Source organism: Sorex fumeus, unplaced genomic scaffold (genome assembly GCF_029834395.1).
Source record: "Sorex fumeus unplaced genomic scaffold, SorFum_2.1 ptg000021l, whole genome shotgun sequence".
Classification (NCBI taxonomy): domain Eukaryota; kingdom Metazoa; phylum Chordata; class Mammalia; order Eulipotyphla; family Soricidae; genus Sorex; species Sorex fumeus.
Genome location: NW_026606078.1, coordinates 6,268,696 through 6,412,874, shown reverse-complemented (window position 1 = coordinate 6,412,874; position 144,179 = coordinate 6,268,696). Strand labels below are relative to the sequence as shown.

The 144,179-nt window shown below is 44.0% G+C and overlaps 1 protein-coding gene across 1 annotated transcript; it reads left to right on the top strand.

The window, feature by feature from the left end:
- The first annotated feature begins 40,444 nt into the window (after positions 1 to 40,444).
- NID1 (nidogen 1) lies at positions 40,445 to 140,249 on the top strand. The gene is made up of 20 exons (XM_056113643.1): positions 40,445 to 40,756; positions 62,341 to 62,640; positions 67,627 to 67,853; positions 71,952 to 72,325; positions 75,282 to 75,431; positions 80,296 to 80,547; positions 80,933 to 81,133; positions 83,687 to 83,932; positions 88,462 to 88,605; positions 95,987 to 96,112; positions 102,446 to 102,595; positions 103,818 to 103,940; positions 120,363 to 120,590; positions 123,080 to 123,252; positions 127,084 to 127,210; positions 131,052 to 131,223; positions 133,506 to 133,663; positions 135,406 to 135,529; positions 136,167 to 136,279; positions 138,094 to 140,249. Exons 1-20 carry the CDS (start codon positions 40,544 to 40,546, stop codon positions 138,213 to 138,215), a joined length of 3,723 nt encoding a protein of 1,240 aa, XP_055969618.1. The 5' UTR covers positions 40,445 to 40,543; the 3' UTR covers positions 138,216 to 140,249.
- Positions 140,250 to 144,179: the final 3,930 nt, after the last annotated feature.

Here is a 144,179-nt window from a genome sequence, read left to right as displayed (position 1 = left end):
TTTCTGGGTTTTAGCATCCTGCTTTCTGCTGGTGCCCCAAGGTGCTCTGCAGTTCGTCCTCCTCATTTGTTAAATGAGCATCATCTTGCTCATCTCGTACGGGGTTGGGTTATTGAATTAGAAGTTAAAATAATAGCATATAGGGAACAGGGTGTTAGTTTATATGGTTGAGTGTCTGCTTTGTATGTCAGAGGCCTGAGTTTGATCCCAGCACTGCCTCATTCCCCCCTTCCCCTCAACACTGCCAGGAGCAACCTTCCAAGCTTTGATCCAGGAGTAATGCCTGATCACCACTGGTTTTGACCTAAGAGGAGGAAAAGGAGCAGGAGAAGGAGGAGGAGGAAAAGGAGGAAGAGAAGGAGAAACAACAATAACTTCATAATTTGACATAGATTTGGAGAGAAATCTCAGGGGTCATGGGTGTTGGCCTTGCCTGCACAAGGTCCCAAGTTTGATTCTTAACACTGCAAGACCCTTCGCCAACACCAATGGTCATGGTTCTGGTGACCCCCAGCACCACTGGGCCAAAGGGGTGCTACCTAGCTGGATCTAAGAACCAAATCATTGGCCCAGTTGGCCCCCACAAAAGTATTTCAAATTGTATATCTAAAATTACCTGTCACAGAGAGAATTCTCATTCCTTGCACTTGCTTCCATATGGTGATTATTCGAGGCAAGAAGATGAAATCCACTGGAAGTTTCAGGCCTGATTTTATATCAATCTTCATCCTGTATACCTTGGCATGCCCTGTGGCTTATGGCTCTCCTAGGCCCACTGCATGCCTGAAACACGGCTCCTCTGAACAGAAAGGTGTTCGTTGTACACTCCTAACACCTGACTCGTCTTCAAAGACTTAAAAGGGACCAAAGAATGTCAAGTTCAGTAATAGTCATCTTTCCTACTGATTTCCTGTGAGTACAATACTTATGAATATTGGGTTAAATAAAGCATGATATTAAAACTCATTAAACTCATTAAAACTCATCTCATTTTTTCATTGAATTTGTGGGTTTTTTTGTAAGTATGTGGTGATGGAGATTGGATCCCTGTCCACTGAGCTACATCCCTGGTCTTTATTCTATTTATTTTTAGTTTTTCTTTCAACAATACTGTGAAAAAATACTTTGAATTATATTTGTGACTCACCTTTGTAACTTGAATTATTCTCCTACTAGACAGTTCTGCTTCTACTCCCAGAGAAGAATCTAGAAGCTTATATTAATTCATATATCAATTCATTCACTGAATAAGTGTGTTTGTGTATTTGTGTGTGTGTGTGTGTGTGAGAGAGAGAGAGAGAGAGAGAGAGAGAGAGAGTCAGAGACAGAGACAGAAGGAGAGGGTCCTCGTAATGATTGATTGAGCCAAAAAGATACTATAAGGGGTTAAGGCACTTGCCTTGCACACAGTAGACTCTGATTTGATCTTTGATCCCCTGCACCCCATTGGTCCCCTGAGTACTGCCAGGAATGATCCCAGAGCCAGGAGTGATCCTTGAGCCCCACCACAAAAAGTACCATGCAGAGCACTACCTGATTCCCAGGACTACATGGTCATCTGAGCATGGCCTGGAACAATCCCTGAGCAGAGCTGAGAGTAACCCCTGAGCACCTCCAGGTGTGGCCCCCAAACAAAACAAAAGATTGGACTCTTGGAAGGTTTCTAAGAGAGGAGTCGATCTCCCACAGCTCTCGAAGAGGGCTCCCGGTGAGACACTGGTCATATAGCAAAGTCAGATGCACTTGCTTTGGCACTTGGTGCAACCTGGGTCCCCAGTGTGGGGAGGATGCACTGCCGCTACCAATGCTTTGTTTCTCTCCCACTTTCCTCCCTAAATGCACACAATCTAAGGAGCCCAGGATCTGTCTGCTGAAGCAGGAGGTACTTCAGATTTCCTAACACTGTAGCACTGTCCTCCTGTTGTTCATCCTTAGCTCGAGCAGGCACCAGTAACGTCTCCATTGTGAAACTTGTTGTAACTGTTTTTGGCATATCGAATAGATCACCGGGGAGATTGCCAGGATTTGCCATGCGGACGAGATACTCTCGGTAGCTTGCTGGGCTCTCTGAGAGGGACGGAGGAATCGAACCTGGGTTGGCTGCATGCAAGGCAAATGCCCTACTCGCTGTGCTATTGCTCCAGCCCTTCCTAACACATTACTAAAAAGAATGAAAGTCAACAAGTGAGTTGAGAAAACATCCACTTGGCACATGAGAATTCTGAGACATGCCAGGAGGCAAAATCTTTGCATGAAAGCCCATGTATGAAAGAGTCTTACCTGATCTACATCAAATCAAGGAGGGAAAGACTTCTGTTGCAGGATCAAGTCTTTGAGGAATTATGATTCACTCTTGGAAACTTCTGTAAAACTTTGTTGGTAGAGACCAGAAGGCAGATGGGATGAGAATATAACCATAGAGGATCAGAATAAAATGCTTATTTGCACCAAAAACCTTTAAAGCAAAAAGCCAAAGAAAACGAGCAAGTTGGTTGAACATTAAAAAAAAAAACCAGGGGAAAGAAAAAGAGTCCCACAGTGAGGTGAACAGATGCATCAAAAAGCCCAAAGGATAATTAAAGGTGAGAATCTAATTACAGAGCTTCTCAGTTTAGACAAATAATGCAAAGCTTGCACACACATTTGCAGAGAGAGAAAGGAAGATGCCAGATTTAAAGAAGTCCAACTAGTTCAGTTACTTGGTCTCCCTGGACCACGATTTCCTCACCTAGAATGATCTTGAAGGCTCCTTTCCATCCAAAATTTAGAGTTCTGTAAGATAAACAGCTAAATTGAAACTTTTTAAATTGTACTAGTAAGTCTAAATTCTCATGGGCCATTTTTGAAGAAAAAAGACAAAATTATGTCTGAGTGTCACTGTATCACTGTATCACTGTCATCCCATTGTTCACAGATTTGCTTGAGCGGGCACCAGTAACATCTCTATTCATCCCAGCCCTGGGTTTTTAGCAGCCTCGCCTTACTCGTTCTTCCAAACGGTGCAGGGTTAGAGGCTCTTTCAAGGTCAGGGGAATGAGACCCGTATTGTTACTATTTTTGGCATATCAAATACACCACAGGAAGCTTGCCAGGGTCTGCCATGCGGGCAGGATACTCTCGGTAGCCTTCTGGGCTCAGTGAGAGGGATGGAGAATGTATATAGGAGAACATAAGCAAGTACGTTAAAACCAAACACATGTACTGCTTTAGGTACATCCGTGGGCTAGACTATAAGAGGCAGTGAGCTTCTGGGAGCTTTGTTTTAAAGTCTCTGGATCTTGGTCATTGATGGAATTAAATGGCGCCGGGAGCAGTTTGTGGACGTGACTTTGAAGGTACTGGAAAATGGGGGATCTGGGTGGAGGAGGCCCAGTCCTGGTCCCAGCAGGCTTGGAGATCTCTGTCCAAGATCCCACATACCTGTGTTCCCCTGCCAGTTCCTTCATGCTTGAGTGGCCTTGAGCATGGCTGTGCCTGGGCTCTGGATGTTTTCGGCTGACAGGGCTCTGTTTGGGGCAAGGAGGGAAACTCAACCTGCCCCTTCTGAGGGGCCCCAGTGAGGACAGTCAGGTGCAGGGACAGGAGACTTTGCCTTCCTTACTAAAGATTTCCCTCATATATTTTAAATGAATTTCAATAAAACTATTTTGCTTCAGTAAGAAAAATTAAAATGCTGAACACTCTTTTGCTAACAACAAAATCTAAGAGATTGAATCAACTCCTGCAAGGGTCCAAAAAAGCCTAAAATCTTTGAGTTTAAAAGGTCATGGTCACGGTCCTCCCGTTGTTCATCGATTTGCTCCAGCAGGCCCAGTAATGTCTCCAGCATGAGACTTGTTGTTACTGTGTTTGGCATATCGAGTGTGTCACAGGTAGCTTGCCAGGCTCTGCCGTGCAGGCGAGATACTGTGAGTAGCTTGCCGGGTTCTCCGAGAGGGGTGGAGGAATCGAACTCGAGTTGGCCATGTTGGCTGCGTGCAAGGCAACGCCTTTCCGCTGTGCTATCGCTCCAGCCCTGAGTTTAAAAGATTAAGTTGACAATCCAGCTGAGATCAAATTAGCAGAATTTACAAAACAAAAATTCTGAAATAGGAGTTACATAGAGAAAGAAAGGACAGTAAATACCTGCAAAAAGTTACTCTCCATTATTCAACAGATGGCTGATAACCACATGAATAAAAATAACCAGATAAAGAATATCTGAAAAGATGAAAAGCAGCAATGTTCATCATTTTTGCTACATAGAGAGTAGGGAACTCATTTTTCACGGAGGCTTAGCTAGTCAAGAAAATCATACTTCAGCATAGGAAATAACCGTAAACAGAACACTGTTTTGGAGTCACCATAGAAATTGTAAAGGCAATGTCTGAAATTCAAAATATTTCAAATTATCTATATCCTAAAACAAAGTTCAAAAATATTTGTAAGATACAAAATTGCCCAGCACCCACCAGGGAAAAACACAAATTGTACGGAATATATTTAAATGTATCAGGCATATGAAGAAGCAGGAAAACATACAGAAAATAACCAGTCAACAAAAACTGATGTGTTAAAAATATCAAAGAAGCACTCCCTGGAAAAATGCTATTATAAATGAGTCTCTTTTAAAACTTGAACTTTTATAGAAAATTATACCATGTGAAGCTTAAAATGAAAGGGATTATAAAAATAGCAGAATAGATATTTCAGAAAAATGATGCTTGTTAAACCAATAGGTGTTCCAATAGAATATATCAAAACTGAAACACACACATACACACACACAGAGAAGCATATAAATAGAGTGAAAGGCATATGGGTCTGGAGATTTCCAGTATCTCTTGCCTGGGCTGGATAATCCCTGGCAGTACAGGGCTCAAGAACAAAACATTCTTGAGGCCTTCATTAATTTGGAGTCTTCAGTGACTATTCAAAAGACCCATGAACACCAGAGGAAGTCACCATGCAAAAGAAAGAGAGAAAAATAGCCAAAAGAGCTAATGTAAATAGAGACATAAAGAAGAAGAGGTTTTTGTCGTCATTTTGGGACTCACACCCTGCAGTGCTCAAGAACTATTTCTGAATCTGTGAACGGGAGTGACCCCTGGCCATGTTCAGAAGACCATATGTAGTGCCAAGGATTGGGTTGAAACGGGTGACAGATAAAACAAGTTTCTTAGCCTCTATACCTACAGGCAACTCTAAGTGTAAGAATAGTTGATAAATTCCAAACTACAATGCCCAAAAGGAAAAGAGAGACAGAGACAGAGAGAGAGACATAGAGAAAGTGCATGCCATAGAGGCAAGCTGGGGAGAGGGGGTGATGGGAGAGAAACTGAGGACACTGGTGCTGGGAAATGTACAGTGGTGGAGGGATGAGTACTGGAACACTGTATGACCGAAACCTAATCATGCACAGCTTTGTAAAGGTCTGTCTCGCAGTGATTCAATAAAAAAAATCTTTAGGAAAAAAAGATGTTTTCAGTGTTGCTGAGTCAGCCTGGGTTGCCGGTATACGGCTACAACCCTCACCCACATCACGGTAGAACTGAAGCCCCATGCCTGCTCACCCATTCTTCCCGTTCTCTTCTCCGCCCCCTTACCCCCAGTCTCCCCCAAGCTGATTTCTTCCACATCAGTGTCTAAATGTGTGCGTGCAGGCCAATGTTTAACACTCAGTGCTGTGGGAGGTGGCCTGTGTCCACTGATTGCCCTCCCCACCACTGTAGGGTCTGAGGTTACCTGCGTGATAATGTCACTGGACACCAAGCTGGACAATGTTCACATTGCCACGTGGCTAGACCCTGAAGATAAGGGACGTGGGGCTGGCAAAAATGTTTAGCCCTGCTGCATTTTTTCCAGCTGTTTCCCCAGCAGATTAGTTCTCTGGACTTGAGTCTTTGGAGATAATCCTGCTGCCTCATTTTCCTTTCATTCTCCTCCTCCTTTGTGTTCTATTCACGGCCCAAGGCATAGACAGGGAACTAGGAGAGAGGGTAGAAGGATACTATCATCATTTCTAATCTTTTATTTTATTTTATTGGGCAACACCAGGTGGTGCTCAAGGCTTACTGCCTTGTTCTGTGTTCAAGAGTCACTCCTGGCAGTGCTCGGGAGACCATACGAGATGCCCGGGCGAGCCCACTACCTCCTGTATTATCACTCCAGTCCTTCAAAGTTTCCCCAAGAACCCGGACTTTGATGGGGGTACCGCAGAAGTGCAGGTGGGCAGGAGGGGAAATACAGGAGGTACCGCTGACTTCCAGGCCTGCTGGGATGCTTCTCTTCCCACTAAACTGGCATGAAATCCATGAGCAATTTAGAAAGCTGGAAGTTGCTAGTTATACCAACCACGACTTCGAAATTTGGGAACAATTCTCCTCCCCGTCTCACGCAGACATCTTACTGGGCATTTTGTGTTGTGGAGCTAACCTAGAATGGGTCTGTGCAGCCAAAGAAACTTTTTTCCTTCCTGATGAAATACACCAGGTGAAACTGGGCAGATGGGAAGAAAAGGCAGCCTTTGGCGTCATCTTCTGGTCATTTCTGTTAACTACGTGCCATGTATGAATTGAATGAAAGACAAAAATGCTGTTCTCTTCTGATAACCATCTACTTAGAAAATCTCATAAAAATTCATGTCGACTTTTAACAGAGAAGACACTAAAAGCAGGGAAGAAAACCACTGCCTCTCCCAATGCTGAAGTCAAAGCAAAAAAACTGAAGGCCAGGAAAGCACTATGCATTGCCAGATGTGACTCAAGAAGCAAAAGTCACTGTCCTCCCATCGTTCATCAATTTGCTCGAGCGAGCCCAGTAATGTCTCCACTTTGAGACTTGTTGTTACTGTGTTTGGCATATTAAATACATCACGGGTAGCTTGCCAGGCTTTGCCGTGTGGGCAAGATACTCTCAGTAGCTTGCTAGTCTCTCCAAGAGGGGCAGAGAAATCGAACCCGGCTCAGCGGGGCTGGCTGCACACAAGGCAAACGTTCTAACACTGTGCTACTGCTCCAGCCCAAGAAGCAAATATATATATAGAGAGAGAGTAAAATATTAAATATTAAATCCTTTCCTATAATGTAGATCAAATATGCTAGCTGACTAACAAAAATCTGTTTTGGCCATACCTGGTTGTGTTTAGCACTTTCCTGAGAACTCCAGGAAGGACTCAGGGGACCATATATGGTTTTGTGAATTGAACTAGGGTCATCCCACATGCAACGAAAACACCCCAACCCCTAAAGTATCTCTCTAGTACATCTAGTAGATACCTCTCCTTTTTATGACCTTGTTTGGGGGTGGAGACACCCAGCAGTGCAAGGCTTACTCCTGACTACGTATTCAGAGATCATTCCTGGCAGTGCTCAGGGTACCGTATGGGATGCAGAGGATAAAACTGGGTACAGAACTGGGTTTGGCTATGTTTTCTATTTGTTTACCTTGTATCATGCTTAGAAGATCAGGCTTCATCTGTAGCAATGTCAATGCATCACAAGGGTTTAGGACTCACCATGTCAACAACACAGAGGGGTTGACTGAACACTAAAAGCTGGTATTGCTCCATGTGAGAACATATACATATACAGGCCTGGGAGATGGAGAGAAGGATGAAGTGAGCAGTGTTTGGAACTTGTGACCAGAAGGTGCGTCTAGTAGTGAAGAATTCAAATTTTATTTTCTTTTTTTAAAAAATTTATTGAATCATTGTGAGATAGTCCCTTACAAAGCTGTATAATTATGTTTCAGTCACACACTGTTCCAGAGCTCAGATATTAAAAACCAACAGATCCAAGATTCCATTGATATCCATTAGCTCCCTGACCTTGAAAATCTGTACTTCAATTTCCTTTTTTTACCAAATATTGGAAACAGGAATAATGGAAATGTTAGGGATTAGAATCATATTTGGCACATAGGATGTGTTTCATAAATTTTTTTTTGGTTGTTATTGTTGTTTTTCAGGCCATACCTGATGATGCCCCGGAATCACTCCTAACAATGCTCAGGGGACCATACAGGATGCTGGGAACTGAATCTGGGTCAGCCTTGTACAAGGTAAGTGCCCTACCACTGTACAATCATTCCAGCCCTCAGTGGTTTGATAAATGTTAGCTGTAATTCTCACGGTTAATTTGGCACAGGAGAGAGATGGAAGGTGATGTGTGTGTTAGCGTGTGAGTTTGTGTGTTTGTGTGAGTGTGTGTGTATTGTGTGTGTGTGTGTGTGTGTGTGTGTGTGTAAGAGAATGGACCTGAATTTAGTGACAGAGCACGTAGGGAAAATAAAGTGTCATGGGCCAGAGGGGAATTCAGGAGGAAGTGCTCACACCCCTGCAGAAGAAGAAGGGTTTCTGGCTGGTAAAGACTGCAAATACCTGTGGGACATCAGTGGAAGTGTCCAAGTGACACGACAACAGAGAATTACAGACAGGATGTGGAGACGCAGGTATTTCACTGCACAAAAGAGGAAGTTGAAGGGGCCAGAAAGATAGTACAGGGGTTATGACACTTGCTCCAGTGCTATTGCTGGCACAAAATACGGTCCTCTGTGCACCACCAGAAGTGATCCCCGAGCACATCTAGGGGATCCCCCAAATTGAATGGTGGGGGGCTGGGAGTTGGGAGAGTGCCTGGAATCATTTGGAGAGCGCTTCAAATAGAAAGGAGGTGAGAACTCAGAGGATTCTCACACAGGGGCTGGAGGAAGAATTCCAGCAAAGGTACAGGGGACTATAAGGGAAGGAGGAACCATGCCTCTGAAATGTCCACTCTGAAAGATACCTCCAAAGAAGAAGAGACCCCCCCAACTGGAATCCATCATGTTCCCTCTTTCTACTGAGCAGTCTCCTGAAACTAATTTTAAAACTTATTTTAGCCACCATGATTTACACTTTTACAATACTGCCAATGATAAGGTTTCATGCACCACACCCGCCATCAGAGTGCCTGTTTTGCTCCGTCATTGTCTTGGGGTTCTCCTCTAACCCCTTTCCACCTCAACATCCCCATCTTTCTCCCTGTGTCTCATTTGGTAAGCTCCATTCTGTAGTCCAGTTCTTAGATTCTGTTCCTCTTGACCATTTGTTGTTTCCTTACTATGGTTCTTTACATTGCACATATGAGAGACCATGTTATGTCTGTCCCTTTTCTTCTGTCTGACTTTACTCAGCAAGATCCTCACCAGAGCCACCCAAGATTTGGAAACTGCATGATTTCATTTTTTCTTGTGTACAAGTAGTATCTTCTTTATTCATATATATTAGAAACACATATATATATAAATATTACATATATACACACACATACACGCACGCGCACACACACATACACAGTTTCTTTATTCAGTCATTTGTCTTGGATATTAGGACATCAGGACATCTTGGTTGTCTATTTACAGAGTTTGGCTATTGTGAATAGTGCTCCAGTGAACATAGGAGTTCAAATGTCACTTCTGAGTAAAATTTGGGGACCCTTGGGAGTAGAAGCTAAGAAGTGGAATTGCTTCATGTGAAATCAGGACTCCACACTGGGCTGTGGGGCTGGTGAGAGCCCTCCCCACCCCAAGGGACCCAGCCCCAGCAGCTGACCTCCACTACCCAACCGCCGCCATGCTCAAGGCCGCTTACCAGACTGTGTGGCCACTTCTCGGCCAAGCGACACATTATAAGACACTTCCTACCCATTTTACATAATTACTACACAATATCTGATGGGGTTCAGACAATATGCAACAAATCATAGAGAGAAATATATAAATATATGCCTCTTGGAGAGCCCTGCAAGCTACCGAGAGTATCCCGCCCACACAGGCAGAGCCTGACAAGCTCCCCGTGGCATATTCGATATGCCAAACACAGTAACGACAACAGGTCTCACCCCCCTGACCCTGAAAAAGCCTCCAATCATTGGGAAAAGACGAGTAAGAAGAGGCTGCTAAAAATCTCAGTGCTGGGAGGAATAGAGACTTTACTGGCGCCTGCTCAAGTAAATCAACAATCAACAGAATAACAGTGATGACAGTGATGACAGTGAAATAGTTCTTACTTTTTGGAGAAGTTGTTCACATTATTTCCTAGAGGGTCAAAGCAGTTGACTTTCTACTAGCAATGGATGAGGGTTTCAAACCCCACCTTTACGAGCCACATCTGTTCTTAAACCACCTCAGTTCTTCCTCCTGTCTGTCTTGTAAATCAAGCATTGTCACCTCTCATTTCCCTGCCAGCCTCTATGTTTGCTGGCGGGGGGTGGGTTGTGCTAGCAGAGATCCAGCTCTGTGCAAAGAGCGGGTCTGTGGGAGGCGGTGCAGGCGTCCAGCCAGCCCAGATGTCCTGCGCTGCCTGCCAGCTCTGCAGCGCTTCCTTCCTCTCCCCTCCCAGCCCCCAACCACCGTCAGGAGTTGGGGAAGTGAATCAGTTAATCTGGCCTGGAAGGAAGGAAGTGTTGGAGGGCTGTGGGAATGTAACACAGATGCTTTACAATCTCTGGCGTTGCAAGAGATACTTGCATTGCATTTAACTTTAGACTGTGCCTAGTTTTTGCAGTATTACCGTAGATGTTTAGGGCCAGCAAGAAGCCATATTTACACAATTCGATTGAGTCAGCCTAGCGTGTTGGTGGGGCCAAGGCAAATGAATGGGGACCTTCAATATATGCTCACACTCTCGGCAGGTTGTTGTGGGGTGGTACCTCTCCTGTTACATTCCACCTTTTCCCACCATAATGGAAGATCACCCTAATCTACACAGGATGCTCTATGTCCATGGAACCCTGTCCCCAAATCAAAAACTGGGTTGCTTGCCTCTGATGGCTCTGTACCTATAGGTACATGGTAGCAAGTGATAAGGACAATGGTTAACAAACAGCAAACATAGCCCTGAATAGGAGTGGGACAGGCATTGTTCTAAAGCATTTCCACGTGCTAATCCATCCTTCTAAAAACCCTGTGAGACTGGTACTACTGTTAGCCAACTGAACAGAGGAGGAAACTGAGGCAGAAAAATGACTTGCCCAAAATGACACAATAAACAAGGAGGTGGAGAAAGCATCTGAAGCTAGCCCCTGCCCCAGAGTTCAAGCTCATAGCATTTCCAGTTGCTATAGCTCTGCATACCTTCACGTGACTCTATTAGCTTTGCAGAGCTGTTTTATAGCATGAACTTTTCCAGTGACCAGAAACATACTACAGTGAGTAAAGCTCTGGGCTTGCATGCAGCCAATCTGAGTTCCCTTCCCTGCACTGCATATAGTCCCCTGGTAAGTCTTGAGCACAGTCAAGAGAAGGTCCTGAGCACAGCCCGAATGGTCCCACGAACCACAACTAAAAACAAACAATAAACATTTCAGCTGGGGGGTTCAGCTCTGTGTTCTAGCACTTGCTTTGCATGTGTGAGCCCTGAGTTTTATGCAAATCAATGCAAAATAATTGCATTAAATAAATACGAAAATTTCTTGTTGAAATTCCCTGTGGCTACTGAGAGGAAGACACCGCATACAGGCCTGAGCGTGGGGCTCAACCATTTGTAGTTTGGGATTGTCCACTGGGTTCTGGCACTCACACATGTGGCCTCAGCTCTCCTGGAATACATGCCTTGAGTTGTGGTCTGCACACATGTTCTAGCCATTAGACATGTAGAGGGACACTGTGATGGTCTATCTCAGAGCATGCACATCATTTGTCGCCAGGGGCTGCACCCTTCAGTGATTATGGCACCAGAGTTCTCAGGCAGCAGAACTGCCAGGATCTCACCAGGCTCATTCAGTGACACCAGGATTCAAACAGCCTCCAGTGCTCTAGCCACTGCGCAATCTCCCTATCCAGAATATTTCTTCAACCTTACCCCCTTTGCTCTTTTCATTTCCTTCTGATAATTAGCTCTCCCAAATTCCTTCCTTTGCTATTTGAATTAGCCTACCAATTAGTCCCCTTCAGGTTGACCTAGGTGACCTTCTGTGTTCTGGGTACTCCCAGAAACTGCATTCTTTCAAAAATTTCCTCCTCTGAACCAGTCATGAATTTGCTTCACTTGGATTCTTCCTCCTAAGAAATGTGTCTCCAAAACCAGAGGGTAGACCAGAAGGAAGATGATGGAAGAGATGGAGGTCAGGTCAGGAAGTCACAAGTACTGGTCGAGAACAGCACTGAAGATCAGTAATGCAGGTGGAGTGATTCCTACAAGACATCCTGACATGTCTTGTGGGAATACACACTGGTACACACACACTTTGGAAAACTGTGTCAGATTCTCCGAACTATTCAGATAGGCTTGTCCAAAGAGAGATCAGGCTTCTTCCAATAGATGTCACCTTGATATGTGGAGCTAGACCTCACTGCTCTCTGGGGAAGTTACCAAAGAGGTTACCAGAGAGACAGTGCAATGGGTTGGGTACTTGCCTTGCATGAGGCCAACCTGAATTTGATTCCCAGCACCTCATGTACCATCCCACTAAGAGTGATCCCTGAGCACAGAGCCATGGGTAAGCTCTGAACACCACTGGACGTGGGCCAAAAGTACCCATCACCAAAAAATAAATAAATAAAATGAAAAATAAATCGTTGCCTAGAATGCAGAGTATCCAGACTTAGGATAATATTTTCTATATCAAAAAAACCTATCTATTGGGGGCAGAGAGAGAGTACAATAGGTACGGCACTTGCCTGCACATGGCCGACCTGTGTTTGATCCCTGGTCCCTATGGTTCCCTGAGCCCATCAGGAGTGATACCTGAGCAGAGGCAGGAGTAGACCCTGAGCCACCTGGATGTGCCCCCAAAATAAATAAAAGAGGTCGCGCAGCTGCAACTGACTGGAAACAGCTCAGTTAAGGTTTTATTCTGTGAAGTCATGTCCACCAGGAACATCTCTTTGATGCCCAGGCCGTAACTCATTCCTTAGCTCTGGACAGAAGCCCTCTGTCTTTCTCACTTTAGGATGGAAAACCATGCAATTCTCTATATGTATGAAATTAAATTTTTCTTTTTCTTCTAATATGTTTGATATCTATTTATTTGCTCATCTAGCTCCAGAAAGACCAAGAGGAGTGGGGAATGTTTAGTTTTGTTTTGTTTTGCTCTGGGCCACCCTCCAGGATTACTCAGGTGTTACTCATGGCTGGAAGACCAGGGATCATTCCTGGCAAGGTTTGGGGTAGTCATAAAAAGTGCTGGGGGTCGAACCTGGGTAGGCTGTGTGTGAGTCAAGCACCCTGCCCACTGTACTAATTCTCTAACCCTGGGTGGGGGAGTTTTACCTGTGTCTCCATAAGAGTTTTTTTTTTTTTTACAAAATAGGAGCCATAAGCAGTAATTCTTGAGAAACCATGTGGTACTGAGGATCAAACTCAGGGTTTCACATATTCAAAATATGTGAGACTATCACTTAGACCACATCCCCCATCCTCAACAATTTCTTAACAAAGTTCAATAAACATTTAACACACAAGCTAGAAATTCTTCTCCTGGATTTTTTTTGCCCAAGGGAAATAATAATACATATTCATCAGTTGATCACTTGATCACTTGACTTCCCATTACTCATCGATTTGCTCGAGCGGGCACCAGTAACGTCTCCATTCATCCCTGTCTCATGCTAGTGTAGCCTGATGGCGTCTGTTTATTCTAGGAACATGAAGAGCCTCAAACCAATCGTTCAAGGTCTTGACGAAGAAGTCTGACCATCTTGTATGTGGGCAGTCACGCAGTCTTTTGACATCCCGTGGAATCCATCGGTAACGGCTCTAGTTCAGCGGTTGTCTCCAAATCTCATTATGTGTCCAGTCCATCTGAGTTTTGATGCCTTGGCAAACGAGACAGCGTCCCTGATTCTTGACCATTGATGGAGGTCGGAACTCCAGATTCTTTCTCTCATTTAAGTGAAAAGTGATATTCCAAGCATAGCTCTTTCGATTTCTTTTTGGGAGACCTGAACAGCGTTCTTATCCTGTTTTTGTAGGGCCCAGGTCTCTGAGGCGTATGTTAATGCAGGAAGAACAGTGGAATCGAAGAGATGTGCCCAGAGCCAGAGGTTCTTCGTCTTCTTAGATATTTCTTCAATGCTCTTGAAGGTGTTCCAAGCCGCTCTCTTCCTCCTGCACAACTCAGATGCCAGGTCATTGGTCATGTTGACTTCTCGACCTATACATATTCATATAAAACTTATATGCAAAAATTCATCATTGTATCAATATCATCCTGTTGTTCATCGATTTGCTTGAGGGGGGTGCGAGTAACGTCTCCATTTGTTCCAGTCCTGAGATTTTAGCAGCCTCTCCTTATTCATCCTTCCCAATGGTGCTGTATTGGAGACTCTTTCAGGGTTAGGGGAATGAGACCCATTATTGTTACTGTTTTTGGCATATCGAATATGCCATGGAGAGCTTGCCAGGCTCTGCTGTGTGGGTGGGATACTCTCGGTAGCTTGCCGGGCTCTTCGAGAGGAATGGAGAATGTATATAAGAGAATACAAGCAAGTATGTTTAAAACCAAACACATGTGTGCTGCTTTAGATAAATCAGTGGGCTAGACTATAAGAGGTCACACAGCTGCAAACATTCATATTGACTTTATTTATTAAATGATCAAAATCTAGAAACAACCCAAATGTCCATCAACTGGGGAATGATAAATAAAATTAAGAGGGGAGGGGATGGTGGCGGAGAATGCTAGTTGTTTTGCTACACCTGAGATATAAAGGGGTTACTCCTGCCTCTACACTCAGGATTCACTCCTGGAGTTCCTCCCTGAACCATCTGGGAGGTCAGAGATTGAACCTCGGGTTGCACTTCCCACTGTACTATCACTCAGACCTGAGCATTGCTTCTGTTTTTATTTCTAAATTCTGTTCTCCTCACACTCCAGTCCATTATCCAGGCAGTTAATGACTATGTTAGCTTGGGTGTGTGTGAGGATCCGAAAGGTGGGAAAGTAGGGAGAGATGTGTGTAGCTCAGTTGTACACAGCCATTGCCTGTCTTCTAACCAGATTTGGCAAAAGGTCTAAATTCTAGCCAAAGGATCTGAGCAGAAGTGATACATGCGACTAAGGAGTCACATCCTTCAGAAGGAAGTTAGTTGTCATCCACTTCCTCTGCCCCTTCTTGAGACCTGATTTAGGGTTAACACTTTGATGCAGACAAGGAACCCAGCGAGAAGCTGGAACCTGCCCAGCCTGACCCTCTCCTCCAAGTCCTTCCAGAAAGACAAAGATCTTCTTCCTTATTTGAATTACTAAAGTTTGAGGTCTCTGTGATGGTAACTGATCCTCTACCCTAAGCAATACAATGTCTTTGGAGTAGTACCCTACAAATAAAGATAATTCACACATCTCTTGTGCTTCTGTATGCCGAGCCCTGTTCCAGCTGCTTTCTGTGCAGTAACTTACTTCATCTTCACAGGCACTCTGACAGGCTGCCCATGGGATGCTGCTACTAACATCATCTTGTTCCTTCACAGAACTTGCAGGTCTTTAAGCCTCTGCTTCTGCCTTTCTCCTCATGTTCAGAAACATTTCTATAGACTGTGTTCATATTATACCAGAAGTCAATCTCATGTGAGAAGAAAAGAACAAACAACAGACATCTTTCTGAGGGAGCCTCCTCAACAAGGCGAGGAGACTTAGGGGCTCCTCTCTTGACAGAGGATGGTGCGGGGGGCTGGGGTGGGAGTTGGGGGGTGGGGGCGGGAAGTGCTCAGGCAGTTCACTGCAGTGCTGCTGTGTCCATGTGGTGTTTGGAATGGCCCGGGTTAAACTCAACAGAGTTGGTGCTTGGAGATCACTCCTGGCCATGTCAGGAAACCAGTGGGGTGCCAGGAATCAATCCCAGATTGGCTTCATGCAGGCTGAGCCCGCTACCTAATGTAATAGATAGCCAGATCCAGTACTGAACATACATTTACGTGGAATTGATCTCAATTAAAAAAAAAGTTGGTGAAATTGATTGAAAACTTCATATCAACTTTCTTTGTATATGAACACATTCATGTATATATTTAGAATTAAACAAAAACTAGATGATCTTCACACACACACTACTAACTCATGACATGCACACACATACACACACACACACACACACACACACACACACCAGTGCCAAGACGGAATTCTGGATCTGTGATCATGAGATTATCTCCCCACCTCCCACAATAGATGTCTTTTGGGGCCCTCTAATGTGATGTCTGAAGCCCCTCCCAGTGATTCTCAGCTAATAGACTACAATGTTGAATGCTGCCCCTGAGAATTCAGTGTTGCTCTCGCCCAGTGGTGCCAGCACCACTGCATCAGCACTCAAAGGGCCTTCACAGCTCCAGCCAGCAAAAATCAGGGGGCCAGATGGTGCCAGGGATCTAATCCCCTATGCTAGCTTTCTGGCACCAATGACAGATGTCTTATCCCTGGTTACGTCACATAGACCAGAAGGCCAATCTTGCCCAGCAGTGTTATCTTTAGTTTTACAAAGGACAGATCACCAATCCTGGGAACTTCATCAAACCATTGGCGTCAGCAGGACTCTGTGTGATGGGACTGTCAGTCCCACCAGCCCACCACCCTCCTCTGCTTGTCTTCTCCCTTCACCAGAGCTTTGTAAGCCCCAAGTCCCAGTCTGAGAGAAAGATAGTTTGGGAAGAAGGCTGCATCTTCTCAGATTACTCTCACGGCCTACAGGTATTTTACTCATGCCAACCCTTGTCTCTCTGGTTTGAAGGAGAACCTTCAAGTTGTGAGCAACCAGATCTTGGATTTGGTAGAAAGATGAGGACCAACTGATCTCCATACACAGATGAGAAAAGTGAAACACAAGGACATCAAGGCTTCCAAGGAAGATGGAAAAGAGACATGCGACAAACTGGTTCACTTGGAATCTATGTCAGCTAATGTAGATCCCAAACCTCTGGAGCAAGGGACATGGGGTGGGCAGACAGCTTAGAACATTTGAAGGTATGCAGAACAGGCCTTGCCAAGAAAGGTCGTTTTGCCATGTGAAGTCTTTTTTTTTTTTTTTTTGCTTTTTTGGGTCACACCTGGCAATGCACCGGGGTTACTTACTTCTGGCTTTGCAGAAACTACTCCTGGTGGTACTTGGGGGACTGTATGGGATGCTGGGAATCGAACCCCGGTTGCAAATGCCTTATGCTGTACTATTGCTCCAGCCTTGCCATGTGGATTCTTGCAAGCCAGGTCACTCGAGGTCCTGAAAGCTCAGGGCAAATGTTTGCCATTCCATAACAACCTAAAAGAATGATTAGGGTTATTATCCAGATTTTTTTTCGGACAAATGGGGCTGGAGTAATAGCACAGTGGGGAGGGCATTTGCCTTGCATCATGCAGCTGACCTGGGTTCGATTCCTCTGTCCCTCTTGGAAAGCCCGGCAAGCTACTGAGAGTATCCCGCCTACATGTCAGAGCCTGGCAAGCTCCCCATGATGTGTTCGATATGCCAAAAACAGTAACAAGTCTCACAATGGAGACGTTACTGGTGCCCGCTCGAGCAAATCGATGAACAACGGGAAGATAGTGCTACAGGATAGTGCTACAGTGCTTTGACAAATAGTCTTTCTTCTAGAGAAACCCATCCTTGCTGCAATGCCAACATAGGATTACAGATCTTTCTCTGTGTGAGAAACCTATCTCTACTGGAAGCCCACAGCCAGGTCCTATTTCTTAGCTCAGTAGGTGTACCCCTGAAAACAGAATCCTCATTCTCTAGACAGACCTCAGACCCCTGTCTTCAGTTGCTCTTTTTCTCCTACTAATATGTCTGATACTGTTTTATTAATTGATCATCTGAGGAAGAAAACTAGTCTGTAGGGGAATCCTCCAGTCTGACTTTACAGGGGCATAAATGCTTTTTGTCATTCAGAACAAAGGAAGTTTCATTTAAATTCAAGACATCTAAGTAAGGATAGCAAAACATAAAGGTAACAGAGAAGGAGGACATTAACATCAAATACAACTAGGGAAAAAAAGCAATCTTCTCAGGCCTTTTTTGCTCACTCATTAAGGGTGAGATGGAAAGAAACCTTCTCTTTAACAAGACTGAAGAAAAGGTTTGATTTGAGTAAGTCAAGTAGATCAGGACTAAAACATCCTCCTCTTCACAGGCCAGCTGAGCTGCTGATGTATTGTCCAAGCAACTGGTTGAATTTATTTCTCATTTTTCATCACTTTGTTTTTGCCATAAAATATCTTCAATGTAAACTGGAGAAAAACCAAACCCTCTCCTGGGCCATTCCTCCCCTGAGACACTCTTGCTCACTGTCTCTTTACATTGTAAATATTTAGCATTCCTGTTCTTGGAAGAAGATAAGTTTTGTCTTTTGTAAACTGTGTTGAGCTTGGTGACAACCCCCTGGGGTGTATGTAGTACCATATTTAGACTGAATTGAGTGGGCACCTCACTGTTTTAGTCACAGATCTCCCAACTGGAACAAAGGACTTTTACTCCATATAGTTACCAGTTTCACCACAAACAAGGAACCCAGAGAGTTCTTATTTATGTAAGGACAGAAAAAATATGTTATTTCTTCATCCACTGTGGGTGGGAACGTCATTGGCTTCAGCCTACATGGAGAGCAATATGAAGATGTTTTAAAGAAATAGGAATAGAACTCCCATATGATCCAGCATTACTACTTCTTGGAATCTATACACAAAAACATTCACTCAAAAAGATATGTATAGACCTATGTTTATTGCTGTACTTAATATGGTAGCCAAGCCATGGAAACAGCCCAAATGTCCAACTACAGATGAGTGGATCAAGAAGTTGTAGTCTTCGTGGCTGAAGTACAGGGATTATGGCTTTACACATGGCTGACCTGGATTCAATCCTCAGTCCCCGAGCACCACCGGGAGTGATTCCTGAGGCCAGGAGTAAGGGAGATGGGTATGCTGGTGATGGATGTTGTGCTGGAATTACATACAAAGAAGACATCATTAACAATAGTATAAATCACCGCATCTCAATCAATTTTAAAAAATCTTTTAAAGACAAAGGAAAATATGTTCGTGAAGAACTCCAGATAAGCTCCAATCTGGCAGATCTTCAGTGAAAAGGACGTTTTAGAAGGGGCAGGGTAGAATGCAGCAATTAGGGAACATACCCATCATACAACTGACCCAGGTTAAGTTCCCAACACCTGAGCATCCCCCTGGAGATGCACTACCAACACTGTTGTGGCACGGTATCCCAGGCCGTGCAACACAAGATCAGTCTGGATTCCTTGGGCCCTTTCATTGAACCACTAGTTTGGTAAGTCAAGAAGCACCAAGAGGGTTCCTGGACCAAATGACACCACTTTGGAAGTGCCCTCACACCCAAAGAATGTTTTCTACCTTAAAGTACTGATGGAAAATAATGTTTGGTTTCAAATATCCATCTTTGTAGTATGTGTGCGTCCTGGATTTGATCCCTGACACACGCCCAGATTTATAAATCCACCAATTCATGACAATTCAGTGTAGTTTTATTTATTTTTTATTTCTGGGGGGTTGCCACACTCAACTGGGCTGTACTTAGTGATACTGGGTCAACTATGCAGTTTGGTGGTCAAACCAGAGCACGAAACATACATGCAAGCACTTTCAGCCACTGGCCCAGGCCAGTGTTTTGATTTGTTTTGTTGTTTGCTTTGGGACGTACTGAGCTGTGCTCAGGGCTTGATCCTGGCTCTGTTTAGGATCACTCCTGACAGTGCTGGTGTTGAAGTGCTGGTGTTGAACTACCCATGAGAAGTCGGAGGTCAAACCCTGGGTCGAGTAGGGTTGTATAGACCTGTAGAAATGCACACAAAGGGGGGTATGGTACTGCCCAGCAGGACAACCTGTACCTGGGTAGCGAGTGCATTAGTAGTCTAATGGTGACGTCAGGCTTCCTGATATCACAAAATTGCCGCTGTGTCTCTGGCTGCACCCCAACAACTTGAGACAAGTTTCCTGAGAAAATAAACAGCCAAAAGCTAGGTATGTGGAAGTCATGCCCACAAACCACCTCCAGTTCAGCTATACAAGCTCATTTATCAGCCTTGCTTCAGAGACCCATAAATAAATCTCAAAAGAGATTTATTAATGCACTTAAGTGCATTAAGGCCGTGATTCAGAGACTCACAAATAAATATCAGAGGAGAGCATCATGCCACGGAGATGTCTCCCCACCCCGTGCCAGGCTGATTTCACCAGGGCACCTCAGAGGGGGCAGGTGTTTCCCTCCGCCCCAAATGAACCCCGGCAGCTGCAAACCTCCAAACTCAATTGCCACCACACTCAGGGCCAACCTTCACAGGTTCATCCTGAGCCCCCATGCATGAAAATGAATCAGCTGAAAATCCCAGGTATGCAGAACCTGTGACTGAAAACTCCAGGCTTCATGGAGTCTGGTGTGGACAACCTGCCCCCATCTCCCCACCCTTCCAGTTTCCTGGCAGTCATGCCAAAGAACTGCCATTCTGGGTGCCACTTAAGTGCATTAACAGCCATGATTCAGAGACTCACAAGTGAATCTGGAAAGAGAATAGCATGCTACAGATATGTCTCCAGATCCCAAGCATTAAAAAATTTTAGAATTCCAGGAGTGCATGGCCACGGACGCCTCATACTATTCATGGCAAGCAATACAAAATAAATTATTTATAGATTATCCGCCTAAGGGTCAGGCTAGGGTGGTGGTGGGAAGATTCAAAGTAATGCTGGTGGGAGGGTGCAATGATGGTGGAATTGGCGTTAAGATGTTGAATATAAACCATTATTGTGAACAGCTGTATGAAATTTTTTTTTAAAAAAAGCAATGCAGAGTTCCTGTCTGCTTTAATCAGTTTAATCAGTGGCTGAATAAATAGCATTACTCCTACATTAAAAAAAAAGAAAAGAAAAAGAAACACACACAGAGGCCCAGAGGAGGAACAGTTGAGAAACTCAGGAAATGGGGCATAAAGTGAGCAAATCATCAAGTGTGGGGGTGTTGGACCAAGGAGGGGCTGAGAAGGTTTCATGCACCTCCCCCCACCCATTACAGAGCATATAGCTTTATGGGTCAGTGCCTCGGGAGCACAGTTCTGAGGCAAATTCAGTCTGTGACAAAGCTTTCATTAGCTTGTAGTAAAACTGTGGCAGCTGAAAAGTACCCTAATTAGAGATTCTATATTTTTCTATATTGTCACACACATCTGTACATTCACACATATTTATAGAAAGTGAACTGAATTAAGTTCAAATGACTGTTTGGAGAGGAACAGAATAGTGCTCAGGGTTTAATCTTGACTTTGTACTCAGAGATCACTCCTGGCTAGCTTGGAGGACCATATGGGGTACCAAGGATCAAACCCAGGTCAGCTGAGTCCAAGGCTAGTGCTCTACCTGTTGTACTTTTGCTTCAGTCCCTGTTATCTGTTATGTCATCCATACACGATGGCCTTTCAGCATATGTATTGCAAACCATAATACCCAAAAGAAGAGAGAGAGAGAGAGAGAGAGAGAGGATGGAGGCAGAAGAAAAGTGCCTGGCCCTGAGGCAGTCTGAGGTAGGGGTGGAGTAGGGTAGCAGGAGGGATACTGGGGATATTGGTGGTGGAAAATGTACACTGGTGGAGGGATGGTGTTGGAACATTATATGACTGAAACCCAATCATGAAAGTTTTGTAAGTGTGTATCTCATGGTGATTCTATTAAAAAATAATAATTTTTTAAAAAAGATATCTGTCATGAATAAAGTAATAATAATGAAAATAAGTTGGTAATTCAAGGTTTTCCCCTTTATTATTTTTTTCTCAAAATGCATCCTCAATTCTGGAAATTCCACAATTCTGGGAATCACTGAAAAACAATGGGAGAATTGCAAGGATCAGATTGTTCTTCAGATGAGTAAATATGGGTCAAATGGAGATTGTTCTGGGGCCAGAGTGATGGTACTGTTATCAGGGCCTTGCATGCAATCGACCTGGGTTCAATCCTTGGCATCCCATGTGACCCCCGAAACACTGACAGGCAAGGTCTCTGAGCACAAGCTAGGAGAAAACCCCAAGTACTAACCAGTATGGCCCATAACAGCAACAACAAAATGGAGACCTCTTAGAATCAAGAAAGAGACAGCAAGAACCCCGGCACTCACGGTTCTGCTCAGGTCCTATTTTAGCATATGTAGCAGCTTTCGCAGTGTGGACTGAGACAGCCATTTCATGCAGCCAGGACAGGGCTATGGATGACTTAGAGCAAAGCCACCTGGGTTTCCTTCCTCTAGATGGACGTTGGCTCCCCGCCCCCCGCCCACCCACCCACCCCCGCTTTGGAATGGGGTGTCTTTCCTTCCCCAGGAAGTGGTTTATTTCCCTTCTTCAGTAAGATCCTGAAAAATAACAACTAGAAACTATAATTCTATCCCAGTTAGACCTTTCAATGTCAGAAAGGCCCTTTCATCTCTAATAGGAAATCCAGGAGTTTTTCCTTTATTTCAAATCTAAGAGATTATCCAAATGTTCTAGTGGAGTTTTCAACTTTCCTTTGAAAATGAGCTTCTGGCTAATGCACCAGTTTATTTCTCCCTCTGGCTCTTTCCCCACTGGCCAGGAGCACTGACAAGCTTTGGTCAATTCACGGCACAAACTCAAGAGAACCAGAAAGAATGATTCCAGATAGACATTAATGTTGTATCCTTTCTTTTCCCTTCTTTCTCTCCCTTCCTTCCTTCCTTCCTTCCTTCCTTCCTTCCTTCCTTCCTTCCTTCCTTCCTTCCTTCCTTCCTTCCTTCCTTCCTCCTCCCTCCCTCCCTCCCTCCCTCCCTCCCTCCCTCTCTCTTTCTTTCTCCTCCCTCTCTCTTTCTTTCTTTCTTTCTTTCTTTCTTTCTTTCTTTCTTTCTTTCTCCTCCTCCTTCCTTCCTTCCTTCCTTCCTTCCTTCCTTCCTTCCTTCCTTCCTTCCTTCCTTTTCCCTCCCTCCCTCCCTCCCTCCCTCCCTCCCTCCCTTCCTTCCTTCCTTCCTTCCTTCCTTCCTTCCTTCCTTCCTTCCTTTCTTCCTTTCTTTTTTGCTTTTTGGGTCACACTTGGAGATTCTCAAGGACTATTTCTGATTCTTGACTCAGAAATTACTCCTGGCAGTGCTGGGGGACCATACACAATGCTGGGAATTGATCTCAGGTCAGCTGCATGCAAGGCAAATGTCCTACCAGCTGTACTATCACTCTGACGCTGGATCCCTACATTTCTATTTTTTGTTTGTGTTGGTGTTTATGGCTGACTCTTGGCTCTGTGCTCAGGAATCACTACTGACAGTGGTCAGGGCACTAAATGGAATGCCAGGGATCAAACCCAGGTGGGCTGTGTGCAAGCTCTCTACCCACTGTACTATCTCTCCAGCCTCAAATTCTTTCTTTTTCTAATTGGCAGAAACAGGATGGTATTTGAGCTCAGGAAATGAAACAGAGTTCGGAGACCAGGTGGAGCCCCTAAATATCTACTTTCAAGCAGATTTTCGCACTCCAAAGAATATAGACTCCCACCACCAGCACCACAAACTCATATGCAACGTATGTACACACATGCTGACCTCTGATGTCACGTCACTCCCCCTCCTAGTCTGGCACTAGTCACACAGACTGCCCCAGGGCCTTTTCATGTTCCCTATGCCTGGAATACTCTTCCTCTGTTCCTCAGAGTTCACTCCTTGGTACTCTTTTATTCAACTGCCAGCTTTTCAGGAAGGCTTTCCTGATCACCAAGCTAAAACTCACACTTTCCTCCCTCCACCACATTCTGAAAGTCCTCTTTATCTCAATTTTCCCCACATTTCCCCACAGCAACTAATTATTCCTTCTTAGATTGTCATAATTTGTTTTATTTGTCTTTTTTTTGTTTCCTCTCAATTGGAGTGATTATTCTGTGGAAGAGCAATGCTCATTGTTTTCATTCAATGTTATATCCCTAATGCCTGATGCCAGAAATAGCAAATGACAGTTGAAGGCCCAAACCAGCCCACCTCGATTTTGTAGTCAACAAGCTAAGAATGGTTTGTGCATTTTTCAATGTGAAAAAAAAAAAAACGAAAAATTCCACATGACTAGCCTTTCGGTAAGAGAAGTTGCTTCAAGAGTATGAAGCAACTGAAAACAGTATCTGTGAGATCACAAAATGTGAAATATTTACTATCTGGTCCTTCACAGAGTTCTAGCCTAAAACAATACCCAGCACATAGCAGATGCAGAAATAAAGGACTGATGAGTGAATGAATGCACGAATGAACAAATGATTATCAGTTAACTTTCGACTGAAAGAACTTAACTAGGAGCTATGTTTCAAAATAAATGTTTTCAGAGTTATGTGTCTCTTGGAGAGATCATGTGGGTATTTCTTTTATTAGAGAATGCAAGAAGAAAGAGGAGGGATGGATAAGACAAAGTGAAAGGAAAATTGAAGAGAGAATAATATAGAGGTAAATATATGGAGGTGGGGGATGAGCATGATTCCTGGGCATCAGGAATATTGAAAGGTTAGTGTTCCTCCTGGAGGCTGTAGGCCAGTTAGAGTCCAGTAAAGTGTCTCTTTCATTTGATCTAAAGACATTCATTAACCAGTGGATGTGTGCAAAGCCCTCAGCCAGGCCCTAAGAGGAGAATTCAGAACTGCTCATAAAAATGCCAGCTGACTAGAATCTGATGGGCTTCATACATGGGTCTCAAGTTTCAGCTCACATCAAGATCACTGGGATGCCCAGGGGCTGAGAGATAGGACAGAGGTTAGGACACTTTCCTGGCACATAGTCAACCTAGATTTAATCACTGGCACCACGTACGGTTCCCTGAACATCAACAAGAGTAACCCAGGAATGTAAAGCTTGGAGTAAGTCCAGAACACTACCAAGTTTGGCCCACCAAAACACATACACACACACACACACACACACACACACACACAGAAGAAGACTAACACTAAACTTTTTGATTTAATAGGTCTGAGATAAGCCCTCATAGTGTGCTTTTTTTGGTTTTATTTTGTATTGGGGCCATTCCTGGCAGTGCTCAAGGGACCATATGGGACTCCTAGGTTAGCTTTGTGCAAGGCAAGGCTCTATCTGACATACCATTTCTCCAATCCCAAGAGCATGTGTGTTTATCAAGTTTCCCAATGGCTGCTTCTGCTGTTGATCCCACATTTATAGGTCACTGTGTAGGATCTCCTCTTCAAAGAGACCTTCCTCAATATTCTTATTCAAATAACATGCTCCCCTCTTCTTACAGCACCCCCTCTATCCTCTCCCTGTCACCATCCCCGTGGACCATTAAGGTGTTTGTTATCTGGCTCCCCACTTTAAGGAAGTGTCACCACGAAGGACTTTAATTTATTCCTTACTGTTTCCCCCAAACTGTGAAACCTAGTAGTTACTCAGAAAATAGTTATACAATGAGGCAGGCATACACTGCAGAATGAAGAATTATACAAAGCAGAGTATCGGCTCTATGAAAGAAACAAACTCAGTTAAAAATTCATATTTAAGGGCTGGAGCAATAGCACAGCGGGTAGGGTGTTTGCCTTGCATGTGGCCGACTCCGGTTCAATTCCCAGCATCCCATAGGTCCCCTAAGCACTTACAGAAGTAATTCCTGAGTGCATGAGCCAGGAGTAACCCCTGTGCATTGCCAGGTGTGACCTAAAAGGAAAAAAAAAAGAAACTTATATTTAACTAGACAGTCAGAAACATCTGATTAGAACAATGATTTATATCTAGGATAATGGAGAAAACTCCAACCAAAGTGGAGCTAAGACTGAATAAGTGGTTTGAGTCATGATTATGATCAGATGGATGTAGATTAGGATATAATGAGAAAGGGGTCAAAGCAGAGCAGAGCTTTGATTGACAGTGAAACTGGCCCACCCTACCCTCACCCTCATGCATCTAAAAGCTAAACACTTACACCAGCCTTGGCAAGGAGGGAAAGGCTTTTGTTGCAGGGCTACATTCAGATCTGCCTCCATGTCTCTCTCAGGGACTACTTTATACAGGCAGGAGGGGCCTAAAACTTCTGTCTCATCTATTTCATGAATAATATAAGGTAGCTTGTAAATGAAGGTGTTGAGGACCTCGAGGAAAAACAGAAGATCTCAGACTTACTAGAATGAGGTTTGTTTATTTATTTATTTTTTTATCTATCTCAGACAGGGACTTAATATCACCATGGTGAGATACAACACTTTTTACAAACTTTATTTTATTGAAGTATTTTTTGATCACTCTATTAGCCATATAGTGGCAAGGGGCAGGTTTGAGGGGTGGCTGAAAATTGAGGACAATGGTGGAGGAAAGGAAGGTGACAGTGGTGGTAGTATTGGTGTTGGAGTATTGAATGCCTGTAACAAATCATCATGTACAACTTTGCAAACCAATATGTTTAAATAAAGAGGGAAAAGTTAAAATTAAATTTAAAAAAGAATGAGGTGTTTTAATAAATTTCTTCAAAAAATAAAACTGCTACAGTACTAAATTTCATCTGGTTGATCCAGAAAGTAAAAGGCAAATAGAATGGAAGGGGGGAATCAGAGTGAGTTTCTGCGTGTTCCTGCAGAGGAATTGAAACAGTGATATGTGCAAAGCAATTTCTGCAAGATAGAATGTGGGGAAATATACAGGAGTTAAGGCACTTGCCTTGCATGCAGCTACCCTGGTTTGATCCCCGGTACACAGTTCAATATGAAAGACTTGTTTGTCTTGGAGTCACACCCTGTGGTGCTCAGGGTTTATCCCTGGCTCTGAGCTCAGGGATTATTCCTGGAGGTTCTGTGGTTGGCAGAAAGGGAGTCAGGGAATCCATATGCATTCTCTCAGAGATGGAAACCGGGAAAGCTGTGTGTATTCAGCTTACTATCCCTGCTGTACAGGATCCAGAAGTTCTTTTCTATCTAACCCAACTATTAGATCTTTAGAGCACTTTTCCTTTAGGACCATGCCCTCTTTAAGGTCACAGTTTCAGCTGGGCTGACACTTGGGATGCGTGTGGGGTATAATTTCCAGGCACTCCACGAATTTGGGTCTTCTCAAAGCTTCTTTCACTCTTCTAAGTCCTCAAGTTCCATGGCCTGCCTGTCTGCCTTCTTCCCTTCTTGCCAACCTTTCTTTCTTTCTTTCTTTCTTTCTTTCTTTCTTTCTTTCTTTCTTTCCTTTCTTTCCTTCTTTCTTTCTTTTCTTTCTTTCCGTACCCCCACAAAAAGTTTCTTAAGCACAGAAAAATGACACATATGTCACATTTCATTTTTGTTATGTTGGACAGAGGTCTCCAAGCAGTGTTCTGGGGAAGCACTCCTGGAGATACTCAGCTGAGCTGTGAGCTGGAAGGTTTAGGGCTTGGGTCTGATGATGCAGTGCTCCTCATACCCAGTAAGGAGGCCACCGTGACTACATCCACTGAATTCCGGAGACCATATGGTGCCAGGATTGAAATCTGGGGCTTGAGGGGACAGGTGAGGCCCTCCCCGCACCAATGGAGGCATTCCCGGCAGCTAAAAACCTCCAGAACTCAACCTCCGCCATGCTCATGGCTGCTCTCCACACACTTGAACTAGCCTCACCCAGGAGTGAATCAATTCCTGGACATCTCTACCTTATACCACCAATATACCAAGAGTCACACACCACATTTTATGGGGTTCAAAGTAGAAGGAACCAATCTTAGAGGGAAATATTTTTATACAGATATAGATATAAGCACACAAGTCTCAACCTTTAACAATATGTTACTAATCTCTTACAGAAGGGCTTAATTACAACAATCTTCACACACTTTCTGCTAAGAGACCCTTTTAGTCTTATTTTTAGTGGACTATTCATAACAAGCAATACAAAACAAATTATTTCAGTTCTTCTTTGGGGGTAGGGTTTGGGGTTTGGGATGGAAATATGGTGGTGGGAAGGTGTAATCGTGGTGGTATTGGTGTTCAAATATTAAATGTAATCAAATATTGTGAACAACTTTATAAAAATAAAATTAAAAATATTTTTTTAATAAAGAAAAGAAATCTGGGGCTTGGCTTGTCAGACAGCCATGCAGCCTTTTGAGTTATCTTGCTGGGTCCTTTGCTATATTTAAAAAAAAATGTTTTAGTGTTTTATAGGGCTGGAGCGATAGCACAGCGGTAGGGCGTTTGCCTTGCATACAGCCAACATGGCCGACCCGAGTTCGATTCCTCCGCCCCTCTCCGAGAGCCTGGCAAGCTACCGAGAGTATCTCGCCCGCAAGGCAGAGCCTGGCAAGCTCCCTGTGGCGTATTCGATATGCCAAACACAGTAACAACAAAGTCTCCAATGGAGACGTTACTGGGCCCGCTCGAGCAAATTAAAATTTAATTTAATTTAATTAATTTTTAAAAATTTAGTCACTGTGAGATACACATATTTTTTTAAGTTGAGTAAAACAGATTTTATTTGGAGGTTTTGAAGAAGAGGAGAAAGAGAAAGTGGGAGATAGTGGAGAGTAACGTGCTCAAGAGAGAAACTGAGCTACTCTAAGGATGGAGAGAGCCCTAAATACATCCCAGCATTAGGCATGAAAGCATGAAAGTACACATCTCAGGAGGGGAGATGCAGGTGACATATGTGCTCAGACACCACATGTACTTGGCCACGTGGACACAAGCAGCACAGGGGCTTGGGCAACATATGTGCCGAGATACACATTTTTATTTTAGCTTGCTTCTTTACTACATTTTTAAAATTATTTATTTATTTATGCTTTTTTTTTTTTTTTTGGTCACACCGGCAATACATAGGGGTTATTTCTGGCTCTGCACTCAGGAATTACTCCTGGCAGTGCTCGGGGACCATATGGGATGCTGAGAATCAAACTTGGGTCAGCTGCGTGCAAGGCAAACGCCCTACCCTCTATACTATTGCTCCAGCCCCTTTATTAAATTTTTAAATGGAGAAGACAGAATGCTCCAATGAAGGTTTATTTGCATATAAATTAGAATCTGTATCTTATATATGGTTGTTATTAACATGCTGCTGATTTCTACCAGTCTTTTTAACTAGGGGTTTATGTGTAACATAGTCATAAATGCAATGCACAGATAAGATTTAAAAAAAAATCAGCCTGAGACCAGTTATGAAGCCAGGAACCAGGCTATCTGATGCTGACATGTTGGGTTACTCAGAAATTAACTTATAGCCTTGTTTTGCATGTTTTTTCAGTAACTGCTTTATAGAAGCAATAAATGTGTTTCAACTATTATTCAGGAAGGAACAAGCAAAAAACTTACTCCCTGCCCTCTTGTTCCTGCTTGGCTTTTACTTTTAAAATAGCTAAAAGAATCTAAGACCTGCTACCAGTTACATTTTATGAGAAAGTACACAGAAAACATCATCATTCTACTTATCGTGAGACCTTCTTCTTCTTCAAGGCTTCATCTCCTTTTCCCTAAAACCCAACTCTATTCCAAAAAGTGGACAAAAGGGTCAGGAGAGATAGTACAGCAACAGACCTGGGTTCAATCCCCAGCATCCATGTGGTTGGTGCTCTCCCTTCCCCCAACCTAAATATGACCAGGAGTGATCTCTGAGCATAAAAAGCAGAAATAAGCTGTAGCATGGCTGGGTGTGACCCTAAAACTAAACAATAAGAAATAGGCAAGATATAAGATTTAAGTCTTCTTATCCTCCTCCCCCTCTTGCTCTTTTTCTTCGGGGAAGGGGAGGTTTTGGGCCACCAGCCCAAACCAGCATAAAGCATTCCATCTCCTGGTGGTGTTCTAGGGATGGATGGTGTCAGGGGTCTAGCCCAGGTCTTCAACATGCAAAGATGCATTCAGTGTATGGAGCTAACTTTCTTAAGTTTCTCCTTTTAGGTACATAAAATAGTCCTTGAAGCAAAGAGTAGGAAGCTAAATCTGAGCCTTGCTTCTGCCTCCATAGTACTCCAGACTGCAATACAGGGCATTCTCTTCTTGCAAAAAGCTGGTGTGACAGTGTTCAACTTTCAGATGCATTGGGCTATGGGCCGCACTCAGCTTCAGTTGGAAAACTAAAGTCTTATACATTATCTTGGGCTGGAGCGATAGCACAGCGGGTAGGGCGTTCGCCTTACACGCGGCCAACATGGCCGACCCGAGTTCGATTCCTCCGCCCCTCTCGGAGAGCCCGGCAAGCTACCGAGAGTATTCGATATGCCAGACACAGTAACAACAAAGTCTCCAATGGAGACGTTACTGGGCCCGCTCGAGCAAATCGACGATCAACGGGAGGGCCTTTACCTTTACCTTTACATTATCTTAGTTTGCAGGGGGAGCCATAACAAAGTACCACATACTGGGCAGCTTGAATGAAAAGCATTTATTCTCCTAGAGGTGGAGGCTGGGATACCAACATTAAGGCATCATTGAGGAAGTTTCCAGTGAGTCCCCTCTACTGAAAATAGTCATGACTGGGTGAGACTAGTGCACAAGCTTTGCATGCTAGAAATCAGAATTCAAATCCAGACCACCAGCACTACCAAGCATGACCTTTCTCCACCCTTACTTCCAGCACTGTGTAGAGAGTTATCTCTCTGCTGAATGTACCCTCATACACATATTCCAAAATAACCTCTATCTTAAAGCTTTCTCACAAACTCTTTCCTCTGAGCTTGAGCACTCCAAGGCTCTCCAGGTCTGTCCAAATTTATTTACTTATTTATTTAGTTTTGAGATCACATCTGGCAATGCTCAGGGTTTACTCTTGGCTTTGTGCTCAGGGATTATTCCTGGCAGGCTTAAGGAACCATATGTGGTACTGGGAATTGAATCTGGGTTAGCGATGTACAATATAAGTGTCCTGCCCACTGTACTTTTTATTTGTGTCTAAGTTTATTCTCTTTATAAGTCATATTGGGTGATTTCTTTCTAAGTTTTTTTTTATCTCCTTCTGAGGTTATTAGGACTTCACCATCTGAATTTGAAGGGTGACGATTCAATCTGTATGCATATATTTATTTATTTTCATTACTCTGACTTCACTTTACAAAAGAAAGGCATCGTCTTCATCTATGCCAAATATTGTTAATGGTGCATTGATTTGGAGTGTGAGGTCATTCCAAAAAGGAATGATTTAAAGCCAGTGGTGCTCAAGGGACTGTCAAGGTCTAACCTTTGTTCTTCAACATGCAAAGCATGCATTCATCCTGTTGCGTTAACTTTCTTAAGCACCTGTTTTTGAGTACATAAAATTATCCCTGAAGAAATGGGAGAAAAACAGCAACCTTATTACAACTTTATGACTGATTTATTTGTATGGGGATCAGGGCAGATAGGGCACTTATCTTGCATATAGTCAACCTGAGTTGGATCTCCAGCACCATATATGGTCCCCCAAGTTCTGCCAGGTATGATCCCTGAGAATAGGAATTAGGGGTGCTGAGGGTTGGAGCACTGACAGAGACTGGGGTTCTTAGGCTGGAGTGATCTTTCTTTAAGGGACTGGTCCCCAACTGTCTTGAGCTTGGTCCCTCACTCTGATTCCTCTTTTGCATCACAGATATCTAGGGTGGGCAGTTCAGGTAGTCCTTGGGGACACTTGCAGGTCACCACCACACCTTCCTTGGGTGTGGTTCCCGATAACTACTGAGCTTGGTTCATGGTTCATCTGCTTCCCCAGCAGCTCCAATAGGAGGAACTTCCCAGAAGCTTCTTTTGGGGTTGGGGAGGGCACATCCTGTGATGCTCAGGGGTAACTCTTGGTTTTGCATTCAGGCATCATTACTGGTGGCGCTCCAGGGGCCATATGAAATGCTGCCTGCAAGGCAAGTGCCCTACCTGCTGTACTATCTCTTCAGCCCCATGTTTCTTCCTGAGTAAATATGGTGATGATTTTTCACCAGCACTTGTTGGTTTTCAGGCCTTTGAGGGCACATGTGCTTTATAGGAGAGATTCCCCCCCATGCTCATGCCTTACTAGGACCTGGGGCAGATGACCTACATTTCTTTCCAGGATTAGCCTGGAGAGAGGGTTGAATGTCCCTTCTTTATCTGCTTCTATTGTCTGCATTTAATTGTCTTTATTCAGATGGATCTGTCCATGCTTGAGCAAAGGAGGGTTAGTAAGCCAAATGGAATGGGCTGTCTTTAGGAAATTCCACTGTGATAAGAACTATCCCATTTGGAACCAGGAGAGAAAGGCCACTCCTAGGTCCCCATCAATCATTGTCCATCTAGGCTATGCACCAGATTCTCTTTCAAGTTTCAACCAGCACTTGCCTCTTCTGCCCCTTTGCATGTCCCAGCAGACACACACACCTCGCCCTGGGGGGAAGGGGCCTGGGGAAGAGGATTCTGATCCTACCCACTTCTTCCTGCCTCTGCCTCTGTGAGTTCCTCCTGCTGGGAATCACTGTTCTGCTGACAGCTGGCTGAGCTCTCCTGTCCCTGACTCCTGGCAGCTGAAGAGGCGATCTTTGCATAGAGAAATCACATTCATTCCAAAGCCAATATCTCCAGCTCTCAGGAGAGCAACGTCTTCAGACAAAGACAGAAAAGTTCTCTGGTGCGGAGCTGTCCTTTCATAGTTCACTAATGAGAAGAACCCCGTATTGAAGAGCTGGCATTGTCTCTGACTAATTGGAGATTCTTGGGAGAACAGTGACTCTGGATTTCATTTGTGGAAAAGAGAAGAAATTCCTCTGGCCAGGGCTGGAAGATGGCTCAATAGTTTAATGTGCACAGGGCAAATGTCAGGCAGTTAAATGGGTGATCCTGATAACCCCACAACTTGTGATTCCTTAGGGCGTGGTGGAAAAATAGGGGCCAGGGAGATTAGTCAAGTAATAGAGCACATGCCCGGCATGTTGGATCCCTGACAGCTAAATTTTTAGGCTGCAGATCCCGGATGGGTCCAGCTGGGAAGAGCCCCTGGGAGAGCTAAACATCAAGCAAACAAAGTCTCTGCTTTCTAGCCTAACTTGTATGAAGTGTTCTGTGTCAAAGCCTCTCTTTGAACAGCTCTCCCGTCTTCCCTTTGGGATGCAGGGTTCCACTAAGTTTGTCCCTGATGTACCTTTCCAACCCTATTTCTCCACTTGCTGACTCCCAGCAAGCCTGTCTTTTTAGTGAGTTCCCTGGTTCAATAATTGTGACCAGTAGATTATTTTTGCCACTTAAAGGTCGTCTGTGGTTCCTGCGGATGGGAAATCATAGACTGAAGGATCCCTGAGAGGAGTGTGGAAGAGGGGTGAGGCTTTGAGGATTGGGAAAGAGAAATCCTTGACCTTCTGTAGACCACCAACTAAGACCAAAGAGAAATCAACCTTGCAGCTCCACTGTGGCTGAAATGTCATCACTCTCAAGATCAATGCTGCAGAACACTTTTTCCTTCTAACTGTAAAAGAAGTAAACCAGAGGAAAGATATATATATTTCCTTAGCTGCGATATTAACCATTCTTAGAACATAATAGAATCTGTGAGACTATAATGTATGCATTACTGAAAAATCACCACAGAAAGGACAAACACAGTGTTTATGGAGGAAATGGAGAGAGAGACAGAGAGAGACAGAGAGAGACAGAGAGAGACAAAACACTTCATCAATGAAAATTTTAAAACAACATAGGATCATAGTAAAGATGGTAGCCCAAGGTAATACAAGCTCAATGGTGAGAAATATATTCGTATTACAACAATAGTGATTTACCTCGAAAAAGCCCTGAAATTGGCTTGTAATGGACGTATGTGTCTGACGCCCAGGCCCACTGCCTGTGTGAGAGGAAGAGAACAGAACAAGAGAAGCAAGCACTCTTCTTGCTTGCAATGTGAGATAAAATGAGAGGAAGAACAGAGAAGGAAATACAAGGTGGGCTGAGTAGAAATCAGAGAGTGGAGAGTTGGGACTATGGGTCCCGTTAAAAGGTCACTTTGTTAGTATGAAGGGGAGTAAACAGGATATCTGTGATTCAGTCGAAGTTGACAGTAACCCCCCATGGGGTTGGGCATCACTCATGGTTCTGGCAAGAGCTCAGCATGTGCATGCTTTGTGCATTCCTACATAGCTCAGTGCAACTGGGTGCGGTTTTCTGGGATCATTCTGGTGTGTTTTGAGGGCAAAGTTCTGAATAACAAATGCAAACGTACTTTGTGCTGAAATTGTTCCCTAATGTATCATGTTGGAACAAATTTGTATTTTGGAATAATTTAGCAGAATTGACATTTAAAATCCAAAGGTATAAATTTGATGAAGATTTTTACAGTGCAAAATTAACTCCTACAATACCCTTATCAAAGGATAAAGGATATTTTTCTTGTACAGAAAAATACAGTAACTTTATGGTGGCAAAATCTAGGATGTCACCTTAACAAGTGTTCACTACCAGCATTGGGAGCACTTGAATCATGATCCTGGAAATGCACCCAATGACTGTGGTACTCCTGTGAAAATGAGGCCAAACATCTGATTTAGAAGAATTGTTGAACAGCTTCGATTGAGAGACAGACTTCAAAATAAGAAGTCTGTACTATCAATTTTGAGGTCATGGCAGATAATGAATGACTGGAAAACTCTTTCAGTTCTAGGGAAACTATAAAGAGGTGACAACTGAAGATTATTTATAATTAGGAATTTTTTTGTTGTTATGGAACATTATTTTGACATTTGAACTGTGAATAAGATTTTTAAGTTAAGTTACATAATTTGGTATCAATGTCAACCGCTTACTCTTGGTCACTGTACTGTGGCTATGTCATAGCATTTTCCCAGTTTTTAGAAAATATATACTTAACTTTTCCAAAGTAAGGGGCAGCAAGCTTGTGCCTTACCATCAAATAGTCTGATAGCAAAATATTTATGTGTGTGTTTGTGTGTGTGTGGAGAGAGAGAGTTACATGTGAGTACAGAGTTACATGACTTTGTACAGAGAAATAGAAGCAGAATCAGGGAGAGACATAACAAACTAGAACAAATATGGTAAAATGTTAACACCTAAGGTAACATAAGTAGCCATAGCTTCAGACTGATTCCAAAATTTTGACATCCTGCTTTTTCCACTCTTGAGAAACTCTCTTGAACACACCTCTTTCTCTCCCTTTATATTTCTCTAAACAATAGAAGCTATTTTGTTTCATGAAAAAAACTCCCCCCCCCCCTGTCTTCTTTATTCATTCGGATGAGCAGCAATCAAATGACTGCACTCACTTGTGGAATATAAAGCAACATAATATAGAAACTAACACCTAAGGACAGGAACGATAAGGACCAGGAGGATTACTCCGTGGTTTGGAAGTCTGCCTCGTGCTGGGGGAGAAGGCAGCTGGGGTAGAGAAGGGATCACTAAGTAAATGATGGTGGGAGGGATCACTTGGGATGGGAGATGTGTGCTGAAAGTAGACTAAGGACCAAATATGATGGTCTCTCAGTATCTGTATTGCAAACCATAGGCCCCAAAGTAGAGAGAGAGAGAGTAAGAAGGAAGGTGCCTACCACAGAGGCAGGTGGTGGGAAGTAGCGATGTCGGGAGGGATACTGGGAACATTGGTGGTGAAAAATGCGCACTGGTGGAAGAATGGTGTAAGACTGAAACAATCATGAAAGCTTTGTAACTGCATCTCATGGTGATTCAATAAAAAATTGTCAGAGCCTGGCAAGCTACCCATGATGTATTCGATATGCCAAACACAGTAGCAACAAAGTCTCCAGTGGAGACTTTACTGGGCCTGCTCCAGCAAATCCATGAACAACGGGAGGACAGTGACAGTGACAGTTACAAAATAAAACAGATGAGACAATAAAAAAAGGACTACAAGTTTCAAAGGCACAAGGTTTGACTCTAAAAGAAACGACAACTACAAAATGTAGGCAATTGTGGATGCATTTTTCATTGAAGGTTATCAAATTATTCCTGCAAACATTTCGTGAAAGTTAGCATTCGAATCTGGGTGAAGGGCATATGAGAATATTTGGTACCATTCTGGCAGTATTCATGTGAATCTGAAAATTAAATCTCAAGATGTTAAAACAATTATGAAAGGCAAATAGAACTGGGCAGCTAACATTGCTGCAGATATAATAAACATGTAAATGTCTAGATAAAGGTAAAATAGAAAAATAGAAAACAAGATATAAACTTTATTCTGAAAACTGTAGTATCTTCCAAATCATGTGGGTAGATAGACCACAGGAGTAACCATCAAACACCAAGTCAGAAGTAGTGTCCAAAGTCCCTTTTCATCCAAGTTTCCTTTGTAAAATTGAGCACCAAAATCCTACTTGATTCTCATCCTTTGTCAGGGTAGTCATTTTTAGTTTATGATCCCTTTATCTGAGATAGAACTGAGCTTCATTATTTAGGTAAATTCCTCTGGAATTGAAACACTAACACACCTAACTCAATATAGGACATCTGGTAAATAGAGGAATCTTCCATGACCATATGTGGTCAATGACCAAACCTCATCAGAGATTGAGATTAAGGCAGAGGTCTCCTGCTCTGAATGAGATAACTGAACAGTCCTACAACTCAATTGCTTAAATAAACCATTTTACTACAACAAAAGCTTTTAACTGCTTCAAAGCTGTTGTCTCCTTGCTTCATTCAGATGGCAGCAGTCAATGAAGCAGCACAAAGTCTTAAAAGCGCAGGGTTTGACTTTAAAAGAAAGGACAACTACAAAACTCAGGCAATGGTGGGTATATTTGTTATTACATTAGCAAATGATTCTTCAAAGCACGATTCTTAAAACTAGCTTTTATTAATGTGCACGCAGCACTGGGCTAGACTCTGTAAACCCTGGAATAGAAAACCAGCATGTTATCCTAGCTGGAGATAACCAACTTCTATCCTAAAGAGCATACATGGGGAGTGAACAGAGAAATAGTTCAACAGGTTGGGTGCAGGCTTTGCATGCAGTTCCATCCTCAGGACCACCAGGAGTAATCACCAAGCACTGAATCAGGAGTAGCTTCCGAGCATAACCAAATGTAACCTTCCAAACCAAAACTGTAATAACAATAAGAAGAAAGAAAGAACTCACAGCTGGAGAAAGTCATGGGAATCAAACTAGAGAAAAATGACCAATTATGACACACACAGAAGAAATTACTGGGTCACAATGCTCTATGATGCTAGTTATCACACACTAAACATATCTAAAATTAGAATTTCAAGAACAGTATGGCTGTCATGTCCCCTAACCACTAGGCAACATACAGGGAGTGCAAGGTTATAAATAAGAATGGCAGATAGGGGCTGGAGTGATAGCACAGCGGGTAGGGCATTTGCCTTGCAGGTGGCAACCCGGGTTCAATTCCCAGCATCCCATATGGTCCCTGAGCACTGCCAGGAGTAATTCCTGAGTGCAGAGCTAGGAGTAACCCCTGTGCATTGCCAGGTGTGACCCCAAAAGAAAAAAAAGGCAGATAGTTTACAGTATATGCAAGACAAATTTATGCAAGACCATGCTGATGAAACATGGGAATATAACCACACGTAAACAGAACATGAACATTATGTATAAACAGTGAAGCAGTTTCTTGTGGGTGGAAATTCGGGCTGCAACCTCCCCTATAGAAGGGCAGGAGAAGGCCTCAGAACAAACATGAACTTTGGTTTCAGATACACTGAGATTCATATCCAGCTGCTCCAACAGTGTGAAACTAGACACACAATCATCTAACTTCTGAACTTCTCTTTCTACACAGCTACTATGAGGTTACTTGTTGTACAGTTTAATGTACAATAATAATTTAATGTTAAAAGCATTATCAAGTATCATAAATCCTGTAGTAGGAGTAGCCATTCAACAACCAGTATCTATGGTTACTCTCATGTATCTGTTAGTCACTGTTACTATCATGCCTGGCTTTCCTGGTAGACTGATAAATCACAAAGTCAGAAAATGGATTGTTTCTTGATGGTTGTGGAACTTTAAATTCCTACTATGCTGTCTGATTAATGGGGGAATCAGAATTAGAGAGTGTGCTTCCTTTGCATTTCTTCATGGTTTCCTAGTCAATGTGGAAAGAATCATGAAAATTACAATTAGGTCATCACAATGGCTTAATATTGTTTTAATAGCTTTTGGTGCCTGGCTCTGTAGTAAGGATCATCTTATTTATTTATTTATTTATTTATTTGCTTTTAGAGTCACTCCTGGCTTTGCACTCAGGAATTATTCCTGGCGGTGGTTGGGCACCATATGGGATGCTGGAAATCGAACCTGGGTCAGCCGTGTGCAAGGCAAACGCCTACCCACTGTACTATCTATCCGGCCCCTATTTATTTATTTATTTATTAACATGCCTTTGATTGTATGTCTGAGCATCCCTATAAACAAGACTTAGAACTGTCCTTTTAAGGGCTTAGTAAATGGCGGTACCAGGCTTCAGCCAGACTGGATTCCAGATACTCCTCTGACCTGACCCAGCTGAAAACTTCTCTTGCTCCCATTTAGTGGAGCAAAGTGCCAAAGACCAAGAGTCTTAGAAGTTGAGCCCCAAAAGAGAGTCCTGAAAGAGGGATGGTGAGAACATTGTAAGAACAGACAACAGTTCAGGAGAACTCTGATGGAAAAGAGAAGGTGGATGAGGGTTTGGAAAGAGACTGGCAAAGTGCACACTGGGAACTGGGCAGCTGATACCTTTGCAGGTGACACTAGGGAACACAGAGCCCTGGGATGGGTGGTACTGCAGTCAAGGCTGGGAGGAAACTTGGGGCTCAGAGTGTGACAATGCCAGAAGGGAGCTAAAGGAAAAGCCACCAGATTTGGCAACCAATGGCAAATATCAGTCTTGTCAGTCACTCTAACAAAAGAGGAAAATGGAAAACCTGAGCAATACAGAGACCACTTAAGGGAGCTATAAAGGAGATGTGATCTCTGGAACTGGGTCATCTTGGGTCACTTGCAGGCTTCTGGCTGTGTGGCCTTTAGCAACCTGATTTAAACCTCGATGGGGCTCTGAGGCCCTCTGCGGAAAGATGAGGGTGAGTTTTGAAGACCACGATGACTGTGAAGTGGATTTACCTATAGGAATTCAAAAATAAGATGTTAGCAGTAGGACATCAAACACCTTTAGAGAGAGTGCTTCCTTTGCATTTCTTCATATTTTCTGCTGGTATGGGACTCACACAGCCTAAGTATTAGATAGAACTTGCCATTAGTTGGGATAATTATTCCAAACTGGATTCCAGTCATGTTCTGGGTATGAGGGTGGGAAGTTGTTAATGGGTCTCACTGCACATGTCCAGCCCCTTTTCCCCCTCCTACTCTGACCTGATTTGACGTTTTGTTTTATGGGTCACTCCTCGAAGTACTAAAGGATGACTCCATGTTCTGCTCTCAGGGGTCACTCCTGGTGGACTCCGGGGACCATATGGGATGCCAGGGATCCAACCTGGGTGGGCCATATGCAAGACAAGCTCCTAACCCGTTATTCCATCCCAGCCCACCTCCATGCCCAACTGACTTGAAGAGATAGCACTGACTTTCCAATACTCCTTCCTTCAACCTCACACCCAGTTCTAACTTCTTGTCTCCCCACAATCCCTCCATAATGATTTTTGAATCAGTCTTACCTCATCCTTCATTGCAATGTCTCTGCGGATTGTTATCATTGTCTCAATTTTCACTTTTTTTTTTTCAATCCACGACCCTCTGCTGGCCTGTCTTTGAACCTGATGCCAAATGAATTACTGAATTCAGGGTATCATTAACATTGTACATCTGCCGTTTTCAAGAGCCCGGGATCATTCTCCTGGAGTGTCAGGGGCGTTCTAATACTAGGGTTGTCATTAGGCTTTATTTGGGACAATCATTTCCCCTCTAGTCTCAGCTGGGGCTGGTGGTGTCTTTCACGCACGCCCAGAACTGGCCCTTTTCCAGTCTCCTGATGAAACTCAAAATGCTTCGAGAAGACCGGGTTTGATCTCCACAGTGCACACGATGTTCTCGGCCCCTTTTCCAGCGCTAGTGCTCTTTAGTACTCGGATACTACCTTGCCTAACTTCCACTCCCGTGACTTAGTTTGGGAAGACCGGTCCCTCCTTCTGGTGGAACCTTCTCATTGCTGCACAAAAGTTGAAAGGACGGTGCCACGTTCATTTCCAACTCCCACCCTCCCCCTTCGCACCAGAGTTTGGACCAGTGGGTCTGCCCTGCGGTTGGTCTCCGGCAGCACCGGGAATGGACTGTGTCTCTGCACCCCACTCCCACCGCTTAGCCCTCGGAACGGGTGCAGGCCGGGCGTTTCCGACCCCCGGAGCGGCCACTCAGTGGGAACCCGGTAGATTTCGGAAACTGGCCACCAGCCCCCTTCGGGGTGGAGAGGGGGATGGGGGTAAAGGGGAGTGGGACCAGGGCAATGCTTCCAGGGTCGCGGGGGGGGGGGGTGGGGGGGAAATTCGTCGTCGCCCCTCGCCCGCCCCTTCTCGGCTATTGGGCCGCCTCCCAGGCGCGCCCAGTCGACGGGGCGGGGCCCACCCCATCTCCCCTCGGTTCTCCTCCCCTATTTCCCCGGGTAGGGACGTTCAGAGGCTGGAGGCGTGGAGGGGCTGCGGAGGGGCGTCCGGTTACATCTCCGCCTTCTTCAGCCTCCGGCCGGGGAGCCGCTGGGTTTGCGGGACTGGCGATCCGGTACGCGTTGGCCGCGATGCGCCGGAGCGGGGCTGCGTGGACGCGGGCGCTGCTGCTGCAGTTGCTGCTGGCGGGGCCCGGGGGCTGCTTGAGCCGTCTGGAGCTCTTTCCCTTCGGCCCGGGACAGGGGGACTTGGAGCTGGAGGCAGGGGACGACCTGGTCTCCCCCGCCCTGGAGCTGAACGAGGCGCTCAACTTCTACGACAGATCCGACATCTACTCGATCTACGTGAGTGCGACTCGGGGCCGAGCGGGGGAGCGCGCGGGGGGCTGCGCCGGCGTCTGAAGGAAGGCGGGGGGCGGGTGGGGGGCGCCGGCTGAGCCGGACGGACGTGGGCGTCGTGGGCGGGGACCGGGACCCGCAGCCGCGGACGCGAACGGTCGCGTTGGGGGTCCCAGACCGAGTGGATGCCCTCCGGGTCTCAGTTTACCTGCGCAGCGCACGCGGCTGGGGAGACCGCTGGGTCTGCAAACCCCGTGCGCGCCCCGCGGGTCTCAGCTTTCCAGAGCCCCGGGACCTGAGGGGACCCCCCTCCCCAGCCCAGTGGAGTTTCCACCCCCGCCGCTGTGGGTCGCAGCACCTCGGGGAGGTCGAGTCGCGTCTTGCCTTTGTCCTGCGCCTGTGGGGACCGGTCCCCGCCGGAGTATTGGTCCAGGTGCGGATGCGACTCCGCTCTGGGTCCTGGGACCCTGTTGGGTGTCGTGCAGGAAGGACTGGCCGGCCCCACGCTCCGCCTGTACCCCCCTGGTGTGTGTGCGTCTGTCTGTGTGTGTGTGTGTGTGTGTGTGTGTGTGTGTGTGTGTGTGTGTGTGTGTGTGTATGTTTTGGCAAACGGTTCTATTCTGTAGCGGAGCTAGCTTCAGTCCAGAGTCCAGGGCTGGGAAAGCAGACCGCCCCGCGATCCAATTTCCTGTCGCGGAACATTGTCACCATGGCGGGGGGGTGCAGGGGGGCAGAGGGGCACGAGGCCAGGTGACCTTTCGCTCTCTGGAGCCTTCTCCGGAGAGAAGCCGGGCCGGACGCTGTCACTTGGAGCCGCCGAGCCGCCTTCCCGGCCGCGCACCATGTGGCTTTCATATAAAGCCGGTGCATTCCAGAAGTGGGGGGACGACACAAACAGCGGCTGGAGCCTGTCGTCCCCGGGAAATGGCTGTGCTCGGCGTCTGGCCCGTGTACGTGTTGGCCTTGGATAACTCTCATGCGGAGCCTGTCCGCTCTGCCCCGAAGACCCGGGTCTGGACCCAGCGCGGAGCGCCGCTGTCGCCAGACCTGCCCCGTTGGGCACTCTGGGGAAGCCTGTAACATCCCTTCTTAAAAAACAAAACAAAACAAAACAAAACAACAATGCACCCCACCCCAAACCCCCATTGAAGTAGCATAGCGTTCTGACTTTCTGTTAGTTCCAGGTGAACATCATTAGAAGTCGGTATAGACTACCTTTTGTCTCACCCTGAAAAGCCCAGTTCTGTCCTTTAGCAAACAGCTCACCCCCATTTGTCCCCATGACCCAAAAGCCCAGTTCTGTCCTTTAGCAAACAGTTCACCCCCATTTGTCCCCATGACCCAAATGTTTCCCTTCTGGTAACCATTTGTTTAGCTTTAAGGTCTCTGAAACTAATACCTTTAAATGCATAAAAGAAAAATCTACAGGATTGCCAAGAAAATCAACTGTTGAAATAGGGAACAATCTAGAAAAAGAAAAACTGCAGTGTATGTATATTCTCTTCTAGTTATGAATTAAGTTTTTGTGTTTGGAGGCAGTGCTCAGAGCAGCTTATTCCTGGCTGTATACTCGGGGATCACACCTGGCAGGGATCAGGAGACCCAGGGGTGGTGGGGATTGAACCATCAGCTTTGTGCAGGGCAAGTTCTATTTACTGTACTATCTCTCCTGCTCCTGAATTAATTTTTAATTAATTAAAACTAAGCTGTGCTGGGCTTGGGGAGAGGGGGGCGGTCGACTGCCAATGATTCTCCCCGCCCCTGTGGTCTAGCAATGCCTTGTGTATATGTGTGGGGATGTGGTATTGGAGGACGGAGGTGGGGAATCAACTGAGAGTCACACTGTAGGCATGTACTCTACCTGTTAATAATCTCACTCACCCTGCGTGCTACTTCTAAACATATTAATAGCAAGGAGTAGCAGTGAATCCATTAGTGAATCTAGTCAGTGAACTTTTAGGATCCTGCGGACTGTAAACAACAGCATTTAGAGATGTCTTCTGTAACTACATGAGATTGTCAGTGACTTAGATTGCAAGTTCAATCAGGGCTTCTTCCACTGTGCCTACATTCATAATGGAAGGAAATGTTTAAAAGACAGAGGTCATGGAAATTTTTTTTTCTTTTTGGGTCACACCCGGCGATGCACAAAGGTTACTCCTGGCTTTGCATTCAAGAATTACTCCTGGCAGTGCTCAGGGGACCATATGGGATGCTGGGAACCGAACCTGGGTCAGCTGCGTGCAAGACAAACGCCCTACCCGCTGTACTATCGCTCCAGCCCCCATGAAATTTTTTTTAAATTAAACATTAGTTAACAGACCCATTGATTTCTATTCCTTTAACCCTTATGGAATATCGTTGGACCCCAAGTTAAGAACCCGCACATCAAATATGACCTCCTTTAAGTGTGACCTCTGCCTTGATCCCCTGGTAGCACCCACTGAGTGGTTGGTCATTTCCTAGGGGCCCTATTTCCTTGTTCTTGGACAGGAGATCTCCCCCCACCAAACACAGCCAGAATATCTAGAATGCACAAATATTGGCTTCCTTTGACTGGGATTTATATTGCCCCAGTTTACTAATGGAAATCCCATGGTAATTGGAAGCTCTGATAGATAAAATGGACATATATGGAGGACCCGCTTGGAATGGGAGATGCGTGCCGAAAGTAACTATAGACCGAACAGAACGGCTGCTCAATACCTCTCTTGGAACCCACAACACCCAAAAGGAGAGAGAGAACAAAAGGGAATGCCCTGCCACAGAGGCAGGGTGGGGGAGGGGGGTGATGGGAGGGGTGGTGGCGGGAGGGATACTGGGATCATTGGTGATGGAGAATGGGTTCTGGTGGAGGGATGGGTACTCTCGATCATTGTATGACTGAAACACAAGCATACAAGGTTGTAAGTCTATAACTGTACCTCACAGTGATTCACTAATAAAAAATTAAAAGCACTGTCCTCTCATTGTTCATCAGTTTGCTCGAGTGGGTCCAGTATCATCTCCATTGTGAGGCTTATTGTTACTGTGTTTGGCATATCGAATATGTCACAGGTAGCTTGCCAGGCTTTGCCATGTGGGCGAAATACTCTCGGTAGCTTGACGAGCTATCCAAGAGGGGCGGACGAATTGAACCTGGGTCGGCCAGGTCAGCCACATGCAAGGCAAAAACACCCTACCCGCTGTGCTATCGCTCCTACCCCCAAAAAAAAATTTTAAAAAATGGAAAGAATTTTAAAAAATGGACATATAAATTAGTTATATTTAGTCTGGTGTTTGTTTTAGAACTCAAATCCTTCAGACTATGAAAAATAATAAAAGGATGTGATGCTTGGAAGCAGAATGGTACCCCACCGCTTCCTGCTTCAACCCCCCCGCCTCCAGTGCTTTGTTAAAAATTTATAAATTTGGGAATCATCGGTGGCATTTAAAACAGAGACTTAAATTAGCTGTACTGAGACGGTCTGTATCCCTAGAAAAGAGCTCTACGCTCTAAGAGACAGTTCAACAGTCAAGGAAAAGATGAGAAGCAGAGATGGGAGATGGAAGCCTGTAAGGCAAGAAAGAACAAACAAACAAGGGTGGGTGCTAGAAGCAGAGTGAATAACCATGTTCAATGCTACTGGGGGGCAAAAAGGATGAGCACTCTGAGTTGGCCAGGGGATTGACCACACAGTGGCCACCTTGGCCTTTCTCCATTTCACCTTCATAGTAGGCCCTGGCAGCCCCATCTTTCTTATCACCGAAATGGACACTTTGTAGCTGTGTTCCATTTCAGTTCCCTTCTCTGCAGTCCTGACATAAGAGGAAGATAGATTCCTTGACCAGGACTCAGGATCTCGTCCAGTCTTTCCAGTTTTATTATTATTATTTTTTTAACTGCAAAGTTCTAAATGTCTTTTTTTAAAATTTGTTTTTATTATTTTTTAAAAATTTTTATTAGTGAAACACTATGAGGCACAGTTGTAGACTTACAAATTTTGTGCTTGGGTTTCAGTTATACAGTGATCCAGTACCCATCCCTCCCCCAGTGCCCATTTCCAGCTTTATTTTTTATCATCACTAAACATTTCACAGAAAAATAAAATACCTTACTTTAGCCCCCTGTGCATTCCTTCACTCTAGCAGCACTTTATCTCTCTTACTTCCCAGATTCTTCCCTGTTCTCCCAGAGTCAGCAAAAGTCTTTCTTCCTGTCTGGCAAGTGTCCAGGTTCCATTGCGCTCTCTCTCTCTCTCTCTCTCTCTCTCTCTCAGCTCTTACGGCTCTGGAACGCTAATGTTGGTTGATAGTAGACTCTGATAGACCCATGTCTTTTTTTAATCTGTTCATTCCTTGGGAAGCATGGACAGAGGGAGGTCTCTTCTGTGTATTTACATTCCTGTTGGGCTACTTACCTTGGATGTTTTCCAACTTCTATAAGCCTTGGTTTGTTCACTTGTAAAACAGAGACATTACTGCCTATCTCTCATAGAGCTGTGAACATTAGTTAAATATAAACAGTTTTGCATGTGGTATTGTGATATGGTACTGTGTTCCAAAACTCTGCGTTTTCGTCATTGGGAACAGAAATTGCGTCTTTTGAAAACAAAGCAAAACAAAAAACCTTTGTCCCATACTTTATTCTGGAGTCCTTTGGTACCTGTGCATGGGGGGATCCCTAGCAGGGCTGGGAACGGGGCTGGGTGGGTTGGGAGGGTGTAGCTGAAGCCACTTCCAGAGATTCTCTGCCAACCAGATTGAACCAGGCTCAAAGCGAGGGTCTGAGGATGCAGAGTCACCTGAGCCCTGTGGTGCTAGGAGCACTAGGATCACTCCTGTGGTACTAGGGCTCTACCCAGTGATGCTGGAAGTAGGGGAAGGTAGAATAAAACTGGGGTCCTGCCCATGTAGAGCACTTACCCCTAACCCTCGCGCTCTCCTCAGCGTATTGCTAGATTGTATGTAACTTTCTTTTTTGTTTTTTGGGTCACACCCAAGTGATGCACAGGGGTTACTCCTGGCTCTGCGCTCAGGAATTACCCCTGGCGGTGCTCAGAGGACCATATGGTATGCTGGGAATCGAACCCGAGTCGGCCGCGTGCAAGGCAAACGCCCTACCTGCTGTGCTATTGCTCCAGCCCCCTGTATGTAATTTTTGATAAAGATATTTCTGATATCAAAAACATTTATTAAATTATGCCCCTCAAGATGAACAGAGATTTCCCCCAAAGAGCTAAAAGACACATGAAAAAATGTTCATCATCACTTGTTATCTGGGAAACGAAAAACAAAAGGACTGTGAGATGTCATCTCACACCAGGGAGCTAGGAAACATCAAAAAGACTGAAAACAACCAGTATTGGCAGGGAGGTGATGAGAAAGGAACCCCTCTTTCACTGTTGGTGTTACTTTTCATTGTTTCCTGTTTTCACTGTTGCTGTTATCTGGCTCAGCCTCTGTGGAAAACAGCATGGAGAATTCTTTAAAATCCCAAAATAAAACTTATTTATGACTGTGTGACCTCAATTCATGGTATCAACTCCAAATATGCAAAAACATTAATTAAAAAAGATATTTAAACACCTAGGTTCATTGTAGTACTAAGTACAATAGTTAATATATGGAAACGACCAGTAGGCAGGGAATTTTTCTTGCATGTAGCTGACTTGGGTTTAATTCCTTCTACCCCGTATGGTATGCCAAGAACCACCAAGAATGGTCCCTGAACTTAGAGAGAGGAGTAAGACATGAGCATCGCTGGGTTTGTTCCCCCCTCAAAGTTGTGCCATGGTGGAATACTATACAGCTGTAAAAAGGATAAAGTCCTGTAGTTCTTGGATGGAAATGAAGGACAATTGTAGACTATCATGTAAAGTGAAATAGGTCATAGGAGAAAATTTAAAATTTTTAACAATATTTTTAAATCACTGGATGATCTCACTCATCTGTGAGTTTATAGAGAAACAAAATAAGGGAATGCACATTTTCTATTGAAGACAGACTGTTGGTCATTGTGAAGCTCAGATTATCCAGCAGTGAGGTGGTGGGAGCATGATGAGACTGACTAGGGTGACAGAACAGTAGTGGGGATTCTTGGGCACTTTTTTTTTTTGTTTTTGTGTCACACTCGGTGATGCTCAGAGGCTACTCCTGGCTCTGCACTCGGAATTATTCCTGGTGGTGCTCGGGGGACCATATGGGATGCTGGGAATTGAACCTGGGTCGGCCGTGTGCAAGGCAAACGCCCTACCCACTGTGCTATTGCTCCAGCCCCTCTCGGGCACTTTTCAATAACTTTGTTCATTAAAAGCTTGAAAGTTAACATTACTAGGGGGTTGGGGGGGTGGGAAGGATGCTGGGAGCATTGGAGGTGGGGAATGGGCACTGGTGAAGGGATGGGTACTCAATCACTGTATAACTGAAACCCAAGCACAAAAATTTGTAAGTGTACAACTGTACCTCATGGTGTTTCACTAATAAAAAAAAGTTAGCATTACTGTAATCATTTTTCTTAAATGACAGAAACAAAACTAAACAACAAACCCGAAACCCAACCTTCCTGAAATAATGGGAGAGAGAAGTGGACACTCTGGTGTAACATTGTGTGTGTGTGTGTAACCTAGTAATTAATGGTATTGTAAATCATAGTGTCTAAAATAAAAATGTTAAAAATTCTCTCAGGGGCCAGAGAGATAATACAGTGGGTAAGGTGCTTGCCTTGCATGTGACTGACTTAGGTTCAATCCCTGACGTCCCATATGGTTCCCCAAGCAACGCCAGGAGTAATTCCTGAGCGCAGAGCTAGGAGTAACTCCTGAGCACCGCTGGGTATAACCTTAAGACCAACAGATAAATACATAAATAAAATGAAAGGGTTCAAGAATGCTGAAGTTGAGAGAAGCAACAGTTCTTGAAATTATCCTTGAACATAGATGTGTGCCTCTCTGCCACAGTTAGTTCCTCCTGTTCCATTCAAGCAACACTTGTGCCATGAGAACACGTCTCATGGCACTGCTTTCACAGTGAGATAGGCCAGCCTCATTGGTCTGTTCTTGTCCAGCACATCCATCTGGTTTCGTTGAATTGTGAGCATTGTAATGTAGTTTATTTTGCCTTTCATTTGGGGTGACTGAGAATCTAGCACTTCAAATCAGGACCTGCATTTATCCATCAGTGTAGAATTTTTTTCTACCCCTCCTTGTAGCTTCATTGATGTCATCTCCTGGCCATAAACTTCTTCCCTTGCCTTGCCTGTGGTTTGAACTCTTGCTGCCACCCACAGCATCGACCCGAGCATTCATGCACAGGGCATTGCTTGGTTCTGATGAATTACATTTTCAGCAGGAGTTCTTGGAGTCTCTCAATGGCTTTTCAGCTTTTGCCTTTTCAGCTTTTTCTTTACCGTATTTCTTGGCATTTCTATTAGATTCTTTCATTGTAAACGTCAAGTGATGGAGGCATTTCTCCCGTTTTGATGTAATACCATCTCTTACAGAAGACGGTCTTGTTTACTGAGAGGACCCTCAGAGTCAGATCCTTGTCCTGAGTCAGCCTGGCTGCCAGAGATTGTGCCTCATTCCTCTTGACATCACTCACCACGCTGCTCGGTTTCTTGGCTGGTCAGACGTTTCTAAAGCTGCTGATTAAACCCAGAGTCACCTCCTTGGTCATTTGAAGGAACAAGTGGGAACTTAAACCCAATGCAACTTAAGTCAGGGGCTGGCATCATTCAGAAGGGAGCACATTGGCTGCTCATTTGTCCGAACACATTTTGTGGTCAAGTTGTGACCCTGGCTAAAGCACAGAATACTTACTGCAGTATTAGTGACCAGTGAAGACTAAAATGAAATCAATGAATGGTGTTGACCAGCTTTTAATTAAGATCAGATTTTGCTTTATTTCTCAACCTCTTGTTATTCTGGGTCCCTGAATGTTTTAGTATTCTTGGTTAAGTGACTAGGAGTTAAATAATTACACTGACTGTTTCAGGTCACTGGATATAAGTTCTTGTTTTGGGACAGGAGTCTCCCAGCAGTGCTCAGGAGGTCTGGAGGCCCCTTCCATCAATTCTTAACCAACTGGGCAGGAGGTTCAGTGTGAGGTCCTGACAAAGCTGTGCAGCTCAGACTTTGCTCTGCCAGGTCACTTAGACCACTCCACCCTAATGGTGTTCTGGGACTTCTCAAGCCATATCCATCATCAGTGCTCAGGGCGCCATGTAGTGCCAAGGTCAGCTGCATGCAAGGCAGGCACCTTAAGTCTCTACTATCCAGTGCCAGGATATTATTTCTTATAAAAATGCAACTGACCTTGATTTATTCCCAGGCATCTTATATTGTCCCCCAAGCCTGGCAGGAGTAAGCCCTAGGCATCCTGGGGTATACCCCCCAACCAAACGAAACAAACAAAAGATGATAAAAGCAAATTATTTTTATTTAGGAACTGTGAGAAAGAACTGTAAAGTAAAAGAAAGGAGTCCATACTCCAAGTGCAGATGCTGGAAGCCCCCCAAATGGAGTGCACCCTATGAAGTCAGGAGGAAAGTCCTGTGTAGACTAAGGGCTGGGTGTCTCAGGGTTAGAACACCAACATGATTGACTTAGGAAAGATTTCCAGTTTTTTCAGTAAACAGAATGGGAGAGGAAGAAGCAGAGAGAGAATCGGTGCAGTGCTGCATTGACTGGTAAAGAGCTACACTGAAACTAGATCACGTGTCCTGTTTTGTTTGACTAGCCCTGCCAGGAGTGATCCCTGAGTGCTGCCAGGTGTACCACCCCAAAATGAAACAAAAACGATGCTGCTTCCTGGGTTAGGACATTTAGAAGGCACATTGGTCTTTCAAAAAAGACATTCGTAGGGGACAGTTCTGAGGGGAATCATTGGGTGCTGGGGATGGGATCCAATCCAGGGCTGTATCATTGATTCTGATAAAGGACATCTGGGGTGCAGAGTAGATGAGAAGGAGAATTCCGAGGCTGGAGACTTGCTGGTAGGGTCCAGTTGAGAGACAGAGATGGTGACAAGATGTGTGATCCAAACATCTTTGGAAGGTGGCAAATGGAGGTTTGCATGTGTGGGTGGAAGCCCAGGCAGGAGAGACAGGATGACGCCCGTGTTAGAGAGAAGGAAACTGATGGATGGAGCTAAGGAACTTGTTGAAGCTCATTCAGCCATGTCAGAGTGGGACCTTGAAATTGGGTCTTCTGACTGCTAATTCTGTAGTCTTAGGTCATGCACTTTCTGCCCTTCAGTCATTTATTCATCTGACAGTATCCCATTGGCTCCTGTGTAGATTTTGGGTTAGGTATGCAGGACTGTAATGATGAATGACATCACACATGGGACCCCTGCTCTCTGGAGCTCACTACTACATCCCACTGCCCCATTCTATCATACCGGTTACTCTTACTGTCACCACATATGCTGCATGTTATCTCTCCCACTGTGTGTCACCACTCACCACTGTATGCCAGCATGCATGCTCCATGATACCACTCACCCTGCATGGCACCCCGACCCTGTGTGACAGTGCTCACCATTGCACAGCACTATTCACCACTGCATGCCACCACTCACACAATTCAACACCAATCAAACTTTGTGTCACCAGTCATCACTGCATATCAGTATTCAACACTGCATCCTTTGTGGGGAAAGTTTGTTTTTAATCCCCCAAAACAGGTTTTTGAACTTCGTCCTTAAAAGTGATTGAAAAATTAAAAAAAAAAAAATTTAACCATCAGTGTTTTCAAATGCACACAAAAAATGGCAGAGAAAAATAGTTTCAGGAATACTCAGAGACTGTCCTTCCATTGCTCATCGATTTGCTTGAGCGGGCCCAGTAACATCTCCATTGTGAGAGTTGTTACTGTGTTAGGCATATTGAATACGCCACAGGTAGCTTGCCAGGCTCTGCCGTGTGGGCGAGATACTCTCAGCAGCTTTCCGGGCTCTCTGAGAGGGGCAGAGGAATCAAACCTGGGTGGCCCATACTGGCCGCGCGCAAGGCAAATGCCCTACCGCTGTGCTATCGCTCCAGCCCAAGAGACATATTAACTAAATGTAATAGCACTTTCCATATTTGTTTCAACATTTTTGTATTGATATATTCAAAGTAAATTGCAGTCTTTATGACATGACCTCATTTAGAATAACTATTTATTACACATTCCTAAAACCAAAGAGTGTTTCTCTACATAATCAGCATAGTATGAAAACATGTACAAAATCAGTAGTAATTTGCTATGATCAGTTTATGTCTGGCTCATATTAAAATTCCTGTGTAGTTAAGCTACTCAGACTGGGATCCAAAGGACCCGCCATTACTTAGAGCAGGTCTTTTTAGTTTCTTTTAATTCTGAGTGCTACCCCTCTCCCCCCTTTTTGATTCACGGACTTATTTCAAAGTCCTGGCCTGTTTCTTTGTAATGTAAATCTGATTAAAGACAATTTTTTTTGGACTTTTTTTTGGGTTCACACCGGCAATGCACAGGGGTCACTCCTGGCTTTGAGCTCAGGAATTACTCCTGGCGGTGCTCAGGGGACGATATGGGATGCTGGGAATCGAACCCGGGTCAATTGCATGCAAGGTAAACGCCCTACCCTCTGTACTATCGCTCCAGCCCCAAAAGATAATTTCTTTACAGGGACATGTAAATTTTTTAAAGTTAATTTTGGAAACAGTTATACAAAGTCAGTGGTTAAGAAACTCCTATAGAACAGCAAAGGGAAAATTTCCTTTCTCTTGACCTCCAGCCTTAGAGTTTTTTTCCCCAGAACAATCAGGGATCTGGATTCCTTTGCTTCGTACTGAGAGAGTCTCCGATATACACGTATATATGTATAATTGTCTGATCCCCCTTCTTTTATACATGTTCTTGACTTTTCAAATAACAGCTTTACTGAGATAAAGTTCACAAGCCATGAAACGCGTCCCTTTAAAGAGGCCGTCAGTGCTTTTTAGTGTTTACACAAGCTGTGCAACCATCTCCACTATCTAAAGCTGGAATATTTTGAAATTCCTTTAAGCAAAACCCCATTTCCGTTCGCACTCACTCTCCTGCCACCTCAGCTCTGCTTCTGTGAATCCCACCACGGCAGTCACTAATCTATTCACTTTTTTCTGAGATTTGCCTATTCTGGACTTTTCTCATAAATGTCAGAGAAAATGTAAGCTTTTGTGCCAACCTCTTTCACTTAGAATACCATTTTCACACTCCCTCCCTGTTTCAGTGTGTCTCAACACTTCTTTCTTTCATAGCTGAAGAATATCCCTTTGTTTTGTCTATTCATAAGTTAATGGCCATGCAGGTTATTTCTCTATTTTGGCTGTTGTGAGTAATGCATCTGTGAAAGTGCACATAAAATTGTTTTGTGGTGACATCTGCTTTCAATTTCCATAAAAACTCATACCTAGGAGTGGAATTTCTGCATGTGGTACCACTGTGTCAAACATTTTGAGAAATTATCAAAGGCCTTCTCATATTTTATGCTTCTGCCAGCAATGGATGAGGGTTCCGACTTCTCTACGTTCTGCCAACACATCTTATTGACCACACTATTTCACCTTGGCCAACCTGGTATGCGTGTGAAGTGATACCTGATTGGTTGTGTTTTTCATTTGCATTTTCCTGATGACCAATGATGCTAAATGTCTTATATGAGCTTATTCGCTCTTTGTTGGTCTTCTTTGAAAAAATCCTTGTTCTCATGCTCTGCTCAATTTTAAATGCATTATTTGTAATTTTATTATTGAGCAGGTATACCATTATTAAACAAAGATACTTCATGAACGAAGCTGTCCATGTCATGATGTCATGTTATATAATATTTGGACACAGGGTTGTTGGTTATTACTCTGCTAGTAATTGCCCTTGTCTCAAGGAGATGATAGCTAGCTTGTATCTGTCAAATCACATTTCCCCCCTTATAGCAGCAAGCAAGTTATGAGGCACCTGTGCACTCTCCCACCAATCTTTCACCTAATACTAGCATCCACTAGTGACCTTCGCTGAATCAGTTGGTGGAATAAGGGTTGCCAAGTGATATTTAATTTTGTTTTGCTGTTTGACTGTTTCTTTTGTTCTTTCTACTGCGATTAGTTGGCATCTTATGTAGAAAACAGCTTTCTTTCATCTTCTGGGGCTTTGGGGTTGCATTGATATGGTTTATTAGGAAATGAATGCTTACTTTCTGATGTTATTATTATCTTACAATTTCAAATGAAGGAATTGGTATTCGGATTCAGGGCTTGTTATACCCAAAATGAAGTGCCAGATAGTAGGGTAAACTGACATCTACATCCAAGGTACTAATAAGAGCATGCTTCTTCTCCCCAGAGGGTTTGGACAAAGCACTTCTCCCTTATCTTCCATGATCTTAATCTTCTCACTTGGAATGCTGAAGGACTCTACATTTTTTTTTCCAGTAGATACACCCTAAGTTAAAATTTAAAGAGCTCCTTTCTCCTAAGCATTTTTAATTGTTGGAAGGTAATCTCAGGTAGAACTTTCCTGAAGCACCATTTGAGTAAGGGATCCAATGCCCTTTGTTAGACGTTAACTGCAGTCCTTGAAGATACTGATTCCACTTCTTTTCTATTAGCTCTTGGTTGTCCCTTACTTTTATCAGCTAATCCTTTTGTCTCTAAATCAAGGTAGACCCCTGCCTCTAGCTATGTGGGGTTAAGGGGAAAATTAACCCCTTAATTTTTAGTTTTAAAAGTTTTGTTCTGCTAGAGGATATCATGCTGAGTCAAGTCTGTCAGAATGAAAGGGACAGATACAAGATGATCTCTCTCATTTGTGGGACTTAAAGATATACAGCAAAGCCGCCACAAAAATCTAAAAGCAACAAAAAGGGGACCTGACACACAATTGAGTTGGGGAGCAGTAGAGAGGGAGGGTAGACGAGAGGGAGGAGAGGGATATGGGTACACTGGTGATGAGTGTGGTGTCAGAATAAAGTCCATGAGAAACCATTATTTATAGTATTATAAGCCAGAAATAAATAAGTAGATGAAACTTTAAAGAGAAAAATAATTTTGTTCTGATCCTTCTGGTGCATCATCTTAGGCAATTCATACAAATGAAAACACATTTTTATTCTCTCAGATGAGATCATGGTGTTGTCTACTTAACAAAATTTCATGAGATAATTGGAGTTAAAAGACGCTCTGTAAACTGTGAAATACTGAAACCAGCAAAAGAGGATTAATGAGAGCTGGACTCAAAATTAAAACCAGCAAAGTCCTCTGGGCAGGGACTGTTGAGAATGGAAAGAATGATCTATTTCTCCTTATCTTAACCTTTCTTAAAAGGCAATGCAGTAGGTAGGCAGACCCCTTAGTCTGGGATACTTGGTTTACAGAACAGATATACACGGGAAGGTGCAGTCATCGAAGATTACAAGACCAAGCCACCACCTTGGTACCCGCGCCCTACAATGGGTCTTATCTGAAAACAGATGCCCTTCTCTTTAGCCATGCAAGCTGATGCTTTGAATGATGGTTTTCTGGGATGTGAGTCCGAATTCTTCCAGCAGCCTATTGGTTTGTTGCTGAGAAAGCTGTTGCTTTACCAACCACCTTCTCTCTTGATGAATGGACCCCAGTGGAGCGGCAGTTGAACTGGACCTTTGTAATTAGAATTTTGTGCAAGTGTGTAAGGCTCCAGGTCTTGACTGCATAGTCCAGGCTGAAATCACTCTTCACCTTAATTGGGTCCTGGATTTGGTAACTTCCTGGACATCTTTATCAAGTTTCTTTTAGGCACTTCAGTTTTAATGTTTTTTCTAGCTGCCCAGCCTCTATCCAGGAAGCCATCCTTGAAGCATTGCCATTTGTCCCAACTTCTTTAAACCAGGCAGCCAGATAAACAGAGAGCACAGGTGTGACCTCCAGGGACTGCCCATCTTGTTCCATCATTTGGTACTCTGTGATGTAAAAGTAAGTGAAATCTCCTGCCATTTCTCTCGTTTTTCCCCCAAGTATAAAAGAAGGGATGGTTGTATTAATTTTTCTTTATATGGAGTTTTAGTAAAGAGCCTCAAAGGACTGTGTGTTTATTGCCTTTCCATTCTTAATATTTAATTGTCTTACCTTCAGTTCCTGTTTCTTCCCACCCACGGAGATTTGCTTTTGCCATTCCCTACCATTTTGTTTTCTCACGACCGCTATTTGCATTATTTAAATGACCCAGTTTGTTTCTCATTTGAGCCTACCTCAAGTATTCTGTCCCACATCTGTTTTAAGAAATATTTTCCTCACCCCGGCTAGCCCTGTACCCCACGTAGGCTGCCTTGGGGTCTGTTAGGCTCTTTGAAACCTGAAAAGATGGTGCTGATTTTGGATAAGAGGGATCCAACATGCAATTTTAATTTGCGGCAATTCTGCTTTTAGACTCTTCCTTGAGAATCAGCTGTCTGTGACTTCCCTTGAAAAGAGATCCCGAACTGGAGGAAAGAACTTTAAAGATGGGGAAAGCTTCCTCATCCTGGTTTGGAGTTCTCTCTCTTCTCTCCTCAGATGTTAACTGGGTTGAAACAATTCTGCTAAATGGCTCCAGCTGTTAGTCACGTGGTTCTTGGTATTTTCACCCTGGGGTGTTTTATAATATAATGGACATGTTTGGCTCTTCAAACAAAAGACTGTGTTGGGGGTGGGGGAGGTGTGAGTGGATAGCCTTATTCTGTTAAGCGGCCTTAAGTTGTGTTTATAACACACTTGAGTGAATTTAACTTTACTAAAGGGACTTCTTACACTCCTGTGGGATATCAGAGTAATACTTCCTTAGATCAGTGTGCTGAAAGAAGCTATATTTTAAATAACAAGAGATGCATCAATTATTCCCTTAAGAACTTCAGCTAGGCAATATATGGTTGGTTAGTTATTACCTTAAAAACAGTGAAATGAAGTTACTACTTTTTTTTTTCAAGCTCTCCGTAGTTCAGACAGGATTTCTCACGAGTCTGTTCAGTTTACCAGGGTTTTATGCTGTGATCTAGAGCAAAGAACGTGCTGGTACTTAGGGCATGGTACTTAGGGCAGGTGCTAATTAGAGATAGTGAGGGGACAGACAGTGGTGAGCCCTTCTTGGGAGCCCGGAAGGTTTCACAAGGAGCAAAGGAACTTTGCCAATGACAAGCCATGCAAGTGTATGGGACCACAGATTCAGTGTCAGCATGGAATGGTGCTCGGTAAAATGTAAGCAATTAAAAGTGTCTTCTCCACTCTTGTATTTCTAGCCTAGCCTTCTATTCTCCAATGCTTTATGTCTAAGCTAAAATGCGGTCCTCAAATCCAAATATATTTTTCTAAATTAGCACAAAAGTGACGAACAGAAAATAATACTGGTGACAGCTATTTACTACTTAAATTTAATAATTGTTTCTTTCTAACTAGGACCACACTGAGCGTGCCCAGAATCTGGAGCTTTGGATTAACTTTAATGACAGAATCTGCTTTGCCAGCACCTTCTCTGTTCATTAACAGTCTAGAGCCCCCAGTGCTATAAACACTCTGGAGCAGCTCAGCTCAGTTTGGGGTGGTGGGGGTGGGGGTGGAAGCCATTCAAGGGTCCAGGGAGTTGACTTGGGAAAGGGAGGAATTTCCACCAGGCACACAGCCTGCCTTCTCTAGGCCCTAGTGTTGATGGGGCCAACATGCCACCTACCCTTCTCATCTGTGTTTTAGCATCACATTCATTATGCACATAGAAAAAGCAGACTTTTGGGGCTGGAGCGATAGCACAGCAGATAGGGCATTTGCCATGCACGCGGCCGACCTGGATTCGATTCCCAGCATCCCATATGGTACTTCAAGCACCCCCAAGAGTCATTCCTGAGTGCCTGAGCCAGGAGTAACCCCTGTGCAACAGTGGGTGTGACTCAAAAAGAAAAAAAAAGCAAACTTGAATTATGGAAAATTTCACACTTACGTAGAAATAGAATATGTTGATACATTTCCATGGATCATTCAGTTTCAGCAAATTCTGATTTATGGGTTGTCAGGCATTATTCATGCGCCACCTATTTCTAATTCTAATATTCTCCTCACATTGATGGGTTATTGGGGAGTCCCACTAGTAGTTCTTGGGGTCAGTGTTGACAATACATGGCACAGCTGTGCAGTCACCATGGTTTGCTGATCCTGAGACCATCTAGAACTTTTAGGGGCCCTAGTGTTGATGGGGTCAACGTGCCACCTACCCTTCACATCTGTGTTTTAGCATCACATTCAGCAAGAGGTGGTGTAAGGCATGTGATTCAGAGCTCTGAGCTAGGGTCCTGGCTCAGATTGGTTTGTTTTCATAAGCAAATTCCAAACATTTTATTTCATTTTAAGTATTTCAAAATGGATCTCTAAAAGCACGATTATTTTCTACTTCCCCCTTCCTTTTGTTGTTGTTGTTGCTATGGCAGCATACCTTTGGTTGTGATGATGTATAGGAGATTTCACACTCTGGTGCCACCAAGGATCCCCAATAGCTGTGTGCTGGGATTACACTTGAGGCCTCATGCCTCAAGGCAGGTGTTAGACCACTGAGTTATCCTAGACCCCTGATCTTCTTGCCCTCTCTTCTTTCGTTCATTCATTCATTCATTCATTTGTTTGTTTGTTCATTCCTTCCTCTTTTCTTCCTCCCTTCTCATCCAGCTGTGCTCAGGAGTTACTCCTGGCTCTGTGCTCAGAGATCATTCTTGGTGGGGTTTGGAGGACCATATATAGATGATAGAACCCAGGTTGACTGCATGTGAAGCAAAACCTTACTCACTCTACATTCTTCTGGCTCTAGCAGTTTCTTTAATTAAAATAATCAACATTACCATACCTAAATGTTACGAACAATTTCCTTAATGTCATCCAAATATCTAAATATATTAAGTCCGCACTTAATGCTGTGGGTAGGTTCTCGAAATCTGCAGCTTTAAGCTGCAGCTTTGGGGGTGTGGGATTGGGGATTGGGGGCACACCCGGTGGTACTCAGGTATTATCTCTGGTTCTGTGCCCAAGCTTACTTCTAGTCGGGCTTAGGGGACTATGTGTGGTTCTAGGCATCGAACCTGGGTGAGTTTGATGGAAGGCAGCTGCCTTACCTGCTAGACTCTCTCTGGCCCCAGGACTTCTTAAAGTCCTCTCATATCTTTTTCCCTCTCCCAGTATTTGTTAAAATACTGGCATTATCCTTTGATTGTCCCATGTTCTAGATTGTTTTGGTCATGCCCTGATACTGTCATTTAGCAGAATCCTTTGCCCCCTGTATTTCTGAAAATTGGTAGTTATAGAGATTTGCTTGACTTCAAGTTATCAACTCATTTATGAAGTTCTTTTACTAGCTGGTGTCATACTTAAGTAGCCAAAGCCACAGTAGCACATAAAATTGAGATCTCTCATGCGCTCACTTATATGAGCAAGCTCCTCTGCTCCCCTGCCCACCCTCAGCCCCATTTCTTGAGGAAGTTTGGAAGAGGAACTGAAGTGGGCCAGGCAGCATATCAGCTTTACATACAACTATAGCTATAGGACACTTGTGGTCCCTGCCTGTCCTTTGGGGATAGCAGTCAGAAGAAGCAGACAAACAGACAAGATTATTACAGAGTATGACCCATGCAGGGAAAGAATCCTATAACAACCAGATGGCTGGATCAAGAAGTTGTGGCATAAATACACAACGGAATATTATGCAGCTCTAAAAACAATTTGCCATGACATGAATGGAACCAGAGGATATCATGCACAGTGAAGTCAGTCAGAAGGAAAGAGATAGATACAGAATGATCTCCCTCTATGTGGGAGCTAAAGATACACAGCAAGGTAGCAACAAAAGGCCAAAGGCAACAATGAGAGAACTGATCCACACAATGGAGTTGGGGAGAAGTGGGAAGGAGAATTTTTGGGGTCCTTGAATGAAAGAGCAAGCACATTGATGGTGGGTGTGTTCTTGGAATTATGTTCATGAGCAACCATATTTAATAGTATTATGCACCACAGAATTTCAGTCAGTAGAAATTATTTTGAAAAACATTGGAGTTCAGGGACTGGAGTGATAGTACAGTGGGTAGGGCATTTGCCTTGCACATGGCTGACTTGGTCTGAACCCCAGCATCCCATATGGTCAGTCCCCTGAGCACCACAGGATTGATCCCTGAGTGCAGAGCCACAAGTAACCCCTGAGCATTTCTGGGCATAGCTCCCCCCCAAAAATAAAATAAAAATCAGAGTTCAGGGAGTGGGGCAGGGTAAGCAGAGGGAGCCGACTTAGGAAAGTTGGTATAGTGGTGCAGAGTGACATCACAGAAGGCATCAGTTCTGCTGAGTCCGGGAGAAAAGGCAGTCTCGCAGATGCGTGAGGATGGCAGCGGGTGCTGGAAGTAATAGAGATGGGAATGTGGCCTCTGTGTGAGAGGTCAGATGCACAGGACGTGGTAGGGAGAAAGAAAGAAATGAGCCAACTTCCAAGTTTCCTGATTTATACAGATGAGTGAATGGCGGTTGTGGTGATGTTGCTGGTGCTGGAGTGAGTCCCTCACAGGGCCCCGTTTGGCTGGCCTGGAGCCAGTTCTATGTGTGTACCTTGCCTTCCAAGTGCTTTTGGTCTCTTCCCTTTACTTTCTCTGCCCTTCTATGAATTTCTCTATAGCACTTTTAAGAAACTGAAGAAAGGAACAGGCTTGTGGGAGCATCACATGCTTAACAGATCTGTGAGACTGAACCCAAGACAGAAGCATGTTTTAACTGTCAAGTCAGAAGTATTGGGCAGGATGTCTAGGGAGAGGCAGGTTTACTGGGAAAGAGTTTTAAGTTGTTTCAGATGAAACTTCTAGACCTTCTATATCTGCCCTTTATCATCTTTGTTCATAAACATATATTAATGGGGTTTGAGTATGCAGTAAAATTGGCTCAAAAATAAATCCCTGAGGGGACAGAGTACAGTGGGTAAGACACTTGCTTTTTTTTGGGGGGGGGGGATGGGGGTCACACCCGACTTTGCACAGGGGTTATTTCTGGCTCATGCACTCACGAATTACTCCTGGTGGTGCTTGGGGGACCATATGGGATGCTGGGAATCAAACCCGGGTTGTCTGTGTGCAAGGCAAACACCCTACCTACTGTGCTATCGCTCCAGCCCCATGGCACTTGCTTTATGTGCCAACCATCCTAGTTCAATCCTGGAATCATATATGGTCCCTTGAGCACTGCCAGGAATTTGCCAGGAATATGCAAAGAGCCAGGAGCAAGCTCTTAGCATCCCAGGGTATGATCCAATACTCCTTCCCTGCAAATAGATCCCCGATACTAGTACCAACGATGGCTTTCTGGTATTCATCCAAAGCATGTGCTTCATGATATTTGTCTAAAAACTCAATTTCTAAAGCATCTGTTGTAAAAAAGGGAAACATTCCTGTGCCCAGACTCAAAATAAAAGAACACTCCAGGAGTGTTTTTAGAATCAACAGACTGACTGAAATTTCACTAGAAAACTCCTTTTTCAAACGCAGTTGTCTGCATGTCGTCTCCGTGTAGATCGCATCCCACTCACAGCTGGTAATTGCCAATTCTTGGTGGCTTGAGAAAGTGAGCTGTCTCCCACGCTCCCACACACGGCCTGGTGGGGGCTGTCTGCTGGGCCCTGCTGGAGGCGGGAGGGCAGCTGGGCAGAGACCCTCCCCTGCGTCCCCTCTCTCAGTACCTCTCCGCGGCTCAGTGTTCTCCAGGAAGCTTGTTCATGTGGGCTGATGAGAGGAATTCTGCTACCTAAACAGTTAACAGTCCATACAGTTTGGCAGGAAGGGAAAGTTTTGTTCAGTCCATGCCAAACTCCCCCCAAACTCTCATTCCTTTCTCATCCGCACCCAAATGGGTTTCACCATGTCAAACTTATCCCCCAAGTTCCTGAGATGTTTTTGCAAGGGTTAGGTCTTTGGTGCCTCACCCTCTTTCCTTCCCCACCCACCCCCTCCTCCGGGAATGACATGACGTGACCAAAGGGCACAGCTGTGGGAGGAGGGAGGGAGGGCAGTGAGTGACCTGGAAACCCACAGGCCTTCTGGTCAATTCCTGAACAACGGAGGCCCCTTACTGCTGTCGTGTTTTTCCACCCAGTAGCCTCTTACAGTACAAACTCTGTTGTTTAGTGCACATTGGATCAGGGATCTTTTAAAGGCATACATTCATTCTTCTTCTTCTTATTATTATTATTATTACAATATTGTGTAGTTATGATAGGGTTGAAGTTTATGGTACCAATATACACAATTGTTATAACCCTCCACCACCAAAGTGTCTGTGACCCTCTACCACTGTCCCTAGTCCCTTCAAGTCTGGTTTTATTCCCTCCCCCCCCCCTACCCCTCAGCACTGTTTGACCATTGTGTTTTGTATTCCAATGCCAAGGGTTTGTCGGGGTTTAGTTAAGTGCAGAGACTTGAAGTGGAGAAATGCTCTGGGGTGGGTTTGTGTCCTCATAGTGTTGTGCACCAAGAACAAAGAGACTGAGTGGGTCCATGTGACAGTCTTAACTTGACTTTGCAGAAGACCCATGGGCACCTGTCCATCAAGGGGCTCTTTGTCCCTTTCTCCCTTTCCAAGGAGTATGGATTTAAGCTGGGGAGAAAAGCCATGGTTGAAAAAAATATGAGGTATATAGTTTTCTCTCACTATGTGTTTTAGGAATAAGGATTCTCACTTATTCAGCTGTAAGATGCCACGCCATGTCTGACTGGCATTTTTCTCAGCAAAGAAATGTATTAATAGTGGTTAATCACAATATAGGTCTCTGCTAGGGTTCTTCAGAGACATAAGTATTAATGAGATACCTGGTACATGGCAAATGTTCAGTATGTGCTGATATTATTTGGTGGCATCCCTTAATTGAAATTAATGATACCTTTATTTCACATAAATTCTCATTTACATCTTGACTCATGCTTACTGCTTCCTTATTGTATTATATGTTGGAGCGATAGCACAGCGGGTAGGGTGTTTGTCTTGCATGCGGCTGACCCGAGTTTGATTTCTCAGTCCATCTCGGGGAGCTCGGCAAGCTACCAAGAGTATCCTGCCCGCATGCCTGGCAAGCTCCCTGTGGCGTATTCAATATGCCAAACATAGTAACAACAAGTCTCACAATGGAGACATTACTGGTGCCCGCTTGAGCAAATTGATGAACAATGGAACGACAGTGTTGCTACGATTTTCTGTTGGAGTTATTCCCCTTGACCTTCTGGACTGTGAGTGCCTTGAAAGCAGATATTGCAAATGATCTCTCTTTCGTTCTTGTAGCACAATCTTGGTAAGTCATGGTCAGTAGTCTTCTGAGTAAATCAATAATTACTGAGTAGTGCTTTACAAGCTACAAACCATGAACCCCTGGGACACCTGGACTCAAAGTTGAAGACTCTTACCCAGGGCCTAGTACCTGGTATATACCAGACTCAGGGTTTTGGATTTTCCCCCTTTCTCCTGCCTTTGAAAAGAATGCTGGGGTTTCTGCTTTCAGCTCACAGCACCTGTAGGTAGCAGAGACAACATTCTTGAGCATAGGCTATGTCCCCCTGAGGGAGAAGTTATTTTCTGTACTCCTTCTAACGACACTGATTTTCTCCAGGTAACTACAAATGGCATCATTGCTATGAGTGAACCTCCAATGGAAGAAACCCATCCTGGACTCTTCCCCCCAACATTTGGCATAGTGGCACCATTCCTGGCAGACTTGGACACAACCGATGGAATTGGGAAGGTTTATTATCGAGAAGACTCATCTGCCCCTGCCCTTGAGCTGGCAGCTGACTGCATTCAGCGAGGGTTCCCAGATGTCACCTTCATTCCCAACAGTGTGGTGGTCGTCACTTGGGAGTCTGTGGCCCCCTATCAAGGGTCAAGCAAGAACCTTGCCCAAGAGAATAAGGTAAGCCTCACTAGGCACCAGTATAAATAGTCCAAGTGGTTGGTATTATGGTTTGTGCTACCCTGCGGTACATCATGTGTATGAATTTGATAAAGAACCCCAGATAAAAAAGATACCCAAACCACAATCGTCAGGACTAGGTCTTAAAAGTCAGAACCTTTCAAGACGTTGTGAGAATTTATATACCTTTGTGTAGTGAGGTTTGGATGTGAAGAAAGTCAGTTGCTGAGAATTGCTATAGGGTGAGCAGAAGGTTGATGAATCATAACCTCAAGATGTCCTTACTTTAGGGTGGATTAGAAGGAGGTAGTTTCTAGGTAAGGTGATAAGTTCTTAGCATGAAATGATAAGATAGAACAACAGTCCTACGGGACCTGAAGTAGTGCAGATGAGGCTCACGGTACTGCTGGGGAGAAGAGAACCACTTGCTTATGTGAGTGGTTCAGAACATAAGTGTGCCCCTAATTTCATGGAAGGATATCTGTGGACTCGGGTCAAGAAAGAATGCAAAGATATGGAGATATCTAAAAAAATAAGTATAGAACTCCTATGTGACCCAGTGATGGCAAGTCTTGGCATCTGTCCCCAAAATACAAAAAAAAAAAATTCATTTTTGAAAGGATAATGTGCACACCTGTGTTCATCACATCACTTAATACAATAGCCAAGAAATGGAGATAACCCAAATGCACAAGTGTGGGTCAAGAAGTTGTGGTACATACGCACAATGGAATACCATGCAGCTATAAGAAAGGGCAGAGCTATGCAATTTCTTGAAAATTGGCATGTATGGAACTAGAGAATATTATACTCAGTGAAGTTAGCCAGAAAGAAAGATTACATGGTAATCTCTGTCATATGTGGTACTTAATAGACATAGCAAGGTAACAAAATAGGGCCAAAGGCAACACAATGAGAGAACTGATCCACACAGTTGAGTGTGGGGGGTGTCGAAAGGGAGGGCCAATGGGACCCTTGGGGACAGAGGTGAGTACTCTGGTGATAAGTGCGGCATTGGGATTATATACCCTTTTTTTGTAAAAAAAATCACTGAAAATATTGTAAATCACAGAACCTCAATCCATTTCTTTTTAAAGTTAGAAAGAAAATATAAGGCTGCAAAGGTATGAACCTACCCTTGAAGGAAAGGAAAGGAAAGAAACTTTCTAACACTGATGTGACTGTTTAGAACAAGTCTCCTTAGAAAAATAATTTTATTCATTGTCTGTAGAGATGGTACAGTGGGTAGTTGCCTTGCACGTGGCCAACTTGACTTCAATCTCATCATTCCATATGGTTCCCCAAGCACAGCCAGGGGTAAATTCCAGAGTGCAGAGCCAGGAGCAATCTCTGAGCATCGCCGGGTGTAGCCTCAAACAACAACAACATAACAAAAAGATAATAATTTCATTAATTCATTCTCCCCATTATTTATTTTATAGAGGCCACTCCCAGCAGTGCTCAAGGGAACTGGGGACCACTCCTGGTGATTCTTGAGCTGGCTATGCAGGTCCAGTTAAGTGTTTGATCGGGCATGCTCAGGTATCACCAGGGCATTGGGGGATGTATGCTCAGAAGGATGTGTGGTGCTTGGAATAGAAGTCAGGGCCTCCGGGTACTAGAGAGATAGTATATCAAGTAAAGCAATTGCCTGGCATGTGACTGATTTAGGTTCGATCCCCTGCACTGCTTATGTTCCTTTGAGCACCACCAGGAGTGATCCCCAAGCAAAGAACCAAGGTAAGCCCCGAGAAAAACCAAAACAAAAATTAAAAGAAGAAATCAAAGCCTTGGGCATGCTCAGCCTATGCTATCCCACCTAGGTTGGCCCCTATTGAATTTTTATAGGATTATGGGATAGAAAAAGTTGAACTTGAAAGCTCCACAACCTCTGTTGAAATACAAGGTGCTCCAATCTGGTAGTTTCCAAAGTGTGTACCAGAGAATAACAGTCCTCTAAGAAAGTCATGGAGTTCCAGAAGCCTCGGCAGTCATGTCCACATCCCGAAGCTTCCATCCAGTTAAAAAGGCTACTCCAGCTGTACCTTCCCGATAAAAATACTGAACTCCCTGAACTAACACAATGACCACCTAGTACTGTATTTTTTTTCTGCTTTTTGGGTCACACCTGGCGATGCACAGGGGTTACTCCTGGTTCTGCACTCACAAGTTACTCCTGGCGGTGCTCAGGGGACCATATGGGATGCTGGAAATCAAACCCATGCCACTTGCAAAGCAAACACCCTACCCACTGTGCTATCACTCCAGCCCCGACATCTAGTACTGTATTGCAAACCATAATGCATAAAAGGAAAGAGAGAGTGAAAGAAGAAAAAGTGTCTGTCATAGAGGCAGGCTGGGGAGACAGTGAGTAGTGGTGGGAGGGAAACTGGAGACATTGGTGGTGGGAAATGTACACTGGTGGAGGGACGGGTGTTGGAACATTGTATGACTGAAAGCCCAATCATGAACAGTTTTGAAATGGTCTATCTCACGGTGATTAAATTGAAAAAAAAAAGAGAAAAGAAAAGAAAGGAAAGGAAAGGAAGTCCTGGAGAAAAAAAGGCCTTCCTGGCCTGATTAGTTTGGGAAATCCTGAAACTATACCTTTCTCTTGAGAACTCAAGTTGCAAAGTCCTGCAACTAAGAAAAGTTAATTTGAATTTAGTAGTCTCCAAATCTTTTGGTCATACCCTGCCTTCCTCCCCAAAGAAAACATATTCTAGCCCAGGGAACACTCTTTGGGAAGGTCTGTTATGGGGCCTGCATGTCGCCTGCTGGCTGTCTGAGTGCTGTTCTTGAAAACTGAATAACCGTTGGTTGGCATTTCCACCGTATGTGTCCCTTCAACCTTAGTGTTTAGCACCCAGTCCCCCTGTCCAGAGCCCTTTCTGATCTCTTTGTTCTGATCTCTTTGTCCTCACCTTTATTTTTCTACGCATCCTTTTCAGCAGCTGTAGCACTGTAGCACTGTCCTCCCGTTGTTCATCGATTTGCTCGAGCGAGCACCAGTAACATCTCCATTGTGAGACATGTTGTTACTGTTTTTGGCATATTGAATATGTCACAGGGAGCTTGCCGGGCTTTGCCATGCAGGCGAGATACTCTGTAGTTTGCGGAGCTCTCCGAGAGTGGTGGAGGAATCGAACCCGGGGGTCGGCCATGTTGGCTGCATGCAAGGCAAACTCCTTACCCATATAAAAATCAAATTATTTGCATTTCCCTAATTTTTTTAAAAAAAACTCTGTTTACTGTACTTGCTGTCTTCAGTTGTGAAGTCTTCTTAGCCCTTTCTGCAGGTATCATACTCCTGCTTGTTCCTTCACACTCTGATAGCTTCTGCCCCTCCCACCTCCCCAGCCCCGCGAGGCCTCTGTTGCACTCACAGACGCCTCTAGTAAGGAATCAGTCCCTGCTCTGGCATAGTTTTGTTCACACCTTCCTATCTAGTAGAGCATGAATTCTCTTGTGGGTGGGGCTATGTAAGTTTTTCTATGTAGCTCAGTGCTCAAGACAATGCAGGCACCTAGGAAAGGTACTCACCTTTAAGGAATGCTTTCTCTGTGCTTGATCCTTCCTAGGTTAGCTAACTTGATCTTATAAAAATATTTATGAAGTAGATGTTTTTTTCACTCTTATACATAGAGAAATTGACACTTAGAGAGCTTAAGTAGCATGATCAATGTCATATATCCAGTGACAAGTAGAGCAAAGATGTGTTTAAAGCTTTTTTTTTTTTTGCTTTTTGAGTCACACCTGGTGATGCACAGGGGTCACTCCTGGCTCTGCACTCAGGAATTATCCCTGGCGGTGCTCAGGGGACCATATGGGATGCTGGGAATCGAACGTGGGTCAGCCGCGTGCAAGGCAAATGCCCTACCCGCTGTGCTATCACTCCAGCCCCTCTTTTTTTTTTTTAAGAAAATTACATGGTTCTTAAACATACGCCAAATGATGAGTGTGATTGATGTAGTTAATGGTCACAGAGAGAAATTCTAAGGATAATGGGGCTTGAGAGAGAATATGAAGATATAGGTGCTTGCCTTGCACATGGGCTAACTGGATTTATCCTGGGTAGAGCATATAGTCCATGGAGCACTGCTAGGAGTGACTCCTGAGCACAGAGCCAGGAGTAAACCCTGAACACAGATAGGTGTGGTGCCAAACAGACAAATAAAGTAAATTCTAAGGGTAAGGTTTTAGATCACCATCTGTAGGTAGCACTGCACTGTAGTACTGTCACCCCATTGTTCATCGATTTTCTCGAGTGGGCACCAGTAATGTCTCCATTTGTCCCAACCCTGAGATTTTAACAGCCTCTCCTCTCGTCCTTCCCAACTCGCCATGTTGGAGGCTCTTTCAGAGTCAGGGAATGAGACCCTTTATTGTTACTGTTTTTGGCATATCAAATATGCCACGGGTAGCTTGCCAGGCTCTGCAAATCAATAGATGAGTGAATAAAAAGATATAGTTACTTATGTAATGGAATACTATTATGCTACAATAAGATGGAATTTTGCTGTTTAAAAAAATGGGAAAAACTTATGGGAATTAGTTGAAACAAAACAAGGGTTTTTTTGTTTTTTTTTTTAAAGACAGGTATTGGGATGGTTTTTACCTATGTGTGCAGTATGTGGATATAAAATTGATAAACAGATAAAGCAAGAGAAAAATAAAAATTAGTGGCATTAATAAAAGAATTAAGCTTAATTGATGATACTCTTTATAGTTCTGTGTAATTTTTGATGATGACAATCATATAAAAGATGTTCATTGGTTAACTGGAAAAGTCCATGTTGACACCACCCTAGAGATGTTTAACTGGAGCAGGCTGGGAATATTTGACTCTTGTTACCAAGGTACTTCTTTCAGAGTTAGGTAACAATATTGTCATCTCTAGGCTTCTTAGATATAGTTTGGTGAATAACATATTTCAAGATCTATAGCTATGTTCTGGAGTAACTGAATTTTAACTCATCTCTACAGAGAAATACATTCCAGGCTGTTCTGGCCTCCTCGGATTCCAGATCCTATGCCATTTTCCTTTATCCTGAAGATGGTCTGCAGTTCTCTACAACATTCTCCAAGAAGGACAAGAGCCAAGTTCCTGCTGTGGTCGCCTTCAGCCAGGGCTTAGTGGGATTCCTATGGAAGAGCAGTGGAGTTCATAATATCTTTGCTAATGACCGAGAATCAATCAGAAATTTGGCCAAGTATGTTTTGTTTGTTCTTCAGTAATTTCTCTCTTTAATAAAAACATCATTTTATTATTTTATTAAGGCATACAAAAACATTAGGGGCATTAGAGAATATGATCTAAACAAGTTCCTTTGGATTTAAATTTTGTACCGTTTTTATATTGTTAACTACTTTACTTTTATTTATTTATTTTAATAGTTTTATTTATTTATTTATTTATTTATTTTGCTTTTTGGATCACACCCGGCGATGCACAGGGGATACTCCTGGCTCTGCACTCAGGAATTACTCCTGGCCATGCTCGGAGGACCATATGGGATGCTGAGAATCGAGCCTGGGTCAGCCACGTACAAGGCAAACGCCTTACCTGCTGTGCTATCACTCCAGCCCCAACTACTTTACTTTTAGAATGAAGTTACCTTATTTTTAAAATAATAATTCCACCTCTAACAGTTTCTACTTTCTATGAGAATAAAGTTAGAAGGGTCAGAGCATTAGGACAGGGATTAAGGTGCTAGTGGTGCACACCATAGGCAACCCAAGTTCCATCCCCGACACCACATACAGTTCCCAGAGCACTGCCAGGAGTGACCTCTGAGCACGAGCCAGGTGTAAGCCCTTAGTATAGCCAGGTGTGGTCTAAAGACCATAATTAAGTAAACAAATAAATGACTCACTGTCACAGTCCTCCCATTGTTCATCAATTTGCTCGAGCGGGCCCAGTAACGTCTCCATTGGAGACTTTGTTGTTACTGTATTTGGCATATCGAATACATCACGGGTAGCTTGCCAGGCTCTGCCGTATGGGCGAGATACTCTCGGTAGCTTGCCGGGCTCTCCGAGAGGGGCGGAGGAATCGAACTCGGGTTGGCCATGTTGGCTGCGTGCAAGGCAAATGCCGTACCTGCTGTGCTGTCGCTCCAGCCCAAATAAACGACATCATATATTAAATAAAAATGAACTTAGAAATAAAAGTTACTCAAGGTCTGGTATGGAATGCAGTGATAGGATGCATGTTTTACACTTATAAGGCTCTGGGATTGCTCTCTACTACTACTACTACTACTACTACTACTACTATTACCCCCCCCCCCCCCACACACACATGTAATTCAAACATCTATTCTTCTGTGAACCCAAGGCTAAAAATACCCTTTCCTCTGCACCAGCTCCTTATATTAAAATCAGAGCTCTCCTGTACTGTTGTTCAGAATTTGGCAAAAAAGGGAAAACTCAGGCTTGGTTTCTTAAAACTAAATTCTTTTCTCTCCAATTACTCTTCAAAATAAGTAAAAAATAAAGGAGAGTCCAGAGCAATAATACAGTGGCTAGGGCACTTGCTTTCGTGTGGCCAGCCCAGTTTTGCTCCCTGTCACCCTATATGGTCCTCTGTGCACCACCAAGAATAAATTCTAATTTCTGAGCCAGGAGTAACCCCTGAGCATCGCCAGGTGTGGAATCCTTCCCTCTCAAATGTAAATAAATGAATACCAGCTCATAATTTTATATTGCCATATGTACTGATCAGCGTGGAAAAAACCCTCATTTATAAAATTCCATGTTCCCATAGTATGACCCATTTATGGTCAGTTTCCATTCACTCACATCATGTCACTCATCTGGAGTGAAAAGAAATGAACCATTATGTAGCAATCACCCTTTACAGATGCAGTTGATTTTTTTTTTGGTACGTGTGTAGTGCCAGGAGTCAAATCTTGGGCCTCACAGATGCAAAGCAACTAATGCTGAGCTCCGTCACCAGCCCTAATAAATTATAACTTCAGATGTAACAAATTAATAACCTCAAACTTAACCTAAAGAACATGAATAATAGCCAAAAATTGGATGTGCTAAAATTTTTAGTATTATTTCCTTTGCAATAATTAATGTTATATATAAATATATAATTTATTTAATTACACTGTCATCCCATTGTTCATCGATTTGCTTGAGTGGGCCCAGTAACATGTCCATTTTGAGACTTGTTGTTACTGTGTTTGGCATATCGAATACGTCAAGGGGAATTTAATTACAAATTTATATAATTTCATTTTGTATAGAGGTTATATTGAATAACTGGCCTGCAAAATTTCTGAAGTGTGTGTGTGTGTGTGTGTGTGTGTGTGTGTGTGTGTGTGTGTTGGGGAGGGACATATCCAGCAGCCATTGGTCTGTACTCATTACTGACTCAGTGCTAGGGGTCATTCCTGGTCATACTCAGGGGACCATATGCAGTGCTTTAAATCAAACCAGGGTTAGATGCATGCAAGGCATTTGCCTTATCATTTAATTTAATTTTTGCCTATCTCTCCAGCAGCGCTCCCCTCCCAATTCCCGAAATTAACTACCAGCTCCATAAATTAATGCAAACTCCTGCACTTCTGCCTTTACTTGAATTTTAGATGTGAAGATTGATTCAACAACTTCTTTTATGCAAGACCTAAATTCTTGTGTCATCCTTTCACACACCATTCTTTTGTTGGTTTTGTTCCATGTTTTAGCTTTCCTGATATTTTGATTATACCCTTTGACACATAAAGGTGAAACCCGGATCTGTTCTATAGCTATCGGAGTTGGAATTTCTAATAAATTAAGTCTGAAACATTTCCCTTCTTCGCTCTTCTGACAAGTATATGGACTTTTCTCCACCTGCCCCCATACTCACCAATTCTCACAATCTCCTAATATCAGCTCAGTGGAATTCTGACGCAAGTGCCAGGAGTCAGCCTAGATACTATAGATTGGAAAGGGTGCAGTTCCACAAGATCCTCCACTGCTGATGCACTTTGCAGGTACCTGGTTGCCACCTGCACTCTGATCAAGTGACTATAAACTGGGGTTACTCTGACTTCCCTGTTGATGTTTGATTAACTTGCTGGAGGGGCTCACAGAAAGCACTTTCCTTGCCAGTTCATTATGAAGGCTACCACACAGGAATAGTCGAATAAGAGAGATGGATACACAGGGCAAGGTATGGGATGGAGAGAGGGCAAGGAGCTTCCATACTCTCCCGGCTTACTCTTCCCCTCCTACCACCAACTCAATAACTCTACCAACTTTCCTATTGATCTTTTTATTTATTATTATAATACAGGCATGATTGAATAAGTCATGGCTATAGGTGATTAACATAGTCTCTCACCCCTTTCTTCTCTCTGGAGGTTGGGGATTTGGGATGAGGAGAACTGAAAATTCTAACTCTGAAAATGCCCTTCTAGTGGCCACCCGGTATTTTAAAGCTGCTTAGGGTCCCCAGGTATCAGGCATCTCATTCAGCTACAAAAAAAAATAAACAAACAAACAAAACTTCTACCACTCAAGAGATGAGCATTTTAGGAGCATGTGTCAGGAACCAGGGACAATGACCACATATAAGGGATGCTTGAACAGCAAAAGGTTTAATTGCTTACATCCACATAGATGCAGATAATTGTCTGACCTGGGGGATCCTTCACAAATTCAGCTAACAACTAATAGAGGTTGATCAAATCAGAAGCCAGAGATGAGAACTGACTCTAAGGAACTTGTGGTCTGTGGAGTTTAGTATTTATGGGCTGTGGTCCTGAAACTATACCCCTCTCAGGCAGCAGAGGGATGACTGGAGTTAAGTTTTGGGGTAGGAAGAAATTTGAAGCAGATTTTTAACTATGTGGAGAGGTAGCCATGCCCCTAACCCTCATTACTATTCAAGGGTCAACTGTATACATTTCTTGCTGTATCATACCGTGCAAAGAGAAATACTGGATTAAGAGTCTAACAGAAAACAAGCGACTGTTCCCAATAGAGAGCTCAGACTGGAGGGCATGAGACCAACAAGGAGTAAGAGAAGTTGCTTTTTAAGACATGGCAATTTCCCTAGAGAGCTCCTCAAATAAACCTCTGCTGGTGTTGTGCCCACATGGATGCAGTCTTTCCATTTGGAGTTAGTTGCCATGAATGATCTCAGCTCTGACGCCCAGACATGAAGCCATTCTCTCCCTCACCGCACAGCCCTGGCTACAGGCAGATTAGGGTGATGGAGTTCAGATCGTCACGGATCTGCGAGGATCCTTCTGCTTGGGGCCGCTAATGAATTGTTGGCCTAGTTCTGAGATATCTGTCCTTTCTCTTAGGAGCAGCAACTCCGGGAAGCAGGGCATTTGGGTGTTTGAGATTGGCAGTCCCAACACAGCGAGCGGTGTGGTGCCTGCAGACCTGAACCTGGGTCTGTATGATGGAGAAGAGTATGAAGATGATGATTATGACCTTGTGGCACGCCAGGATGTGGAAGATTTAGGAACTACAGCCTTCCCCTATGCATCTGCCGGAAGGGGAGACAGTGGTCCATACAAGTCATCTAGAGTTCTCACCCCGCACCACCTGGCTACTGTGAGACCCCCAGGACACCGCACGGAGAGAAATGCATCTGTCGAGTTACCAGTGGAGAGCTTCCCCCAGCAGCACCCACAGGTCATTGATGTGGATGAAGTGGAGGAGACAGGAGTTGGTAAGGCTGTTTAAGTAGCAATGCTATATGCCACAGGTTCTTGAGTTTCTATTCAGGCAAACTATTGAGAACATGGTCTAGGGTTAATGGTAGTTGGTGAAAATGAAAATTTGGGAGCCAGGGGTGGAACTGCACCGCCTGCAAGCACGGGTGATGGATAGAGCTGATGGTTTCAAAGGCTCCATGTGATCTTTGGGGTTTAGAACTGTGTTTATGGAGACTCTGGAGGGATTGTCGTCTTTCAAGTTTTCTATTATTCCTTTTGTCTACTTTAAAGAGAAAAAGTAGTTTCAAATTATTTTGAAAGTCAGATTTTCTTATTTGTGACTTCTGGGACCAGAAATAATATTCGCCCACCTGAAAAAACATTTTAGAAGTTCCTTTGGCTATTTACGCAGCTTATCTTTGACATTTATTTCCTCTCGGTTTTGGAAAGAGAATAGTTGATTCTTTTCGCTCCAAGGGCTCGCTCCAAGTTAGTTTGTGAAGGCTTAAAAATTATGAAATAAGTAGAGCCTTTTTTAAAAGTTAGTTTTTGAAATGTAATATTTTCTAACTTTTTGCGACGTTCTGAGGGAGAACAATTGAAACTCAGCATGCCTTGCTTTTGTGTTGAATAAGATGTTCAAACTGAGATGTTTATTTTTGGCTCTGCAGGGTGACATTAAGTTTTATAGAAATGGGCTACAGCCTTATAGGCTGAGAGAAACCTTTAAGCGATGTTTTATATGCCTCTTTACTCTTTGTGCTATGAAGTTATAGACCACTAAGGAAAAAAATCTTCTCCATTTACAGTATTTGCTCATTTCTACTTGTCTTATAGCAATAGTCGTTTTGTTCTTATTGAGTGTTTCCAGACATGGAAAAGAAGTGGGGAATGTGGAATGTGCTGCTTATTTTCTGAGGCACTGAAATGGGTGTGTTCTCCTTCAGTGGTATGATGAAGACATGACTTTGTCTTGGAGCACCCTCTTTTATCCTGCACCCTGAATTTCCTGGGGTGATGAAAAAGGCACTATCTTTCATTACTAGATTTCAGTGTGGCCTTCCCTAGATCTTTGGTTGCTGAGGTGAGTTTTGAGGCCCATTCTAGACTCCTCCTATCTAGAAGTGTCCATTTGCGAAACCATCACTATGAAATGAGATCCAGTAACTTTGGGTTATTATTGTCTTGACTATTAACTGCCTCGAGATGAATCCTAAATGTGACTGAAGCCTAGTTTTCTATCCCTGTGTCTCAGGCACTTCTCTGTTTTTGTTAGGAAGGATAGCCTTGTTAGCCGTTTGAATGCTGCTGTTTGAATGGTCACCTGCAGATACACAGGCTCTCACGGACCCTGGGAGCCAAATCCCACAGCTGGAATGGAGGGCCAGCAGGATGCCAGGTGTTCAGAGCCCAAGTGCTTTCTGCTCCAAACGCTCTTTATACATATTAGAAATTCCCTTCAGAGCTCTATAAGACATTAATTCTAGTACTATAGAATAAACCAATCTACGTGAAGTTTCACTTTACTTTTATCTTCACTTGTAATGGTCAACTGTAAATTGGATCATTATCTTCTCTAAAAATTTCTTCCCTTATATCATTTGGACCTCATTCCAAATTAATGTGTTTCAGGTTTGTTTGTTTTGGGGCCACATCAGGTGATGCTCAGGGATTACTCCTGGCTCTGTGCTCAGGGATTACTCCTGGCGGTGCTCAAGGCACCATATGGGTTGCTGGGATCGAATCCTGGTTGACACTATGCAGGCAAATGCCCTATCTACTGTATTATCTCTCTGACCCCCTGTTTCAGATTTTAAGAGTAATGAGCCAAGGAGGATGAATTTTAAAATAGGGATAAATTATTTTTGTATCTGGGCAAAGGCTTTTAGATCAGGAATGACAGGGGCTATTTCTAATCAGATTTTTAAAATACAAGTGCTTTGTGTTACCCTTGAAGTGAAAAGAGTAGGGAGAAAAAAATTAAAATTTTTTTTCACTGTATCACTGTATCACTGTCATCCCATTGTTCATCGATTTACTCGACCGGGCACCAGTAACATCTCCATTCATCCCAGCCCTGAGATATTTAGCAGTGTCTCCTTACTCGTTCTTCCCAACACTGTCGTATTGGAGGCTCTTTAAGGGTCAGGAAAATGAAACCTGTTATTGTTAAAAAATGTTTAAGTTGATTAAGGCAGTAAGTTTTATTTGACCACAGTAAAAAATAGTTTAAAAATGCATAATATATATATATTATATGGTTCTCTCTCCTCCTTTATGTAAAACCTATCCATCTGTATTACACTAGATGAACACTCTGATTAAGATTGATATTAATTGGTAACTCAATATAGTCATTAGAAACTAAACAAAAAAAAAAGATTGACATTAAGGTTCCTGCAGAGATAGTATAGTGGGCAATATGCTTGCCTTGCACATAATCAACCCGGGTTTTATCTCCAGCATTCCATATGGTCCCCCAAGCACCACCACGAGTTTCCCTGAGTACAGAGGCAGGTGTGAGCCCTCAGTACTGCCAGTTGTGGCCACCCCTCATCCCAAACAGATAGATATTAAGGTTGATTAATGATAGTGTCCTAATACTGATTCAGTGAGATGGAGTGTGTGGGATTGGTGTTTTCATTTGTGTGAGGTGGGGGCGGTTTAGGAGGCATGTTGACCAGTGCTCAGATATCACTCTTGGCACCGTATGTGGTGCTGGACTCAGACCTGGGTCTGCTGCATGCAAGGTGCATTGTTCCGGCCCACCCTAGTTTTTTAATGACACTGGTGATTTTTCAAGCTCCACTTAACCCTTCTGCCTTGGAGGTTTGAATCATGAAGGGCGGAAACAGCTACAGCATGAGTCCTATCCCTGAGTCGCTGGAGCAGATATGCAGGCGTGGGGGTGTATACCATTCCATTGTCCTTGCCAAGTGCTTACTTGTCTGTTGTGTTTTCTTTGCACAGTTTTCAGCTACAACACGGATTCCCGCCAGACATGCGCCAACAATCGGCACCAATGCTCTGTGCATGCGGAATGCAGGGACTTCAGCACAGGCTTCTGTTGCAGCTGCGTGTCCGGCTACATAGGCAATGGCCGGCAGTGTGTCGCAGAAGGTACTTGGTTTTCCTGGATTCAGTGGGTGGTGGGAGAAACAGAAGTAGTGTGGGTTTGGGTGCGTGTTTCGAAAGGTGTGTAGGTAGATTGCTTTGTGACCTAGCTCTGCAGAGCTCGGCGGCGTTTCCAGCAGGGGAGTACCATTTGCTATCTCAGCACAAGGGATGTTGTGGAGAGTACACTTTACTCTGAAAAGGGGGGCTTCTTTCTTTCCCATGCCATTATTCTATCTCCGAAGTGACTGTCATTAGGAACCTATCTTCACAACAGCCACTAGCAGGGAAGCACTGCAGCTGGGGCCAAGAACGGGGAATGCCAGTGACTTTCTTCTGGAATTTTCTCTCCAATCTGATGTTTGGCTTTGCTCACAGACAAAACTGCCCTTATGTTTGTTATACCCCATCAGGGCTACGTCGGACTGGCCCAGATGAAAATCTAAAGCCCGTTCCATTCACTCTTACCCTGGGGGTTTCCTTTCCTTATGTCCTGGTTAATCATAGCCTGTTGATGGCTGAGCATCAGGGGGGCACCAGGGTTCATTTGTGACTCTAAGTCTTTTATGGGGCTGACTTCAGGATGAATTCAGAGCTGTGTGTAGCCTGTAAAAGACCAGTCAGTCCCCATGCCCTCAGATGGAAGGATTCCAGCAGGGGGGTTAGGTAACAATGGATTCTGAGTGAGGCTCTGGGGCCTAGGGCCATCCATGACAATGAGAACAACTTCACTCTTCCACTGGACATTTGTCCCTTCAGATGTCAAGTCACCTCTCTTGCCACGGGTCATTGGTCCCCTGATGTGCTTAATGAGGAACTCCACTTGCTTTTCAAAATTTGAACAAATAAAACCCACTGCGGGTGCAGTTTGTTTTTTGATTCCCTGCCATTGTCCCATTTAAATCAGTTATTAAAATTTTTAATTAAAAACATTTTTTTTCTGGGTCACAGTTAGATAAAGTGAATTCTGTAAATGAAATTCTGTAAATTCTGTAAATGTAATTCTGTAAATTCTTCAGCAGTGAAAGAAACCTTGAGTACTTTTTGTATTACTTGGGGAGGATGTTTTTAACTTCTAAAATGTGTGTTCTATTTCCTTCCAAACCCTTCCACCCCAGGGGTGGTGTGCCTCTGCTGCTTTGTTTTAGACTTGGCTTCTTACACTTTTCCACCCTGGGAGAGGCTTCCAAATGTACAGTGAAAGCTTTTTCTTACCCAGCAACCTCCTTCGCTCTCTCCAGACCAAATAGCAGAGCTGGCTGTGCTGAGTAGTTTGGAGTTGGCAGCAGGCTCAGATAAGACAAACTGTTGGGTCACATATTATGACATTATATCCACTCTGGGTAATTGTTTTGTGGGCTAAATATTTGTTGGATTCTTGCAACTTTTGAGACATTTTTTAGCTCAGACTTTGGTGAGAAACAATTTGTTCACTTTCCTTAACTTGGCTTTCCTGCTTGTTTCTGTACTTGTTCTTGGGATAATTTCCCCCCCGCCCCTTAGTCTTCTAGCCTGACAGCAGACCCCAGAGGGATGGATAACATGGTTGTGTGTAGAAATACTTGGGATGTTGAGTATGTCTTGGCTTCTTAGTGATCCTGTTCAGCAGCTTGGGTGTTGTGAACATAACCAGAGCATCTAAGAGTAATCCGCAGACTTTACTGAGAACTTAGCACACATAGAAACCCAAACGGAGAGTGTGAGCATTCTGACATTATTAGCTATAGTCTAGAAAGAGAGATAAGCTATATACAATCAATAACTGGGAGAATTAATTAATTAATTAATTAATTATTTTTGCTTTCTGGGTCACACCCAGCAATGCACAGGGATTACTTCTGGTTCATGCACTCAGGGCTGGAGCGATAGCACAGCGGGTAGGGCGTTCGCCTTATAAGCGGCCAACATGGCCGACCCGAGTTCGATTCCTCCGCCCCTCTCGGAGAGCCTGGCAAGCTACCGAGAGTATTCGATATGCCAGACACAGTAACAACAAAGTCTCCAATGGAGACGTTACTGGGCCCGCTCGAGCAAATCGACGATCAACGGGAGGGCCTTTACCTTTACCTTTACCATGCACTCAGGAATTACTTTTGGTGGTGTTTTTGGGGGACCATATGGAATGCTGAAAATCGAACCTGGGTCGGCTGTGTGCAAGGCAAACCCCCTACCCTCTGTGCTATTGCTATATAGCCCCATCTGGGAGAATTTTAAATTTGGCCTTTCCACAGCGGTAGGGCATTCGCCTTACAAGCGGCCAACATGACCGACCCGAGTTCGATTCCTCCACCCCTCTCGGAGAGCCCGGCAAGCTACCGAGAGTATTCGATATGCCAGACACAGTAACAACAAAGTCTCCAATGGAGACGTTACTGGGCCCGCTCGAGCAAATCGACAATCAATGGGAGGGCCTTTACCTTTTTACCTTTTACCTTATTTATATCTTTCTCCTTTTTTTTTATTTTAAAGACTATTTGGTGGTTTGCAGTATATTCACTGTTAACCTGTAAATTTTAGAAGCCTCTAAATTTAGAAGGTTTATAGAATTTTCTCTAATTTTAGAATGTTCTTAGAGGTCTAGAAGGAAACCTGTATCTACTTAAAGTCTGTCTCAATCCTGCTTGTGTCCTATTATCCACTAATCTACTTTCTACCACTATGGGTTTTGTATTCTGCACATTATACTTTAAGAAATCATACAATATGTGACTTTGGTGTTTGATTTATTTCACTCAGAACAATGTTTTTAAGGTTCATCCATGTTTTCCACATATTGGGAAATTTCATTCTTCTTTTTAAAGTTAATTAATATTTTAGCTGCATAGATATACTGTATTCTATTTATGCTTCACTTTATGGTCATTTGGGTTATTTTCCACTTATAAGTAATCTCTTAAGGACATCTGTGTATATGGTTTTGTGTACACACATGCTTTCTGTTTTCTTGGTTATATATTTTATATATATATAAATTGGAATTGTTGGGTCATAGAGAAACCTTCAGTTTTCTTCTATGAATATAAGAACAACTTCATTTCTCTAGGTCCCACTTTTCCTGATTAAACATATGTGAGTTCAAATATTTACATGTTATAGAGCTATCCAGTATAGAAAATGAAAGTTCACTATGTTATGCTGAGTTAGCTACTCTTGGCAGTTTTATATACAATTCTTTAGCTACATTTAGATAGCATAGATTAGCATAGTTCACATTCATTAGTAATGAGAACTTTGAAACAAAAATTATATTATGCTGAAGATAGACTTAACAGATGATCTAGTAATTCCTCTTTTAGATATCTTTGTGAAGAATATAAAAATAGAAGTTTGAAAAGATAGGCATGTTCCTACACTCATTGCAGCACTATTTGCAGTAGACAAGATAAGGAAACTACCCAAGTGCCTAGCAATACTTGAGTGGATAAGGAAGATGTGCTATATAACCACAATGGAATAGTTCTCAGCAGTAAGGAAAGTTGAAGCCTAGAAAATAAAAGGGAAATACAAGAAAAAATGAGGTCTTGCCTTTGTGACAATATGGTGGAGTTGGAGGGTGTTAAGTGAAATAAGTCGGAAGGAGAGAGAATCATGTAGCTGATGGTGTCATTTATTATGTGGGACATAAGAAACAAAGCCTTGCTAATACACCTAACTTATTTTTTTTTTGTTCCCAAACTAAACTTTGAATTTTGGTCTCCTTCCCCGGGTTACATGGGCTAGGGTGGGGGAGAGATAAGGCACATGAAGAGTGGAGGAGATCAATGACAATGGTGGAGGCGTATCAGTAATGTAGGCATGGTGCGAACTCTCCAGGGGGTGTGCAAAACTAGTCCTGAAACATATACCATAGTGAAAACAGTGCTGCCTCATTAAAAAAACAGGCCAGTGTCCTACCTAGGGTATTTGACTATTTGTGACAATTTGCCATAGTGTATCTCTCTCATAGCTTTCCCTGTTTTCTTTCTTTCTTTCTTTCTTTCTTTCTTTCTTTCTTTCTTTCTTTCTTTCTTTCTTTCTTTCTTTCTTTCTTTCTTTGTCACACCCAGCAATGCTCAGGGGTTACTCCTAGCTCTGCACTCAGGAATTACTCTTGGTGGTGTGGTGGTGCTCGGGGGACCATATGGGATGCTGAGAATTGAACCTGGGTTGGCCGTGTGCAAGGCAAATGCAGCTGTGCTATCACTCCAGTCCCTTTGTCTTAATTGGAACAATCCACAGCAGATACTGTCCACAATTTGGTTTTGTATTGGAGGGCATGCTCTGTGGTCTCCTCAAGTCTGCTGTCTGCCTTGCTCACATGTGTTCTTAGTTGGGCTTTTTTTCTGTTACACAGAATAAAGCTCTGGGGTACAGACTGGCAGTCTTAATCCTGGTAATAAGACTACGTTTGAGCCAGAGGTGCTTATTAAGTTGTGTTACTAGACCAGACAAATAAATAACCCAGATTCCCAGAACATCCAATTTAGCCCAAGATCTTCCATTGAAAAAATTCATTCTGTCCATTATACTTTCAGGAAAGATCTGTTTTATCACTCTCTCTCTCTCTCTCTCTATATATATATATATATAGAGAGAGAGAGTTCTAGATCACTCATGATGGAGTTCCCCTGAGATGATTTTATTTAGCTCTGGATTCCTCCATCACAAATGGCTCCCCTTGAAGCCACTTCCATGACACCCATTTACAGCCAGCATGAAAGAGAGGGAGAAGACTGGGACTTGTAAAACTCACAGACATGGGTACAGTCTTTTTGGGAACAATTACTTCTGCTTATCCCAAAGGAGTGTGGCATCTCTGTGTTGTAGTTACAAGTCCTACATACATTACTCTCTTTTTAAAGGATGGCTTTGTTCTTTGTTTCTCACTTAGGTTCCCCCCAGCGAGTTAACGGCAAGGTGAAAGGAAGGATCTTTGTGGGGAACAACCAGGTACCCGTATCCTTTGAGAACACTGACCTGCATTCTTACGTAGTGATGAACCAGGGACGTTCCTACACAGCCATCAGTACTATTCCTGAGACTGTGGGCTATTCTCTGCTTCCTCTGGCCCCTGTTGGCGGCATCATTGGGTGGATGTTTGCAGTAGAGCAGGAGGGATTCAAGAACGGATTCAGCATCACAGGTAACTTATTATAACAGTGAAACTAATGTGAGGTATTCAATTGGTGGTGGTGATGGTGGTGGTGGTGGTGGTGGGGTATTGTAGACAAACTCTGCTCCCCTGGTTTTCCTAGCTCAGCCCCTGACCCCACCCACCATAGATTCTGGTTGGGGGCCAAGAAGCAGCTTCTCTCCCTGTGCACAGCTCTGTTGGGCTCCATGGGTGTCTCAGCTCCATTCTCAACCTCACCAATCCTATTTCCACCAACCAAACACTGTATGTAGCAGTGATGGAAGCCCGCTCATCCCTGTCCCCCAGCCCACATCCAGACATGGCTCTGTGAGCCTAGGTGGCCATCAGGGCAGTTCTCTTGACAGCCAAAGTGACGACTGACTTTGCTTTCCAGGGGGCGAGTTTACCCGCCAGGCTGAGGTGACCTTTGTGGGGCACCCGGGTAAGCTGGTCATCAAGCAGCGGTTCAGTGGCATTGACGAGCATGGACACCTAACCATCGACACGGAGCTGGAGGGCCGAGTGCCTCAGATTCCCTTCGGCTCCTCTGTGCACATTGAGCCCTATACGGAACTCTACCACTACTCCCGCGGGGGTAAGCACCTGCTGCCTCAGGACCACCCAACTCTGGCCATGGGCCCCGGACCAACCCACCTACACCTGCCATAGCCTTGGGCTGGTGCAATATCTTGGGCTTTGCAAAAGGAAATGCACATGGTGTTGCATTATTAAAATCGCCTTCCCCCCACTAATTACAGGTGTGACATACTCACTGTAGAGACTTTAGTTCCAAATGGACAACAAGAAGAGCCTAGCTCTAATGAAACTGGGACATCATTATTGTTAAATTCAAAATGTATGTCCTTTCAGCCTTTTCCCCAATGTATATATAGGAATGTTTCAACATACACATGCTATCCCAACAAAAACATCTCAACATGTTAACATTTTAAAATAAAGGGCTATAATTTTATCTTTAGTTCTGGAATATAATGCACAGCATGGATTTTAAATTTGTATGTCACTTAATAACCCTTCAGTTTAATTTCAGACTTACAGATAAGTTTAAAATAGTACAACTTCTATATGCCATTTACCCAACTTCACCGGTTGCTTACCTTCTTCCCACTTTTACTCTAGCATTCACTCGCTTTCTCTCTCACCTGTTTCAATTTACTTTGCAAAGTTAGTTGTAATCATCATGATACTTCACCTCCTAAATACTTGATGTATTTTACCAAAAAGTATGTTCTCTTTCATGGTGGCGGTACAAAGATCAGCATTAGTTCATTTAACATGTATGCCACACTACTAATTTTCCAGATATGTAATTTTTATTTAAACAGAATTATAATCTTATCACAGTCTTATATCTTCACCTTTCTAATTAAAACATCAAATCATGAATTTGTTTTGGGACACATCCAAGTCACTCTGGTGACTGTGTAGTGCTGGGACCCGAACCTAAGACTCCTGCATGTGAATCATGTGCTCCAGCCCTCTGAGCCATCTCCCCAGCCTAAATCAGGAATAGTTTATAGTTTAATTAGCTAGACTTTAGAAATACTGAAATTAATCAGATTCTTCTCTTAGATGACTCTTAAACCATTTTGTTTACTAAAGTTAAGGTTATTTCAGATTTTCCCTTCTCATCATGTGTTGAAAGACCATCATGTGTTGAAAGACCATCTTCTTTGTAAACCATAAAGACCCAATTCCTAGAAATTAGAAGGCTAGCGGCAAACAATAGGAGCTTTCTCAAAGGCTCGTTTGAAATTGCCATCCAGAAAGATCGTACCAATTACAAGGCTTTGTGCCTTGATTGGCTCTCCTGGCAACGACAAGACTGTATTAAGCAGGAGGTGGAACTCACAGCAAGATCCCAACCCACAGCAGCCTGCGACCAGATGGCGTTTCTGGCAGCCCAGCACGTGGGAGCGGGATGAGAGGCAGCTTACACTAATCTTTTATTTATCCTCTGGCTTTTATAATGAGTCACAGCAAAGCATACAAATATAAAGAGTCCTTTATACTTTGTTTTTTTCATATAGGAAGTTGAGAATTTCATCGTGAAGGAGAAAAAGCTCTTCCAAGTGGGGGACTCTGTCTCGTCTCGTCTCTCTCTTGGGGTTTACCCAGCACTTTAGTAATTTTTCAAAACTGACTACTGAAAGCCACTTAATGTCTTATTCATTAATATCATAGGGTTATACCTAGGAACTGTTGTTTATTAAATCTTAGGTGAGATCAACTATACATAGCAGTTGGCATTCTGCTTGTCATGATGAAAAATGCTCCATCAGTTATAGACTTTTTTTTTGCTTTTTGGGTCACACTCAGCATTGCACAGGGCTTACTCCTGGCTCATGCACTCAGGAATTACTCCTGGCGGTGCTCGGGGGACCATACAGGATGTTGGGAATTGAACCTGGGTCAGCTACATGCAAGGCAAATACCTTACCCACTGTGTTATTGCTCCAGCCCAGTGGTAGATTTTTTTATGTTGTTTTTTGGGCTTAGTGGTGCTTAGAACTTACTCCTGGCTCTGCACTCAGCAATCATTACTAGCAGACTCTGAGGACCATATGGGGTGCTAGGGGTTGACCCTTCTCAGCCACGTGCAAGGCAAGCACAATACATGCAAGGCAATCACTACCCTCTCTCTGGCCCCATGAATGGCAGTTTTTTAAAAATCATAATATGAGCCTACTACACAACAGAAACTTTATGTATAGCTCATTCTCACACCAATCCATGTAGTAAAAGAAACTGATGCCAAGGACTTAGAAACAGGTCTGCAATCACACTTCTAATGAGGGATGGTGTGAGGAGTGATTTCAAGAGTGTCTCCTTTCAAGCAAGTGCTCTTTTCTTGAGCTTTAATCTTCGTGCTGGTTTTACACAAGATCAGAATGTGTAGAGAAGCACTTGGTAAGAACAGGCAACAAATAACACTAATGCCAATAATGATGTGGGAAGTCTAGCAGAATAAGGCTCAAAAGTCAATGGCCTTTGTCACATACTCCACCTGGTCTTGCCTCTGGTAGAATTTCGGGATTGGGTGGTAGTCACTGTTGATAAGCCCATGATGAAATCTTCTGCGTCCTAAAGAACTCGTCTGTTTCCCTTCTTTCCTCCTGCATCCCAGTGATCACATCTTCCTCCACCCGGGAGTATACGGTGACAGAGCCTGAGAGGGGTGGAGCTACCTCTTCAAATATCTACACGTACCAGTGGCGCCAGACCATCACCTTCCAGGAGTGTCCCCATGATGTCTCCCGGCCTGCCCTGCCCAGCACTCAACAACTCTCGGTGGACAGTGTCTTCGTCCTGTATAACCAGGAGGAGAAGATCTTGCGCTACGCTCTGAGCAACTCCATTGGTTCTGTGAGGGGTAAGAGAGGGTGCTTGGAGTAGGCACCACGTGTGCCTCTCTCTGAACCTTTTGACATGCATTCTTCCATTTCTTCAGTGTTGTGGAGGAAGGAGCCAGAGGATTAAAATTTCCTCTTAGTCCCTTATGCTGTGTGATTGGTTGGAGGGCAAACCTTCACCTGAGGGCAAGTAATTTGGGGGCAAAGGTGGACGTATAACCTCTTTTTTTTTTGCGGGGGGGGGAGGGAATGTCTTCTTCCAGGAGCTTTTTCCTGCTGAGCTTTTTGCTTGGAGTTGGGACTTCTTCCTTGGGAGGAGAGGGGGCGGAGATGTGGAGGGATGGGGTGGGGGTGGGGGGATGCGGCACAAGGGAGCATGAGAGGAGACAGAGAGCATGAACCACTACATTGCTGCCATCTATCTCTGCGGCTGCTGCTTTAAGCTCCTTTAGAGGCCTCCTCGGGTTGGGCCACTTTGAGTGTTTTCCCTGTGGGATTCGCCACTTTTGCCTTTCTTCCACTGACTTCTGCTATTTCCTTCATTGAAGCCATACCACCAGAAAACCCCAAGCTGGAGTTGTGGATTCTTATCTGTTGAACCTGATTCTTACCTGCCCAAGTTGGGGTTTTCTGGTGGTGTGGGAGTGAATATGTAAGTTTCTTTAAAATAAAGAACGGGGGCTGGAGCAATAGCACAGCAGGTATGGTGTTATCCTTGCACGTGGCCAACCCATGTTCGATCCCCAGAGTCCCATATTGTCCCCCAAGCACTGTCAGGAGTAAATCCTGAGTGCATGAACCAGGAGTAACCCCTGTGCATGGCCGGTGTGACCCAAATAGCAAAATAAATAAATAAATAAATAAATAAAAGAATAGTGACAATGAGGACTTTGGCCATTTGGAGTTCTGTGTGGAAACTCCATTCAAAAGGCTCACCTCAGTTAGTGAGTGATATACAGTTCGTGACATACCTGTGATACCCAATAGTTCTACAGCTCTGGTGTGTGGTAAAAATGCTAAAATGTCTCCTTTTTTTTCTGTTCCCAAAAGTCATGTCATCTATTGAGATAAACTATTAAAATAACCTGTTGAGTTCCAGCTTAGAACAGATGCATCAACTAGCCTGGGCAGAGCATTTAAAATACTCACCAGGAAAGAAACGTGTGTTGGAAGCCTGAGGAAATCTGATGCACTGGGGAGAGTCAGACAGGGTACCCACCTCAGTCTCTCTCTCCCTGGGCTCCATATCTCCTGTGTGATCGTATGTGGCCTGTGGGAAGCAGGTCACAACATAGCCTGGTGTCAGGTACCACATCACCACATCATTAAGCTCTGGGGTTCTCTAAGTGTGGGATCTAGGAGTTGTTTTTCACCTGTGCTTGGGGTCCCTTCTAGACCTAGAGAGAGGGAAAGGCCACGTCTGCAGGTGCCCAAACTTGTCCTTGCTTATCTCCAAAAAGTAGGAACATGAGGTTTTTGTCCTTTGACAGCTGTAGTTCCAAACCATAGAGTTTAGCACATATTTTTTTGGGTTTCTTTTATTTTTTTTTAAATTTTTTTAGTGAAACACCATTTTAACTAGAAAGGCCAGAGAGTTCTTTTTTTTTTTTAATTAGTGAAACACCATGAGGTACAGTTGTAGATTTACAATTTTTTGTGCTTGGGTTTCGATTATACAATGATCAGATACCCATCCCTCCACCAGTGCCCATTTTCCACCACCATGGATAATATCCCCCCACCCCCATCCCCCCATCCCCCCTGTCTCTGTGGCAGGGCAATCCCCTGTGTTCTCTCTCTCCTTTTGGGTGTTGTGGTCTGCAAAAGAGGCATTGAGTGGCAAACATGTTCAGTCCATAGTCTACTTTCGACATGCATCTCCCCTCCTGGGAGGATCCTCCAAACACCCTTTATTTGGTGCTCCCTTCTCTATCTGAACTGCCCTTTCCTCTAGGATACCCGACTGAAGGCCAGAGAGTTCTTTACCCGATTCTTATCTGCCTTGAGATCAAGCTAGGACCCATAACTGGCATACAGGTCTGTCCTCTGTTGACCTTCTGGATGTTTCCAAGCCTTGATGGAAATGTTGGATGTGGAAAACCTGTGAATTTTGGTGTCGTTAGCTGCAGAATGACTGAAAGAGAGAAGTTGCTTAGAAATGCTTTGCAGAGGATCTAGTGAGTGGTGGGCCCCCCATGAACGCTCCTTCCTTGTCTTCTCTGGCCCTGACTCCACATGCCGCAAATACAATCTCCCCGACTCTCTCTTCTCTCACTCTCCTCCCCATCTTCCTCCTCCCTGTCCTGTCTTCTTTATCCCTTCTCTTGCCTCCCTCTTCCTCTTCCCCCTTCCCCCTTTTCCCTCCCTCTTCCAGAGATGGTCATTGAAGCGACAGTGAGCAAAACCAGTGGTTGTTTCCAAGAAAACAGTGAACGCTAAACAATGCAAAACTTTAAGAGTTATATCATTAAATTTCTACACACTTCTAGTAACACCCAATCCTTTCTCATGTACATAAAGAGAATCACAGTTGGATTTCACATGATCATTTGAATGACTTTGCAGATTTGGTGAATCAAAACATTTTCACTTCATTGCTCATCATTTTTCTCAAGATGAAGGTGAAATCTGTTCTTTTTCAGGGTCGGGTTTTCCAACTCCAGACTCCTGAAATCCACATGAATAACACTAGTCTATTCACTGACCTTGGCCATTTGCATTTCTTACAGACACAATTTGAGCAGATTCAAAAGTCATATTCTTCATGTATACATGTTTAGAGAGGAAATTCTCTTATATTCAATGCCTAAATATTAGTACATGATAGCATTTAAAAAATAAAAAGTCATTCTTCAGATGCTTTTCCAACCAAACTGGACATTTTCAGCAGTGTGTCAGTAAAATATGGAAGGGAGTTAGAGTTGAGAAATTGTAACAGGAGCCTTGAAAGGTGAGTTAGGAAGTGAAAATACCTGTTGCTGGAGTCTCTTAGGGGTAGAGATGGAGAAAGAAGAAAGGGGACCAGCTTTTCGACTGAGGACTACAGGCTACTGGTTCTCTCCTTAACCTTGGTGGTAGAAATCATGATGGTGGGTAGGGAGATGCTTGGGAAAAGGAGGGATCCAGAATCTGCAGACTGAGGTAAAAGCAGTGCCAAGAGCAACATCTTCAGCTGGAGCTTCCTGAACATTCCTCTGCTCATGCTCTCTGTCAGAGGGGTGCACCATGCCCCGAATCATTCAGAAACAAAAATTAGCCCCAGGTGCTAGGTGACAGGAGAAGCAGCAAATGCACTGTGTCAGGGGGTGGGGTGTGTATATGTGTGTGTGTGAGGGGGGAGTGTGTGTGTGTGTGTGTGTGTGGGAGGGGGACTTATGTGTCCTGGGAATCAGCCTCTGGTGCTCCACTGCGCTGCACCTCATCCACCACTCTCCCCACTATTTTTTTTTCTTTTTTGGGTCATACCTGACAATGCACAGGAGTTACTCCTGGCTCATGCACTCAGGAATTACTCCTGGTGGTGCTCAGGGAACCTTATGGGATGCTGAGACTTGAACCCACGTCAGCCGATGCAAGGCAAACGCTCTCCCCACTGTGCTCTCACTCCAGCCCTATTCTCCCCAGTTAACCTCTGCCTCGTTCCGCTGGCCATAACCCCACCTTCTTGCTCAAGAGCCTGCTTAGGAAACAAATCATCTCCACTTTCTTGAGAAAGCCTGGACACCATTCTTTGGAAGCCTTAGGTTCCCACTGTCTTTTTTCCCAGGGGCATATTTTTTCTTTTCCCTGATCCTTGAAAGTGACGTTGTGGTGGGCTGGAGAAAGAGAGAGTACAGGGGTTAAGGCTCCAGCCTTGCTTGCGGCCAGAACCTGATGGGAATCCCAGAACCGAAGATGAGTCCAAGAAAATCACTCTTGATACTGGGTTTGCATTCATAGAGCACTCTTATTTTTTGACACAATAAAGGTTTTGTGCTTAGATGGCTTAGATGACCCTTTCTTTCTTCTTCTTCTTTTTTTTTTTTTTGCTTTTTGGGTCACACCCGGCGATGCTCAGGGGTTACTCCTGGCTCATGCACTCAGGAATTGCTCCTGGCAGTGCTCGGGGGACCATATGGGATGCTGGGAATCGAACCTGTGTCAGCCATGTTGGCAGCGTGCAAGGCAAATGCCCTACCCGCTGTGCTATCCCTCCAGCCCTAAGATGACCCTTTCTTATGAGCATGTTCCTGTCATTAAAATGTTTTAAAATAAATAAGGCAGGTGGTGGTGAAAGCCAGTAGTAAGCACCTTCGGCTTTTCTGACTGCACATCTCTGGTCTTAAGATCTCAGTTCTGCCATTGCCATGTAAGATACTCCCAGGCCCTCTGCCAGGGAAAATGCTTTCCAGTGACAGGAGCAGATGTGGGTCAGCAGGCATGCCCTGAGTGCTATAGGAATGGACTGATGTCCTATTGCAGACCACCCGCCATCCTCCTGGTTGTCAGTCAGGTTTTCCTTTCTACAGATGTTGGAATACTCATCAAGTTTTGCTGTTTCTCCTTCCAGATGGCTCCCCAGATGCCCTTCAGAATCCTTGCTACATCGGCACTCATGGGTGCGACACCAACGCAGCCTGTCGGCCGGGCCCCGGGACACAGTTCAACTGTGAATGTTCCATCGGCTTTCGGGGAGATGGCCAGACTTGTTATGGTACAACCTTCAATTCTGACTGCTGTCGGGGTAGGAGAGGGGGTTCTCGGGCTCAGAGGAAGCAGCTCTGTTGGGTGAGAGCTCAGGGAGGAAAGGAAGCACCGGTCAGATCTGTCCTGTTGGATCAGGCAGGCTCTCCTGATTGTGGATCCCCCTGGTGTTCCCTAAAAATATTGAGGTACTTCCCCTTTCTTTCAGCCCATCCAGTGCACCGACTCAATGTGGTAGAGTAAGCTGTCTAAGGCCACATTACTCTTTACTTTAGGAACACAGAGGTTTACTGACTCATTAGTATCAGGGCTGCTTATAATCTCACAATGTATCCATAAACTGTGAATGGGAGAAAACCCAAGCACTGTTTATTTTAGGGGCATCACTAACATCAGCTCACTGAGTTCAACACCTTTCTTTTTTTGCTTTTTTTGGGTCACACCCAGCAATGCACAGGGGTTACTCCTGGCTCTGCACTCAGGAGTTACTCCTGGAGGTGCTCAGGGGACCATATGGGATGCTGGAAATTGAACCCGGGTCGGCGGCGTGCAAGGCAAATGCACTACCCGCTGTGCTATCTCTCCGGCCCCCAGTTCAACACCTTTAATGAAATATTCTCCTAATTCTGTCTTTAAAAATTATTTCCAAGGGCAGGGATGTGGCTCAAGTGGTAGAGCCTCTTGCCTTGTATATGTCAGGTGCTGTGTTCAATCCATGGCACCATATGGCCACTGCAGCATGAAGAATGGACAGTGGTTGCTGAGCACTACTGGGCAAGGTTTTTATAAAAATTATTTTAGAGGCCAAAGAGAACTCAGTGGGCTGGAGCCCATTCTTTGCATACAGGAGACTTAGTTCCAATCTCTAGCACTGTATAGTCTCCCATGAATTGTTGAACATGAGTCCTGAGCACCTCGAGTATGGCCCCCAAAATCAATATAGATGCATACATACATATATACATATATATACACATATAAATATAAAAAAGTAATATATGTTTAATGGTAGTTAAATACTTTTAATAGAAAATCCAGAGTCCTCCCATTTTGAGCGGCTAAGTAGCTTTAGTATATCATATTGTTAACCATCACCAACATCTATCTCCAGAAGTCTTTTCATTGTGCAAAACTGAAACTCCATACCCAATAAACAACAACTTCCTCTTCCTAATGACTCTTGACAGTCACCATTCTACATGCTGTCTCTGAATTTGACTTTTGGCACCTTGTATAAATGGGATCATATAATATTTGCTCTTTTGTGCCTGGGTTTATTTTAGTTAGTATAATGTCCTCTAGGTTTATTCATGTAATGTGTGCCAAAATTTATTTCCTTGTAATACATGGTGATATTCCTTAGAAAGATATTTTATTCTGTCTGGACTGTTGTAAATGTACATAATTCTGCTGTGAATATGGGTATACAGGAACCTACTTACAGCCTTGCTTTTAGCTCTTTGGGGTGTATTTGTGGTGTATTCAAATAGCATAATGACTAGATCATGGGCTAATCTTAGAATTGAATTTATGAGGAGCTACTATACCATTTTCCGTACCAGCTGCAACCAACCTGTACCTGCCTACAATGTACAAGGTCTGCAGTTTCTCTCAACCTCACCAGTATTTGTTATTTTGTTTCTGGGTCATTTTGTTTGTTTTATTTTTTTCTTTTTTGGTGGAGAGTGGGGGTAGACAATGAATGAGCATCCTGGTGGGTAGGAGATTCATTCTCATATTTGTAGATGAGAAAATTGAGGTTCATTAAAGTGAGCCTCTGATACAGTATAGGAGTTTAATTTTGTGACTCCAGTGTATATATATGATGGATCCTTCTCGTTGTTCTTACTTTATTATATTTCATTTCAAATGCTTTCACTAGACAGCTTACTTATTTTTTTCCTTTTGCTTTTTGGACCACACCTGGCGTTGCACAGGGGTTACTGCTGGCTCATGCACTCAGGAATTACTCCTGGTGATGCTGAGGGGACCTTATGGGATGCTGGGAATCAAACCGGCCTCATGCAAGGCAAATGCCCTACCCTCTGTGCTATCGTTCCAGCCCCGACAGCTTGCTTCTTATGACTGGCACTGAATTTCAGTCCATTACCAAGTAGCCAGCTGACTCCTGAATCAATGAAGAGTGCACAGAATGTCGGGTATTTCAACCAGTGATTGTTTAGTAATAGCTGTTACCTAAATGTGCAGCAGTGAGCTCACTAACAAGCATAGCAAATGCCGAAAGTAGGCCCTCCAGTGAAAGGACTGATATGCACATATGGATTTGACCAGAAGGGTGAGCAGTACCCTTGAAGACAAAGATATAAGAAGATGGTGAGTGAGTCCAGCAGCTTTGGAATTTGGGAACAGTGCCCCCAATCTGGAATCCCATGCCTCCTACTAATAACTGATTTAGTGTGCTGATTTTTAATAGGAAGATTAGCTGATACAACTGCAGGTTATTGCTCTCTTTGCTTCAGGATAAAGCTTTACTTGGAACTTCTGAACTAACAGAGCAGGGACTTGAGCTTACAAAAACAGATTGTATGATTGTTTAGCCAACTTGCTGATAATGTTGGCTATGTGGTAGGTTCTGATATGAAATTCCCTATCCTTGTAACGTTCCACTGGGAAGGGGACATAGTTTCTATTCACCTCTGATCAGCATGACCAGTGAGGGTAGGGAGCGGCACACCTAGTGGTACTCACGGACTATTCCAGTGTGGTATTCAGGGTTTAGCAGACCATGTGCTATGGATCAGACCCAGGGATCCAGATGCAAAGCATGCACTCCAGTGCTTTGAGCCAACCTTCTGACCCCTGTATTTCCCAACAGTCTTAAGTGGCTGAATTGGCTCCTGCCAGTTTGAAGTAGCATCATACTATGTGTGTGTGAACCCTCCTAGGACCCTTAAGAGGGTGATGAGATATTTTCATTTCTTCAGTGAAAACATACAGTCTCTCAGACTTACTAACTCCTGTTACAAATTCATAAGCCAACTCAGGCATGGAGCTACCCCAGCCACTTGCTGCTGAGTTCAGATCTCTGGCAAATTTCACTCAGGGACTCTCTTCACATCACAAGGCATGACAAGCCATACTGTCTATCTTTTATTATCAAAGAAAAGTGTTTTATTATCTGATCTCAGCAAGAAGATGGGTGACGGTGCATAGGCTTGCTTTTGTCCTGAGTGAGTCCTCATTTGGGCAGATTAGAACCATGGGATGTGGTTATGTTCTCAGGCAGGCTAGTTTTTTGGTTCCAGGTCATGAGGATGAGCTGCAGAGGACATGCATCAAGACATTTGGCTGTGGATAGGAAATTGCATTAAGCAGATCACTGCATGTATGTCTGGGTTTGACCTGGAAAGAAGAGAGAGAGGATGCATCTGTGTAATTCAGTATTAGTAGCAGTGATATAATAGACGACATACAAAACAAAACTGGGGTTGGAGAGAGACAGCATAGTGATTCACTAAATTGACTTGGAGGTATCTAGTTGAATCACAGGGCTGTTTGCCTGGTAGGATGGCTCCTATATATTTCTCAGCAAGAGTCTATAAAGATAGCTTTGCCTAATAGCTCCTTGAGTACTTTGAGCACATGCAAGTCATTTAACAAATCAATCAGGAAACTCTTCTCAGAAAACCTGACCTTTATAAAAGGGGGCAAATTGGAGAAACTTAGAGCTGTTGAAAATAGTAAAAAGTAGCCACTCTTCAAAAAGAAGTCAGAAAGGAAGCAATGATTACAGAATTCATCCAGCATTTTCCCATTGGATTAGAAATTGGCTTAAGTGAAGAATCTCTTCACAGAGAAGAGGTTGACCAGATACTGAGTAAGAACAAACATCTTTAAGCAGATATTGTGATTTTTTACAAGATGTATCATTCATTCTTTATTTCCACTAAAGAAAGGATTAAGGAATTAAAGTACTAGTCTCCATTTATAAAAGAGAGGATTGAAATTCAGTATTAAACGAAAGGAGTTTCTAAAACGGAGTGAAGCATTCTTGGAGAAGTTGCTGGAGTCTTGCTCTAAAGCTAAAGACCATCCATCTTGGGTGAAATGTTTAAACCTGCAGTGAAAGTTGTTCTAGGGAGCTCTTCTTTCTCTATGGCCCCAGATCCTGTTTGTCAATATCCTTGTTTTCCAGATAGGACATGAGGGGCACAAAGCCTTTTAATCACCCTAAGAAAAATTTCAAAACACATAGCTTCCATGTCTGTAGATCTTCCAATTGAAAATAGAGCTTGTGGGAGCCTCGTGGACAGCAGGTTTGAGCCAGGGGTCGGGGGCGGCAGGGGCCTCATGGGAAGGGGGGTGTTTCAGTCCATCCTTCATGCCCTACCGAGGTCACCAGTTGCCCCCCACGAGCGGCTCTCCGGCACGGCCATGGCCCCAGAAGGACAAGGACTTAACACAGAAAACCAGCCATTTGGAGCAGAAAAGCGATTGACTATGCATTAATCCAGGCCATCATGTCTGCCCGGAGGGGAAAGGGTGTTGCCCCATTCGCCCTCTCCTCTCTGGAAAGAAAGATGGCGGCCGCATGGGCGCCTTGTGGACAGCAGATATGAGCCAGGGGTGTGGGGGTGACTAAAACCTCATGGGAAAGGGGGCGTTCCAGTCCGTCCTTCACACCCTACCGAGGTCACCAGTTGCCCCCCACGAGCGGCTTTCCAGCACGGCCACAACTCCAGAGCACAGAAACCAATCTCTTAATTATCTGACTTTCAGTAGAAATACTTCCAGGGTTAATAAGTAAAATAGCGGAAATCTAAAACCAACATTTAATTCTTGAACCCAGCTGTAGAAAGCAAATCATTTCACAATGCTTTTTCAGCATGTCTCATTTGGGGGGGGGGAGTAAACTCTAAATAATAGTGGTGCATCTTTTATTGAAACAATGAATCTAATCAAAGCAGATAGAGTGTTAACTAGAATTCATCTGCCTCGCAGGCATTGGGAGGGGTGAGAGGTGGGGTTCTATTGGGGTTCGCGGTTAAAATAAGTATTGGTAAAGGGAAATGTGTTTGTTATTTACGTGACTGAGACCTAAACCTGAAAGCTCTGTAACTTTTCCCATAGTGATTCAATAAATAAATAAAATAAAAAAAAAAAGAAAATAGAGCTTGGAAAAGTTCCTCTGATGACTTTGCTCTGTCCCTTTGATTGAAAATGTTGTTCTGGGCACTTTGGCAGTTGAGTCTAAGCTGTGGAGCTTTGCAGTCTGGATAGTGTGCTCAGACATCTATGATGAGAGTATCCTCTGAGGATTGTCTTGCAGAGACAAGAAAAGGCCTTTTTCTCCAGGCTGTTGGAGCAGCAGCTGGTAAACAAAAGACCACCACTTGCTGAATGTCCCTCTACCCCTGTTCTGTCTTCAGTCCATAGAAGAAGCTGTCTAGGGAGGGGTTTATTCTGTAATCTTTCAGCTAGACTAGCACAGTTCCCCAGATGATATCTTCTGTCTTATACATTTCATAGAAATGTGGATTGCAGGATCACTTGGATCACTTGTCATTCCGTTGCTCATCGATTTGCTCGAGCAGACGCTAGTAACGTCTCTATTTATTCTGTTGTGTGCTAGTGTAGGCCAGTCGCGTCTGTTCACTCCAGGAATACGAAGAGCATTAAACCGTTCGTTTAGGGTCTTGATGACAAAGTTTGACCATCCCGAGGGTGGGTGCCCAGGCGTTCTTTTGATGTCCTGTGGAATCCAGTCGGTAACAGTTGTCTTCAAATCGCATTATGTGTCCAGCCCATCTGATTGCAGTATATATATTTTTAAAAGCTGAATAACTTCTGGCTCAGGTTTTTGCAGGATATTGGTCAAATTGTACCCCAAAATGCATTTCTGGTGCAGTGTTGTGAATAAAACAGCAACACAACACATTCATCTCACCAATGATAAGACTGCAGGTAGACATATGAGGCTTGTGTCCCAAGTGTGAAAGATTAAATGTGTGTGTGTGTCTGTCTGTGTATGTGTGTCTGAGAGGTAGGGGTGGATACTAAGAGTGAGAGAGTAGTTGAGTGATCTTAGCAATAATGAATCTTCTTTGCACACATCTCGTACTTGTAACTCTGCTCATTTGTCATCAGTGGACACCAATCCCAGATTATCTTGGTTTTTCCTTTGAGCCAGTCAGCCTTTCTGCCACAGATTGGTCCTTGGTGCCTGATGGCCTCCTGAGGCTCATGTTCTAGAATGTGTGTCCATGGCTAGTGGAAAGGATAAATCCCTAATAATTATAATAATAGCTCTCTTTTTTGAACCTGCTAGTGCTTCTCTGGCCTATATCTATTTTCTGTAATCCACAGGCAATAAAACCCTTTAAGGGGCTGGAGCAATAGTACAGCAGGTAGGGCATTTGCCTTGCACACAGCTGACCTGGGTTCGATTCCCAGCATCCTATATGAGCACTGCCAGGAGTCATTCCTGAGTGCCAAGCCAGGAGTAACCCTTATGCATCGCTGGGTGTGACCCAAAGAGAAAGAAAGAAAAAAACACCTTTAAGATGAGTTTTAGTTATTTACCTGTATTAGCTTATTTACCAGCAGGAAAACTAAGACTGAGAGAGAAGAATCTGATTCAATCTGAGACCACACACACCGGTAACTAAAGAAAATGGGATTTAAACCTAACTATTGTCCACTCTAAAGCACATGTTTTTGTTCCCCATCACCCTAGGGATTGGCTATAGTAACACAATATGAAAGGGCACCACCCTATGGGTGGTGAATAATATGAATATATATAATAAGGGCTTCCTTTTCAATTCGTGAAGCTCTTGATAATTCAAGAAATTAAATTGAAATGCTTCAACTTTTGTTTGTAACTACAACTAGAGAAAGACAGGATTTTAATAATCAGTATATCTTTATTGGGGGATACACCTCCAAGGCCTTCCTCCAGGCTCTGTGCTCAGGGATCACTCCTAGTGGGACTCAGGGGAGTTTATGTGGTGCCGGGGATCAAACCAGGGTTGACTTAGTGCAAGGCAAGCACATTACCCCCTGCACTATCCCCCTGATCCCTCCAAGCCATAGTTATTTAAATTTGCTCTGTTTCTTAGAATCAGGACACTGATCTGCAAAACTTTGACATGTTTTTGCTAATCTGATATTAATGGGCTTCAGACTTAGCAGCTAGCTCCAGGAGAGGTGGAAACATACTCTTCCTTTAAAGTTATGTACAGAACGCCCCCCTTTTCTACATCCCTCCCCCTCTAAAAACTCTGATTTAACAGTGCTTGGGAATATAGAAAAATTGCTCTAAGATTGTTCTGGTCAAAGGAAAATGGCTTCTCTTTTATGCTCTTTAGCAATGTTGTTATGCAAGATGTTCTTGAAGCTTTGTCTTTTTTTTTTTAACCTTCCTGTAGATATCGACGAGTGCTCTGAGCAACCCTCGGTGTGTGGGAGCCATGCGGTCTGCAATAATCTCCCTGGAACCTTCCGTTGTGAGTGTGTTGAGGGCTATCAGCTTTCAGACACGGGAGTGTGCACAGGTAAGTTTTGTAGTAATGCTTCATTCAGTTATTCCTATGGAATATGGTAGTGAGTCTACAGAAAAGGTCTTATTGCACCCGGTGTTGGGTGAGATGGAAGGTGGCAGTTTCTGGAATTGGGAAGGGCAGTTTGCCAAGATAAGTCAGACTTTCTTCCCACCAACTACCTGAAGCATCACATGTACAGGAATAAGCAGGATGCTTGTCTCTGCTAGTAATAGTATCGCCTCACCTATTATAACCTTTTGCATTTAGTTCCCTACCTTTAAAAACTCCTTAATTATTTTATTACCCTTTGAATAGTCATTAAAACAATTAGACTTGTTTCTCCTTGTAATTAGTGGCCTTGGCCTTGATCTTGAAGGATCTTATCCTTTGGTTGAATTCTTCCTGATTTACATCTGAAGTTCCCTTTGGCACTGTCTGTTCAGGGATTTCAATTTTACAAGCCACAGGTAGTAGCTAATGTCTTTGCTTTATCAAAGAAAGTGAGATGAGGCTATGAATTAGGCACATTATACTTAAGGTAATGAAGAAGATTTGGATAATGATGTTCCCGGGGCAACCATAAGAAGCCAGATCATTTCCATTTTCTCTTTTTGTTGTTGTTGTTTATGTTTTGGAGAAGGTTGGGGGTGGCCCATACCCAGTGTCTCACAGGGGCTTTTTCTGGCTTTATGCTCATGAGTGACCCCTGGTGATGTTCAAGAGACTATGTAGTGCCAGGGACTTGAACCAGGGTTATGTCCAATGCAAGTGCCTTACCTCCTGCATTACCTCCCTGGCCCATTTTCCTACTATTCCTAACTGTTCCTAAACCTGTTGGTTCCAAGAATTTTAAAATCAATTTTAAGTTTCCTGATTTGGAGGGCCCTTGGAACTTGACACTTCTTCCCAATTTGAAACAGATTCCTATTCCTATTTGACCTCTTTGCTGAACTCACTCTTCGCCTCTGCCTTGCTAGCTATTTACTAAAACCTGGGTTGCTTTCTGTTTGTTGTCTTGCAGCTCAGATGAGACTGCCGTGGTCCCAGGGTGAGGGCGGGAAGGAACAGGCAGTTCTCATATTTTGAGTGTGACCCAAACATCTGTGAATTCAGAGGCCCATCCCTTTTGCAGAGTTGAAACTTAAGCTCTTCTAAAGTTTATCATTTTTCTTCTTTTTAATAGAAAACAACATTTTCTGTGTAATTGGCCTGCCTTTCTTTGCTTTTTGAGCAGATTTGAAAGTTTATTTATATTGGCCACACCAATAAAAATATTTGCATTTTGCATTTGGACTCAAATTGGGGTCAGTGCATTTGCATCTGACTCAAATTGGGGTAGTGGAACTTTTAAGCCTTGCGTGGGACAGCTGTGTTGTCACTTGGGTGGGACAGCTGTATTGCTGTAAGGATGTCCTGGCTCTCTTGATGCTGCCACATTCTGACAGCCACATTCAGCTGAGGAGCCAGGAGAGGGTGCAAAACTGCTGGTTTGCAAAGACCTACTCCTGGACATTATACTCTTTGGAAGGTTCTCAACCTCTCTGATTCTGAGTTCCTTATCTATAACATGCAATTATGTAGGATCCTGGGATCATGATGTTCCTTGGGGGTCCTTGGAGCTGTCTATGTTTCAAGGGTGGACTGGTATATTCTACCCCAAACTCCATCCTCTCTCCTTCTCTTCCTCCACCACCTCCTCCTCCTCCTCCTCCTTCTTCTCCTCCTCTTCCTTTATACCCACCACCCCCACTAACCCCACCAGTGTTGGCTGTGTTGTGGATCAATCCCAGGATCTCACTCATGCAAGGCATGTGCTGTATTACCTGAACCCCATCCCTGGCCTTTTTTGTTTGTTACCTACCAAATTCTGAGTAAAGTTTTGTTTGCATAGAGGATCTTGTTGTTCAGAAGTGAGTGTGAAGCTCACTCACAGATAGTTAGGTGCCACTGAGGCATGAAAGCATAAGGTTTCCAGGTGTTGCGGCCCAAAGAAGGATCTTTTGTTCTTCCATCCTGCTGGTTCTTCAACCCTTTTTGTTTTTTGTGGAGAAGAGGCTGTACCCTAACAGCTGACTTAGTGCTCAGGGATCGCTCCTGACAGTGCTGAGGATTGAAATTAGGTTAGTTGTGTGCAAGGCAAGCACCTTAACCCTTGTACTATGTCTCCAGTCCTTCTTCTCCACCCTTTTTTTTCACTTCCCTTAGTTTGTCCTGGCCTCAAGCACCTCCTTCCTTCTCCCTCATGACACCTGGCCCCACCACTGTGCTCAGCTCATTGTGGGTCAGGGTCCTACTCCAGGGTTCTTCTCAGAGGTGCAGAAACCAGAATAGTGAAAACTCAAATTCCTATTCAATTCTACTTAATTTTTCCATTCCCAGTTTGAACCAAGTTCTCTCTCTCTTCTAAAGTGTTCCCCCAGGCTGGGAAAATAGATAGCTCAGGGGTATGTGTCTGACACTGAACTCTGGTACCCCATATTCTAACCTTCCCCAGCATCACTGAAGGTGACCAAGCAGTACCACACTGCGGAACCCAAGCACTGCACCATTCTGCCCAGTTAGCTGAGTACTGCCTGGGTGACCCTGGGGACCCCTGAGCACTGCTTGTGAAGTTCCCCGCCCCCAAATAAAAACAAAATTAAATTTAAAAACAAAAAAAATGATGACTTCATCCTATCCTACAGTTTAGCATGATATGAGCCTGCAGGTTGGCATCACAGGGACTTGCCCTGTGCACACAAGGGCCTGGGAGGGAAGCAGCGGCTGCTCACAGGCCCTCTTGTGGTCTCCCCTGGAGGTATGTAAGGGCAGCGGTTTCTCTCTCTTAGGGATGGAGCCAGTGTCTGTCCTGGTTTTAAACTTACTCTTTGAAAAGGGCCCAGTGAGATAGTACGCTGGGTAGGCCACTTGCTTTGCATGCTCCTGACCCAGATTCAATCCCTGCCACCCCATATGGTTCCCTGTGCATTGTCAGGAGTGATCCCTGAGCACAAGCTGGAGTAAGAGCTGAGTCAGAAGAAATTTTCCCTGCATGGAAGGGAGATGGACATCCACTAAGCAATGTTATGTGTGCTGTAAAAATGAAACCAGTTTAACTAAACTGTCAGGAGTTGCCAGCAAAGGTTTAAAGTCTGTAAGAAGAAAGCCACTTTGGCATGAAAAATGGTCTTATGTTAATGGAAAATCTGATTTAGAAAAATCAGATGACAAGCTGCTCTTCTCTCTGTGTGCTCTGAACCAGCACAGAGAGTAGGGTATCTGCCTTGAGCAGTAGACCTGGATTTGGTCCCCTGCACCCCATATTGCTGCCCGAGCCTTGCCAGGAGTAAGCCCTCAGCATGGCCAGGTGTTGTCTCCCCAAAACCAAAAGAAGTCCAAACTAACAAAAATTTAAGCACAGGATCACATTTGTTTGTGACTGGACAGGAGACCTTGAGGCTCTGTTTATAGAAGGAGTGAAAGGAGGCTGGAGCAGACAGTTTGCACATGGATTCCTTTTTTAAATTGTTTAAACATTTTTTTAATTGAATCACCATAAGCATTGCTTACAATGCTTTCATGTTTGAGTTTCAGTCATACAAAGATCAAGCACCCATCCCTCCACCTGTGCACATTTTCCACCACCAATGTCCCCAGTATTCCTCTCCAATTCCACCCCTTCCCCTGTCTCTATAGCAGACAATTAGTCCCACACTGTCTCTCTACTTTTGGATGTTATGGCTTGCAATACAGATACCGAGAGGCTATCACATTTGGTCCCTTATCTACTTGGAGCACACATCTCCCATCCCTATTGACCCCTCCAACCATCATTGACTTATTGATCACTTTTCTATTCCAGCTGCCTTCTCCCCCAGCTCATAAGGCAGGCTTCCAACCATGGAGAAATGTTCCTGGCCCTTGTCTCTACTGTCCTTGGGTATTAGTCTCATAATTTATTATTTATATTCCCCAGATGAGTGCAGTAATTCTATGTCTGTTCCTCTCTTTCTGACTCATTTCACTTAGCATGATACTCTCCATGACCAACCACTTATAAATAAGTTTTATGACTTCATCTTTCCTAATAGCTGCATAGTATTCCATTGTACACATGGATTCCTTAATGGCTATAAAGGACCCAAACATTTCATATTAGAGCTGGAGAATGAAAAGTGATGGAAGATTCATTCCCTGCTTGTTCTGTCTGAATATACTTTCATTCCCATTTTTCTTTCTTTTTTTCCTCAATTCTTTAAGTATATTCCCATTCACGTCTTGCAAGCAGAAGGAGCTGGCAGGAAGAAGGACCCTAGAGGAAAAAAGAATGTTAGAAATAACAGGGAGTGAGAAGAGCAGAGTGGACCAAAGAATCAGAAGTGTGTGTTTGGACTGAGCAGGCATAATCGGGGAGACTGTTTTCTATACAAAACTTTGCCCCACTGTCGCCATTGAAAACAGAGCTGCCTTTTGACTCACAAGATCTGATCCATCTGACAGGTCCAGGAGGACCTCATATTTCATAGAATTAATTCATATTCTTTTTTTTTAAGTTGGGGCTTCCCAAACTATGCTCAGGGGCCATCAGTACTACTCTTGGGCCTGAGCATGCTTCAGTGCTTATAGTGCAGTACTGGGGGCCACCAGGTCCACTGTAGCAGTACTAAGCGGCACTCCAGAGCAGTGGTCAGAGGTCTATATGGTGCTGGGAATCAAACTCCAATCCTTGACAGGAGAAAGAGTACAGTGGTTTAGATGTTTGTCTTGCATTTGGCCAACCATGATTTGATCCTTTGCTTTGAATATGGTCCCCAGAGCACTGCCAGGAATGATCCCTGAGCCAGAACCAGGATTAATCCCAAAGAACTACTGGGTTTGGCCTCAACCCCGCCGTCTTCCCCCTCCCAAAAAAACCCCAAACTCAAATCCCTGCATATGTATACAGCCTTGATACCTGGATTATCTCCCCAGACCTTGATGTTTTTAACTTCACCCTTGATCTAAGCCTATGAAGGTTCTACTTCCATTCTCCAGTAGTTTGCAAATTTCTCTTTTAGCAGAGACTTGTTTTTTTTAATTTTATTTGTTTGTTTGTTTGTTTGTTTTTGAGCCACACCCAGCAGTGCTCAGGAGTAACTCCTGGCTCTGTGTTCAGGGATCACACCTGGTGGACTCAGAGAATGATAGAGGGATTGAACCTGGGTCAACTTCATGCAAAGCAAGGGCTCCACTCAATATAATATTTCCCTTGCCCTGTGGCAGAGTCCTTTGTATCTTTCTCTTTCCTTGTCCCCCTGGCAATGGTGAGAGCTAGAACTTTCTCTTTCTCCCTCTCAGTTCTTGATGCAGGTAAACTGAAATTTATATTGGGAAATCTCACTAAGGAAAAAGATTGGGAATTCCAGCTTCTGGAATCAGTTAAGCACTATCTTGGAAGAAAGGAATGGCCCCATTTCGAGACTGCAAGGACTGGGCTCTGTCCTGGGTCTCAGTGCTTTACCATCAAAAGCCAAATTAACCCGAGAGTACCTGATCCAGCTGTTGAAGTGACCCCTAAACTCTGACCTTGGTTTCTATCTTGAGGCCACAACTCTGATCTCTGTGTCTGATCTCTGTGTCACTCACCTACTTCCCAATCCCTTATCCTATGAGATTTAACAGCAGATCCCTTTAGAAAGTGAGTCGCCTCTGTTGAACCTTCTTGTGCTTGGTTTACTGGCTCACTCCAACTCTGCTTAGGAAGAGTCTGTGGCTCTGAGAAGTTACACGATTGACCAGAACCTTGCAGGGTGACACCTGTACATCAGGTTCAAACCCAGAAGTTCCTACTCCAAAGACCCAGAGTCTTTCTACCATGCCTAACTCGTTGCCCTGGAAAATTCTATTGCCCCTTCCTTGGTAGAATGTGACTTTGACTTTGGCCTTTGGAGTGAATGTTGCACCTGCCCAGCAGTCAAGGTTAAAGACAGGAAGTAGAAGTATCAGTTCCTTAGCTCTTAGCACACCACAACAGAGTTGCCATAGGAAGTGTTTTCCACCTCCAAGGGGGTCCAAACTAATGGGAAATTGAATAATGGACACCTGGTGTGAGGCAGAGGCCTGGAGTAAGGTTGAGCCTGAAAGCCACGCTGTAGGACCAACCATAGTGTCAGTCTGACAGCTCTTAAGAGACAGAATTCTGTGGCAGATATAGAAGCTACCAGCCTAGGAGAAAGCAGGGGAGAGGCCTGAGAGGTCTGGCCACGATGGTCCAGGCACACTCCCCTCCCTGTCCATATCACCTGCTCTGATAGAGGGAGGTTGGAAGGTCATGGGGCCACTCGGGTACTTCCTTCCAAACACTGTGCGTCATTCCTTTGTTTGAAGCTATTGAGCACCAGCGCCCCATCAACTACTGCACAGCTGGCCTACACGACTGTGACATTCCTCAGCGGGCCCAGTGTATCTACACGCATGGCTCCTCCTACTCCTGCTCCTGTCTGCCGGGCTTCACGGGGGATGGCCGAGCCTGTCAAGGTGCGTGATGGAGCTTCCATTCAACTTTCTATGACCTATAAACGTTCCCTTAGTGGCTCTTCCCATCTGTCAACTGCTCAGCAGAATTGACTCAGTTCTGTTGGGCAAGGGGCTGCTTTCTCTATCTCCAGTGGTTTGATCTAAGATTCTCTTTGCGAGACTGCCTCACTGGATGGAGGAAGATACTTGGCTTCCTCCTCCTGATCTTGTGCATTCAGACAATGAACACCTGCTCTCTTCTAGGAAGTAGATTTGCCTTTGATGAAAAGGTAGTCTGCACACAGGGAGCGTAAAGTACAGCTTGTTATATAATTAATAATATATAGTCATTCACCTGGCCTGCTCTAACACTCTGCTCCCCCCAAAAGTCAATGCATTGAAGATATTGGGGGCTGGAGCAATAGTATAGCAGGTAAGGCATTTGCCTTGCACGTGGTTGACCCGGGTTCAATTCCCAGCATCCCATATGATCCCCTAGCACTGCTAGGAGTAATTCCTGAGTGCAGAGCCAGGAATGAGCATTGCCGATTGTGACTCAAAAAGGAAAACAAACAAACAAATAAATTGAATATATTAGTGAATGTATAATTATTCATTGTTATTATAAATATATAACTATTGAATAATGATTATTCAATAAATGAAATAAATTATTTACTCAGAATAAGCCGTTTCACAGAACCCCTTCATATCTGAGATGAGCCAGAGTACTCTCAAGATAATTTTAGATAAGATAACAGGGAATCCATTGCCCTAGTTCTTCAAATTACAAAATTACTTACCATGATAGCAGAGTATTTTTGAAAAGTCAGAGCTCTCTAAGGATGGATAATAAGCTCTGAGTTATGTCCCCTTCATAATTTGCATGTAAATTTTCTCTTGTTGCCAAGGTTTTTCTGTCAAGCTGCTAATCTGTCTCCAAACTCAATTTTTGAAGTTCTCAATTTATAATGGGAAGGATCATTTTATAATGCAAAACAGATTCTCTCTTCTTTTTCCTTTTGCAAGCTTGATTTTTTCCGTTAAGTCAGTGCCAGATATCTGTAGTAAATACCCTCGATAAAGACTAGGGTGTCACTGTTTGATGTCTTGCGAGTTCCAGATCTCAGGGTCCACAACAGAAAGTCCATCCCAGAGAGTTGCACAAGAGGCTTTAGTGGTTGTGTAATTCTGAGGTCCGGAAGAAGTCTCATTGTCCTGGGACCCGGTGTCTGTTTTGCAGATGTGGATGAATGCCAGTTGAACCGGTGTCACCCTGATGCCTTCTGCTACAACACACCAGGCTCCTTCATGTGTCAGTGCAAACCTGGCTACCAGGGAGATGGCTTCCGCTGTGTGCCTGGAGGTAAGGCATGGGGCAATGGACCTTGCTACCTCTGTGGCTACTGAGTGAGTGTGTGGTTTGGGCTCAGCAATAAGGTGGCGGTGTGGGAGGCTCCACAGAGAGTCCTAAAGACCATGGAGATAAGAGAGTAGAGAGCACTGGTAAGTGGCACAGAGCCAGACAGATTATGCAGATAACTCCATAGGAACCATGATGTCCGGGGGTCTCCAAGGAAACAGAACCCACAGACCATAGATAAAGAGAGTTATTACTTGGACCTGGCTCACATCCTTATAACGGCAGGCAAGTCCCAGGATCTGCAGGTGGCAAGCTGGAGGCCGGGAGAACTAGTACTTTTCTTTTGAGTCTGAAGGTCAGGAAAAACAAATGCTCCTGTTCATAGGTTTTCAGGAAAGAAGAATTCTCTTACTTAGAAAAAAATCACCTTTTTGCTCTAAGTCACCAATTGGATAATGATCCATTTAAGGCAAGCAATCTGCTTTATTCAGTCTGTGAAGGTAAAAGTCAGTCTCATGGATATCATGCACTTGCTCTCTGTGAATGGAGCTAGAGGGCATCATGCCGGTGAAGGTTGAGGAGAGGGACGGATTCAGAATGATTGCTCTCAAATGTGGGCCAGAAAGATAAAGAGCAGGGGAATGACAAGAGAGCTGGTTCACAGAACTGCGCTTACCTGGGCATGGGTGGACGGAAGCAGGTGGACTCTGGTGGAGAGTGTGCTGTTGTATGCATGAAACTATCATTAATGTTATTATAAACCACAGTACCTCAATAAAAATGGGGAGGAAGTCCAATAAAAACTTATTTAATTTAAAAATAACCTCATTGAAATGCCCAGAATAATATTTGACATATTTGGCCACCCAGTGGCTCAATTTGATGCATAAAATCAATTATCACATGATTCTGCATCCTGAGGGGTAAAGCTTGGGTAGGGGTGGATGGGCTGGATTGGAGACCCAACAGTTGGGGTGATGGTATGAGTGGCACTCTACAGAGTTGTCTGAATTATCTGCTCTCCGTGGACTGTCTCTTTTCCTGAGCTGCCCCTGGCCTGAGACTTGGGTGAAATATTGTTGATCATGAGGATTGTCATTATTAAAGTTCTGCATCAGACCCCGAAATGGAGGCTCTCAACACATGCTCTGAAGTGGAGGGCAGGAACTGGTGGCCACTGATGTAGAACCGGATACAAACTGAAACCCTTCCATGTCCAAATTGCAATTATTGGGCAAGAGGGGGGCACTCCTGGCCACCCACTCCTGTCAGTGCTCAGGATTTATTCCTGTTTTTTTGTGCTCGAGGATCATCCTGGCACATCCTTAATCACTAGGGATCACCCCCATATCAGGATGGGGATCATACCTGGGTCAGAGACGTGCAAGGCCAAGAGACTTAACCCCTGTCCTGTCTCTTCCACCCATCATTTTTGAAAGTCTTTTTAGGGAATGGAATAATAATACAGGAGGTGGGGTGTTTGCTTTGCACACAGCTGTCCTGGGTTCGATCCCCGGCATCTCATATGGGCACCTGAGCATTGCCAGGAATAATTCCTGAGTACAGAAATAGGAGTAACCCCTGAGCATTGCTGGGTGTGACCCAAAATGCCAAAAATAAATAATTTTTTTTAAAAAAGATGCTTTTAAAAAAATTTTTTTCTAGACACTGATTTACAGAGGGTTATTAACAAGAGGGTTTCAGGCATACAGGGTTGCCACCTCCCCTTATACAGTGGATGCTGAAACTTAAAATATAATGGCATAACCCATAGGCATAACCCAATGACATAACCCATATCTAGAGCTAAAACTGAGAACCTGCCAGATGGTTTTCCAGATTCAACCCTCTAAACCATAGGTTTTCTGTCCTGAGATCAAGAAGATTCTTGACACATGAGACTGAACTCTTGCTGCTGTGTTTACTGGCTGCTACTGTTGCTGATCAAATATATCTGGGCCACCAGAAACATCTTCATAAAAGTGGAAATTGCAACTTCACCACTTCGTTTTGTTTTTGTTTTTTTGAGGGGTGCTCCCAAGCAGTGCTCAAGAGACCAGGGCCCCACAGGTGATTTACAACCAATTGAGCTGGCAGTTCTGTGCCGGAACCTGGGATGTGATGCTGCTTGGGCCCTCAGTGTTGGAAATACCAGGTACCCTGGAGGTTCTGGGGGCCCCAGGGCTGTGCCTGTCCTTGTGGTGTTGGAACTGAAACCTGGGTTGGCCACAGGCATGTACCCAAACTACTATGTTAGCTCCTCCTCCTCTCCCTCCTACCCTCCTCCTCCTCTTCCTCTTCCCCCTCCTCCTCATCCTCTCCCTCATTCCCTCCTCCTCCTACTCCTCTTTTCTCTTCATCCTCCTCTTCTCCTCCTCTTCCCCCTCTTCCTCCTCCTCCTCCTATTCCCCCTCCTCCTCTTCCTCGTCCTCGTCCTCCTCCTCCTCCTCCTCCTCCTCCTCCTCCTCTTCTTCTTCTTCTTCTTCTTCTTCTTCTTCTTCTTCTTCTTCTTCTTCTTCTTCTTCTTCTTCTTCTTCTTCTTCTCCTCCTTCTCCTTCTCCTCCTTCTCCTTCTCCTCCTTCTCCTTCTTCTTCCACTTCTCCTTCTTCTTCTCCTTCTTTTTCTCCTTCTCCTTCTCCTCCTCCTCCTATGTTGATCACATTCAACATTATGACAAAAGACCCACCATTATTATTTGGAATTTTCCCCAACAATCAGACCTGCCAAAAAGACATTATTAGATAATTTGTTTTCTATTGCTGATTATGAAGAGCATATGGTGTTGCGCGGCTGCTACTGTAGCCGTGCAATTTTGGACTTCTGATATTCTAATAATAGTCTGGAGGGATTACTGCTAAGAGCCACTGAGTTCTAAGATTGGTTTGTGTGCCTCTGGGATCATGGTCGTTCCTAAGCTGGAGGAGGCATTCATGGGTGGCAACTCAGGGCCTTGTCAGGGCGGGGAGCAGGGCCAGTTTCATCCCCCATCCCACGAGGCCCCGTGTGCCTTGTCACTGCAGTCTCATACCTGGCTGTCCATTAGGCTCTGAAAGGTAGCAGCCACCATGTCGCCACTGCCAAGGGCAAAAGGTGAAGGGACAGGCACCCTTCCCCACCTGGGGCAACATGGCGCTGTAGTTTAATGCACAGTCCAGATGCATTTAGGTTGGGAATTTTATTTTGCTCAGAATTTCCTACCACCATTCAAGCCTGCCTTGACAGGGACAGATGCTAGATAATTTACTTTCCATTGCTCACTTTGCATATCAGGAAAGGTCACGTGGCTGTGTAAGTGGCTGAGCAGTTCAGAAGAATAGTCCTGGTGCCCACATACCAGAGCCATGCTTGTAGAAGCTCATGGTTGCCAGGATTCTATCTGGAGAAGGCAGGGAGACACAACCTGCCCCATCTGGGACCTCCTGGCGATATGGGCTTGGTACAGGGCCCGGAGAATTCTCCGAGTGTTGTGGAGCCCGCCAGCCAGGTTTCTTCACTGCTGTGTGCCTTCTTTTTCTTCTTCTTCTCATTCTCCTCTTCCTTCTCCTTCTTCTTCGTCTCCTCCTCCTTCTCCTTCCTTCCTTCTTCTCATCCTTCCTCTCCTCTTTCTTCTCCTTCCTCTTTTGTTCCTCTTCTTTCTCCTCCTCTTCTTTTCCTCCTTCTACTCCTCCTTCTCCTTCTCCTCCTTCCTTCTTATCCTCCTTTCTCTCCTCCTCTTTCCTCTCCTTCCTCTCTTCCTCCTCTTCTTTATCCTCTTCTTACTTTCCTTTCCCTCTTCTTTCTCTTCCTCTTCTTTCTTCTTCCTCCTCTTCTTCTTCCTCCTCTTCCCCCTTTTGATATTCTGTGAGTATCTTGAGGGGAGGATGGCATGCATATGAATTGGATCTTTATGTACTTTGAATTCTATGTAATATAAGACTTATGGCATAGTGGCTAGTATAAAGTTGTGGAAGAGATAAATGAATGTGCCAATTTCCACACTTGCTAAAAGGATTTGGTTATCTGCACTCTCAGAAGAGCTGGGTGTGACTGCTTTTTAAAATAGCGCCTATCTAGCAGGAGGAAAAATACGAAAGTTAAGTCAACATTTTAGTCTAGATTGTTTTCTTCTGCTTAAAATGTGGGTCAAAAGCTATAATTTGCAGGCCAAAGATGGGCCCCCACAATTTTTGTAAATAAAGTGTTATTGGAACACAGCCCTGTTTGCTAGATTGTGATTTAAAGTTTATGTGTTATAGTCTATGGCTGCTTTCATTTCAAGAGCAGAGACTAGCAGTTTCACAGAGACTGGAAAATGTACCTGATGTAAGATGCTGGCTACCTGAGTCTTCACCAAGAAGTTTGCTGACCCCACCTTAGCGGAATCCAGTCAGGGTCACCTTTGTGTTCCTGAAACTGTGGGTAAATGTTGTAGCACTGCCTATAGATTTGGATAATCAAGCTCATAGCGAAGAGTTTTTGATCATTTGAGTTAAAGCATGCCAGCAGCTATTAAGAATAACTAACCTTCATTCTTTGACATCTTGTCTCACATCTCCAGTTTAAAAAGAAACTGCTTCATCTACTCTTACCTGGCTCCCTAACCTCCCTTTTAGTCTCTGTTGATTAAACAGAAACAATTTAGACCTGTAATCAGGGATATGAAGATGGAACAAGGATGAGACCAATAAGAGCCTTGCTAAGGATGTTTATGTATTAATCCTCTTTCTTTTTAAGTCAACATCTAGGGGCTGGAGAGAGAGTGCAGGGGTTAAGGACCTTACTTGCCTTGCATCCCAGCAACCCTGCTTCAATCCCCAGTCCCACTTTTGGTCCCTGAGCACTTCCAGGTCTGACCCAAAAACAAACCAAAACAAACAGCAAACGACTCCCCCTCTCCCCGAAAAACAAAATCAACATCTAATTCTCTACTGAAGAGAAAGTGTACATTAGAAACATGTGAGAATGTTCACTGAGCATTGCCTGTAAAAACAAAATCTAAATCAGACTATCAGGAGGAGTGGACAAATGACTTTTTTAAAAAATTTTTAAATTTTTATTAGTGAGACACCATGAGGTACAGTGGTAGACTTACAAATTTTTGTGCTTGGGTTTCATTTATACAATGATCAAATACCCATCCCTCCACCAGTAACCATTTCCCACCACCGCAGATCCCAGTATCCTTCCCACCCAATTCACATAATGAAATAATATACGGTAGTAACATGAATAAACTGAGTTCATAAATACATTTCAAATATATGCTAAGCAAAATAAAATTTTAAAAGTATATATGTTGTCTTAAATATGGAAAATGTAACCCTGTATGAGAAGAAACCTACATTTATTATAAAATGCACGCATGGGCGTGAACAGCGAACATCAGGATAAGATGACTGCTGCAGGGCCCGGCGAGGCTCAGAGGTAGAGCTTCTGCCTGGCATGCCAAGGCTGCTCCACACGCTGCAATCACCAGCAGTGTGGCCCCAGTGTGGCACTACCACAGCAAAGGGAATTTGGCAACGAGGGGTTCAAGGCGTGCAGGTGTTTACTTCCGTGGTGGGGGAGAGGGAATGAGAATTGGAGAGAGCTCTGTAAGGTATTTTTAATTTTTTTTCTACCAGTTGAAATAGGAATACGGAGCTTTTTAGTCATTTGTGAAAAATTCTAAATAGTTGATGAGGGGCTGGAGAGATAGCACAGCGGGTAGGGTGTTTGCCTTGCACGCAGCTGACCCAGGTTCAATTCCCAGCATCCCATACGGTCCCATGAGCACCGCCAGGAGTAACTCCTAAGTGCAGAGCCAGGAGTAACCCCTGTGCATTGCTGAGCGTGACCCAAAAAGCAAAAAAAAAAAAAGTTGATGAATTACTAACAAGAGAATATGTAGTGTCTTTTTTCCTTCTGGACCCCTATAGCTAGAGTCAGCACCCTTTACAGAGGGAACTAATTTGAAAATTAAATTGACTTCGAGGGCAAGTGAGTTAAGACCAGAGTTACTGCAGTATCCACTGATAACATGCAAACAGCAGGAATTATGAGTCTGCCTCCACCCTCCTTCATTCTCTCCCATGTGTATGTGTGGATTGTGAAATCCGTTCTGTGAATTCCTCTTGGTGTTTATTCATAAATGTGATAGGCCAGTGGTTTTCAATAGCCAGTTCTCACACTGCTGCTGATCTGTAGGGCTGAAAAGGTTGAAAGCCACTGGGAAAATAAAACAAGAATCAAAATAAGGTTTGAGCATGCAGGATGTATGGAGTAACTGTTGTTCTATGAAACAGTGCTGTATATGCTTGGATAGGAGTTTGGATGAGTATGAGTGCTTTATATTTCGATTTATTGAATGAAATGTATTTTGTGGTATCTAGAAAGTTTGAAAGTCCCATATTAGTTATATATTGTAGTGTCACAAATTATTCTCAAAGTTAGCAATGAAAGTTTTTTTTTTTTTTAATCTCAGAGCTTCTGTGGGTCAGGAATTCAGCAGCTTTGCTGGTCTTAACAACCTCTCCTGAGTGGTTGTCAAGACACTTGAATCAAGGCTGTGGTCTTTCTGGGAGTCATCTAAGTCTAAAGGACTGAATGGTTTATGATGGCCTCAGATCTTCACAGCATGGGTTCCTAACTCCTTTTGTCTCTCACAGGCTGCCTGAAAGCTAATTAATGGGGTGGGGTAGAGGGAAGAGGAAGGGGAGGGAGCAACATCATGATGGAGGCCTCTGCTGGTACTATGAGTCACAAGTCAGCCTCTTCCAATGGCAATGGGTGAGAGTACCAGAGATAGGAGAAAAGGAATCATCTGGGAACATGGCTATCATAGCCACAGACATTGCCTGGACAATGTCTAAGGGGGATGTAACTGACTAGAGTCTTTCTGGAACATTAGAGGAGCTTATTAGAGGATTAAAGACAGAACAAAATATCCTAGGCTAGGGGCTAGAGTGATTGCACAGCAGGTAGGGCGTTTGCCTTGCACGCAGCCGACCCAGGTTCGATTCCCAGCATCCCATATGGTTCCCTGAGCACCGCCAGGAGTAATTCCTGAGTGCATGAGCCAGGAATAACCCCTGTGCATTGTCTACCCCCAAAATATACAGAGCCTTTCACTGATGCCATACCATTTATAAAAAAAAAAAAACAGAATAACTCCTACTAAAAAAAATATCCTGGGCTCGAGATGTAAAGGGCAAATACGAAGCCTCAGGGGGTTTAATTGCATGTCTTTATAGTTGGCATCAGTCACAGGCTTCTGCATCTTGATCCCCATTGCGGATCTTTGAGAGCGATAAGGAGTTGAAAAAGTAGGGCTCCAAGGAGAACATTTTGGATAATGCAACTTAAAGGAAAGAAAAGTGAGGAACACTTTCCACATACACTTTTGTTGGTCTGTGCCCGTTTTCTTGTGTTAGTTTGCACTTTGCTTCAAAGTGTTGTTAGAAACAAAATCTTCTAACAAAATCTTGTTAGAAAGCTTGAACATCCCAATTAGAGCTAGAAAGAGACTTGAGAATTATGTGATTCATGTCTTTTGTTTTATGAATAAAAAAACATGTACCAGAAAAACTTTTTAGGGAAGGGTGTGGTTTGGGCCATACCCAACTGTGCGCAGCACTTTTTCCTGGCTCTGTGCTCAGGGTCACTCCTGAGGGTACTCTGGGGACCATATGTGTGCTGGGAAGTGAGTTAGAGTTGGCTGCATACAAAACAGGGAACTCAACCCATTTAAGTTTGTCTTGGTGGCCCCTCATATTTTTTTTCTCTTTGGGTCACATCCAGTGATGCTAAGAAGTTACTCCTGGCTCTGCAATCAGGCATTACTCCTTGGGGACCCATATGGGATGCTGGGGATTGAACCCGGGTCGACCGCATGCAAGACAAATGCCCTCCTTGCTGTACTGTTGATCCAGCTGCCCCTTATTCTTAAATTTTTTTTTCTTTATCTTAGGCCATCCTTCGCAGTGTTTGGGGGCTACTCCTGGCTTTGTGCTCATTTCTGGTGGTGCTTAGGAAATCATGCAGTGCAGGGAATCAGGCCTAGACCTCCTGCATGCAAAGAAACTCTCTCCCCAACCCAATTTCTTAGATTTAAAATCAAGTTTCTGGGACTCTTTACATAAAAGAACTTTCTACAGCAAATTTTCTCAAAATTGAGTAAACCTCTTTTTTTAAAGGAATATTTTCAAAACCTCCTGTGTTTAATCATGGAATAATCTGGGCATTAACTGTTGTAACTGCAAATTCAAAACATTCTCAATCAAAATGTAAACAAAATCATACATTTCTGATCAATATTAATGTACCAGATCCTTGTTTCTTTGAGAGGACATCACCATTCCTGCAATAGGCTTCCCCATCCTGGAATGTATGTCCTAGAAAAGTCCTATCAGCCCACAAAGAAGCTGTGATATTGCTTATCTCACGCAAAAAAAAACCAAACCTATTTAAGACAGTACAAGAGAAAGGTGCTGTACTGGCACAAAGGTTTGATCCCTGACACCTGGGTTGTTGGTTGTTCCAAGTTAATATTTTTAGTTATATGATGCACTTTTCAACTTGTTATTTCAGAGGGTTTTTTTTTCATTTCAAGAAAAATTTATTCTATTTTTAGTATGCAGCCCGGCAAGCTACCGAGAGTATTGGATATGCCAGACACAGTAACAACAAAGTCTCCAATGGAGACGTTACTGGGCCCGCTCGAGCAAATCGACGATCAACGGGAGGGCCTTTACCTTTACCTTTTACCTTATTCACTTTTTGTGCTTTGGAAAAACTTCTGTTTTATGCAGTGAATCTTTGAATTCAGTATTATTTCATCTGTCCTCTAAAATTTTAGCTTTTTTAATGAAAAAAATTATTTTTTATGTTTTAAAATATTTTGGTCACATCCAACAATGCTCACGGGTTACTCCTGGCTCTGCACTCAGGAATTACCCCTGGTGGTGAGCAGTGAACCATATAGGATGTCAGGATTTGAACCCAGTGCAGGCACTTGCAAGGTAAATGCCCTACCCACTGTATTACCACTTTAACTCCCTTCTTTTTTTGGCTTTTGTCTTTCAATATTTTTCTCTCCTATACCTTCTGTTTCTATTAAAATTTAATCTGTTCTATTTATTCACTTTTGTGTTCTTTCTGGCTTAGTCTTCATCTCTGAAATGATATTTTTTCTTTTATTTTGCCTCCTTTTCTGAGTTCTGTTTTCTAATTTCTAGACGATTTTGCTCTTTCGTGATTTGTAGTTCTTTTTCTTACTGTCTTTGTTCTTACTTTTGATAAACATTGCAAACTGATTAGCATGTCCTCATTGCAATTTTTTACTAAAATTTCTTTATTGTAGTACAGGTCACATTGTTTAAATTAGTAAAATTAGCTGAGAGAGCCCAATAGACTAAGCACGTATGTAACATGACGGAGGCCTGGGTTCAGACTCTGGCATCACATGGTCCCCTAAGCACTACTGAAGGTGACCCCATAAAACAGAGAATAAAATAATTAAGAATATTCTTTTCCCGAGTTCTTGGGTAGTTTTCATATTTTAACCACTGTAAATGGGACTGGAGCTATAGCACAGTGGTAGGGCGTTTGCCTTGCACGCAGCCAACATGGCCGACCCGAGTTCGATTCCTCTGCCCCTCTCAGAGAGCCCGGCAAGCTACCGAGAGTATCTCGCCCGCACGGCAGAGCCTGGCATGCTACCCGTGACGTATTCGATATGCCAAACACAGTAACAACAAGTCTCATGATGGAGACGTTACTGGGCCCGCTCAAGCAAATCGATGAACAAGGGAGGACAGTGATGTGTATATATATATATATATATATATATATATATATATATATACAGTGAACCACTGTAAATAATGCTGTTTCAAACACCAGGATGTATATAACTTTTTTTTTTTTTTGCTTTTTGCATCACACCTGGCAATGCACAGGAGTTCCTCCTGGCTCTGCACTCAGGAATTACTCCTGGCAGTGTTCAGGATACCATATGGGATTCTGGGAATCAAATTCAAGTTTTCCACGTGCAATGCAAACTCCCTACCTGCTGTGCTATTGCTCCAGCCCCATATATAACTTTTTCTGTTGATGTTTTGAAATTATTTGGATAGATACCCAAAAAGTGGGATTGCTGAATCATATAGCATCTCTCTCTTATCTTGGAAGCTCCAAATTATTTGTCAAAATGATTACAATTTCCATTAACACCAACAGTATGGGCCAGAGCAATAGCATAGCGGGTAGGGCATTTGCCTTGCACGCGGCTGACCTGGGTTCATTCCTCTGCCCCTCTCTGCGAGCCCAGCAAGCTACCAAGAGTATTCCGTCCGCACGGCAAAGCCTGGCAAGCTACCGGTGATGTATTCAATATGCCAAAAACAGTAACAAGTCTCACAATGGAGACGTTACTGGTGCCCACTCAAGAAAATTGCTGAACAACGGGAGGACAGTGCTATAGCACAGTGCTACCAACGGTACAAAAGTATGCCTTTTTCTTTATACACTCTCCAACAATAATGGATACTGTTTCTTTATAGTATAGCCAATCTCAGGAATGTGAGCAGATACTTCTAAGGTCTCAATTTGTATTTCCTTGATACAGTGATATAGATGGGTTTTTTTTTTGAACCCTTTCTATGTCCTCATGGAGTTGTGTCTATTCAAAATGTTTGCTCCTTAAAATTGGAATTGTTTGTATATAGGGGCAGGAGCCTCCCAAGCAGTGCTCAAGAAGTCTGGGGGCCCCCACTAGCAACTATTTGCCAAGAAGACCATAGATTCAGCACAAGGGCCTGCGAATAATGAGGTGCCAGAAATATTCAGGTCACCTTGGTTGTGGTTGGAGTCGCCAGAACTGTACCCAGCAATGCTGTGGGACCAGGTAGTGCTGAGGATTAAAACCAGGTTGGGTGCATGCTAATGTCGTATGTTAAGCCTTCAAATTGGATGTGAATTGCTGACCACAGGTACATATCAGCAGGTTAATAACCCCTAAATTGGTTATTACTAATTGCTTATCAGCTATAATGTGCAAATATCTTCCTATCTTGTAGGTTGTCTTTTGTTTCGTCTTTGTTCTGTTTTTTTTTCCTTCTGCTTTGCAAGAACTTTTTAGGTTAATGTAGCGCCAGTTGTTGAGCTCTGCTTCCCTTTCCCTTGTTGTTGGCGTCAGGTCTGGTGTCATGGAATGATTCACTGATGGGTTCTTCTATGTTTTGGATCGTTTTGATTTTTATGGTTTGGGATCTTACAACTGAAACAAAATGATTTAAAAATCTTACGCTCCTAAGGAGAGAGTAGATGCCAGGAGGTATCCCCAAGGATATGTGGGTGTGTAAAACTCCAAGATGCTGTTTCACAGGATGAGATATGAGACAGCACTTCTACTAGAGATTCATTTCTTCTTCCTGCTGTCTTAGCATTATTCTGCCTTCTCCTTCCCTTTTCTGCTTTTTCAGACTCATCTTCCCTCCTGAGGCTTTCTCCTTCTGTAAGGCTGGGGTAAAATATTGGACACAATTAGAGGAGAGTTCTTAAGTAGCTACATTTCCCCATCATCATTGTTTTTGATGATGGCATTCAGAGTTAACCCCTGAGACCATAAGGATAAAGAATGTATCAGGTTGCCATTGTCTGCTTGTAAATTCCCATTCTTGCAAATGTGGCAGTTCTTGGACTTACAAGAGTCCACTTGGCAACTACTGCTATAAATCTTCAAGTCAGCAAATTGAAGCTGGAGAAGATCCGGCATTACTCACTGTGCCCTTGTTGGCTCTTCCTAAGTGTATGCGCATGGAAGCTCCACTCAGAGCAGACCACGGGAACAAAGTTCCTCAGACTGATTCCTTCACCCTCAGGGCCACAATGGTGATTTATTCAAATTATTTGAGAAGGCAAGTTAAGTAAGAGTCTGGAATGCAAATCAGAAGCCAAACACCAAAAATGTGTTTCTGTCTTTCTTCTCTCTCTGTTTTATTTTTCTTTCATTCTCTTTATACCCGGCCTCAAGAAAAGTCATCCCAGGTCTCCCATTTCCCAGAGAGGTATTGAGTTTTGACTACTTCCTACTCTGAGCAGATTAAACTGGGGGTGATTTTGCTTGAGTTATCTAATCATCCAGAAATAAGATCAAGAACTGTTCCTCCATCTTATTCCCAGCCCAGTGACGAGACTTCAGTGGAAAATTCCCCTTGTAGGCCTGCTGATAGGCTGAGAAGCCATCCCAGGAAACCCACTGATACCAGACTTTTATAAACAAGCTCTAAGTCCTGCTTTGTGAGGCACAACTGATGACCCCCTCTTTTATCTTTGAGTTCAAGATAGTACTTCTAAGTTCCATGTCAATTATATGTATCTGTGTGTGTGTGTGTGTGTGTGTGTGTGTGTGTGTGTGTGTATCACTTGAGATTTTGCATGTTGGCTATATAGACCATCAACACAAAACTATGAGCCACATACATTGGAGCAATTCCTATTCATTTAGAAGTTTGGTTTGGTTGGTTGTCCATAGAACATCAGGCTTGTTTTCTAGGTGGAACGGCAGCACCACATCTAGGCACTGCTATAAGGAAAATAATTCAGTGGGTGCTGATATTTTCTTTCTGTGTTTAGTGTGGGTCCATCATTCCTGACATAGCCTCTTTATTGTGTATGAGCCATTCTGAGCTCCAGGCATATAGGGCTGAAGGATGTGGAGCTGGGCTGAAATCCAAAGACCCAACTTCTAGCATAAACTGAGCCACTGACTTAGTGGCCTACGGGGGCCCTTGAACCAAACTGAGCTTCTGGCTCATTGGGTATAAAAACATAGTTACATATTGTATAGGATTCTAGTGGGCCTTAAAAGTAATATGTGGATGAATGGGACAACTTAAATGGAAACCCTGTAAGAGAGTAAAGAAATAAATTCCACATTAAGAAGGAAGAAAAACAACTTTAGGGGTTGGAGAGATGGTACAGAGATTAAGGCATTTGCCTTGCCCATATGGTCTGCTGAGCCCCACAAGGAGTAACCTCTTGGCACAGAATGAGGATTAAGCACTGAGTTCTGTGGATGTGGCCCAAACTACTACCACCCCCAAACAGAAAACAAACCCAACAGCTTTGGTATTCTTAACTAGATGGCATGTTTATATCTTTCTTTGGCTCTTCTACATCAAGTATGTTTTGTTTTCTTTTATTTTAGCCTCTGGGACAAAAGAAAATAATACTCAGTTCCCCTCGCCAGATTCAACAAACACTTTTCTGGCGTGCTAATTGCTTATAGTCAAGGGAGAAGCCATGCTAAGCAGGCTAACATGAGAACTGGCAACACAGATAAAAGTGCTTTAAACATTTATTGGCAACACATGTCACTGAGAAGGCTTTTATTTTGTCACAAATGAACTTCTGAATATGAAACTTAAAGCTCTTTCTCTGCATTTTGCCTTAACATATTCCACTAATTTCTCAAAATAATACTGAGATTAGTTCTTTTTTTTGAAAGGGGGTAGGGGTGGCGGTCACACCTGGCAGTGCTCAGAGTTTACTCCTAGAGCTGCACTCAGGAATTTCTCCAGTGTTACTCAGGGTGATGGAGGACAAGCCACTGTGCTCTTGCTCTGGCCCCATACTGAGATTAGTTCTTGCTGCTTACCCCTTTTATAGAGTCAAGGGAGCTACAGTTAATCAGCTTTGCTGATGTGCCCAAGATAACCAGATGTAATGGAACCAATAATCAAAACCACTTTGAGACACAAAATTCTATAAAATAGTTTTTATGTATTCTGTTATTGAATATGGTATTATTAGACATCAATGTGTTAAGTAGCACATGTTCATGTTAATATTCTCACTGGCCTAACTAGTAATGCCCTACAGCTGGGGTTGGCTACAGTTGTCACAGGCCAAATCTGGCCCATTAGGCTGTTTTAGTAAATGAAGTTTTACTGGAACATTCATTCATTCATATATTACTTGGCTTCTTTTATGCTACAACTGCAGAGTGGAATAGTTGTGACAGAGATCATATAGCCCAACACAGCCAATCACACATGTTCTCTGCTTGAAGGGTAGAGTAGGTGAAGTAGGTGTAGGGAAGACCTACCCTAATTGCTAAGATACAGTCTTTCAGTGAAGGTCAGTCGGAAAGAATCCCTGAACTGATAGAGAGACTCTCTGCTGTGTATCTGTTGTATCTTGGGATCTTCTGTCAAGACAGTCAGGGAATTGTAACTGTTCCCTTTTCCGTTGTCTTCTCTCCACGCCAGAAGGTCCTTGCAGGGCAGACCCTGTGGGTTATTCCCATAGGTACATGCACTCCAGCTCAGTAGGTGTTTACTGAGTCAGGTTTGAGGAAACTTAGCCACTTACTAGCCTCAGTGCCTAGGGTTGAGGAGACAGACAAGGAACTGCCCTTAGGGTCTTAGCACATGGCTAACAAGCAATGCAGAGCAAATCCCGAGTTTCTCAGAAGTTTATGGAGTGGCACTGTGCCTATTCCTGGAAAGGCTTCCTGAAGAAAATCAATCCTGAACAGGATTTACTGGACTGGGCATCAGTACAGCAAATGCTGTTCAGTTTGACTGAAATATTGTTCTCCACACCCATAGTTGTTCTGCCAGTGTATGGGCATTGCTCAGTGTCGCAGATTCAGCAGAGACGGTGCCTCCACGAGCCTGCCCCTGCGGTGGGCAGGACTCGGTGAGCATGGGCAGCTGCCACTCTCTGCATTGGGAGCTGTTTATCGCTGGCCTCAGCTTTTTACAGGCATTCCTGCAGAGACAGAAGCATCTCTCTGCCTGAGGCTCTGAGTTGCTCAAAGAGGGAAACACAGAGTGCTGGCAAATGGTTCCTGTAGTCTTTGACTCGCAAAGCTTTGAACTTGACTCTGTGTGGGTTAGCAAGAAGTTAAGATCACAGATTTAAAAAAAAAAATTTCTAGAGCCAGGATATGGCTCAAGCAGTAGAACACACAGCTCGTTTTGTGTGAGGCCCTGCTGCCATCCCTGGTACCTCTCCCCGTCACTCAAATGCACCAGCAGCTGTAGCCTGCAAAACAAATTTTTTAAAACATTTTTTAGGGCCAGAGAGATAATACAGCAGGTAGGGCATTTGCCTTGCACGCGGCCGAACGGGGTTCGATCCCCAGCATCCCATATGGTCCCCCGAGCACCGCCAGGAGTAATTCCTGAGGGCAGAGCAGTAGTAACCCCTGAGCATCGTTAGGAGTGACTCAATATGCAAAAACAACAACAAAAAACAACATTTTTTTAGAAAAGTTTCAGTGGTGTACACCAACTGATGAATGGCTGAACAAAACATGCAGCCAAATTATAGAATTTATTCAACCACACAAAAAGGATGAAGTATGAATGCACAATACAACATGGGTAGACTTTGGGAACATTCTGCTGAGGGAGCAGGACAGATGATCCAAGGGTCAAGGCACTTGGCTTGCATGTGGCTGAGCCCAGTTTGATCTCTGGCACCAAATACGGTCTCTGAGCACTGCTGGGTGTGGCCCAACTCCCTTCTCAGCCATACACACACATACAAAATAAGAAATAAAATATTCTGCTGATTTAAAAAACCAGAAAGAAAAGGTCGCATAGTCTGCAATTCTGTTTATATGAAATGCCCATAAGAGGTATGTCCTGAGAGGCAGAACACAGATCAGTGGTTACCAGGGCTGGGAGGGAGGGAGAAACAGAGAGCCGAGTGCTTCCTTCTGAGATGAGAAAATGCATGGGAAATGATAGAAGTGGTGATCAGACAGCATCGCAGAGATGGAAACAAATGCTGCTAAACTTTATTTTGAAATGGTTAATGGTTCTGCTGGGTGTATCTCTCTCTCTCTCTTTTTTTCTTTGCAGGGCTTGTGGGGGAGGGCTTGGGACCATACACAAGAGGTGCTTAAGGGCTGTATCTGGCTCTGAGCTCAGGAGTGACCCTGGAAGTGCTCTGCGTGACCCTTTGCAGTGCCAGGTATCTGCCAGGGTCTGCTGCATGCAAAGGAAGTGCTGTAGTTCCTGTACTCGCTTTCCAACCCTCAATTAAAAAAAAATTCTTAATAAAAGGTGGAAAATGGGCACTGGTGGAGGCATGGGTATTTGATCATTGTATAATTGAAATCAAGAACAAAAATTTGTAAGTCTACAACTGTACCTCATGGTGTTTCACTTAATAAAAATTTTTTAAAAAATTAAAAAATCTAGTTAAGCACAAAAAAAAGTTGCTTAGGAGAAACAAGGAAATATGAACCATCATGACAATGAAATAAGAATGAAAAAAATAAGAAATCAAAACCACGGTGATGACCAGGTGACTTGATGCCTTTGAGTTGGGTGCAGGGGTTTGGAGGCAGCGACCATGAAGATGGACATTGGTCAGCTGACTGCCTCCTTTTGATCATGAAGATGGACATTGACCAGCTGACTCTCTCCTTTTCTTGTCTCCCTGTAGAAGTGGAGAAGACCCGGTGTCAGCAGGAGCGAGAGCACATCCTGGGTGCAGCTGGACGGGTTGACTCCCAGCGGCCCCTGCCACCTGGCCTGTTTGTCCCTGAGTGCGACGAGCATGGACAGTATGTGCCCACCCAGTGCCACGGCAGCACGGGCTACTGCTGGTGTGTGGATCGAGACGGCCGGGAGGTGGAGGGCACCAGGACCAGGCCCGGGACCAGGCCTCCCTGTAAGTCTGAGCAAGCCCTTTGTGGTTTTAAGATCCAAGAGGCTCCTGTGGGCTCTCTCTGCACCCACCCGCGGCAGCAGGAAGTTGCTGTGCTGGGGGCTGAAGCAATAGCACAGTGGGTAGGGCATTTGCCTTGCACGCGGCCAACCCAGGTTCAAATCCCAGCATCCCATATGGTTCCCCAAGCACTGCCAGGAGTAATTCCTGAGTGCAGAGCCAGGAGTAACCTCTGTGCATCTCTGGGTGTGACCCTCCCCCCCTAAAAAAAAGGATAAAAAAAGATTTGCGATTCTGGGAATTGGAGTATGCTGTCTGAGTCCCCTGCTGTGCTTAGTGACTCTGGACACAGATACTTGCCTCAGTATCAGCAACTTCTTGACATTGCCAGAAAATGCTGTGACCAAGTCCAGTCAGTCAATGATCGTGATCAATGGGATCCAGTGACTCTCCATGCTCAGTTTAACGAATAATCATAAATGATCCTGCAAGCCATTTTCCCAAAGCAGCTGAGAGGCTGGTGACTGCTCACAGCTCCATTTACTCATCCAGTCAGCATTAGTTGAGGGGTTGCAGCTCCAGGCAGTGCGGGGCATTTCTAGAGAAGTCACACAGCTGGTCCCTGGGGCCTCAGAAGCCAGGTGCACAGGTGTGCTATGTAGGAAGCGAGGCTGTGCTGGCAGAGGATGGCCGGGAGCACAGAGGGGGGTGGGTGAGAGCCCTCCCCACACCCAGGGACCCAGCTCGGCAGCCATGTACCTCCACAACCCAACTGCTGCCATGCTCAAGGCCACTCCCCATACACTTGGACCGAGCCTCACATGTGAGTAAACATATTCCTGGACACATCATAAAACACTCCCTACCCATTCTCCATAGTTACCACATCACATTTGATGGGTTTCAGATAGTAGGCAACAAGTAATAGAGGGAAATATATATATATATAAGCATATATATATATTTTCAGGTATATATATATCAAAGCTCACATCACCCAAACTTTAACAACATGTTAGCTATATCCTATAGAATGTCTTAATGGCTCCTGCTGAAATAGAAAAATCTTCACACTGTTTCCTATATGAAAACTTTTTTGTAAGCATGTTCAGCAGTTCTTCGTAACAGACAATACAAAATGTATTATTTCGGTTGTGTTTTGGGACAGGGATTGGCACTTGGGATGGAAGCATCCTGAATTTGGTGGTGGGAAGGTGTAATGGTGGTGGGATTGGTGTTTGAATAGTGAATGTAATCAAACACTACGAACTAACTTATAAAAAAAAAAAACAGAGGGGGCTCCACCAGGAACCTTTTCAGAGCAGCAGCATTGAAGCTAGCTTGGAGCAGGGCCTGAGGTGGTGGCCCCAGGGAAGAGGAGCTGGTTCACGCAGTCATCCTGGGCAGAGGAAAGAATCTGAGGGATGTCAAGGGGACGGTTCCCCACTGAGGACCCTGGGTGCAGTGCGCAACTTGGAAAGGGTTTCATGCAGGCACTGCTTTGATTGGGTTTTAGTTTTAGGAATATCACTGACTGGACAGAGGAGGCTGAGATAGAGCCATGAGAGGCACTGATATGGGGAAGGGGGGGCCCATCACAGAGGTTCAAGCTGATCCAGGTGGAAAAGGCCACTCCAGGTGGCCTGGCATGAGTTTAGAGAGGGGGGCTCGAGCCTGGAGCCGTCAACTCAGGTTGCTTGATTCTGACTGCATAGACCGCTGCCAGGGTCTAATGGGCAGGCAGACCTGAGAAAGATCTGAAAATGACCCATCAGGGGCTCCTTTCAGCTCTCACTCTATAGGGCAGCCCAAGATGGTCCCCAAGTCATCCATACAGCTGAGAGGATAGGGTGCGTTTCCGAACACACAGTGCAGGACACCTGTTCTCCCTCCCAGAACCTTTTGTTACGGAGTGGGCCTGTCAGGAGTTGCAGGGTAAGGCTAGAAGTGAGAGAGAATCAACTTCTGATTCCCATTTGCCTCTTGGGAGCCCAGAGTGAGTGGTTCTGTCAGGCAGGGCCTGCCTGTGGGCAGGGCCTCAGACAGTGTTTCCCCTGGAAGGTAAGTTCCTGAGGGGTCGGGAGGCCAAGGAGCTGTTGCTCCTTGCTGGCCCAGTCCAAAGCAAAGCCTGAAAAGCGGTGATTTTGGTTAAGGAGAAAGTTCAGCCTTTCCGCCCCAAGACCTGACCTCTAATGTTCAGCTCAGGCCTTGCATTCTTTCCTGCACAAATGCACCCATGATCTGGAACCTTCTGCTCCATGCACTTTCACATATAAAACAATTATGTCACTGTGCATTTGATGGTGCCCGGAGGGTGATTTGACCAGTGTGGTTGTGTGTGTATGTGCGTGTGTGTATGTGTGTGTGTGTGTGTGTGTGTATTTGTGCATGTGTGCATGTCTGTGTGCATATGTGTACAGGTTCTTCCTGCTTGTGCTTTGTTCATTTCTGTTGCACACCGGCATTGCTCATTGACATCTCCTGCCCCACAGGTCTGAGTACAGTAGCTCCCCCGATTCACCCCGGGCCCCCCGTTCCTACTGCCGTGATCCCCCTGCCCCCCGGAACCCACTTGCTCTTTGCCCAGACGGGGAAGATAGAGCACCTTCCCCTGGAGGGAAACACTATGAAGAAGATGGAAGCCAGAACGCTGCTCCACGCCCCGGTGAGTGCTGCTTACTATGCTGGGGGACATTCTGTGACCTCCTGGTGGTGGGGACTAGGACCTGACCCCTGACCCAGAGACATCTTCATTCTCTGGGCTGATAACACAGGGATGTATTCCTACTCTGCCTCTGTGATTTCAAGAGGTCGGAGCAGAACTGGAAGAGCTTTTCAGAGATCAGACATGGGCTCCTATAGCCCCTGGCTTTGATTTTTGCCTTCTCGCTTAGTGATAGTGATAGTCTGGATTTTTTTTTTTTTTTGCTTCTGACTGAATAAATAAGAAAATGTCAGAAGCACTGTAGCACTGTCCATGCTTCTGACATTTTCTTATTTATTCATTTTCTTATTTATTTATTTAGTTATTTATTGGATCACCGTGAGAACAGTTAGAAAGCTTTCAGGTTTAAATCTCAGTCATACAATGATCAAACACCCATCCCTTCACCAGTGCATATTTTCCACCACCAAGAGCCCCGATATGCCCCCCATGCCACCCCTCCCTGTGCCTATGAGGCAGATGATTTCCACTTAGCTCTCTCTCTACTTTGATTGCATTCATTATTTCGACAAAAGATGCACTATTATTATTTGGAATTTTCCCCCAACAGTCAAACCTGCTGTAAAGGTATCATCTGTCCACCTGTTGTTCATCGATTTGCTCAAGCGGGCCCAGTAACGTCTCCATTGTGAGACTTCTTGTTACTGTGTTTGACATATTGAATACTCTCGGTAGCTTGCCGGGCTCTCAAAGGTATTATGAAATAATTTGTTTTCTATTGCTGGTTATGGAGACCACATGATGTCTTTGGATTTTGGATTTCTGATATTTTACTAATTAAGTCTGGAAGGATGTCTGCCAAAAGCCGAATAGTTCCAAGATTGATTTGTGTGCCTCTGGGTCCATGGCCATACCAGAGAGCCGCTCATGGGGGACAACTCATGGTCTCGGCAGGGCAAGAAGGATGTGCCTGTTCCGCCCCCCATCCCATGAGGCCGCAGTTGCCCCATCACCGCTGGCTCATACCTGGCTGTCCAATAAGCTCTGAGGCGGCGACCACCAGGCTGCCAGGGGGAAAAAGGCGGAAGAGACAGACACCCTTTCCCTCCCGGTGGGGCACGGCACCATAGCTTAATGCATAGTCCATTCACATTTCTGCCAGAAGCTGCTGGGTTCCGAATTAGGTTCGTGTGCCTCTGGGGCCATGGTTGTGCTGAAGAGCCTCTTGTGGGGGGCAACCCGCTCTAGAATTCTTCGCCCTTTGGTTGTTTTTGTTTGGGGGCTGTATTGGGAGGTGCCGTGCCTCGTGCTCACTCCCAGAAACCATGTAGTTTAGGGACTGATCTGGGCCTCCCATGTGCAAAACACACACCAGCATATTGACCTACCTTCCCAGCCCCTGACTTCCTTGCATTTTAAAAAATTATTTATTCTTAAACACTTTTTTCTTTTTTTTTTCCACTTTTTGGATCACACCCAGTGATGCTCAGGGGTTTCTCCTGGCTCTACACTCAGGAATTACTCTTGGCGGTGCTTGGGGGTCCATATGGGATGCCGGGAATTGAACTCGGGTCGGCCACATGCAAGGCAAATGCTGCACCCACTTTGCTATTGCACTGCCCCCTTGTTTTAAAGCTACTATGAGTGCACATTGTTTTAAATTTTTTTTGCTAGAATGTACAAATAAAATTATATACTGTTCTTTTATCGTGCAGCCTCATTAAATGTGATTATTAGTTGTAATCATTTTAGAGGTTTCCCCAGAATTTTTTATAGAAGCCATCATGTGTTAGAATTTTTATTTCTCATATTCTTATAAGTCAAATTTTCTTAGACAGTGTACCTAAAACATTGTAGCACTGTAGCACTGTCCTCCCATTGTTCATCGATTTGCTCGAGTGGGCTCAGTAACATCCATTGTGAGACTTTTGTTACTGTGTTTGGCATATCGAATACGTCATGGGTAGCTTGCCAGGCTTTGCCTTGCGGGAGAGTTACTCTCGGTAGTTTGCCGGGCTCCCCAAGAGAGGCGGAAGAATCGAACTCCGGTCGGCCTGGTCAGCCACATGCAAGGCAAATGCCCTACCCGCTGTGCTATCGCTCCAGCCCTAAACATTCACTGTCACTGTCACTGTCATCCCATTGTTCATCGATTTTCTCTAGCGGGCCCAGTAACGTCTCCAGTGTGAGACTTTGTTGTTACTGTGTTTGGCATATCAAATACGTCAAGGGTAGCTTGCCAGTCTTTGCCGTGCTGGCAAGATACTCTTGTTAGCTTTCTGGGCTCTCCAGGAGGGGTGGAGGAGTTGAACTCGGGTCGGCCATGTTGGCTGCGTACAAGGCAAACACCCTACCCACTGTGCTATCGCTCCAGCCCTAAACATTCACGGTCATGGTCATGGTCCTCCGAGCGGGCCCAGTAATGTCTCCATCGTGAGACTTGTTACTGTGTTTGGCATATTGAATATGTCACGGGTAGCTTCCCAGGCTTTGCTGTGCGGGCAAGTTACTCTCTGTAGCTTGCTGGGCTATCCAAGAGGCGTGGAGAAATCAAACCCGGCTCGGCCAGGCCGGCTGCGTGCAAGGCAGCCCTACTGCTGTGCTATTGCTCCAGCCCTAGCCCTAAACATTAGAAGAGAAAAAATAATAATAATTTGGATTCAATAAAGACTAAAAATTTTGATCTTAAAAAATGCCATTTAGGGGCCTGTGACAGTTATTGCAGCTAGAACACAGGCCTGGCATGCGCCCAACCCACATTCAATACCAGCACCTCATTGGTCCCCCACCAGAAGCCCTGCAATGACATGGGTATCCCTACCGTTGGTGACTGACAGTATCTCATCTCCAGGCATTGAACTGCCACCCCATTTGGTAAAGAATTGGTAGGGTGACCTCTGATGAGTATCATTTGGGAGCCCCCCAGGGTAAAATGAAAACACCACTTTAAAGGCCAGAGAGATAGCCGCAGCCCTGATGTGGGGTCATTGATCCCTGGCCCTGTCTGTCCCCTTACTGTCACCATGACTGGCACCTGAGCTGGGAGTTTCCCCTGAGCAGCACCAGCTGTGGCCCCCAAACTAAATAAAATTTAATTTTTAACTTGAGGAGCTGTGATGTACAGTTCAGTTAATATATTTATTTATGCATACAAAAGTGTTTCCTTCCTCGGCCCACCTCACACCAAGTCCCCTGTCATGGTATACTCAGTTCTGTAGGCTTAAAGTGCCATTTAAAAATGAAAAATTGGAGCTGGAGAAATAGTCCAGAGGTTCAGGTGCTTGCCTTGTGTGCAGCTGACCCCAGTTTGAACCCCGGCACCACATATGGTTCCCCGAGCCACACTAGGCGTGATCCCTGAGTGCAGAACCAGGAGGAAGTCCTGAACACAGCTGTTTTGTTTTTGTTTTTGGGTCACATGTTTTGTTTTAGGCTTACTCCTGGCTCTGCACTCAGGGATCACTCCTAGCAGTGCTAGGGGTTCATATAAGGTGCCAGGCTTACCCACTCTGCCATCTCTCTGGCTCCTGAACGTAGCTGGGTGAGACCCTCCCCCCCAAAATCCAAAAACAAACATAAAAATGAAAATTCAAGATACATACTGATAGAATATATACATATAATTCAAAACACATACTCATATATGAAAAAATATTTTTACCTGAAATACATATCATAACTCAATAGTTAATATTTTTAATGGGCAGAAACATGAAAATACTTTAAAAATTTGTAAATATAAACTGCCTATAAGCTAGGCAAGGTCTCCATCATATTAGTCACTCAGATGCTGGTGGCTGGCCACCTCTCACCACTGCTCTGCACTTCTAGGATAAAGTCATCATTGCTCTGGCCTTCGACTGTGTAGACAAGATGGTTTATTGGACTGACATCAGTGAGCCTTCCATTGGGAGAGCCAGTCTGCATGGTGGAGAGCCAACCACGATCATTCGACAAGGTAGGCAGCAAGTATTGATCTCCCTTTGATGTTTGCTAATTGCAGCACAGTGACTCTTGGGAGAGAGTGGAAGTGGAGTGCATATGGTCTCTTACAGAGTAAGACAGTGAGAGAATATGGTCCTTGACTTCAAACATATCCCTTACTAACCTTCTAGTACTTCTAGTTCCAAGTACTCCTCATCAAATCGTGACCACCCCCAGCTGGGACTTGTTGCTAGCCTAAGCAGAATAAAATTAAAACAGGGCACATGCCGCTTCTCTGAAAGCTTATGTAGCCAGTCATAACAAACAGCAAAGGGCAAATTCACCATCCAGTGTGACTGTATATCTCCTGCCAATCCTAGAATCTATTCTCAGAGTGTCTGCCCAATGGAGGCACCACTAAGATTTTCCCAGAAGCTGCTGAGTCATAAAGTTGTGGGAGTCACAAAGAAAGGCTCAGATATCATTTCTTGATAGTTGGAGCTAATCCCAACGTGGTTATCAGGTTAATGGGTTATTACTTCAATTTGTAACATTGGGGGTGAAGGATGGGAATTTTTTTCTGCCTCACCATCTCCCCGCCCACACTTGCTCACATTGCTTTGCCAGAGGAATTTGCCACACCAAACCTATGACGGCCATTCCTGTTTTTTTTGTTGTTGCATTTTTGGTGGTAAAGTTCATCAGAGTTGGCACAATCTACCCCTCAATATTTAACCTCAATTCTTTAACTACAGTTGCCAAATTAAAACAAAGTTTCCATGTATTTTTTTATTGTCTGCATTCTTTGCATCTTCAATATTTAACATGGTCATGTTTCACCCAGATTAAAGAGCATTTATGAGAATTCAAGGACTATGAGAATCTCCCTGTACTGAAAAGGTCAAGTATTACTAACTTGTTGCTAAATCAATGACTCATCCACTGACTTGGGAATATTTTTGCTCAAAAGACATTGTCATGCCAGTAATATCTGCTTTGCACAATCATTCTTACTTCTGCATAACATTTAAATCAAATGTACATCTTTAAAATATGGGAGCTTTGCTGACATTTTTCATTTGCAATTGGGCCTGAATGGAACTTTTCCTATTTCAAATTTAGCACTTCCTAAGATTTAATACTTCTGAAGGACTTGTGTTTTGACCAACCCCTGAGGCTTTTTTCCCTTTCTTCTGTGTCTGGAGAGATAGTAAAGCATGTTAGGTGATTGCTGTGCAGATGACTGACCCAGGTCCAATCCCTGGTACCCCATATGGTCCCCTAAGCCACCAGGAGTGAGATCCGAGTGCAGAGCCAGGAGAAAACCCTGAGCACAGCTGGGCGTGTGCCCCACCCACCCCCCTCACCATAAACAAAACAAAAACAAAACAAAAAAACAGTCGATGGATTAGGGATTGATCGGAGATTGAATTGAAGATATTTGACATTGGGGCCAGGGACCTCTGGATAGCACAGCCCCCCTGTACTGACAGAAGTGACTTGAGTCCCTGGGTATGACCTTTATAAAACATTATTTTAAATAAAGACATTTGGCTTTGGACGTAAACCCTGAACTTTCCTGGAAGCAGACACATTTAAAATAAAGTTGACTCCTTTTTATGCTTTGATGTAATGAATAGAAGTTTAAAATGCCTTTTGCATCTCATCTATTTAAAATTGTGTTATAATATCTTTGATTTGACTTTAAAAACCCAGTGCCAGAAGATCTCATTATTTGTTATTTCCTGCTGTTTCTGGAGCTGACAGTCATGCAAGAAAGCTTCAAGTTTCAAGTGCAGTAAGAAACACTTTGACAAAAGCCCGCTATATAAAACAGAATTAGAAGATTAGTTACTGCGAATTTTTTTTTTTAAATTTAAAACAAGGCGGGGGAGATTTAAAAGAAAAAAGCCATGGTACATGATGGGATGTCCCCAGGGGTGAAAGGGGCATAGGATGGGGCGAGGCAGGGGGGAGTTCTCTTCCTCTTTGTCCTTTATTTCATAGTTCATCACTTGAATCCTACATCTGAATCCTTCTCTTTCTTTTCTTAAAGTCTTCCAGACCTTGCACTGGACTCTGGAGCTCATTCAGCAGTATTTCCTGGGGCTGGAGAGGTAGCTCAGTGGTAGAGCAAAGGCCTTGCTCAGGGGGTCCTTCCAGAGGCTCTCAGGAGTCCTGTAAAGACTCCCAGAACAGCCTTTCCACGGTTTCTGGGTGTGTCCCAGTAGCTCCATCTCACACAGGATGTGCTCATTCCAAATATATCCCAGAAGAATTTATTCTGGCTTTGTCTGAAAGTCTGAGAACATCTTTGGTGTCAACCTTGCTACCCTTGCCCCTTAGGGATGGAGGATATTTGGAAACTCTGTAAATCCTACTTTTGGTTTGAACCATAAATACTTTGTCAAAGGCTGTTTCTAATTTTTAATTAACTTAGGGAGGTGGGGGGAAGAGCAGTCTGCCCACGGATTTTAATGCTTCTGGCATCTACAACCACCCACACTCCCCCTCCACTCCATCATGTTAGGTCTGTGAAGGCAGAGACTAAAGGACTAGGGGCCTATATATGGTGGCTGACAAAGTGGGCATGGTTTTCTACTCCCCAGATCCCTCGGGGTGGGGGGAGGGGTGGCTCTATCTTTGGTCTTTCCCCTTTTTGCCTATGTTTCCACCCAAATGAAATGACCTGTCCTCTAACCAGTAGCTGGGAAAGAATCCTAAGTGATATTAATAAAATTAGAGGGTCATTTTTTGGGTTTTTAGTTTGGTTTTTCTTTTGGTTTGGGGGCCACACCTAGCTATGCTCAAGGAACACTCCTGGTGGTGCTCGGGTGACCATATGCAGTGCCAGGGATTAATCCAGCATTGCCATGTGTGAGGCAGATGCCTTACCTCAGTATTATCTCTCTAGCCCAAAGGGTTATTTTTCTTTTGATTATATAGGCAGGAAGTCACTGCGATTTTGAACACTGATTCAGCTAAGTGGCACTTAGAAGTTCACACTGTAGTCAGCTCACCCTGTTTCAACCCTTCATTTGAATCAGTAAAGGGCTGAAGAGATATTTCAGTGGACTGGAGTCCATGCTTTGCATGTAAAAACCCCAGGTTCAATCCTGGCATCACCTGCCCCCGCAACACCACAAAGAGCTATCCCCAAGCACCAAACCAACAAACACCACCTCACCACCCCAAAACAATAACAAAGACTCCTGTAAGTTTTAATTTGAAATCATTAAACACTCTTCTAATGCATTCCTGTTACTTGTAGAAAAGTCAAGAATGCCATTATTCTTTTTACTATGTTATTTCTCTGAAACAGCCATTTCACTTCAGTATTTAACAAATAATGGCAGGTCTTGTTTTCATTCCCTGTCTTAAAATCTTCATGTACTTCTCTTTGTGGTATAAACACTAAGCTCATTAACCTAGAAAGCCTGACATCATTGCTGGCCCCTCCCCCAGAGTGTCCATCCATACAAACTATACACAGTTCACCTCAAGCCATTGCTGTTCTTCCTTTATACAATGTGCTGATTCTTATCTGTGGAAGTCATGTGGATTGTGATTGGCTGTCGGCTCCCAAGAGGCAGGATACCATAGTATCCATACCATTATTAGTCCTGGTTCCCAAAGTTTTGCTCAGGGTAGATGTCCATCAAGGGAATAAATGAGTGAGTGGCATTTTTTAAATTTCTCACTTAAAGGATTGCATATACAAAAAATTTCACATTAATTTTCTATGGTTACTTTGAAATAACAGGTTAATCATTTATAAGGGCTACTTATAAACAATAAGCATTTCACATTAATTAATTTTAGGAAAAAAATCTTGCCAGCTTTAAAAATCTAAAGTGCTCTTTGTTTACTTCTAGATCTTGGAAGCCCTGAAGGTCTTGCAATAGACCATCTTGGCCGCAACATCTTCTGGACAGATTCTAACCTGGATCGAATAGAAGTGGCAAAACTGGATGGTTCCCAGCGCCGGATACTGTTTGAGACTGGTCTGGTGAATCCCAGAGGCATTGTGACAGATTCTGTAGGAGGGTAATTTTGTGTGACTGTGATTATGTGCATCTCTTCTATTTGCTTCTGTCTGTTTGGAAATACTCTGTTCGACTTCAACTCCAGCACTGCTCTCCTGAAAGGCTTGAGTATAGGAGCATGAGTTGATCTTAGTTTATAGATATTCTGGTGAAATGCCAAGGCATTAATTACAGCCTTTGGTGATCATGGACTTCATATCGTATTTTGCTTTCAGATCTTTTACCCAGAAATTTGTAAGCTAACAGGTCTATAATTGAGTCTTTCCAGTTGGGTTGATTATGAATCATCACTCATTGTTTTATTAACCCCAGAGAATAACTAGGTGGCATAAAACTCCCAGATCTCCAAAATGATACAAATGTATGCCTGGGGTCCTTCAGGGCCACCCCAGCATGACCATCATGGAGTCATCTTTCTGTGAGATTTGCCAGCCGGTCATGCATCACTCTCTTCCTGCAGCCTAATATAACAGGCTCTTGGCTCTTTGACACTTTGATTCCTTCCTTTTAAGGCCACATTTTTTTTGACAGTGGGGCTGGGTGTGATGTCCACCCAAGCAATGCTCAATGAGCTCAGAAGCCACTCTAGGTGATAAATACTCTAGGTGGTAAACAGCCAACCGAGCCAGTTAAGTGCTCAAGGGATACAAGTTAAGTGCTCAAGGGATACAAGGCCCACACCAGCAGTGCTGGGGTAGGGGAAGGGGATGGGAAATGGTGCCAGGATTAAACTCTGGGCTTTTCAAAGACCTTGAAGCTCTTTTCCAGACCTCTGGCGACCATTTCTCCTATGGCCACTTGACCCATTCCTCACACAAAGTCTAGCCATGGCCTCTTCTACACCTCTGTGCCTTGCCCCTGCAGGCTAACAGCATGTGGGGATTCCTCTGGTTTGTGTTAATCATGGTCTGTGAGTTATGATGTCTTACTTTATTAAGCTTCTTTGAGATATGTGACTTCGATAGCACAGCAGTAGGGCATTTGCCTTGTGTGCAGCCAGCCCGGCCATCTTCACCTCTCTCGGAGAGCCCAGCAAGCTACCGAGAGTATCTCGCCCACTCGGCAAAGCTTGGCAAGCTACCTGTGACGTATTCAGTATGCCAAACACAGTAACAACAAGTCTCAAAATGGAGACGTTACTGGGCCTGCTCGAGCAAATTGATGAACGGGAGGACAGTGTTACAGTGCTACATTTAAGGAAAGTTAATTCATTAGTAATAGCAGAACAAAATTCAAGTGAAGAACCACATCCCAGTGTCTTTGCAAAGGAAGATGTTGCTTATCATCTCCTTTTTAATCATTTGTTATTACCTCATCTGCTAGTGTTTTCTTCCTCAGTTCTTCTCCAGTGTTTGGTGTAGTTTTGGTGCATATCCAGTGGTGCTCATTGTTTACTCTTGACTCTGTGCTTAGGGATCACTCCTGGTGATAGTACTTGGGGACCATAAGCAGTGCCTGAGATGGAACCAGGGTGTTCTTTTATCCCCCCACACACACACACGCACACACACACACACACACACACACTTCATTTAAACACCGTGATTTACAAAGTTGTTCATAATGATTTATTACAGGCATTCAATAATAACCAATCCCACCACCACTGTCACCTTCCCTTCACCATTGTCTCTATTTTTTCAACCACCCCTCATGCCTGCCCCTGTAGCACACCCACAATAATTTATTCTATATTGCTTGTTACCCCTAAATGTCTAACATAATGATTAAAAATACTTCCATTGGTGGTAGAGAATGGACACTGTTGGAAGGATGGCTACTCGATCGATCACTGCATGACTGAAACATAATCATGAACGTTTATAAGTGTGTAACTGTATCTCACAGTGATTCAATTAAAAAAAAATTCCCGTAGAAGAAAATTTGTGGAAATTGTTGCTTCTCACCATGGGGACATTAAGTGTTTTGTTCCTTTTTTAAATTATTATTTAAAATATTACTGACTTGGGGACAGGTAGTTAGTACAGGGGTTAGGGAACATGCCTTGCATATTGCTCGCACCAGTTCAACCCCGTCACTCCATGGACCCTCAAGCATCAGTGAAGAACCTCAAGCATTTGTAGGGTGGCCCAGATAACCCCAAGTCTCTCACTACTTTTGCAGCTACATCCTCAGGCCCTTGTATTTAACTGCTGTCTTGATTGGCTAAGTATTGCCAGGAGTTGCCACAGACCCCTCTGAGCACCACTTATAAGCTCTGTGCCCCCAATAGCATTTCCTTATGCGTATTCATTATTTCTCTTTTACCTTCTCTTCCTCCAGGAACCTTTATTGGACAGATTGGAACAGAGATAGCCCCAAAATTGAAACTTCCTATATGGATGGTACGAACCGGAGGATTCTTGTGCAGGATGACCTGGGCTTGCCCAACGGGCTGACCTTCGATGCCTTTTCATCTCAGCTCTGCTGGGTGGATGCAGGTGAGCTGCTCCAGGCTGGGAACTCTGAGTTGTTTTCACTTTTACCCAGCCACTATGGTTCCCCACTGTCATCCAGCCCAGAGGATCTGTTCTGGAGAAGAAGGCCTAAGATAACTGTGTTTGGTTTTGTCTTTTACCGTCACAAGTATAGCTGCTCATGACCCAGCCATGGCACTTTGCCTTCTGTGTGGTCAACTCAGGTTCGATTCCTGGTACCACCAAGGACCCCCCCAGCCCTGCCAAGGAGTGATCCCTGAACACAACACCAAAGTAGCTCCACGTCTTTGTTGTGAAATGAATTCCTCCTCTAGACTTGCTCTCTGGGGAGAGTTCCCAACATCTTAATCTTCTCAATCTTCTCTCTAGGTCAGCAAAATCCAGGACTTAGGCCAAACCCAATCCCCATGTTTTTGGTATAACCTGCTCAAAATAGTTTTGATGTTTTAAATTTTGTTTCAGTGCTGTGGGGGCTATTCCCAGAGTTGTTGGGCACAGGGACCAACAAGCCCATATGTGGCAATGTCTGGGATTGAACCCAGGGCCTCGCCCAGGCCAATCATGGACTGTATACTTAAGCTACATCTCCAGCCTTGGTTTTTACACTTTTGAAATACTACAGTATAAAATTATGAAGTACTAGTACCTATGTAATGGACTCATTTTTTTAAAATTTTTATTAGTGAAACACCATGAGGGATAGTTGTAGACTTACAAATTTTTGTGCTTGGGTTTCGATTATACAATGATCAAATACCCATCCCTCCACCAGTGCCCATTTCCCACCACCACGGATCCCAGTATCCCTCCCACCCCCATCCCCCCATCCCACCCTGTCTCTGTGGCAGGGCATTCCCTTTTGTTCTCTCTCTCCTTTTGGGTGTTGTGGAATGGACTCATTTTTTTTGGTCCACAAAGCCTAAAATAATTACCACCTGACCCTTAAAGAAAAAAAATGTTCTGACCCCCTTTATGTCTGTCCATATCCTGGTATCTGTTAAGCTGTTCTTTACATTACTGTAGCTTTTTTTTACCCCAAGGCCTTAGACAGAACTTAGAGTCAAGGAAGATAAAGTAATATAGCCCTGATAGTATCCCTCCGCATCAGCAGACTTGGGGTGTCTTTTGACAAGGGCAGGATGCTGTATCAGGGAGGAGCATCAACCATCCATTAGATCTCTGTTGAGTACCTGATCAGTTACAGACTCTTAAATGTGAGGTGCTCTGGGGGAGTCAGGGACAGCATCACGCACTTGGGGAGCATGAGGGAAGTGTGCAGTTACATGACAACACAGGCATTAATCCTCAGAATACAAGCATACACATGTGACTGTGCACAGCTGCTCAGGCTGGGGCACAGTTATGCAGTTCTCAAGAGCTCTGGCTTCAGGAAGAGGTACTGGCTGGAGGGATTGGAATAGTTGCTCGCCAATGGCACAGTTCTTTGAAGTCCCCAGCTTCTCCAGAAATAGGGGTGGGGGAGAACAGGTGCATTCCCTCAGCTCCAGCTTACAACTCCTCGATATAACGAGCCCGAGGCGAGAAGGGTGTGGCCAATGAGAAGCTAGAGAGACTGAAGAGACAACTTTTCTGTATTCAAGAGCTGTCTTGTGGGCTCTCTAGGATTGGCCGTTGTGACACTGAATTTCTCCCACCCTTGCCCTCATTACTTTCCTTTTTTATTTTTCATACAAAGGGTCCATTTCTAGTATGAACAATGAACGACTTGTTTTTGCTCCATGTAGGCACCAACCGGGCTGAATGCCTGAAGCCGGGTCAGCACAGCAGACGCAGGGTTCTTGAAGGGCTCCAGTATCCTTTCGCGGTGACGGGCTTCGGGAAGAATCTCTATTACACAGACTGGAAGACGTACGTCAGCTGCTGCGTGCCAGGCTGGGGGTCACCCCCTCTGTTTCTGGGAAGCCAGGCTCTTCCTAGCTGGCCTATGGCTTTGACCATCCAGCCAGCAGAAATCCTCCCTTTGCCTCTCTCTCCTGGTGTCAGGGGGCAGATGCGGAGGGTGAAGAAGAGGAGCCAAGGCTCCTTTTGTCCCAGCAGGTCCTGTTTGTCACCGGGATGCTCTGAAATTGGGCGGATTTCTTGAATCCCTGAACATGTCTGTTCCTTCTCCAGGAGCTGGCGCAGGGTCACCTGGTGATTGGTCTCCAAGACCCTATTTCATTACTGTTCTTCAGTTGTGATGGTCCCACAACTCCTTCCTGCAAAAAGGAGGGGTTCGATCAAAAAAGCTACTGAGAGCATCTGTGCAACAAGCTGATTTCTCAGTTTAAAATGTCGAATGGGAGGGGAGTTATTTACTCTTTGTTCTTTTCTAAGACACCAAAGAACTGCTTAATCTAAGACACCAAGCCCAAAAGGAGAAAGGGATGTCTAGAAAAAGACCAGTGTTTTGGTTTATGTCCTCAGTTTCCCCCAGTTTTTAAAAGGGATTGCCTTGTAGACACATCAGATGTATTTTGATCTTCTAACCTTTCGTGTTCTGCAGGAATTCTGTGGTTGCTGTAGATCTTGCTATTTCTAAAGAGATGGATACCTTCCACCCTCACAAGCAGACCCGGCTATATGGCATCACTACTGCCCTGTCTCAGTGTCCCCAAGGTAACTCACTGTTCTTTGTCAGTTTAATAATCAGGGCATCCTGGAGCCAGAGCGATAGACAGTGGTTACAGCATTTACCTTGCAATGTGACTGATCCAGGTACAGTCCCTGGTACCCCATATGGTCCCAGAGCCCAGGCTGGAGTGGCCTCTGATACTGGTGTTGGGTTAATGTTGGGAGAATTGTGCACATAAAATTTGATCATGGCTGATTGTAAATATGGGCTATGAATAACTTTGAGGTACTGTAAATTACAGTACCTCAATTAAAAAAATTAAAAGAAAATTTAAAAAAAGAATCAGAGCATTCTGAGGCTCAGGGTTCATGCTCAGATGTCATATTACAGCCTCTGGTGGTCCTGATTACATGGCAGGTGAGACATAGGCGCTTCATAATTTTGTGGGTGAGCTAGATAAATCCATAGAAAACAATAGAGAATGAAGGGGAAAGTGGACAAGAGTGAGGAAAAGGATTGACTCGTGCACTGATCTAGATGTACAGAGATTCGTGTTAGGGTCTCTGCCCCTCTAACTGTCCATCTGTTTGATTTAACAGAAATAACAATAAAAATTATAGAAAACACTTATGTGGCACTTATCTTACTCCGAGCACTTCATAATGAACTCATGAATACTTAGTATTTATTAGGTCACTTAACCTTCTTAGCAACTTTATAAGATTTTAGAAATAAGAACACATTGGGGACTGGAGAGATGGTACAGCAGGTAGGGCACTTGCCTTGCAGGCAGCTGACCTGAGTTCAGTCCCTGTCACCCATATGGTCCCCTGAATCCTACTAAGAGTGATCCCTGAATGCAGAGCCAGGAGAAAGCCCTGAGTACATCTGCGTATGACACAAAAACCAAATTAAGTAAAGACACTGAAGCTTCTGGCTCATGTCCTGTAGCCTAAGGGGCAGTACCAACAGGCAGCCTAGCAGCCTGCCTCTGGGTTCTCTGCTATTTCCTCCTCCAGACATGGCCCCAAGCTTGCTTTTCTTCTTAGCTTCCATGCTGTCCTTCAGTCAAGTATATGGTTAAGTGGGCAAGTTAGATACAGACTACTTCATATTCTGAAGTTCCAACTCCATATTATATTCGGAGTTGATATTTGTGTAGCTCCCAAACCAAGAATCAGTGTTTTAAAGTATGAGATTAATACCCAAGAATAGCTGAGATCAGCACCAGGAGGATTACTCCATAACTTAGAGGCCAGCCGGGTATCCTAGAGGAAAGGGCTATTCAGATAGAGAAGGGAGCACCAAATAAAGGATGTTTGGAGGATCCTCCCAGGAGGGGAGATGCATGTCGAAAGTAGACTATGGACTGAACATGTTTGCCACTCAATGCCTCTTTTGCAGACCACAACACCCAAAAGGAGAGAGAGAACACAGGGGATTGCCCTGCCACAGAGACGGGGGGATGGGGGGATGGGGGTGGGAGGGATATTATCCATGGTGGTGGAAAATGGGCACTGGTGGAGGGATGGGTATCTGATCATTGTATAATTGAAACCAAAGCACAAAAAATTGTAAATCTACAACTTTAAAAATAAATTCTATTTAATAATGAAAAAAAAAAAAATCAGTGTTTTTGCCCGTCTGGTAAGTTCTTATACAAGTATGAAAAAACAGCCAGTAGTCAGATGAGCTATGTCCTTCCCTGTCTTCCTTGGAAAATCCATGGAGCTTGGTGTCATGGAAAGCTGGAAGTGAGCTCATCAGAGGGCCATTTGATTTGTTGACTGTTGCGTGGCTCTGTATGGTTGTTGATTACTGTTGAGCAGCCTGTGGAGCTGATTTCTCCTTTTTCCAGGTCACAATTACTGCTCTGTGAACAATGGCGGCTGCACCCATCTCTGCTTGGCCACCCCAGGAAGTAGGACCTGCCGCTGCCCTGACAACACGCTGGGAGTCGACTGTATTGAGCGGAAGTGAAGACGAGTGCCTTGTTCCCTCTCCATGTATTTTCACTGCAACACCCTACTTGAAAGGGTTCAGACTAAAAAACGGTCTGTTCTGGTGGCAGAGTGGCCACCAGGTTCAGATTCATCCCAGTCTGAACACCAACGATTTTCCCCTCACTGTTCCCCAAAGCATATTTTATGAACTTCTGAAATGGGAACGCCTCTATCCCTACAAAAGACAAAAAATCCCTAACGCAAACTTCAGACAATCTTATACCACCTAGAGTAAGGATTATATGCCTATGTGAGTGTTCTGGCACCTTCGTCCAACTTTAGCAACCCAGTGGTGAGCAGAACCTCCCCTAAGCCTGAGCTGCCTCCTTCCTCATGGCCTCAGGAGCTCAGCTTCACTCTGAATCACCCTGTGAGCTCCTCAGCTACCAGCCAGGGCCACCAACGTGAGCCTGTGAATAAAGGAGGGATTAGGCCCTCCCATAATTTTTTTCTTGGTGCTCTGATTTCTTCCTATATATTTCTAGCTTTAGCCCCCAACTTCTATACCAACTCTATCCTGCCCCAAGGCTTTCATAATAGTGAGTATGCCTTGTTTTTGATTAAAACCATCCTAATCTAGAAATATATGAGAATTTGGTGTGTGAAAATGAGCAGCCTTTCCCAGAGAAGTTGTTGAGATTCCAGTAGTAGCATAAGGTTAAATCGAAGGAGTGTCTAGTGTTCAGAATTTGATGGTGTACAATCAGATGTTTGAAGATGGTGATTCTTTGATGTGCCTTAAATTATCCAAAGATTGCTGTATTATTCCTCTTTTTCCAAAGCAGCTAAATCCCAGCTTCTGGTCTCTTGGGCCCCACTTCTGGCACTGATGTGCAGCCTCCTCGGAAAAATGCATTTGAGGCATAGCTGGAGATGGTACCAGTGATAAGAGCCCTCCCCCAATCTCTCATCTGGCCTTCACTCAGGAGGGCCAATCTACAATCCTCCATGAGCTCACCTCTCCATTGTCTCTTCCTTTATTCATGGCCCTTGCTTGCTGTATTCTCATCCAAAGATATAGTTCACAAGGGCCAAACTGAATGTTTATACTAGTGTGCCAGACCCTTTATGGTTCGTTGTGTAATTAAAGTACCCATTGCCACACTTCATGTTTATGTTTCTATGTTTATCTGGAAAACATCTCAGGACTATATGAGTAGTTAGTGTTAGTGCTTTTGATTAATTGCTTCCCGGAGTCCTAAAGCAATAGAAACATTGGTTTGAAAGCTGAGCACAAGGTGTTTGGTTCAGTAAAAATTTGGGTAAGAGAGTAGAAAATATTCAGTAAAAGGTATTTTTAGCAACAGTTGCTAAAAAGCAAAAATGTAAATCCAAGAGGAAAGGGTAGAGGAGGATTTCACAAGATCAATTAGGAAAACCCTTAGATAAATCCAAAGATAAAATGGAACATTTTGCCAAAGAACAATTATATTTAAGGATGTAAGCACATAGAAGAATTTGGCTGTTTGTCTTTAAGGAAAAGATCTCTCTCCTTATCTCTTTTACACCACACACACACACACACACACACACACACACACACACACACACCTTGAATAATTAGAGGCTACTTAAGAGATGGATATATATCCCCAGAAATCACAGAATTGGGGGAACACATCATTTTTATATAGACAAATCCCATAAATAAGTTTCACTTTTCTTTTTTATATTTACCAACATGTATCAATCCCTCTATATCAAATGTTCATCATAAGTTTGTTTAATTTTTAACTATTCATTTTATTACATTAATTCTAAAGTGTTCTAGTGGTGAACTCTTAAGCTGTGGAAACCATTAAAGGTGCTTATTAACTGTTCCCCAGACTTATATACATTTTGGATGAATCCTGAGTTTACAGCTGTATAAATAATAATGCAGAAAATAAAAAAAAACCTTTTGTTGAAAATCTTTGTATGAATGAAAAGATTTAATGTCAGGAGACTTGATCCATCCTGGATCAAGACTTGATCCATCCTGGAAAGGTATCCATAGTAAGCCTGACTATAGCCTAATGGTAAATTGCTGGTTTTGGTCCCCCAAAACAAAACCAACCAAACAAAATAATTCTATCATTACAAGGGTGAAGGCCTGCATCGGACTGACTCCAGCTTGATCCTGGCACCACAGGGTATACTCTAGAGATTCCCTGAGCACTGACAGGATGACCCAGCTAATCCCTGGCACGATATATCCCTGGTGGTTCAATATGAGGCACCACATCCTCTGGCCTCATATTGAACCACCAGCGCAGCTGACTGAGAATCTCAGAGAGAGGCCCCAGGACCTCCTGAGCACCTTAGAAACCCCCACGAAAACTAATTTTATCATAGCTCCCACACCAAAATGGTCTTTGTGGCCATTTTTTTATTTTAAAAAATTGTGTTTCAGCTGCAGAAAATATTCTCCTGATTCTGTCCTGAAGGTGAACAGAATAAACTGTCAATACTAGCTAAGGGGTCAGTCCCATGGTCTGTCCTAAGCTGCAGTGAGCAGTGCCATTCATGCCGCTGGCCCCTGGATAGGATAATAATGGATTGTTCAAGGGAGTTCAGAATGAACTCAGAAGTTGCAGGAGTGAGAGACTCCCGCTGTGGTTATAGAGAAGTTACAGTTATTGCCTAACTGAAATGACACCAGCAGTGGCATGGCTGGTTGAATCAATTAAGCCTGTGAATTGTGAGTTTTTTGAAGGGGACTGAAATAGCTTTTGAATAAGAGTGCAACTTCCAGTGTTTCATTCTGGTCTTTTTTTTTTCTTTTTGGGTCATACCTGGTGATGCTCAGGGCTTATTTCTGTCTCTGCACTCAGGAATTACTCCTGGCAGTGTTCAGGGGACCACATGAGATGCCAGTAATCGAACTCAGGTGAGCTGCCTGCAAGGCAAATGACCTACCCACTGTACTATCACCCTGGCCCATTATTCTGGTCTTAAAATCTAGTTACCTTAAGGTGAGTTCAGGGAAATGGTGGAATTAGAAACCGTAGGAAATCATTTGCCAGAAGATATTGAAGGTGCAAAAAAGATAGTACAGCTGGTAGGGCATTTGCTTTGCATACGACTGACCTAAGTTTGATCCCTGGGACCCCATATGGTTCCTAGAGCTCTGCTAGGAGAGATCCCTGAGTGCAGAGCCAGTAGTAAACCCTGAGTATTGCCAGATGTGGCCCCCAAAATCTATTGCAGTAACTTTTTTAAAAAAAATGAATCACTGTACAGTTACAGATTACAAACTTTCGTGCTTACGTTTCAGTCAAACAATAATCAAGTACCCATCCTTCCACCAGTGCCCATTCTCCACCACCAATGTTCCCAGTATCCCTTCCCCCCACCCCACCTCTGTGTCAGACACATTCCCTTTTACTCTCTTTCTCCCTTTGGGTGTTGTGGTTTGCAATACAGGCATTAAGTGGCCATCATGTTCGGTCTATAGTCTACCTTTACTATACATCTCCCATCCTGAGCGGGTCCTCCAAGCATCCTTTACTTGGTGGTCCCTTCTCTAGCTGAGCTGCCTTTTCCCCCAGCATGTGAGGCCAGCTTCCAAGCTGTGGAGCAATCCTCCTGGTCCTTATCTCTACTATTCTTGGGTGTTAGTCTCCCATTCTGTTATTTTATATTCCACAAACAAGTATCACGATAACTTAATAAATACAAAAGAAACTTGAAGCTTCTTGAGTGAACTATTTGGAACTCTGGGTTAGTGCAGAGGTTCTCCAACTTCTGCCTCTTTCAGAAAAAAAGATTCTCAGTGCCTCTCCAGAAATTTATTTAGCCAAAAAACAGGCTGGTATTACCCTCTCTAGATTGTTCCAGCACCCCCTGAAAGTAAGTACCATTCACTTTGGAAAACACTAGTCTCTTAAAACAGCTGCAGCATCCAGCAAAGAGGACATAAGAGAGGGTAGTAGGTTTTGGTCCATTTAAGCTTATACTTAGTAGCTACCAGCATCCAGCCCCTCACCATGCAGAGGCATCTGTCTAAGCTCCTATGCTTGCTAGAACCACCATAGGTAATAAGAACCTTGTTCTCCAAAATTTGGGATTATAAAGATGATATCACTCATCTGCTCTAAAAATAAAGGAATAGATAGTATTGATGTTGACATGGACACTACTTCCACTACCCAGCCGTCGCCACACTCCAGGACGCATTCCGGACCCGCGGAGCCGCCCATCATAAGACACTAAATACCCATCTTCTGGAATTGTCGTACCATATTTGATAGGGTTCAAATATGGTAACACCTACAAGGGTGATTAGAGGTCACCCCAAAAGCCTCTATCCCTCTCGGAAAGACTGGCAAGCTACCGAGAGTATTCTGCCCACACGGAAGAGCCTGGCAAGCTATCCGTTGTGTATTCGATATGCCAAAACCAGTAACTACAACTGGTCTCATTCACCTGACCCTGAAGGCTTCACCGACATGGCAGCACTGAGAAGGATGAGAAAGGAGAGGCCGACAAAATCTCAAGGCCGACCTAGGCTGCCACTACGAAGGAAGACAAAAATGATCATCTGTACTTTCAATGCACGTACACTAGCATCAGATGCATCCATCGAGGACCTGATGGTACAAGCGTGAATGATCAAGTACGACATCATTGGTCTGACCGAGACAAGAAGACACGAATCTCACCATGCCGTTTTCGACACTGGAGAAGAATTGTTCCTCGGAACATGCGATAAAAGAGGTGTTGGAGGCGTGTTGACACAAACTTGGCCAAGAGCATTGATTCATTCGAATGCCTAACAACCCGAATCGGACGTTTACATTTGAATAGATGTGGCTCACTGCCTGCAGTTTCTATCTTCGTTGTCTACGCACCAACATCTCATTATGATGAAAGAGAAATCGAGAAGTTCTACATGGAGCTAGAGAAGTTCTATAAAGAAGACCACACCTTCTACAAGATCATTGTGGGTGATTTTAATGCCAAGATAGGACCGAGAAGATCAGCTGAAGAACTTCACATCGGGACCCATGGCCTAGAATGGAACGAACAGGGTGAGAGACTGTCTGAGTTCATCATGTCGACCAAGACCATTCATGGTAACTCACAGTTCCAGAAGGCAGAATCTAAACGATGGACATGGGAGTCTCCCGGTGGACGATTCCACAACGAAATAGACCACATCATATTCAATCGACGGTTTTGCCTGACCGATGTCGCTGTTGTCCCAAAATTTCGAACGGGATCGGACCACCGTCTCCTTCGTGCAAAATTCTACTTCACAGAGCGGGGAGAAAGGGCTGCAAAGTTCAAAAAGAGAACTCCCAGAATGACCACCAACTGGGAACTCTTTGTACTATTGCGGCAACATGGGAAGATGCCATTGTTGACAACATTGACGAGGAATACAATCGACTGGTTCAGCACCTCCATGAATGTGCGAGGAACGCCAAGAGAGAGATAACCACAAAAAATCGCCTATCTTCGAAAACTCTTGAGCTAATTCGCCAGCGTGGTTTGGCGCATGCCTCAGGCAACCGCAAGCTAACGTCCGAGCTCGAAAAGCAGTGCAGAGATGCGATCAAGGAAGACCTCAAAAAGAGAAGAGCAGAAGTACTGGTAGATGTGGCAGAAGCCGGGAAAAGTATTCGTAACGCCCGCCTGTCCTTCGCCAACTATAAGACCAAGATGACTGCCCTCCGACGTCCTGATGGATCCACCACATCCTCCAGAATGGCAATGGAGAAGATTATCCATGACTTCTACTCAAATCTCTTCGATAGCCATGTCCACTTGCCAAATTCCACAGGATGGATATGTCGTTCCCAACGTTCTCCCTTCCGAAATCCGACAAGCCATTTCGTCGGTAAAGAAACAAACAGCACCCGGCCCAGACAAGGTCAGACCTGAACACCTGAAGAACCTGCCGTCAGTACTCATCAATACACTGGCTCGGCCCTTCACTCGCTACCTGTCTGAATGC

Coding starts and splice junctions, on each gene's coding strand:
- NID1 (XM_056113643.1), top strand. CDS start 40,544: ATGCGCCGGAGCGGGGCTGCGTGGACGCGGGCGCTGCTGCTGCAGTTG. Junction 75,432..80,295: donor CCGGCAGTGTGTCGCAGAAG/GTACTTGGTTTT, acceptor TTTCTCACTTAG/GTTCCCCCCAGCGAGTTAAC. Junction 120,591..123,079: donor GCCCGGGACCAGGCCTCCCT/GTAAGTCTGAGC, acceptor CCTGCCCCACAG/GTCTGAGTACAGTAGCTCCC.